The sequence below is a fragment of the Drosophila innubila genome, assembly GCF_004354385.1.
Source record: "Drosophila innubila isolate TH190305 chromosome 3R unlocalized genomic scaffold, UK_Dinn_1.0 2_E_3R, whole genome shotgun sequence".
In the NCBI taxonomy this organism is placed as follows: domain Eukaryota; kingdom Metazoa; phylum Arthropoda; class Insecta; order Diptera; family Drosophilidae; genus Drosophila; species Drosophila innubila.
In genome coordinates, this window is record NW_022995380.1 from 90031 (window position 1) to 234209 (window position 144179).

At 36.2% G+C, this 144179-nt stretch overlaps 1 long non-coding RNA gene across 2 annotated transcripts; it reads right to left on the reverse strand.

Annotated features, from left to right (window-relative positions):
• Positions 1-47030: 47030 nt before the first annotated feature.
• Positions 47031-105665, reverse strand: LOC117792346. Of its 2 annotated transcripts, none has more exons than XR_004618164.1 (3): positions 105121-105665; positions 91932-92000; positions 47031-47064 (listed from the first exon to the last, which is right to left on the reverse strand). It is a non-coding gene; the product is annotated as an uncharacterized LOC117792346 (long non-coding RNA). The 2 variants fall into 2 exon arrangements; XR_004618165.1 differs by lacking the exon at positions 105121-105665 and adding an exon at positions 101110-101225.
• Between the last annotated feature and the right edge of the window lie 38514 nt (positions 105666-144179).

Consider the following 144179-nt stretch of genomic DNA (forward strand, 5'->3'; position numbering starts at 1 on the left):
GGACTGTCGGAACTGTCGGGACTGTCAGCTGACTCAAAACACCTTTTTGGGAGGGGCATTCACAATTATGAGCAGGTCGTCAAAGGTCGACAAGAATCTGACTCATAAGTCTGAATAATTTTCAATGAAATTTGTGTGGCAATTAAAGATTTCAGTTGAATTTATTTCCATTTAATATTGTGCTAAGAACTCATTAACTGATATATAAATCAACTTTCCCTAACAGCTTATGTTTAATCTAATTGAAATTTCATTCGAAATAAATTTTATTCAAATTAATCCAAAAAAAAAATCACTAAAAAACTCTCTGTAAATATGTTGGCAAATATTTTTGAATATTTTGAAAGACATATTATTAAAATGGATATAAATCTAATTTTGCGGTATAAAAAAGACAAACAAGCCCGAGGAATTGTTTTTCTCACAATCGTTGAACTAATTCTGAACACATCGAAAATGTTTTGCACAATGCCAAAAGGTTAGTACTATAGATACTGCGAGAAATGGGCGGGGCAGAAATGGTTTAGTTTAGTTAGTAATACTTTTAGTGTTTATTATAATTGAGATCAGAGATAATGACAGAGACAGAGAGAGAAAGGGAGAGAGGGAGAGAGAGTGAGGTGGGAATGATATTTGCCATGTATTCCCATGTTGTGCATTTCGAAAAGGTATAAGAAATATGGTTTGGTTTTATTTGAAAATCATGTTCAGTTTTTACCTGATCAACTCGAGTTGTTTTTTAAGTTTCGTATATTATTAAATTGTAATTGTTGTTGAGCGTTTGGCGAGCAATTTGTGCAACGCTTTTCGGTTGAAAGTGTTGCAATTCGAATTCGAATTCACAACGAAATTTGTTAAATTTTGCATATGTATTCAGTTGCACTTGCAGCTGTTGTTGTGCCGTATGCGGTGTGTGTGTGTGTGTGTCGTATGTGTGTGTGACGTTTATTTGTTGTAAAAGTAATTAAACTGCGGCCATCAATTACACGGAAAATACACGAGGCGCGTTCGGGTTTGCCGTCGCTTGATTTATAGGCGCGCGATTTTTAATAGCTGCGACGGCACTTGCCACTTGCCACTTTCCACGAGGGTTCTTCGGCGGGAGTCAGGAGTCGGGTGTCGGGTCAACTGGGGCGTTATACATATATTTTTATGGCCTTGGATTTCCTTAGCTATGATTCACAGCTCAAGATGCGTGGGCGTTCTAGTAGAAAGTCCCGTCTTATTTATTTTCCTTTTTTTTTATTTTTAATTTTTACGACCCTTTGAGTGCGTGTGGTAAGTTGTTTGTTTGTTGCACGGCAAATTGGTTTTAATTACTTTGTTTTAAATGCCATTAAACCACATTGGTTGACAAACTCACAGGTGAACTGAGAACTATCGAATTGTGTGTTCATTTAATGACTTTTTAATTTTTATTGCTCTTGATTTACTTTTATATGCACTCATTTGTTGTGATAGTTTTGTAATTGTTTATCTTGTTGCATTTGTTGTTGCTGTTGTTGTTGTAGTTGGTTCACGCACAGTTTAACGATCCGCGATAACTGTTTTTAGTGTTTTTACTGGAGTTTTAGTGTGAAGTTTTGCTTGATTGATTGCTATTTTGATTGTGTCAGTGTGTGTGTGTGAGTTTATGTCTGTGTGTGTGTAAATATACTTATGATTATTTTTGTGGCTGCTGACGGCGAATTTTATGAGCGCTTCGTGCCACTATAAACCGCACTATAAAGCCCGTAATAAGCGGCAACAGTTAAACGACAATAAGAATGCAACAAAATAATAAACAGTGCGAATGCGAGCGCGAATTCGAATTCGAGTGCGATTGCGAGTCGGAATCGTATCAAATCGCAGATCGGCAGAGTCAAGTCAAGTCGAGCTGAACTGAACGGAGCTGAACGGAGCGGAGCTGAACTGAGCGAGCGCTATTCCGCAGACACTACTGCGCGCCACGATAATAAATATTATAATAAAACGAAATTTTTAAAAGAGTATAAAAATTTCGTGTAATTGGTAATTTTTGCTGTCGACGTTAGCAGCGGCGCGAGCAGCAGCAAGCAGCGCAGCAGTTGGCGACTGCGACGTTTGTGGAGAGTTTGGGTTTTCGACTTGTCTGTCCCCGTCTGTCTATTTGTGTATGTGTGTATGTATGGGTCTGGGGCTGTGTATGTTGGATCGCTGTCTCCGTCTCGATGTCGGTGGCGATGGCGATGCCGATGTCGATGCCGGGCTGCGAGTGGGTGCGGGTCTTTGCTGCTGCTGGCGTGATGGCGTTGTGTCCGCGTCGGCCGTTGTGGCGTTACGAGCAGCGAAACGTTTATGGCGCAATACAAAAGCCATGCGAGGCTGAGGCCGCAGCTTTGGCCACGCAGAGACAGTGTCGCCGTCGCCCAGTCAGCAATTCATTTCAAGCGCTGCGCTTAGTCTCTCACATACATACATACATGCACACAACACTCACAGACATACACACACAGAAACATGTATGAGCGAATTCACACGCAAATATGCAGTCAATAGTCTCATGTCTCTGTCGACGCAGGCAGCGCGACGCTGGCAATAAGACACATGGAGCTCACAGCTATTTGTCTCGCTCGCACTCGCTGCAACGCAATAAAACGTTAACAGCAGCAGCAGCAGTTGCTCTTGCCTGCCTGCTTGCTTGTGTGCGTGTGTGCGTTTGTGTGTGTGAGGCATGATGGCCGTTCATTTCGAGTCAGAGAAGATAGCAGCGAACTGAGCGTAACTGAGTGCAAGAGCGAGTTTTGAGTGTGTGTTTTTGAGTCGTTTTTGTGTGGCATTTTCTTATACGATTTCTGGTTTTTTAGTGCGCGCCCAATGGATGCTTAATTTTGATGTTTATAACGTGAGAATGCGAATGCGTATGCGCCAAGCGCCCACACAAACCAACACACATGTATGTACATAGCTACAGCCACAGCAATTGCTACAACAACAACAACTGCAACTACAACGAGAGATGATGAGCGAAACTATCGCTTTGAGTGCAAGTGTCTTAACATAACTCTCAGCATGAGAGCGAGTGAGCGAGTAAGCGAACGAGCCGAACGAAGCAAAGCGAACGAGCGAGCGAAACGCCTTTTTAAGTGTTTTATGCTTTGTTTGGCAAAATGTTATTGTTGCTTAAATTATTTTGTATTATTCATGTTTATACCTAGTACATACCCACAAACATTCATACATAGGTATTTCTTGTGCGCGGTGAGCCCCAAAAATTGTCACATGCGACAAAAGCGCGCTAAAAAGTGTGAAGAACTTGGAGATTGTTGAATTGCAGACTTGATGAGGGATTTGATATTCCTAATTTCGGACGATTTGAGCCCCATTGTTGCTGGCACACTCTGTTTTTGTTCTAATATAAATTAGTGCAAAATTTAGACACTACAAATTTTTTATGCCTGTTTTTTATTGTTCGCATAAAAAATTCGCAAGCCTCACAGCTCTTTCACTCCCCCTCTTACTGTGTGTGTCTCTCTCTCTCTCTCTTGCTCGCACTCTCTATGTGCCTCTTTTAAACTTACCCTCGAACGTATTGAGAGTGTTGTTTTTACCCTTAAGCGAAATTACGAAAAATCCATAAATTCGAGAGATGAAAAACGCCGACACAGTCAAAGTCAGTTCATTTTGATGTTGTTCCCTGTTGTTGTCGTTGTTGTTGTCGTTGTTGTTCTGTATTCTGCCGTTGTCGCTGGAATTGCTGTTATGACATTTTTATGAAAAATTTGAAATTTACGATTGGACAACAAGAAGACATTTTCGATGAGAACTTTTTTGTTTGCATAGAATTTATGCGAAAATGTAACGAATTCGCAATCGCTTAACTTGTCCACTTGCTCTGAGTGTTCCGGAGTGGGAGGGGGAAGGCAATTCCTAATCGTCTCCCAATGATACTTGCCACAACTCAACTACACTCATAAATCAGGGCAAATGGTTCGACTACTTGAGTACAAGAATTTGCTGACTTAAGATTTACAAAATCAGCTAATTTTATAGAGAAGTCACGAGAATTTAAATATATTTACTCAAGTCCTTATGTATTCCGATGAATAATCATCTAGACTCTCTTAAGTGATCTTACACTCTATACTTGTACTTACTTGTCGAGTATATTATTTTAAGAATAGAAAGGACTTTACAAAATACGATTATTCTATTTTTGAATACTTTGAGTATGGATTAGTTAATGCTTGATTTTGTATATAAACAATTTTCTAATATGGTATTTGGCAATTGTATGCATTCAAAGCAAAAAAAAAATATGGCAAAACATTTTTTATTTTGACAAAAGGCGAAACTGATAGCTAATAATAAGCACTTTAATTGCTGTTAATGTTAATCTTGGGCACTGGTTCAATTTCGAGAAAATTTCAAAAAACCAAAGCATTCGCATGCTACAAAAACAGAAGCCGCACCCACGGCGAACCTTTCAATCGCTGATTTCAGCGAAACCTGAGGGAGTATTTTAACGCGACTAATTTTAAAATGTTGTGCACTGATGCATCTCAATGATGCTTTTAATTTGGTTCAAAAATATTCAGCAGTTTATTTTTTATTTAATTATAACCACTGTCGGACGCGACATGTCGCATGCGACAATTTGTTCCATTATTCTTTTTAGGCTTTTTGCTTTTGAAATTTATGATCTCTTTTATTCTATAGAATCTATAATTATTTACAAGTTTTATTATGAAAATTTTAGTGTTGTCTTTGCATTTTCATAAGATTTGTTATGCTAAAAGAGAAATTTCGTCAAATAAACATTAAATTACCAACAATTAGGAAAAACTGAATTTATTCAAATATGCAATCGGTATATTCATACTGGTGAAGTAATTCAAGTGTAAAATATTAACTTAAAATAGTTTCCTGAAAAATATTTTCACGTTTTTCACTGCGGTTGACATTTCTCTGAAATTGCCTACATATATGAAAATTATTGGTGCATTTTCTTTTTGTTTTCCATATAATGCCATCTTTGGAATACTTGGTGAAAATTGATATCGCTTGAAAGGATCGCTGGTTTTATTTTAACTAAATAATACTTACATCTTATCTTAAAATAAAATTATAAAAAACGAGAAAATTTATTTTAAAGTAAATTTGAATTTATTATTAAAGAGCTTATAGACATACATATTTCTTAAAAATAAATATAAAAATAAGAGTACAATATGTGGACATAAACGATGTATATTCAATATATTAAATATAAAAATAATTTTATTTCCTAATTCAATTTAAAATAATTAAAATTTTTTTTTATATTTAATTTAAACTAAAAGATAAATAATTTTTATTTAAATATTAATGTTGCAAAATTTAAATGCTTTTTAATGCAATGCAAATATCATATTAAAATGTTATTTAAATCTTAAAAATTAAAAACAAGTTCTTAGCTTAAAAATTGTATACTTGCTAAATCACAGACTATTTAATATAATATAAACAAGTTACAAAACAATAAATTGTATATGCAATAGAAAATTGCAAAATGTTTGCACTCTTGTTGCTGTTGTTGTTGTTGTAGTTGTAGTTGTTGTTGCTGTTGAGAAATTGAATAATTGATCAATCATGTAGCGATAAGCTATTAATTTAACGCGTTGCCAAGTCACCTTTTAACGACGGACCTACAAGTGGAGAGGGAGGGATAGGAAGGGAGAAGGGGTGTGAGGAGGGTTGGGGAGGGGGTTTGGGTGCCTTTGGCAAGTATTTAAAATTAATTGCTCATAAATTCCAAATTAAACATTTTGCCACACTTTGGTTTGCGTTTATGGTTCATACGAGCAGCAAGTGAATGATGTGAGTGCTGTGAATACTGCGAGTGAATACCCACTTTGGGTGTAGAGCACTCCCGGCGTGCTGTGATTTACGGCACCTGCAGTGAATGGGAATGACGGACGGACGGACGGAGGGGGAAGGTCTGGGGGCGGGGCAACCAACGACCGGAAAATGCAAACCGGCCATTTTGATAATCAAAACAAATAATAAAACAACTTCACAAGTTATTGTTGCTGAACAACTGAGCAACAACAACGGCCACCAGAACAACAACAACAACAACAGCAACTACTCGAGTGTGATATAAAAACAACAACAACAAAAACAGCAACAACAACAATGGTGACGGCGCTCGCGAGCGTCATTAAAAGATAATAACCGTAATAAACTAATAAAATTGAAACTGGGTGAGAGCGAGAAAGAAACAAAGAGGGAGACATGAGCAAATAATAATAAAAATGCACAAAATCATAATAAAACACTATTCGGAGGCATCAGCTGGAACTGGAACTGGAACGGTGTACGGGTATGTATGTGTGCATGTGTGTGTGTGTATGTGTGTATGGATATCGCGGATTAAATCGTAGGTAAAACTCCTCGGCGACAGCGACAGGTTGCATCTAAAATCAAATAAGCAGAAAAGAGAGTGGAAGAACATACAATCAATTAAAATTAATATTAGAAAGAGAATAACTATAACCTTTATAAGCATAAGTTGTATGTGTTTGATAATTAGTATGATAATTATCTGATAGAGATTAATACACTTATGATAAAAAGTTCTTTCTCAATCTCTTATAACTTTCTAGGGAAGTTGATATCAGCGCTCTAAATCAGCCCTATTTAATTTATTATTTACTATTAGACTTAAATTTTCGTCATACGAATTTGCATAAATATACTATTCAATTCAAATTTGTATTATTTTACTCTAGTTGAACTGTATTTGATTGACAAAAAATATTTTATTTATTTATTGTTAGGCTATATGCAGTCGACACGTAATTATACATTTAAATCAATAATTAAAAATTAAATTAATTAATTAAAATAAAAATGAATTGCAACATTTGTTGCAACGATTGGGGAAAACCAAGAAGAAAACCAATTAGACCAAGATAAAATTGAAGATTAGTTAGTTTGTAAGATTGCTTTGACATAATAATATAGGGGCTTTAAAAGCAAGAAGAGAACACTCGAAGCTAATCGATTGGGTTGGTATATAAATAAATATTGTATACATAATAATGAAAAAATAAATATTTCTGTAACTTTTGCTTGAGTTATATTGTATATTATAGATATTTTCTTAATATACTTGTACATCTTTTGTTTAAAAATAATTAACAAAAGGTAAAAATTTATTAAAATTGTTAAGGTTTTACCTAGCATTTAATTTATTTAATCACTCATTTTTTTGTTGCAAAACCTTAATTCCCATAGGGATGTCCAACTTGAATTTCATAACTGGAACTTACAACTTTTGAACTGAAAATAAAAATGCTTCAACTTATTATATTCATAAGTAAATTAATTGAGACGAGTGCACATAGATGACAAAAAATATTATTATTTTTTTTTTATATTCTAATTACTATTATACATAAGTTTCTTATAACATAATAACTACGATTAGAGTACTAGTAGCTTGGCCATCGACTCGACAGTTAATTATAGACAATAAGTAGCTATAAAAAGTAAAATACTCAAAGTCCCGCATACCACCTTTATAGCATTGGGTAAGTCAAGCACATAACTCAAATTTGAGTAAGAGTTCAATCGTTAAACGCGATAGTAAGCTGTGTAAGGAGACATAAAGTGAAACATAAAGTACTCGTGTTTCAACTCGAGTTGAGTTGAGTGAAAAATGGAGAGTGTGAGTGTAAACTTTAACTGGGATTCGAGCGCATTCGATTCGCATCGATGGGCAGCACTGACAATCGACTGAATTGAGTGGAATTGAGAAGAGAAGAACTTTGACTCAGCAGGAGATTTAGTGACACTCATGTCAGTGGCACAGTTGTAAAAAAACACATGAAATGGACGATTCTGCTCATGAAATTCATTCCTTAATTTGATACACTTTTATTGCGCCAGTTCATGGCTTGTTTGGCCCTTGCGGTTCGCCTAAGCCCAATTCGGATCACACTCCGAAACCGATTCCGACTCCAACATCGACAGCGACATCGACATTCGAGTCAGCTGAGCGGATGAATGTGTTTTTAAGTGATTCGCTTGACGATTATAAAATGCCTTGTCACGCAATCATTTTTTAATCCTTCGACGTTGTCGCACATGGCCGTGTTTTATGGTTCCCATTCCCGTTCCCAATCCCATTTGCTTTGTGGTGGACATGGAAGCAGCCCCTGGGCTAAAATGTGGGTTTGTGTGTCAGTTTCGTCAGCCGCGTCAGTTGTGATCTCGTGGTGCACTCGACTCGACGCATTCCTCAAAACGACTTAATAAAATTTATACGAGTGTCTCTGTGTGCGTCATGTATCTTTTCTTGTCTCCCAACTCGTCTCGGCCATGTTTATTGCATTTTAATTGCACTAATGATGTACCGTTTTGTAAATTACGCAAATGAAAATTATAAATCACAAATCTAATTAAATGCGTAAGAGAACAGTCGTAAAACTCGAGAGCATGCCGAGTACTTAACATACCCACTTACCACATAGACGAATTTCAAATTCAATTCCCACTGATTCTTCAAATTCATCTGTAAATAGAAACAGAAATACAGATAGATATATTTATCATGTGTACATTCATACATATATATCGCTTTGTTTGTTATTTCTACTCTTAAGTTCTTTATTTCAAACGATTTGCCGATTTCAGTCCTTGTGTTTGGACAACCTTTAAAATACCCATTCAATATGGTCAATATTGGGTATACTGTAAGTACAACATCTACATACACTCAATTCGATATCTTACTCAGATGCAATTATTTTACATTTTTTTATTCGCATTTATATTATGGATAACGATAACACATTGAGTTGATTGACTCTTATCAGTCTAATTTTACTCAATAGAGTCTCACAATTTTAAATGCTTCGCGAAAGAAAGCCAAGTACTTTGTAAGTATGATAAATGTTAACAACTACATATAATAGCTAGAGGAGCCTTATAAATATATTTCTAAAATCATCATTCCCCAAAATAAAAATAAATATATTTTGTGAGTATATGTACGAACTTATAAGCCCAAAAAATGAAAGTTTTTATTTATATTAATCAGAGTTGTGTCTTTAAAAAAATTAACGATAATGAAATCATAATTCACTAGAATTAAAAATAGTACTTCTAATAAAATGGCAATTGTCTAACATTAACAAAAGGAATGTTAGTAAAAATAATATTTTACTAACATTGAAATTAGTACTACGTGCAACTTGTTATAACCATTGAACAATTTTGTGTTGTAAAACTTCTAAGTAACCTCTATACGATGCTAAAGTTTAGTGACAAAAGAGTCTTAAGACCAATAAGAATATAAGAATTGTTCCAAAACATTGGTTTAAAATTCGACATTTGGCACAGTAGGCAAAAGGGTGTGGTTAACTTTCTAAATATTTTAAGAACAGACATTTTAATCGGGTTTCAAACGCAATTCTTTGGAGATTAAAGATTAGATTACCTATATTAAATGTTATCAAATCCCTCAACAAATATTTTAAAGTTTTAAGTTATTGCTTGGGTTTGGGTTGTTAGAGGTTCTTAGAACATGATCGATTATAAGTATTTATAAAATAAGTATTTTAAAATCTTCGTCTACATATTTAATATCTTTTGCCATCGTTCCTAACAGTCTTTATCAAAAACTATGAGAGTAAGGACCGCATATATGTATGTACAATAGGAGTATCGAAAAACATTTTCTTTTTTTTGAAGCTCCTGTACTCATAATGGATGATACTGTGTACATGTGTATGTATACAAAATCATTATTTGTGCCAAAACCTCAATTCTGAGCCACAGTGAAACGAAATTAAATTTTTGAATTTTACAATAAATTACAAAGTATGATTTCTCGTGGTCTTCTGAAAAGTATAACTTGTGACGCAGGCATTTGCCGGTGAAGAGACTATTTTTATAAGTTAAAATGTTGCGATTACTTTGTAAAATATCCAAGTTCTGCTGCAGCGAGGTGCAGCTGCTTACAATTTTGCACTTTTTAGACGGCAATGTTCTTCAGAATGGCAGAAGAAAAACATGGTTTGAAGATATCATGTTCCGAGTACTGAATTTTTGGTTGTAACAGAACATATAAAAACATAAAGATGAATAAATATATTTATTAATTATGCAAGGTTTTTTTATAATAAAAAAAACTTAATAACAATTAAAAAATGTTCATTTGAAAAATAAATTAAAAAATTTTATAAAATTTAGATCAAGCAAATCGACTACTGTGCTAAGATGCAAATCGACACACAAAATATTAGATTTTTTGCAGAAATAATGCTTTGATATTGTATCTTTCATGAATAGTACAGGAGTTTCACAAGAAAAATGATATTCGCTGCACCCTAATGCACAATGTGTAGATCACATTTAATTTAACAAATTATGAGCACAAATGCATATAAAGAATATAAAATTTGACATGCTTATATTTAGATCAGATAAAAACAAACTTAACTTACTTTTTTTTAAATACGTGGTTAAAAAAGCATAAATTATTCTTGAAATAAATTATCATAATGCAGAGCGGAAAAATCAGCACTGGCGCCACCTAGCGTGTGAAGCTTGCAACGAGTTTTCTTGCGTTTTTATGGGTTATGTGTGTGTGAATATTTTGTGGATTTTTCAGAACTAGAATAGGGAATCTTGTAGCCGAAAACTTTTGACTTTATTATGGCATTGCAACAACTGAGAACTATATAAATAATCAGCAAAATTTGTTAAAAAGTATAAATATATTCGTGTTTATTTAGTTAAAATGGATTTTACAGCCCATTTCATGACTTTATTTTCATCTTAAGGGAAATAAATTATCCGACCTATATATAATTTTTTAATTGGCTGTCGTAAAAGAATGCAGGGCATTCGAACTTGTAAGGTCACAACGGAGAACTGCAAATTGTTAAAGTTTTCTTTCTCCAATTTTTCAGGCGAGATGCCGTCACGTTGTCTGGACGTCGGACAGGGAAACACTAATGGTCTCGGTTCGGGTTGGGCTTCGAGTTTGGATTTGGGTTTGGGTTTCTTTTTCGGTTTCGGCATAAACATCATTTGCGCATCGCGGTGACGAGCATGTTTTATAGGCCTCGACAAGACATTAAAACACGCACACGCCCCCAATCCCCCTACCCTTCCCTCTCCCCTCTCCCCACCCCCTTTCCCTTTTCCTTTTCCATGTGCAGGCGGGTGGACATTGTACCTGAAGCAGCTTTTGAGTTTTCCCCTCCAGCTGGGAAAGCGAATTTGAGCAAAGTGCATGGCAAACTCAGTCAAAAGCTGTTGGGCCCCAGATGTTTGCTGGTTGCTCAAGATGATGGGCTGGTTGGATTGCTGGCTGGCTGGCAGCGAAAGGAGATTTCAATATCATAAAAAATCGTATTAAGAGAATCTCATATTGGGAATCGTAAAGTTTTTACGAGCGTTTAATGGACTCTTGCAGTAAGCGTGAGTATTTACGCGCTGCTTAAAAGCGGTAAAATATGGCCAAGTGGTGTCGGGGGACAAACACGCACACTCCAATTCACAGATCCGGACTCGGACTCGGACCTGCACCCGTACCCGAACCCGAACCCAAACCCACTCCCTCTTATACGAGTACTCATACTGAGATGATAGCTAACACGTTTCCTGCCTCGTCGCATAAGTGCAACTGATAACATTGCGAAATTAAAACGTCAATTTTGCATATTTTTTGGTTAAAAACAAAGAGAAATGCTCAGTCGTCCTGTGGTCCCTCAATAATTAGCATCTGTGGTGACAGCAGCGCCATCTAGCTGCCGGCTGGCGAAGCATGCATGCTAACCAGTTTACTCTACGCTCTTTGCACACTAACAAGCAGTGCAGTGTCAAGCAGTGCAAATGCGTCCTTGCTATTACCGAATTCCACAAGGTGCGGGGAGGAGTGAGGGCGTCAAACTACTTGCATTAACGACCTTCTCATCTGTGCGAAATCATAAATATCGATAGGAAAGAGACAACGATAAAATTCAATAAACTGCAATCCGAGTTGTTATTGATGCTGTTGCTGTAAGCGTATGGGAGTGGTCGTTGTAAAATTTCATTGGTGAGAAGTTCGCTTTACCTGCGAGTAAATATTTGTTGTTGCTTGAAAAGGAGGTGTTACTTGAACGACTGATGGATGAAACGGTCAGTTACGATCGTAAAGGTATCTGCCGTTATGCACACAGTTCCCGCAGTTGAAGTGATAACAAGTGATTTCAATATATAATTTAAATTATTGCAAAAACAAATATTTGGAAAGTTTAATGTTTTAGAGGTAAGAGAGATTCAAATTTAGACCCTGTACTTAAATAAGTTGTAAGAGCATATTAAGTATGTCAATAAAAATTAGAGCAACAGGCAAAAGAGGTGATGCGACCCTAATCCCTGCAAGAATCGATATTTCCATCATACATGATTGCTAGTATGACAAAGGTCGTTGTTTGCCTGTAAAGCTAAAGCATCTCCGAGCAATCAGAGGGGCTCTACAAATGTTTAACAGTGCCAAAACAACCCAAACTTAATTGTTTGTGTTCCTGAAAACAAGCAAGCATTGCTTAAAATTGTCTACAAAATTGTTGAGAGATTTGACAAAATGTAATATTTATTGAATTCAATTAAATTATTTTTTAAATTAAATAAAAAGGCAAAAAATACATTTCAAACATTTTTTTAGTTATATACAATATTCCTAAACCTAAAAATGTTGTGGCCTCCTAAATATGACGAAAAACTAAATCTCTGACATTCAAGGAACACCGACATTTCGAATTATTGTTATTGAAGCAGTTCTCCTCAAACTCTAGAGATTTGTGGAACACACCTGAAAAGTTAGTATTTATCACTATGCATAATTATTTAATATTTTTATACCCTGTGCTTATTCAAAATGGGCAAAAAAGGATATAATGTGTTTGGCAGAATGTGTGTAACAGGCAGAAGGGCGTGGCGAACCCCTCAAAGTATATATATTCTTGATCAGTACCAACAGCCGAGTTTATTTAGCCATGTCCGTCTGTCTGTCCGTCCGTCCGTCCGTCTGTTTGAACGCGTCGATCTCAGCGACTATAAGAGCTAGAGACTTCAAGTTTGTTTATTTTTGTTTTAGTCATACAGCTGCCATAGGAGCAATCGGCTGAAAAACAAGTTTTAATATGAAAAACTTCTCTGTATTTTGAGATATCTTAACCAATCTGACCAAATTTGGATCAAATCGGCCCACTATGTCATAAAGCTTCCATAGGAACGATCGGTCGAAAATCAACTTTTAGTACACAAAACCCTTGCACAGGGTATCCTGCTGTCGAGCGTGCTCGCTGGCGAAGCGAGCGGGGGTAGGCGAGCGGAGCGAGCAGTCCCCTTGTAAATTATTGGCATTGGTGTATGAAATTAACAAGGATGCTCTCTAGAGTGGGTCAATTTGTATGTAGTAAAAAAAAATACAAAAAAGCGGTATGGAATTCGTAATCTGCGAAGAATTCAAAGAAGAATTGCCCAAGAAACCATAGGTCTAAAAGCAATATCGAGATTTCACTTTTTACAGAGAAGCTATAACTATTTCATATATTGGTAATTGTCTGTTAGGTATAACTTACCTCAAAAACAAATTAAAATTAAAAACCCAAATAGAGGGCGATTTATGATGAATTTAGAGATAATAATAAGTTGGCGGTCTCTTTTTAATTGAATTTTAAAATTAATGCAAAATTATCTTTTTTATTTATACTTGACAAAAGTGCTTATGTTTAAAATTCAATTAAAAAAAACTTATTAAGACCGCAAACTTATTCTTATCTTTAAATTCATTATAATTCGGCCTCTATCTGTGGTTTTTTTTGTTGTTTTTTTTTTGAGGTAAGTTTTACTTAACAGACAGTTTCGCCATACAAAACACATGAAAACTTTCCTCGAAAAAAGTGAAAGCTCGATATTAATTTGGGCAATTCTTTTTAGAATTCATCGTAGATTACAAATTTCATAACCGCTTTGTCGCGAAAAAAATTGACCCACTCTAATGCTCACATTTGCCACGGTAGTAAACGATTGAGATTAATATGGTTTATTTTCTAGTACAAAGTAAGTGTCTGCCAAGTATCATCCATTACACAAACGGCACCTGGATGATGTTTTTTTATACAGATTGAGTACAGGGTCTCTTACAGTGCGGTTCACTCGACTGTGTCAATAAGGAGAAAAAACCTCTGACTGCTCAAGTATATATATCTAGCCAACTTATTTCATCATCTACATATTTGTAAAGATTGAGCTTCCATTAGAATTTTTTTGTAAAGTTTGGAAAGTTTCTCGGTTAGGTATACTGTACTCATGATGTCCCTTAAATTTACAGCCTAATTGATTGTTTAGTTAGAATTTTTGGTTTGTGCCATAGCAGGCAACATAATTAATTATTCAGTTGCCCGGTTAGTTCCACAATTAGCACCTTAAGAGCAGCTCAGTGCATTCCTTGTGCATTTGGTAGCCAATTGTGGACAGGTTGTCCATGAGTAGAGACTTAGAACTGTGGGTTATTGTGGTCGGAGGGTCGAAAGGGTGTTGTGGCTCATTGAGTGCAATTCGTAAGGGAAGTCACGTAGAACGATAGTTTTCAACCTGGACAAATGGAATATGTCTGGTGACAACGACCTGACGACTTCATTAGACGCGGACATATATCAGCAATGTGTCCGACTAACGACTAGCTGAAGTTATGTGACTTGTCGAAAGGATTTCCTATAATTTCCAGCACTTCCCAATATTGCTGAGCATGGTTAAGTTATCGTCGACTCTGTGAACGTGCCTGCCAGCGACCTGAGGGCATCTCCACTAAGATGGGCAGCTCTATTCCACTTGGGCAAATAAATCAAAGCCCACTCTAACAGATCGTAAAACAAAATTCGCCAACGATTCGACGAATGTTTGTTAATTATGGTTTTGCGTAACATTCACTGACTGACCCGGAGTCACTCGTGAGTAATTTGTATTTGAACTCGTTAAAGTGTCGAACGATATAATGGACGAATGCTCAGATACTCAGATACTCAGATACTTATTCCCCATATGCAGCGGCACGACTGCGTTCAAGATTTGTGTCTTTTCCCGCTTCCCGATTCCCATCTCCGCTTTCATGGCCCAACCCCGGCAATTTTTGTGGCGCGCATCTTCTGAAATAGCACGTCCGGTCGCTGGCTCCCAGCAATCAAATACAATTTGCAACAATTTAAAGATTTTCTCGCTGCGGCAGCGCCCCATTGAAGCCAAACGCCAGCTCGGATAGCCGAACCCAAGAACGCCCCGAATCCCCCAGAATCCACAAGAATCCGCGAGAATCACACGAAATTGCTTAGACGCAAACTTGAATAGTTGCTCTGGCGCAATTTGATGGGCTCATAAACTGGAATGCCACATCTATGAGGTGCAGGGGCCTCTACACTGAAAAAAAGATCAACTTCTAAAATCAAGAACATTCATCTTAAATATTTTGTTCTTAAAATATGACCACTTTAAGACCAAATTACAAATACTAAGAATAATAATTTAAAAAATCGAAGTTCTTAATAAAAAGAATACTTAGAAAACTTTAAATATGTTATATTTCGTATGAAATAAAAAATGGACCCGTGGCGCTCTGGTTAGAGTCGCCGCTTCAGTTGAATATGCAGCAGGCGCCGGTTCGGGTCCCACTTAGTAACAAGTTCAAATAACATTTAAAATTCAAACTAATTTTTAATTTTTTTTTCGACTTAAATTTTAATAACATTTATTCTTACTTTAAAAATTTTATGTTCTCAACGCATTTTGTAGACGAAAATTCGTAGTTTTCAGACAAAAATCTTGATATTAGAATATTTTTTTATCGGTGTAGCTGGCGTCCCAAGCACAAAGAAGGAACGAAGCTGCAGATGCTATGTGCAACTTGAGGCTGGCAGCTTGTGGCAAGGCAAGTTGAGATGCGCACACGCCGGCGCTTGTTAGAGATCCCTTTCAGTTGGTCTGAGATCGACATTATGTTCCCACATCTGTTATATGAGATGTGCATTGGGGTGCTGCGAAAATCGTATTTACCAGATTTTCAGATTATAACTGGAGAAAATTACACAAGAATTCTTCGAATTCGTCTGAAATTTCATTCAGCTACAAGTCATTTTCTATACTCATAATCAAATGGAATTTCAAAGTACATTTTATTTTACACACTTAAGCTGGAAAAATATGTTAAATTGTTGCACAAACATTGATTGTTCTTTATTTGACAGCTTCAAATTCTTTTTCAACTTGAAGAATGTTTAGAAAAGTAACAAGGCAGATTCAAACCTCACAGAACCGGTTCGGTTGACTAAAAGTTTTAAGTAATTTACCCCTCGTAAATATAACATTAAAATCGTTGATTTATGTAAGGATCCTTAGATCATTAGAAATCTTTTTCTAAAATACCTATTTGAAAAAACAATATAAAAGTATAGTCAAGGCTCGAACCAAAATCTTAGTCTTAGAACTTGCTATAAACCGGTTCAAAAACCATACAGAAATGTTGCTCTAATTTTTAACTTTTTTTTTTAAGGTTTACAGCCTTTTTTTTTAACGTTCTTCAGATTCTGTGATCTATATAAATATCAAAATTATAGATTATGTTGAGATGCTCTTTGGTTAAACTACAGTTTGAACTGTCTTCTGATAATAAATGAATCTCAATGTGCAATCAATTGAACTCGTTGTTAGTCTAATTGTCGAATTAAATGTGAGTTAATTGAAATTCCCAATTGATATTCATTTGCATGTTGACAAATTGTATAGCCCATTTCGGTTAAATGTTATCAATTCGATTGAACTGAGTGCGCATGCATAATTAGACAATGTCACTCGAATCTGGACTGTTAAGCGGAGCACTTGGAATTCATTTAATTTGTTATGCAATCCTCGAGCGGCGGGTGGAAGATGGGACTCAGGTGTTTGGTTGACCTTTCTCACTCGGACGCCAAAAAGTGACCCTAAAGACACCCAAACGTGCAGTTTGAAGAGCAATGAGCGAAGCGACACAGTGAACAACAGTGAACAAGTCACCGACCAGAGACCCGTAAACCGGATCAACCACTTTGAATGCGCCGGCATGGCGGCAATGCCAATGACTTCAACAATGGCAGCAGAAGCGATTCCGAATGGCTGTGATAACAGAAACCACATAGGAACAAGATTTGGGTTTGTATGACGGCCATGCTTTGGCACTTTGAATGTTCATAAATAGATTCAAACGAGAGTTGGCCAAACAAATTTCATCCCTCTTTCAACGTGCGCACATCTCCTCTCTCACCGCATTCACCGCGCATTCCTCTACATCGGCATCTTCTTCTCTGTTCTTCCCTATCTGCCTGTTTCGTCGGCCATGGCACCAGTTCGGTGGAAGGGGAAATAGCCAGGACCATGACTGAGACTCGATTCGAGCCATTGACTCATCGTGTGGTCACCGAGGTCCAAAACTATTTTTTTTCTGCTTGCCATTTAAACTTAATGCCTTGTTTTTGTTGTCAAGTGTAAGTTAAAGGCTCATATTTGGATTTGGGTCGCCACCATCATCCATTTATCGATTGACCAAATTATTGTTTGTTGGGGGGAAATTTCAATTCTCAACTCGATATTCTCAAGGTTCATAGTCGACATAAATTATGAAGAGATTAGATTCAGATTAATATAAATTGAGCGACTGAAACACGAATGACTCTTTAAATGTAAAATGTTTCGAATATAATAGAAGGGAGGGAGAGTGGCATGTCATACTACCATATATAGAGATATATATTTCTGTTCAGATCATGCAGATAATACTTTTATTCCTACATTTTATCTGACACATATTTTTAAGACACAAATCGACATTGAAAAAATGGGCATTAGTTTTCGCTAAGGAAATATTTAGAAATATTCAAATAATGTATTGAATAAAATTAGCAAATATCAATTTGTATTTATAATTTATTTTATTATTTTTTTATTTTTAATAAAGATTAAATTAATGTGGTCGTGTTTAAAATAAAACACCTTCACATTGTGTAGAGAGAGAGAAACATAGCACACCCACGAAAAGTATGCGGGTAAGAGTAAAAAGTGAGGCGACAGTATCAAATTGACGGGAAGATCCAGTTAGGCTAAACTCAATAGTAGCAAATACACGATAGTAAAATAAAGGTAAAATCAACCATAATTATACATCGTATTTATAAAATAAATAAAATGTTATATTGAATTCGATGAAATGTATATAATCTCCATTTTCGTCTGTATGGGCGCCTAGATAAAAAATATGAGAGCTAGATTAATCAAATTTAGCACACAGACTGCAATGGCGTTTGAGCAGATTTGATTACACCTACAGTTTTTAGGATTTACCCTTTTTATTTTTTGGTAATTAACGTTATCTATCATCGTATTTAATCACATCCAGCTCGGTCAAATAATACGACAGTAATGACTGTTTCAATTTTTAAAGCAATAGAAGCTCCCAAAAATACTTCTATAGTTCGGGTCTGGACTTTAGCCTTTAACCTCATGAATTCCAATATTTCTTATATTTAAATCTAATAATCTATGTAACTTTTTAATTTGTCAATTTTAATTTGTTCAAAATCATCTTGAATGTAAAAATTTTTTGTTGTTTGGTTGAACGTATCTCAAAAGGGCTCTCGACTGCTTGAATATCTAAGAGGTGAAAGAAGTTAACAAATTTCAGCAAATATACGATACTTTGTACGAGTTTAAAAATTATAAACTTTACTTAAGATTGGTTAATGGCAATGCCAAATGGCGGTTGTCGTAAGATGCTATCGAAAGTAGTGATAATGACTTTGAACTGCGGACAGATGAGATTGCCGATTGGCCGTTTGTCCGTTTGTCCGTTTGTCCGTTTGCCGTTGGGAGTTACACAATTTGGCTGATGCTGGCGAATTGGCGAATTAACGTGACGTGGAGCTGACACTTGCTATCTGGAGCCATAAACTTGTTGGCCTTATCACAGCGCTGGTGGCCATTAAAAGTGGGTTTTAGTGCCGGGATAGACGCAGTCCGGCCGCAGTCGACTTTAAAAAGCGAACGTACACCAATTATGCGCACAGTCGGACATTGCATGTCCGTCCCTCCCTCTGTCCGTCCGTCTGCCTGTCCCGGCTGAGGCCAGGTCGCGGGCATTGGCCGGTCTGCGAGGCGGAACTGCGGCTACAGCTACGGCTACGGCAGGGTAATATTTACGAGTTCTTCGAAAGCGAGTGCGAGTGCCAAGAAGAACAGAGAGTGGAAGAACAGCCGGACAGCCGAGTTGCCTAGACAGCATAAGTAGGAGGAGATTGTGAACGAGAAGCAGTAGGATGCGCACTCGGGTAGTCGGTGCACCAATTCTCTACATAATTATGCGGGGGATTAACATAACAAAATAAATTGCACACTGGCTGTGCACAAATGTGGCAAAGTCTGCCTCTGTCTGCGTCTTCTTGCCACTTCGCGTGCCACTTCAACATCTTCAACATCAACATCAACTTCAACTTCAACCACATTCATGGCACAACGTGAGCGTCAGCGGTGCAATGAGATTACGCCGAGTCATCATGGGAGTGATTGAGCATAGTTAAGGTAAATATGCGGTCGTATTATGATTGCTTGTGTGTGGCATCCAAATGAATCCGTCATCAAGTTCCCCCGAATGGCCAATTGACTTGAACAGATTAAATCTCAATGAATCAGTTGATGGCCGCCTTTTTAGAGAAGAACTGCAAGAATAGGTGACTCTAGTTTCTTGAAATACTGATTGAATTTATTTCAAACTACCATATATAACCACATAGAAAAAAACAACTCTAAAACAAATAAATAAAAATAAAATTAAATTAAAATTGTATCATTTAAACTTTGTTATGCTTATTATAAGACATTTTAAGCACACTCAATTGTGATACCAATTATAGGATTAAGTCAATTGTGTTATGTTGTCATTAAGTTAATTGTATTATGTTGTGACTAGTGCAATAATCATAAGTTTCTAAAAAACTGTAGCAGTAGGATATAAAACAAATAAATCTTAATCTAAATGTTGAAATTAAAACTACTTGATTCGCATAAAAGTCGAATTTCGACCAACTGCCTTTGCTCTACTTGAGTTGGCATGATTCAGCATATTAACCAAAGGATTTCCTGTGATAAACTCCACGTATTGGAATGCCTATCGGTTAAAAAAGGGTTTCATAAACTTTGAATGGAAATCGCTTTGCGTGACAGTTTGCTTACAGTTTGAAAAATACCTGGGTTCGAATCCTACACTGCCGTGTTAAGAATCTGTTACATACCTGTTCTGTTTACTGTTGCAATGACACTGAGTAGCATGTAGATTGCTCATAATAATAATAAAAGTATGTAAAAAAAAATCACATTGCCAATTTGCCATATTTTACACAGCAAAGAAGAGCAGGTAACCCCAGTATAAGAACATAAAAAAAAATCATTGCCACATTGTATTATAAATCCATTTTTTAAATGTAATATTATTATTTTTATTATGTTGTAAGATAAAGACTATCTATATGATTTAAAAACATTAATTTAGAAATTTTAATAGGCTAGCTGAATTGAAAAACTAATAAATAGTTACATTTCAGATGGCAAAAAATTTCAAATATAATTACAATGCAACAATTATTTGTACATTTTTATTATACTGCTTAAAGTTAATATTTATTTGTAATTTTTATGAAAGTATTGCAAAATAAACAAAGTGAAATGTTATTCGGCTATTTTGCAAAACTTGGATTCAATATTCCGGAACACAGAAAAATAAGTGATTTAATTTTTCGAACATCTAACTTGGAAAAGTCGAACGAAAGTCTCAATTTGGTTGAGATCATTCAGAGTTATTTATAGCTACGACACCAAAAGTTGGTTGTGCGCCAAACTTGGTTTTAAACAATTTCTGCGACACTCCTGAATTATTAAATTTTAGCTTGTATTTTTTAATTTCAAAGTTACTGAATAATCCTTATTTTTAATATTTCAATAAAAATTGTCTTTAATATTATCGGTTGATGCAGATAATGTCTGTGGATTTCTTGTCAAAAAAGTATATTTTTTCCACCAATAGATATTGTATCTTTGATTATAACAGTTTCAAAAGTAAGAACATGTTCACCAATTTGGTTGTTCTTACTTAAAGCTAAAGCAATGATATCTTTGACTCTGATTGTTCAAGATATGAACACTTATAGGTATACGTAGTTATCTTAATTTGTAAATGTTGCCACATTTCACACGGAAAAGAGTTGCGACGCCATAACTATTGGGTTCCGGTTTTTCTCTTTCGGTCTTAGGCCCATAAATCACAATTAGACAAAACACACACAATGCAGGACCACGAAATGTGTCCAAGAAATGTTTTGTTATGCCCGTATATATTTCTTATACACTCAGCAACTGGTCAACTGGTCAACGGACCAAGTGACCAGATGGACGAAGAGAAGAATTCCAGTTTTGCCCGGAGTGCTGTCACTTTTCACGCCATCTCGTTCATTGAAGGGTTAAACTGCCCAATTGCCGAGCAGGGCCATAAACTGTAGGATTCTCAGTTTTGAAATGCTTTGGAAATCCTTTGGCGTAACAATAAAATCGCAAACAAAAGTCGCGGCAAGGCGAGCACATGCGACAATTCGACAGTTCGACTGACTGACTGAGTGACAAAGGCCCTGACAACTCACGAATATCGACGTCCAAAAATATGGATGCGATGACTCCGACGGCGACAACAACAACCACAGCTATGATGTCTGTAGGTATGTAGTATCTGGAAAATGTCCCACCATGTTGCCGCGTTTTACGACCGCCGCTCACCTTTTGTTCGAAGAGTTTATGGCCGACCTGGACTCACTCCCGTCTCCCGTCTCCTTTCACCCATTTCCCGTCTCCTATCACCCATCTCCTTGTTCCTGGTCTTGCTGCCTGTTTTTAACTGCTTCACTTTCGTTGACAAGCTGCGAGTTGAGTCTGCCAAATGCCAAATGGTAAAGCCAAATGGCAAATGGCGAATGCTCGCTTGGCCAAGTTAACAGTTTTTTAATTTATCGATTCGAAGTCTTCACGCTGCTGCAGAAACTGCAACAAGTTCACCTTGGTGTCAGCTATTAACTCGCTGCATTTGCTCAAATACAATAGACCAATGATTCAAGGACATCAATCGTCGGCAAGACTCTTAAAGAAAGGATATTCCATGAAACTGGCTAAAAAGAAAGGCTAACAGGTAGTTCGTAAAAAACACATTTCTGGGCACAAATACGCAACTCTCAAGGACACAAGGACTACGCAACAGGACTTGACGCTAATGTCACGACAGTCTGTGAATGTTTAACCATAACCCTTAATGTCAAACCCGATCCGATACCCTGTCGTTGTCCTTGAGCCTCAATGATGCACAACATCGGCATTAAGATGTGAAGATCACTGAAAGATTGTAGCTCAAAAATACCATACAAAGTTATACTCATTGAAAACAGAATATTGCATTTTTTACAATAATTTACAATATTGTAAGAACTCTTTCAGGATTGCTAAAATTCTAAAATTCCTATTTATAAAATTCCTTTCTGTAATAGAAATTATTAATTTACAAAATACATTTTTTAATTTACATATATAATTTACAATATTCTTAGGAGTTTTTTTTTTTAAGAGATATATGTATTTTTAGCTAGCCGTATGTCAAAAACAATTGTTAAGTATTGCTAATATTCTAAATTATTAGATTCCTAGCTGTATTCATTTACATAATAGATTAACAACTCTTAACTAAACCAAACTTATTTTACCATAAATAAAAAAAAACACAGCTATATAATATATTCAATGCAATTTTTTATATCAAATATTTTTGGTATTCTATATTTATATTGTATAGTATAAATTTGAATTTTTTATATATTTACATATTTAAAGAATTTGGATGATTCGCATTCCGATTGCGGCCAAAATCAAAACAGAAAATGAATAGTTCTTCAATTAATGTCAAGTAAGATTTTTATGGTCTGTGTTTTGGCTGGACTGTGGGGCAAAAGTCCGAATAAAATAAGAGAACTTAAAGTGGTTACATATTTTTATTAAATGGAGAACTACAAATTTTGTAATTTTCAAATTATTCTCATTAATTTTTTAATACAATAAAAATTAAAATCCAGAAAACATTCTCTTAAGATTATTTTAATTTGAGTATTTCTTTTGTTTATTTATTGTATTTCTTGCACCACTATGCGTCGTTGAGTGTTGAATGGTCACAGACACGGGCAGAACACATTTAATAGTAATAATAATGAAGCCCACGACAATAACATATATATGGATTATACTGATGTCTCTGGACTGCGTCTCCACATGCCAATTCAATCATAATTCACTTTGAATGAGGCATAAAACGCTTTTACTATCAATAAATAAACAATTAAATTAACATTCAACTTGTTGCCCAAAAAATATACGTAATTATTTTAAGATACTCCAACCAAAATTAAATTAAACATAAATTAAATATTTATATATAACTCGGGCAGTAAAATTAGTTAAAGTAATTACTTTTGTTTTTTAGTTATGCCATGAAATTTGTTTAGTTTTTATTTAAATGTTAATATACTAATAACAATAAATGTGCAATAATAATAAATGTTAGGCTTATGTAAAAGTGCTCGCAGCAATTCATTTAATTGCGGACATCAATTTTGAAAGGCACAACAAATTGTGCAATTCAAATGTTTTTGGCATTTGCCAGACTTGCAAATGTGTTTCTTTAATTAGCAACTCTGAGAAAGATTAGATGTAGACATAAATAACGAGAGAAAATAGGAAATCTAATTGGTTTTCCGGGTATTTGACTGTATATTATATTATTAATAATAATCGAAGAAGCAGTGAAGTTGAAAATATGTAAAACTTAAATTTTACTTGAAGATTGATTCTTACAGAATGCTCACTTTTATTTCTTTATCAATGATATAGGACTAGGAATATAGAAATGTGTCCAAAGAAGAGTAAAATCAGTTAGAAAGTTAAGTTTGAAAATCATTTGTGTTTAAATGCGGCTTTTAGTTATAAGTTTCAGTTAATGGAACATGTTAAAGAAGGTTTATTGAAATTGCATTATTAATTTATATGCATATTAAATATTTTCTTTTTATGATTTGATTTTTAAGCAGAATTGTGAATATTGGGATAAAAATAAATATAATACAAATAGTATGTGTAGGTTGAGTGCAGTTGAAGCTGGAGGGGGAGGGGTGAGGCATGTGCCACAGACGAGTACACACACATATGTACATATGTATACTCTACATACCTTCAGGCAGGGCATTAAGGCACTTGAGCCAGTTGCTCATTACACTCGGCTGAATAATTATTTCAATAAACAACAATCGAGTTCTCGTTGTTGGTTCGGTTTGGGATCGATTATGAACTGTGCTGGAACGGCGCGCACATAATACCATATTTCAAATTTCAATTAAGTCCAAGTGCTGAGAGAGAGGTGCCCCTCTCTCCCCCTTTCTCCCCCTTCTTTCACCCCCTCATACTTTGGCTCTTCAACTGCCAATTGCAGCGCTTCATTTCCCCAGATATTCCACCGGAAAGAAGGAGGCAGGCTGTTGATCTTTAGCTGATTCCTATTTGACTTTTGACTCTTTCGAAATACAATATAAACATTTTGTTTTATGGCATTCAATTGGTTTGCCTTAAAAGGGACTCAAGTGCATAGACCAGCAAATGTTCTGCCAAAAGACTTCAGGGCCAGGTCCACTTGGCCCAATGCATTGGCAAATCTCATTCGGAAATCGTATTATATATATATATATATATATATATATGTTTAAAAAAAGGAACAAGTTTATGCCTTGTATTTGTAAATAGCATTCCAAATACAGTTAACGATAGATAGATACCAAAGCATATTCAATTTATTATATATTTTATAAACATTTTTAAAGTGTCACACTCAAAGTTTAGGCTGTCAAATAAATGTCGATACACGAAACAAATTCCAGCGATTAAAATCTGTCTAAAAAAACCCATATTTAGAGAGCCGAAAGTCGGCGCTGGTTAGAGACTCGTACACTGATAGAAAAAATTTTCTGAAATCAAGATTTTGGTCTCAAAGCTAAGAATTTTGGTCTCAAAAATGCATCCAGAACATAAACATATTTTTAAAGTAAGGAAACACAGCTTGGTTTTAAGAACATTTTAAATTAGACCAAGCTCTTGCTATAAGAATAAATGTTCTTAAAATTTGAATCAAGAAATTTAAAACCAAAAAAGATTTGTATATTTATATTCTTTTTATAAATAATACTGGAATACTGTTGTTTTCTAATAAAATATGACATATTTATACTTTCATAACAATTTAAGATTTTAATTATTGTATTAAGAACTTCGATTTCGAAGATCAATGTTCTTAGAATTAGTAATATGGTCTAAAAATGGTTTTATTTTAAGAATATAATATTAAAGATGTATGTTCTTGATATTAGAAGTTGGTGTTTTTCTTCAGTGTATCTTTTAGATACAGATAGCACAGCTATGTTTGTCTCGAACGGGAAAAACAAAAGCGAAAAGCGAAACCTTCTAAAAACTTGTTGGCCCCTTCAGCGTTTGCATTTCATTCCAGTGAACAAACAACAACAACAACATAGAAAGACAAAGACAAAAAGTTAACTCGAAATTAACATTCACTTTGCTGTCCCCAAAGAGTTGGACCCTTGAGGGATGCTGTTGTTGTTGTTGTTGTTGTTGTTGTTGTTGTTGTTGTTGTTGTTGTTGTTGCTGTTGCTGTTGCTGTTGTTGTTGCTGTTGCTGTTACTCTTTCTGGCAATCTGGCATGTCGTCTGTTGACTTAGGCGCTTCCCAATTTCTGGCTAAGTTTGAGGCTGGAACTGGAGTTGATGCTGAGACTAAATACCTAAACAATATTTTGCATATTCCATCGATTTTTCGACTACAAAATGAGCGCGCGCATAATCAGTGAGCGAGTGAGACAAGAGAGAGTGTGTGTGCGAGAGAGTGAGAGAGAGAGAGCAAGACTGGGAGTGGGAGTGGGAGATACCATTTTTCTGGGTGTGTCTGCAGGCGCGGAGGAAATGTGTCGCCAAAGAGTCTAATTTATTATCGATTTGCCATACTCGTATTATGTTCCCTTCATTCCAGTCCCTATTCCAGTCTCTAGTGCCGTTTTCTAGCAAATCTAAGCACAGTCGACTGTCCCATAAATCTCGCTAATTTATGTTGAATGCGTGCGAAATGCTAACAAACTAAATCGCGAGTCGCAAGTCGCAATTCTCCAACGCCCCCTCAACGAGACCAGCGCCTTTTCTTCAGGAGTTTCCTCTCCTTTCTCCTCTCCACTGACCCCTTTTTCCCCCTCCTCTTGCCTCTTTGGCTTCCTTCCAAAACGAATGTTGTGCATATCAAGCTGCCAGCTCGAAATGCAAAATGTCAAACTCGAAAGCGAACAACAAAATGCAAAATACAAAATGCAAAATACAAAATACAAAATGCGAATGCATGTTCAAGTCCCCATACAAAGTTGTTGTCGTTACCAAGTCGAGTCGTTATCGTTGTTGTTGCTGTCGTTTGTTATTGTTGTTGTCATTGTGACATCTTTCGATTTATTTAATTGTCCATTTCTGTCGCACTTCAACTAACAATTTTCTAGCTAAGTTCGTGTTTTGCACGCAATTTATGAGACTTGCCTGCCATTCGACAGTCATCGTCATCCATCGAACACTCCACACTCCACTTTCTCCCCGCCTTGATATTGTTATTCCATTTCAAATGGAAATATGCACCCACTTCACATTTATAATTGTCTACTTATTATTGTATTGTCTATTTGCCGCAAATTAATTAATTTCAATCGATTCCGACTGTTATATTGGAATGATTATACGAGCTTTTCATACTTATATTTGATCGATCTGATCAACTCTTCTATTATAATAGGTTTTCAATGCTAACTTTTATATGCCAAATTTAAATCTCTGCTCACGATTGTTTTTTAAATATTTTCAGCACTTGAAACACAACATTGTTTTAAATAAATAAAAATTTAACAAAGATGTAAGTGTACACATCCACTAAAAAGATGGGAAACCATTTTTGTTTTAAGTCATTTCATTAACTTTATGTTAAATCATTTGGTGGAAATTTCTTTACAGAGAACATATTATTATTACTTATAGATTCTACGAGCGGCCACAGAAGTTAAAACGATTATAAATTTATACATTTATAAAAATCTGCGCATATACGAAAACTAACTTCTTAAAAATTTAAAAAATGACAAAATATTTACTGGTATTATATTATAAATATATTAAATTAGCGAAATTTAATAACAAATTTACAATTTGGGATAGATTAGAACTCAATAGCAGATCGATCATTTATCACAACAAAAAAAGTTGCGATAGTCTGATATATGTATATATTTTCTCGTTAAATGTCACATATGATTTTATTTTGCATACTCTTAAAAATTGACAAAAATCGTATAATAGTTATCTCAAATCCCATAAAGTATTGATTACTTAGTTGTCCATATTCTTGACCAACATTAATAGTCGATTTAGCCCTGTCTTTTTGTTTGAACGCACCGATCTCAGAAACTATAAGAGCTAGAGACTTTAAATTTAATATGCACGTTCCTGTGACCACCGAAAGAGTTTACATTTTCACTATTTTTTGTATAATCACAATCTAAGTGTTCTAGCTTATTATTTTGTTGATGGATTTGCAATTAAACATAATAACAACTTTTAGCAATTATGTTTTAACATTACTCTCGTTGGACAACGATATATTATTAAAATTACATCGATTTTCTGAAACCGATGTGGTTTAATGAACGCCTTCTTTTTCTGGCCTGCATTATATCAGTATTCAATCATATAATTCGTTGTAGATGTGAATTGAAATTTGTGTAGTTATCATTAAGCGAGGGTCGACTGTGAGTTCCGTAATAAGCAATTATTTTATAATTACCAAGCGGGTGCAAATGTCACTGATAAGTTATGGTTATTATTAAAATTGTTATTGTTACTGACTCTGAAACTGGGGCCCCAGCTGATAGGACGTCCCAGTGGCTGGACAGTCTACAGTCTCCGAATTGCCCCTCTCGGACTCTTGACGAGGTGTCTCCGGAGCTTTTGTCGACACTGAAGTCCGCAATAAATGAAGTCATTAAATAATTTAAATCTGTATTTAAGTGACAATAAAGCACATTATATTTGACGATAAGCGGCCATTGCGAATATGCAAAGATTACACGAGTTGAGAGGGATGTCAACAATAGCCATAGTCATCATACTTATACGAATAAATTATTCATTTAAATACAAAATACAAAATACATGCCTGCAATCTGACAATTGTTCGCTTCGTAATAATGATATACTCAAATCACATGCATTCAGAATTAAAAGAAAAATATACTTGCATAATATATAAATATATATAAAACTCTTTGTCCTGACTCACTGACTGACTCACTGATCATTGCACAGCCCAAACCATAAGACCTAGGAGGAGGAATTTTTCACACAACATACCTGAGGCAATTTTATCTTGCCATAAAAAGGAGCTTTGCGATATTTCAATTGCAACATGGTCGAATTCGGGGTTAAAGTTCACACTTTAAAAAAATTTTTTAGTATGAAAATCTTTGTTACAGATTGTGTCTTTTTTACCAAATGTTTTTATATAGCTGTCTTAGGAACGATCGGGTTGTCGGAGCCCCCTAGTATCATACATTTTTATCAAATCCTATTAGATTCGGGGTACAAACAGGTTTTTATTTCAATGTGGGAAAACTCCCAAGTTCGTTTAATAATATCTGGCCAGATATGTCAAAACTAGAGATGTTACCTTATATAAGTGTTTACTGGTCGACGATTGAAGATAATAAATCTTAGGTACTATGTGTATTTTAGACAGCAGAAAAATAATGGAATATCGAACTTATGTGTATTATATTATAGTAAGCATAAGTAATATTTATTCCAGGGTACCAGACTTACACAAAAAATAATTAATTGAATTTTTGCTATCGATATCCAAGAGTTTATTGTTTTGTAAGAACTATTTTTTAAATATTTAAAGCTTAGAGAAGCTATCTTATCTAAAAATAGAAATACAGATATGTAAAGAAAACTCTGATATCGGTAAATATATGTATTGCTAAAGATATAAGACTTTATAGTTATGAGTTTTCAGTTTGATAGATAGATTTTTATGACGTTAAAAGTGCTTAATTTGATCAAAATAAGAATAATAAAAAATAATATAAGCCTGTTCCGGTTTTACTTTCCCTTTTATTGGATATCATAAAAATACATTTCTTACGTTTCATTAATGTTAAGAATTTAAAAATTATTATTACTTCATCAGACTTAAATTCAACTCAAGGGGAAATTTCCAAAATAAAATTAGAATAGGTTAAAGATTTTCACTTCCGATAAATCTTGTCGATAGTGAAAACCGGAACAGGTCCGATAAACTTTTAGTTCCGATAATAGAGCCTCGTAATCAATCCATTGACTTGTGCTCAGAAATGGAAGATGGAAGTAAAGCTGGCAGGAATATGGTTTGTTCTGTTCTGTTGTTCACCCCCAATAAACAAGGCATTATTATGGCCATTTAATGCAATATATTAATTACCCGCCATCAGATTGTGCTTAATGCTACCTTACCTTGCACCCCTCCCTCCCCTTTCCATCCCCCTCATGAAATGAGTCGATTAAAAACTGGAATAACGTCTCTGTCAGCATGTTCTTGGTTCTTGCCTCTTGGCCAGCAGAGAGATCTTTGGCAGCGGCTCCGCCAATGACGCGCTTCAGCAGAGAGACAGAGAGAGAGAGAGAGACATGGCCGTATAACGAAAGGGAACGGATGAGGGGGAGGTGGAGGGGAAGGTGGAGGTCGAGATCATGTCACATTCATTTGCCAATTTACGGGCGACTAATGGCAATAATGAATGCATTTTATAGGCCCATTCATAGTGCTCTCGAGACAATCGAAATACAACGAGAATTGCACAAATCGTGCAAAAGTAAGAAAAGCAAAAAACAAATACTTATTTATTTGGCCGCAAATTAATAACAGCCCACTGAATCACACAAACGGACTCCAGCCCCTCCCCCTCCCCCCCTTCTGCACCCTCTTCCCATCCCAACTAAAATGTAGGCAATGGTCATTTTAGTTAGATTGGAAATGGTGGCAACTATAATTTTAGGATCGTAAATTTGAATGGGTGAATTTTGAAGAATTCTTTTTTGATGGCTCCTCGAGTGGGGCTCAAAAATCGAGCCGATTGCCGCGAATCGGAGACGCAGACGTAACCGGAGAGCCGTCGGAGCTGGTTTTCGGGTCGGTGTATGTTTTACGGCCATGTTAATCGGTTTTTAAAGCGATTAAGCGGGAAATGATTTGAGAATCCCCGAGAGCCCAAAGCTGAAATTTGTCGGTGTCAGAGACTCGTAAAATTATGATCGATTCATGAGCAAAACCCGTCGGCCGGGATTAAATCATTATGCAATTATATTTTATGCTGATTTTTATTTGAAAAGACAATAGCATTTGATGGTTTTGATGGTCGCTTGGCTTCTATTATTTTTCTGTCTTTTTTTTTACACGCCCATAAACCAAATTTATTTTAAAATGCTTCTTGATTTATGCATTTTTTGTTGTTGTTGCTGTCACAAGTTTTATGTCACTACTAATGCCAATAAAAAATATAAATATTTAAAATTTTATACCAACCCTTTTGACGCGACGAAGTGATTTTTTTATAGACTAAATCCACAAACAACAATATTAGAAATTGAACAAAAAATGAAACAAAAAGAAGAAGAATAACCTGAAACGAGAAAAGAGTAAAAAACTTTTATTAGTTTTATTATCTTAACAAATGGTGCATAAAAATGTTATAATTTTATCAAATTTATTGTGTCGTCATAAATTATTATTGTATATATTTTGTTTTATTCTCTAAACGTCTTTTAATGTCATATCCGCAAACGTTTTAATGACAATGCTTTTTTGCTGACATTTTCATAATTGTTATTAATTAAATAGTTTTATAAATAAACTTTACTTTATTTTATGTACAACATTTATGGAAACCCTTTGCCATAATTAATGCTGCCACAATTTACGGCTTCCCTAAAGCTTTTTCTGCTCTTTTAAGCCAAACAAAATGCCATTTGGCAAGTCGTCAGGTGGCTGAAACGATAATGTCATACAATTTGGTTGTTGATATTTTTTAATAATACAAAACGAAAATCGACCTGGAAAACCTCAAAATTCGAAGTTGACTTTAAGTTGTGCTCGAGAGAATGAGTGAATTCTCTCTCTCCTCTTTCACTCAACACTTTTCGCTCAAGCTTGGCAAATATTTACTAGATTGCGGCAGATTCTCGGGAGACTCAGCCGCCAAATTCCATCACACACACATACACATATATACGCTCTGGATCCCGGAGCAGGCAAAGTCTCCAATTCAACAACAGGGCCGCTGACCAGCTGCAGTTGCGCTCTCTGTCGTCGTCGACGTCGACGTCGGCGTCGACGTTGCTGCCGTTGTCGTTGTCGTTGCCGTTGCTGTCGACGTTTGCGTCAGCGTTGTCTGTTGTTGTATGTCGCTCTCGCTCCCACCAAAATGGCCGCAAGCAGCGCTTGCGTCTCGCTTACTCGCACGCGCTGTCGCATAGCGCCGTCTCGCTCTTCTCGCTTTTTCTCGCCCGGCATTGGATTTTCGGTGCGGTACAACTAGCTGCTGTCCGCCGCTGCCGTTGGCGCAACAGGGTGCACCATATAGTGCCAACAGCCAGCTGCCACGCCCCCTCGACTTGGTCTCCAAGCACTGTCCGCCCCACCGGCAGCGTCCAAGCATCGCAGTTGACAGTCGCTTGAGCTGCTTATCACCCGTCGCGGTTTCTACTGCTGCTGTTGTTGTTGTTGTTGCTCTACACTGTATCTGTTATCAATTCAGCTGTGCGTTGGGAGTTGATATTGCTGTTGTTGTTGCTGTTGCTGGGCACTTAACTCGACGCTTGCCAATTTCCAGTTGATTGGCTGCAGTTCTCGAGATTTTCGATATCGTGTGCAAGAAATTTGCATTCACAGACAGTGACAGGATGCAGGACACAAGCTGCAGATTGCATGCAAACTTAACTGCGGCAAGCAGCTGCTGTTGCTGCCACAGTTGTTGCCATTGCCATTGCCATTGCCATTGATGTTGCCACTCGACACTCGACACGCATCCCAGTTTCCATCTTCCACTGCATTTCACCAATGCCAAAAGTGAAAATGTATTTTCGCATAATTTGATGCGTTGCAAACAGCTGGCTGTTGTTCTCTTCTTCTTGCCACTGCTTCTGTTGCTAATGGCCAAAGCTCGTTGTTGTCTTCAGTCTCCTCGTCAGTTTTGCTGGGCAACTATCGAGTGTCTGGACTAACGACAATTCCCCGCTGTAAACGTAATCATTGCTGAATGCAATGGCAATTGAGAATTGAGAGAAGAGTCTATCATTTAGCAGAGTCTCTTGTTTTCCCACCCCTTCTCATCCCATCCCTTTTGCTTGCCTCAGTGGTTGTCCTTCGTTTGAATTGCAGTTTTTTATGGCATTGCAATTAGGGGTAAGCGCAGCGAGCTACACTCACTTACACACTCACACTAGCAAGCAGATAATGCACACATACACACACATTCACACACACTCACACAGTTGCAGTTGCGCTTGTTAATGTAAGGGTGTTGCAAGCAGTCAGCTAAGGGTTGCTCATTATCTGCGCAACCAGGTGAGGGGCTGCCACCAATACACACACACACACACACACAAATACACACATATATCTACCTATTCAACACACAAATCATTTAGTAAGGCAGAAAAAATGCAGTCATATTAACATTTTATTAAGCAATATTGAATAAGCAATTTTTAAATCAGAATATTTTTCACATTGAATACCTTCTCAAAAACATGAATGAAGTGTATTCTTAATGTCCGAATACATTTGTTTATTAATTTATATTTATTTGTTTTATAACAACTTATAGGCAGTAAAAACAATCACAAATGATTGCAATGCATGACATTAATAATAAAAATTAATTCATGAAAATATATTATGTATATATATTTTATAGTACTAGATTTCAAAATATTTTATACACCCGGGTGACTAAATCAAAACGGGTGATTTACTTCTATTTTTGATTTTTTTTTATATAATTATGTCTTCATTATTTTGTTAAATTAAATTTATTATTCAAGTTCAATAAATAAAACTACAAATTTATATGTAAAACATTATGTGTGAAGTTAAGAGTAGGTTAATAAAATATTTATTTATATATACGGAATTAAGAATCAAATAAATACAAAAAATTTTATTTATAAAAACATTTTAGTTCGCAAATCCAAGCTAATCAGCTGTAAGACTTACTGTATGTGTAATAATTAAAATAAATAATTATACTATTAAATTATAATAGCATATGTTTAGTATATAGTATATCGAGCAAGTAAATTTTCTTCTAGGCCTTTAAAAATTCCAGCTAAACCAATTATTTTTCAAAATTTTAATAAAAACCAAGTCGATAATTTAATATCAACAAACGATTTAGTAAATGAAAAAAAAACGAAGGAAAACCTGCAATAAAATGTCGCATGCAGGCAAACGGTAACGGTAAATGGTGGCACGTTCTGACCGGGCCTGAACAAGGCCTGTATACAGGTTCGGGTGAGGGTCCGGGTACGGGTACGGGTACGGGTGTGTGTACGGGCCTGGGAGTGGGTCTGGAATGTGAAAAGGGATTGGGGCGTTGGTCCATTGTCAAAGTATTTGCGCATTGTGCAGAAAAGTCGTAAAAATTTCTGCTGTCTACGTACGAAATTCGAAATGAATGGCAAAACTGGATTTTGTGGAGGAGCAGGAGTTGAGAGAGACGAGAGACGGGAGATGAGAGAGGATGACTGCAAACGAAATGCCAGCAAACAATTCTTGTAAATTTTACGAGCGCAAATATAATTCAAATGGTCATTAATGGCAACAACAACAACTAGCTGATGGAGAGGAGGAGAAGGAAGAAGAAGACGAGGTGGGCGGAGAGGCAAACAAGAGAAACCAAACCGAAAATGGGTCGCAGACAGCCCTAAAAGTGCCTCATAAATGTATTGAAGACATTGAAGACGCGCCGGCGATTTCCACAAAACAAAGCAACAACAACAACAGCAGCAACAACAGCAACAGCAGCAACAACAATGTCTATGTAAATGGCGAGGTTATGTACGAGAGCAGCAAACGCAAAGCTAAAAGCTCTTTTTGCACAAAAAGCACAACAACAATAACGACAACAAGAACAACAATAGCAAAACAAAGTCAATGCAATAACAATGCGAACGACGCACGTGGCTGGGAAATTTAACAGAGCAAGTTGTGAAATTTCCCAATTTCGAATTTGCAATGCAAGTAAAGTACTTTCAACTGTAAACGGCTGTTAAAGTGTAACTGAGCCAACAAAAAGTACCAACAACAGCCATGGGACATTTGTTGAGCAGTAGCAGATACACACACACACACACACACACACACACACGCACACTTGTACATATATGCTCACAGATACGCCGCAATGCACACAGATACTCGGCGATATCTATGAGATACGCACAGACACAGATACAGATACAGATACATGCCGCGTGCGCGTCGCGGCTACAAATGCCGACACCGACACCGACGCCGACGTCGACGCCGGCAGAGGCAGCGAGCATAGCCGCGCTGAAGAAATCGTCGGGCGACGGCTTCAAATGAACGCAAAACGTTGAAAAGCAAACATCCGCCAAAAAAATAAACGTCCCAAAAATTGCGGCAACTAAAAATAAACTTCAAGTACTTCTCACTTGCCATAACTGTAATTGCAATTCTAACTGTAAATTCTAAAAAAAAAGTGTGCTTCAAAATTAATCATTTTTTAATTTAAATTGTGTTTTTATGTGTCAAATTTATGTGAACTATCAATATTTATAGTTTCTGGTGCTTTTGTTTACCGTTGTAAGCGCAGCAGAGAAAATAAAAAACAGGTTTGCAATTCAAAGCTGCAGCAGATGTGTGTGTGTGTGTGTGTGTGTGTGTGAGAGTCAATTTGCATGTGTGCGTGTATGAGTGTGTGGGTTGCATGAAAACTTGTTTTACGATAAGCTGATAAGAATCTACAAATATTTAAATCAATTTCAACTTTCACAGAATTCTTAACTGAATTTTGTTATAATAATTTTACCCTCTATTTTTATTTACAGCTGGAGTCTAGGCCATTTCTGGCTATTTTAAACACCGCCCATAAACACCAAATAACAAATTTGTGCTCATTTTCAGTTTGTCAGTTTGTCGGTTTGTCGGTTTGTCAGGCGAATGTCGCATGTCAAGGTCTTATTAAACATGGAAACACTTTCAAAGCACAGACCCCAAAAAAATAAAGTTTCTTGTCTATATGTATGAGTGTGTGTGTGTGTTTGTGTGTGTGAGTGTCGTTTGTCTGTCTGCGTGCCATTGACATTGACTTATGGCTCTCACTGTGAAAGGGGGAGATGTGGCAGTGGGCGGGGGGCATGGTTCGAGGTCGACCCTTTGACGAAAACTCAGCCTGACTTTTTGCTGTCTCTCGTTTCTCGTTTTCGTTTTTGTCCTCGTCTTCGTCTTCGCATTCGCTTTCGCGCTTGCTACGCACGTTTATGGTTTGTTTTGCTTTCGGCCGCCAATTCGCAGCAACGACGTCACACACACACACACACACACACAGCCCCAAAAATGCCTACGTGTAGTATGGTTGCCATAAGAGAGCGACAGAGATAGCAGCAGCGGCAAAGAGAAAGAGAGAGAAAGAGAGAGAGCGAGAACATCATCTGTCTGGGATGATAAGTAAGCACTTTAGGCTGAATGACTGACTGTCAGACGACGGAGCGTGCAGGAAACCCGACAACAACAACAACGACAATAACAACAACAATAACAACAACACTAAGCTACGATGAATGTCTGGCTCCAACTGGTGTAAGAATAAATACGACGAGTACTGTGAGATGATTACGCCAATTATTCTCATTTCTCTTTTGTCACATTCGAATTGCAGCATTTTTTTTGGCCTAGACTTTAGACAGTGTCAATTATCGTTGGCTTTCTTTACTCTTCCTCTGTTTATTAATTTCATTATTGGGATAGGTTATTTTCATTTGGTATTTCTTGACAGACCTAACCTCAAAAATATCGTATTTTATTTGTAAATCTTTCAGCCCTTTAAACTGAAGACAACAATATTCGGTGAGCTATTTAATAATACACTTTATTACCGTTGAACTTTTCCAATGGGGTTCTAGAAAATTATCTACCATAATTAAGGAAACAGCGATTTTAAATTACTGAAAAATTACTGAATATTCTGAAAGGATTAGTATTGTACTAGTATATTACTAGTATATTGAATAGCGTTCTTTTCAGTATTTATTTATAGTTATCTGTAAATTGTCTGCTTATAATACCCTATAATTTTGCTCGAAATGTGTACGCATTTAATAAGACAGACAGTCAGACGTGACAGACTCCACAATGTATACGATACTATCTTGTTCACGATGATTCGCTGATCCGATTTATCAATGTCCGTCTGTTTCTATGCAAACTTATCTTTCAGTTCTTGAGCTATTTTGATAAAAATGTATATATATATATGTGTCCGCTTTTTGCTGCTTACTATGTCACATAGTTTCTGACCAATTTTAACTAAACTAAATTGATTATTTTGTCTTAATACAATTTGGTTTAAATCATCCCATAGCTGACATAGGAACGATAAATGAGATATTGAATTCTTTATAAAATTTAGCCAACTGTTTTAAAGATAATTTCATCATGTTGAACTCCCCTCACATCACTCCAACATTGCAATAATTTCTTAAATATTAAACTATAGATTTGCATATTTTCCTAGAATCGTCGTCAATTTGTTCTTCCAACTTCACAACTCCCCCGATTTCCATATTGATTGTGGCACGATTTTCACACGGCCAATGGGGCGTATGCGCGACAAGAGTGCGCACTGATGCTGCCAACGGACAAACGGACAAACTGGCAAACTGGCAACTGAGTTGGCTCTTAGAAATGGCCAAGTCAATTGCAATTGTAAGACACGCAGTTAGTTTTGTTTTACGAGCTGCAGGCGGGCAGCATTTGATTTTCACACACGTATAAATCAATCAAATGGCAGACAGACAGACAAAGGGAAAGACAAGGGAAGGGAAACGGGATGGGGAAGAGGAAGAGGAATACAGGGTGGGCCAATCATGATGTGCAGTCGTAAAGTTAAGTTTTACGACTGCGAACGCATAATTACGCACTCTCGCACCTACATACATACATATACACATGTACATATATGAGAAGCGAGCACAGGGGCGGATTTAAGGGTCACATGCAGCATTGGGCCGCATAGATATTTCTTTTTTGCCATTTAATTCGCATTATGCGGCAGATGCAGGCGTGAAGTATCAGCATCAGATGACATATGTACATACATATATACATATATATACATACATATGTAGAGCATCGATGGACGTTACAAAATGGCGTTGTCTGTGACAATTTTCGCAAATTATCAAATGACAGTTTGGTCTGAGGTTCACTTTGATTTATGTTGTGCATGTGGTGCGGTGGTTGCAGTGGTTCTTTCTGGTGGTTGCTGCTCCATAATAAAGCTATAAGAATGCCCCGCAGAATTTACATTTATGGGCAACACTCACTGTTGTTGTGGTTGCTGCTGTTTATGCCACATACACTGAGAAAAACTACCAACTTTTAAAATCAAGAGCGTTCATCTTAAATATTTTGTTTTTAAAATAAGAACATTTCCAGACCATATTACTAATACAAGAACAAAAGTCTTAATTGGTTAGGAAAGTATAAACATGTACTATTTCATATAGAGCAAAAAGTTTACCCGTGGCGCTCTAGTTAGACCAACCAGTTCGAGTCCCACTCGTAACTAATTAATATAACATTTATAAACTCACCAAAACAGAATTAAATGCATTAAAGTCAAAATTAAAAAAAAAAAATTATAAACTCGAAAATCATTTTTAATTTTTTTACTCTTTGATTTTAATTTTAAGAACATTTATTCTTAAAATAAGAATTTGAACTTATTTGAAATGTTCTTAAAACCAAGACGTGTTTTCTTAATTTAAGAATTTCAAGTTCTCAACGCATTTTTAGACCAAAATTCTTAGTTTAAGGACCAAAATCTTGATTTTAGAACATTTTTTTGATCAGTGTACACATATGCATGCCTACCACACAGCGCATTAAATTTAATGCCACGCGCTTGACGAAGCACAAAGAGACGACAGACAGACAGACAGACAGACAGACAGACAGACAGACAGACAGACAGACACAGAGACTGACACTGAGATGAGCTGCTCGCCTTGGGTATTATCAAATTGTCGAGCTGCCCACGCGCCGCTTTAAATGGGAAAATTGACTCGGGCGGAGAGACAGGTACGGGGAAAAAGGCGGGGAGAACTGACAAAGGCGTGGCTATGGATTCCATTAAAGGGGGCGTCTAATTTGGTCATTCAAATTGCAACGCAGACAAGACAAGACAAGACACAATCATATTGTCTGCTGTTGCTCCATGGCGCATAAATTGCACACTAATTGTGTCCATTTCGTAGTTGCTTCCACTTGAAGGTTTGCACAGCTGTCGCATACTATATTGCGCATACGCCACCGATCCACCGACAATCCAAGCCAGCAGGCAAACTCGGTGTCTGGCACTTTGGCTTTACATGGACTGCAGCTCATTCTCATCTACGTCTCCGTCTCCGTCTCCATCTCCATCTCCATTTTCATTCTCAATTCACCGCCTTCTCCTTCGTCTTGTGTTTAGTTTTGGGTGTGAAATCTAATTTGAAAAGTTTGTGTAGTCATTTTGATGCCGGCGCGCACTCAACAGCATATGCTACCCACCGCTTGGTTTGGGTTTTCTTTTCTAATTTTGTTTGCAAGTCGTTGACGCAATATTGCCCAGCACACAGTTCCCTTCCTTCCCCTCCCTTCTCCGCCTTCCTCTGCTTGCTTACAAGAACCGCAACCACACATCCTTTGCTTTTAAAATTTAAATTACACTTGCTGTCAAATAGTTTGGATAGCGGGTTGAATACGAATACGAATACGAATGTGAATATGAATGCGAATGCGAGTCGCAGTTGTAGCTAGATGTGTGAGTGCTATTCATTATGCTAAATTAGATAGGGTCAACATGGACCAGAAGCTTGAAGAAAATATTAACTGACATCTAACTGAAGTTTGCTGTAGTTTTTATAACAAGTTTTTTCAACTTTAAAATTCGATTTGCTTTCAGAACTTATTCCACGGTTGCAGTCAAAGTCAGTTTGAGGTGAAACTAATTTAAAAACTAAATTAAACTTCAATTTTCGAGACATAATCCCCAATGGGTGATAAAAAAAAATGTGCGCGGCAAAGAAAGCGAAATCCAAATGCAGGAAAATAATTGACAGAGAGACAGAGTGACAGAGAGAGAGGGAGAGAAAGAAGGAGAGAAACTCATTTGAAAACTACGCCCCAAAGACACAGGAACAGAGGTAGAACAAATGCAGAATCAAGTGTGGCACTACGAGAAATTTTACAATTGCTGCGAGGGTCTGTTGCTACTGATGGGTCGGATGAGTCTGGTGGGTCTGGTGGGTCTTATGGGCGTGGCTGCGGTTGGGCTGCTTTCCCCCGTCGAGGAAACAATCAACTGAAAGCACTGTGGTCCAGGGCAGGTAGGAAGTGCGGGTGTAGATATAACTGGATAGGTACAGATATAGGGGTTGGGGTGGGTTCTGTTTTAGAATGGCAAGGGAGCTGGGGACTTTTCGTATGCGTCTGCTGCCAACAATGGCGCAATGGCGTCTGTAATTTCAAGCAATTGTTTCCCTTCGTTTATGACGTCTCTGTCTGTCTGTCTGTCTGTCTGTCGGTTAGTCCCGTCATTTCAAGTTCTATTCTTCCAGCAAACGAAGCGTGCAAATATCAAACGTTGTTGCAGCCGCAACAACCCACAACCCCCTTCCCCATCCCACTTTCGCATTGTGCAGCATTTAGCACCTTGGACTGAGCAACGATTCGCTATAAAGTCACGTACCGTTCGTTGTTCGTTCTACGTTGTTCGACAATGCGATTTCTGAACACTAGAGATTTTTAGCAAACGGATTCCATCTCTATTCCCCCATTTAGTTATTTTACTGACTGCTCCACACGGCTCGTTGCGTTTGCAAATTGTCGCACATTCTTAAAGGTGGGCATCCGTACATCACTGTTCCCCAACGACCAAGCCCACCCCCACCCCAACTCGCTCCTTTTCCATTTCAATCCCAATTCCATGATCAGGATGAAACCGCCCTTGGCGCTCGTTATGCGGCCTCTGTCTGTCTCAATGTCCATTTGCCAGTCCGTTTGTCCGCGTGTCGCTTTCTTTTCCACCCCTCACCACCCACCATTTCCCACCCCAAAGCTCCACTCCCCTCCCCTAGCCGTTTGGCGGAGCAGCGTTTTGCATTGGAATTTGCTTTGCCAAATGCCGCCATTTAGGGTTGTGCCAATAAAAAAATGATATTTACGGTTGTAACGGCCGTTTTGTGTGTACGACCCCCCTTTTTCATCCTCACCCCTCATCCCCCAGCCCCTTCCCTTCCCCTTCCACTTCACGCGCACTCACAGAGAACCCTCAACCCCCAATATATTGTCTAACCCACGTGGCGTTTGTGTTCCATGCCAAGTAAAATCATATACAAGCGGTAGGCCCAGGCACAGTGGGCCAAAACTAAACAAAACTGGTCAAATTAATATTCCTTTCTTTAATGCATTAAAATTGTCCAATACAATTTAAGCATTGTTAGACTCTAATAATTGTGGAATTGACTGAAAGATGTTGTCATTTATTATTTCACAAGAAAAATATATTTTTTTTTCTAATCTAGAAAATTATTTCCTTCGATCAATTTGTTTATTATTTCAATATATAAAAATTAGTACTAAATAAAATTACAAAAATTATTTTATAATATCATAATTACACTAAGACGTTTGGACAATTTGCCTGTCCAGCCATCTATTTTTCTAAATTTAAATGGAAATTAAAAATAAATATTAAATTATTTTTAAGTTAATAAGAAAACTTACACTGAAAAGAATCATAACAGTATAAGGTAATTTTATAAGAACCAAAATTCAAAAAAATCGTTTCAGTATCACTTGAATTATCAGCGCTTTTCGTTGTTATTGTCCCACTGTGCGTGGGGGTTGGACCTTCTGGCTGCGCACACAAATGAAATCTCACAAGCATAACGAGCTCGTGACTCTTTGCCGTGCAAGGGTTGGGCACAAACACACACACACACACACATACACACACACAACCATAGAAGTAGCTGAGTGTGGCACATACATATACATAGAAAAATATGGCACGTACTCTTCGAAAGCCATAAGTTTACGTTTTATATCGGGCAAACTGTGCAATATTATAAATTTTGAATTTTATCTTAGGCATAAGATTGCCAGAGAGTTTGGCTGGTTGGTTGCTGCAACGGCTGTGTGAGTGTGTGTGTGTGCTTGTGTGTGTGTGTGTGTGTGTGTTTGCCTTCTTGGATTAAATGGAAGGACGTGCAACCGAGTCGTAGTTGGTGTGGGTTAAGAATGGCGACTCCTTCGGCTGTCTTATTCTGTTGCCAACAAAGGGTGATTATCGCGATTGGCAAAATAGTTGCAGCATTAGTTGGCGAACAGAATAAAGCGAGAGTGACACACACAGAGAGAGAGAGAGAGAGAGAGAGGGGCAGGGAAGGAGGCTGGCAGTAACTTGGTGAATTTATTATTGTTAATCTTTTGCTCTCTTCTCCTTTACCTGTCTCTAGGATCCAACAGCTAAATGAAGATGCCTCGAAGAAGTTACCCGTATCATGGAGCACGTACTGTGCGACAAGTGCCGGAGTTTATCTAAATCTTTTGGCTAGATTCGAGCTACTGACAGCAACCACCAACTGCATTAAAGGACATCCTGTCAGTCCTGTCAGTCGGGCAGTCATTTAGTCGTTCAGGCAGGCGGAAACGTTGAGTTGCCTTCTGTCTGCTGTTTAAGGGAAAAACACGAGCACGCACATCACGACACGACACGACACGGCACGACACGGACACGAGCCGGTACGAAGAAGGAAACGACAATTACGGGTAGTCGCCGGTTAGTTTTTCCTGCCGGCAACTCAGTTGCGGCCGTGCAATCGTCGGGTCAACAACGTCAGCTGTCCACGTAGCGCAGTGTTTGATAAACGCAGAAATCGGAGGTGTATTATCCATTGGTCGTATTTATTTGTAGAACCTGTGCAACTTCGTATACGTATACTGAATGTATCCTGAGTGTATCCTATCCGGTATACCTTCAGTATACGTAACACGAGGAAACACGAGCAACGCGGGATGTGTGAAAAAAAAAAACAATTAACAATTTTCAACTTGCTATTAACAATTAACAATTCACTTAAAAAAAAAAACAATACACTTTAAAACGCAATTGTTCAATAATGTAAATTTTAATTGCTCTGTTTTACTTTGAATAAAAAGTTATTTAAATTATAACAAAATCATTCATTTGTTGTTATTCTGGTTACTTGGGAAACGCTTTTTAGACACTGTCACTTGCCACTTGCCACTTGTTGCACTGTGTCACTTTTGATTGATGCCCCGCTGATTCGAGTCACACAGACGCAGTCGAAAATGATGATGACGATGAAGATGATGATGATGATGATAATGATGATGCCAGAACAGATGACTCGAGTTGACTGGAGTCTTTCAAAGGCGCAAATCTTATGATTGTTAGTTCGATATTTGATTCAGGATTATCATTAAAGAACTTCTTAAACAATGACTTCAAAAGAAAAAACATAAAATTACTATTTCTTTTTATTTTAAAATCGTAAAGTGTTAAGAGTCGATAGTCTCGAGATTTGTGTTACATTAAATTATTATAAAAACAATACCAATTACTGGAATATTTCTTTCAATTCAATTTATTATAACAAGTTTTTGGAAAAGATTTTTTTGTTTTAATTAATCCAAGAGTATTCCAACACATATATGTTTAAGCCCGCAGAAATGCTTAAGTACGAGGTATCAATCGAACTTAAAGTGTAACAAATTGTGAACTTTATTATTTCCTACCAAGATATGATTATATCTTTACAGTTTCTAAATCATACGTGCATTTTATCGCCGCTTTGGCGACTGACTGTTAAAAATAGGAAGCATTAATACCACTTTTATTTAGAAATTGTATTTAAAGTATGTTGATTGCAAAACAAAAATGCAAAAATAATTAGGCTTTTATTGTACGAAAGATAATATACCCTTAACTACATTCAAAGTAAACTTTTTTTAGTTCCTTATAAAAAAATTAAAATAAAACCTTGAGTTATATTTTTGTTTCAAAAAAATAAAACTCAAGAAATAATCATTATTCTATGAGTTTTATTTTTTTGATCAAAAATAATGAATATTTCTGAGTTTTATTTTTTGCTTAAAAGTAATCATAAATAAAATAATACAACTCATAGAATAATTATTATTTCTTGAGTTTTATAATAAAACTTATAATGATTACAGTCCCTGGTAATTAATACATGTTTAAAAAATGGGAAACGTACAACTTGAAATTTTGTAATATGCAGCGCTGCAAGCGACATTTGCCGCAATATAAATAGCGCCATCTGTTGCGAGCGAGCGGCAACATCAGTCCAATGCATTTCCGTTGACTGCGCAAAATCTCACAAGAAATGATAAGGGATGAAAAGCCATTCTTATCAGAATTATATATAATTCATGAGGATTACGAATTAAATAGAACTTGAGAGTTGATAATTGTATGTGCAATACAAATACGTAAATAAACAGTGAGGCAAAACCAAATTTTACTGGAGAGAGTATTTTTGAGTAATCGTGTGTCGTGTTTCGTATGACGCTTGTCGCTTACGTTACGTTATAATTGACTGGTCAATATCTTCGTAAATATATACAATACAAATTTAATATTTTGTGTGCAGATGCAGTTGATGATTATGAGCACATTTGCATCAAAAAACAAATTTTTTAAAAATTGCGCTTACGTTATTTATGCAAATAGGGTTCGGTATAATTGGTTAATTTATTTTATTTTCATTATAGTTGTTAGTGGATTTTAGAGTTAGTTAAAAATAAAATAATGATTTAAAAGCTAAAAAAGAAATTTGTAAATTTTTAATTTGTCAATAATATTATTAGAATAACTGTATGTATCGCTGGGAGAAGAGCTGGCTCGGAATGTAGTCTATATCATTTTTGGAATAGCAACCTTCAAGTGTAGCGACAGTTTTCCGATCGTGGCAGCAGTTGAGATGCCGTTGAACCTCAGCTCGGAGCCATCAACGCATTTCAGATGTAGAGGATGGACAGAAGACAGTGGAAAGAGGAAGAGAAGCAGGCAACGCAGAGACCAGAGATAACGAAATGTGAAACGAGAAACTCACTTGACAACGACAACGACAATGCCAAATGAATTTATGAACAGTCTCGTCTGCCAGTTCTGTCCCTCTCCCTTTCCCTTAGTTCCCCCCTCGTCGAGAGCATGCAACCGGTTGTCATGGCAACAATGGCCGCGGCGAAGGAGCGCACAAAGAGCAGAGCAAGAACATTTAATTCGGCCATATTTGATTTTGGAAATGCTGAAATTGTTGTTGTTGCTGCTGTCATTGGCAGTGTTGTTGTTGTTGTTGTTGCTCTTCTTGTTCTTTCTCTTTTTCACTCTATCTCTTTCTAATTTTTATGCTCCTGCTCGCTCTTACAATCACTCTGAGTGAGTTTCTCATTCTCCTTGTTTGCTGGTTTCTGCTCTCGTTTCACAGTTGTCGGGGTGGTTTTTGTTGTTGTTGTTGTTGTTGCTGTTGCTGTTGTTGTTGGTATTCCTAGTGCGGCTGCTCGGAGTGTCGTATCTATTTTCCATATTCCATGATTGACATTGAACGAAAAGTGTCTCCATCCATGAATACACATAAATAGAAGCTTATAAAAACTTTCGATGTAATCTCTGTGCTCACAAATTCCACAAATGGGCCAACATCAGATGAGTAGCAACGACAACGACAACAACAACAACAACAACTCTGAGGTGGCTTTTACGATGATCTGTAGTCAGTTTTACGATTCCGGCAATTAAGAAACTGTGCGCTAAACACGTCTTTAAAAACAAATAAATCACCTAGACATTGTATGTCGTCCATTGGATAAATATATATCGTATAGCTACCCAAATATATTTAATATGCAGGGGACGTTTATACGCCTAAATGGCCATCGATTAACTATAAAATCGACGATTTACGATTGCCGCAATAAAATCATGATTCGTCGATTCGCAGGCCCGTAAAATAGATTTGCATTGCGCTGGGTCTTCACTGTACTAAAGTAAATGCCATTGTGCAAAATATACATAGTTGTCTCTCAGGGTAATTTGTGCAAATAATGATTAATTGCTTAGACACGCGAGTCGCAACACAAATATTTTTAGAACTAACTATAAATTTGCAGCGATAATTCTAAAAGATCAGAGTTCGACAGTCTGACAATTAACTTTCGCAGTGGATGAAAATATTTAAAAAATTAATATTTTATAATATCAGTTTCAAATTAAAATTCTAAAATTAAAATAAGCCAATAGGTTTTCTGTATTCGTTGAAATGCATTTGACAGGGGAAGGAAGGAATCTCTGACTTTATAAAGTATAAATATTTTTGATCAGCACCAACAGCCAAGTCGAAGTCCACTCATAAAAATCTAACCGTAAAATCGCCCTTAAACGGACGATTTTCACACTAACATTTATAAAAATGGCCCTAAAAAGACGCCAAAAGCTACTGGGCGTAAATTTTAGAAATTTTTTTCTAAAAATCTAGAAATAATTTTTCTATTATTAAGGGATAATTTTCTAAAATTATGAAAGTTGTTCAACATTTATAGTTGATATGTGATTAATTTTCCATAAACTTGGAGCACTTTCATTGATAAAAGCATAGCCTACTGTATGTCTCGAAGTTTTGTTGTTTTGATGCGATTTTAAAGCCGATTCGAAGTTTCTTAAGCAGACCATCAAGGGAAATTTTCCAAAATTTTATAAAATATCAAGTTCTTAGAAAAATTAACCTTAAAATATTTATTTGAAGAAAAATATTTCTTATTATTATAAAATTTTTCTTAATTGTAGGTGGATTCTAATTTTCGTGAAAACAGAAAATAAATTTACTGAGTGTAGATCTCACTAAGAGCTAGATCGGTTAAATAGAACGACTTTAAAGGCTGTTTTAATACTTAAGGGGTTATAAGCTCTTAAAAGCATGTATCAGGTATTCGTGTAGTTGGGAAATCGACTGTAACCTTTACCGCTTGTTTTACTTAAATACTTGGAATTTCTATATTTTCCATTATGCCTACAGATGTATAGATTCATTTATATTTATATTCACTAGGGTGAATTGCTCCTTTGATTGCCTTGTTCGAATAGGAAATTTTGACAGATAATGTATCCTGATACCTGAATATATTAAAATAGAATGCTACTTTGATGAGATTTTCCTACCTTCAGTTGTTTTCATATTAAAAATATTAAAGAAGGAGGCGCTGACAGAAAAATGTAACAGAGCGTCCACCAGGAAGTAATAAATTTGTTATACATGATGAGCGTGGCCATCGATTTTGAAAAAAAAAACATTTTCCTCTAAGGCATTTCATAGTATGACTTGGCGTTATGCAAGTTAATTTTCTGAGCTACAATATATTTTTTAAAATATATACTTAATAATTTATTAATAGTTCTTAATTGAGTATTATTAAAACTTACAATTGGGTTAGGTATCCATCCACAAGGGTCTCGAGGATCTGCAAAGAAGAACAGAAAGCATATATTTAGAATATTTATTTGTACATAATTTCATTAAATCACAGTCTGATTTGAAGTCGAGACGACAGTTGAAGCGCATTGAACTCCAAAAGACCATGCTCCAAAATTGGAAGACCACGACGAGTCAATTGGGCAGAAAGACCTTCATTTCAATGACTCAAAGACAGTGATTCTTTTTAGACGACTCGATCTGAGAGGGAAAGAGAGAGAGAGAGAGAGAGCATGGGACGAGGGAGCCAAAATCATGGCAATCCAGTATGTTGGAGTAATTTATGCATTCTTTGTTCGGCCTCATCGTCGACATGGCTCTCGTGTTAATTCATTTAAACAAAAAACAAAAGAAATCCCAGAAAGATATATGCATAAATGCTAAACGAGCCGTTAGCATGGAAGGCGAGCGATTGGGATGGCGTCTGAGCCTGAGTCTGAGCCTGGAACTGGGATTGTGATTGCGATTGTCCGTCGACAGAAAGTACATTGAAATTGAATATTTAAATGCATTTGTCGTCTGTGAAATGTGAAATGTGGGACGTGGGACGGAGGACAGGGTGATAGGGGCAGGCAAGAGAAGTGAGTGGTGAGATAGCCCCCAATAGTCAATTCACTCTCGGACTCGGACTCAGAGTCGGAGTCGCCCGTGCAAGTGCAATAAATAAGGCGACAAGTGACAGGCGTCATTTTGAATTCCTGCTGACGAGTGACTGTCACTCGACATCAGCTCGATGTAGATGCGTCATAAATGATATATGAAGCAAACATACTTACTAAAATATACACTTCTAAAATCAAGAACATTTACTTTAAATAAATTGTTTTTAAAATAACACCACTTTAAGACCATATTACTAATTCTAAGAATATCAATCTAAAAAATCGAAGTTCTTAATACAAAAATAAAAAACTAAATTTGTGAGGAAAATATAAATATGTACTATTTCATATGTAACATGAAGTTTACCTGTGGCGCTCTAGTTAGAGACGCCACTTCAGTTTTATGCAGCAGGCGCCGGTTCAAATCCCACTCGTAACAAGTTTAAATAACATTTTTAAAATGACCAAAGACAGAATAAAATGTATTTTAATCAAAATTAAAACAACAATAAAAAATTATAAAATTCAAAATCATTTTTAATATTTTTTATTTTTTGTCTTAAATTTTAAAAGCATTTGTTCTTATAATGAATGTATATTTATTCTTGGCCTTATTCGAAGTGCTCTTAAAACCAAGTTGTGTTTTCTTATTTTAAGAATTTTATGTTCTCGACGCATTTTTCAGATCGAAATTCGTAGTTTTGAGACAAAAATCTTGATTTCAGAACATTTTTTATTAGTGTACTATAGTACATATATATCTACATAGGAATAGATACCCACCCAGTTCACATATGGGTTACATTTGTAAATTTCACTTTGATAGTTTTGAAGGAGATGGCGCACCTCATGTTGCGGATATAAAATCGAAAGTGCCTCGTTTTGGCGACCTCGAAATCATAATTCAACCTTTAATGGTTCTTTAAGGGCCATTAAGTCAACTCTTTGCACAGCTCTCTGCCCGACTGCCCGGGGACAACCACTTTCGTTTTTCCTTGAACATTCCGAGGGCAATTAAAATTTATATAATTGCAACTCTTTGACGAGGCCCGCAAGGAAACCAGCCGAAACGCCATGAAAAACCCCGAAGAGCGCAGGCGATTTTTCCACTTTTTAGATTTTCACTCTATTTGCGGGACGACAACAACAACAGCAACAACAGCAACAACAAGAAAATGGCCATTAAAACTGCTTTATGATCTCTTAAAGCGAAAGCGAGAGTTCCGCATACATCACAACACAACTCATCAACATAAACAGGCAGAGGGAGTTCGAGTTTAGTTCCGAGATGGTTGGGAAAACATGTGTAATACTTTTTATAAGTAGTTGCAACTGCAAGCGGAAGGATTAATATTTTAATGGGCGAGCAATTTTCTGGCTCTTTGCTAAATTTTGCAACAAATTGTTTAACGATCCAAAGGCCTTAAAGAGGGAGATATTGGAAAAGAAAAGTAGAATTTTTAAGAATAACTTTTGGTTTATGAAACGAATTTAAATATGAATAATCAGGCGTTGCATAAATATGTCTAACGAGCTAATTAAAAATCAATTATTAATTAGTTTTTGTTATAGTTGAAATTACATTATGATAAACAGTAAACAGGTTTTTCTGGTCAAACATGGGGTGATAAATAATATGGATAACTCGGAGCGCGTCTGATCGCGAAGTAGAGATAGAGAATATGATTAGGTGATCTTTACTTTTGAATCCCGGCGAAGTGCTCCATCTCATTTCTGATAGTGATCTGTGGGAAGAAGTGTGAGGCGAGAATGTGAACAATGTGGACCACCTTATAGACAAAAATGAAATGATTTGCATGCAAAAGGTCTCAAAACGAGAGACAAAAGCCATCGAAATTCAAATTAAGTGTAGCCTAAAATACGCAACTTGGAAACTCTTCTGGGTGTGTCTTTATTTTAGTAGAGTGGCAGCTGAGCCGGTCTTTCTTGTCTTGTTTGCCACAAGATGGCGGACAACAAGTGCAACTGCAACTGCAACTGCAACACGAGTTGAATATAACTGCATCTACGGCATTAATTGATAAGCGGAAGAGTCTCTTCTTTCCATCGACATCTCTCGATCTGATCTTCCCCGCTCCCTCTCGCTCTTGGCTTGAACTGAAAGCGTCTAAAGTAAACATTTAATTGCGCCATTAATTGCGCGGTAAGTGTGCCAGATGCACATGTTGTGTACTCTGTGTGGGAGCAAGCGGGACGGCAGATACAGGGTGCAACAGCGACGGCAACTGCGGCAAACAAAAACAAACAAATTCCATCGTTTAAGTGCTCAGCGGTGCACTCGTTGGCCACAGTCTGGAATATCCATTCCCATTTCCCTTCCCTGCTCCCAGCTAACAGCTCCCTGCTGCCCTTACCCCACTCTCTTTACGAGCATTCGAGTCTTCCATTAAGGAGCGCCGGCTGGGTGCTCTCTTCCCTTTTCTCCCTCCGCTCCTGTCCGCTCCAGTCCGCTCCAGTCCGCTCCAGTCCAGCAATTCGTCGATTACTCTGGTGTCCACCTTGCAACCAAGTCCGGAGTCCGAGATGCGACTAAAACTTTAGTCGCATTAACTTTGTGTGTTTAATGCGCAAAATTATTGCCAATACAATCGAAGTTTTACGATCCTTAAGTTGACAGTTTTCTGTTTAAGTTGCTGCCTACTTGTTGTAGTTTTTGTTGTTCTTTTTGTTGTTTATCATCTTGTTGTTGTTGTTGTTGTTCTTGTTGCCTGCTTTTAGCTACCAGCCGTATTTTAAGACTCAGCTCGTACACAGATTGTTTTTATTTCTATACAATTTGTTTAATTAACTCCATATTTCATTATTATTATACTCATATTTAAATCACACTAATTCTGTATACTTTATTTACGTTTCCTGTAAATAAATATTTGCTAGAGTATAAAATCTCAGGTAAAAATATGCTGAAGGATAAAATCCCGAAAAAAAATAGTGGATATAACTATCACAATTTAAAATTTGATGTTAAGAAAAATCCGAAATAAATTCTTAATGGTAGAAAAAAATTGTGAAGCAAAATTGTCGTGTTAGGAAAATAAATAAAAAAATATTTACTGGTGCTGAAACATAAACCAGTACCAGTAATAATTTACTGTAAGCTTCACTTTTCAAGCTTTTTAAATTTCAACTTTTTAAATTTCAACAAAATTTTGACGTAAAGTACAATTAATTCAAAAAGTAGTTGAGACAGAACTGAAGCCATTTCAAAGTAATTTACTGTAGAATGGAATACTTAACTTAGTTTTTAAAAGTAAAAATATTTAATCAAAATAAATTTTTATCAGTATTCCCAGCTATGTTTTTACACAACAAGTATTTATAAAATTTACTTAAAAATAATGCTGTACTTTGGAGTGGGATATCGAATTTGCAAGAGAATTTAATTCGGTTTTTGAATGTCTCCTTAAATTGTCTCAAAGAGATATTTTCAAATGTGACATTAATTTCTATACATTTAACGTCAAAATATCTTTGATATAGATATCAAACTGCAAATATTGAAAAACCGGTGCTAACTTAGTTAGGATTCCTAAGACTATCGGCACTTTCTTAACATTTTCAAAAAAAAAAGTTTTAAATATTTTTTTAAATTGAAACAATGTAAATATATTTGTTTTTAGCAACAGCAAAGCTTTGGAGCCGGTTCGATTAAATGAGTCCTAATCGAAAGAGAATATTTGATTTTAAATTAATTTTATCGAATTCGAATTAAATATTGTCAAACTTTATATACGAAATTTTCTTAAAACCTTCAGTGAATAAATTTTAAATATATTTTATTAATAAAAATAATCGAAATATTTTGTTTTCTCCCTTCCCCTTGCCGTAGTATGTAGAGCAAAAGTACGCAAAACTGATTGTTGATTATTTGTATCAATTGATTAAACTGAAGTGAAGTGGTCTTCTTTTAATATTAAACATAATAAGATCATTTATAAGCAAAAATGGCAGAGATTCCCTCATTGAAATCGCAGGTGCAATTTAATCTGATAAAAGTTCAAAAGAGGACTTTTCAATATTGCTGCTGTCCGTTCAGTTCCAGACGATGAGGGATGAGGGATGTGAATTGTGGCGAGGCGACGCTTGGCGCCATTAACTTAATCGAATTGAAAAGCAAACAAAGGTCGCAATTAACATTAAACCCTTCACGAGGGCATTTCTCTGCTAAAGGTCTGAGGTCGGCACAAGCGCACAGGAGTAAACGGGAATGGGATGGGATTGGAGGATAGGATGGGAATGGGAATGGGAATGGGGCAGAGTGCTATGTGAGTATGTGTGCAAATTTCGAACTTGGTGGTGTAAGCACATGGCGCACAACAAAGCGGCAAAGTAACATCATCAGTTCACACACACACACACACACACACACACACACGCACGCAACTAACAAACAGAGTTACATTAAATTTTAGAAAACACAAAATGCCGCTTTCCGTGTTGCTGTTGCCGTGGCCAAGCAATTTCCCATAAATTTGCGTCAAAATGCCACCGACAAGATGTACGAATGCACCAAAGGGAGCATGTGGCAAGGTGGCTGTGGCAGGCAGGCATTCAGGAGTCACGAAGGGAGCTGGGGCAGAAGCCGAGCCCAAAAGTTTTGCTTAGCTCTTATTTCTTTTTGGCAAACATGAAAATGTATTCCAGACACGCATCGGGCCATTTTGCAAACGTGCCACCGAATGAGACTCGAGTCAGGGGCAAGGAAAGGGAAGTGGCAGGGGGCACATCATAGGACCACCGCATCCGCATCCTCCCACGCAGTCAGCGGAGCAGGTTGAGCCGCCCAATAGAAAATTTCGCCCCTTTGCGGCAAAACAAGAAGGAAGGAAGGGCAAAAGAAAACTTTTTCTTTTTGCGAAAATAAGTAAAGTTTGAATTTGGCAAACATAAATTATTTGTTGAAATGGCAAGGAGCGCCACATTGGGGCGGGGGAAGGGGAAGGGATGTGGGAGCAACGAGTTTTTCCCCACGGCCTCGTCATAGTTTTTTCCTTTTTTTTCTCTCATTTTTCTGTACATTTTATAATCGCTGACGGAAATTTATGAAATAAATAAATAAATAAAATACGCTTGCAACTTGGGAACTGCGCTGCCATTAGGCATGCTACATGCCACATGCCACCATGGGCACCTTGCCACAAGGCGCATCCTTAAGCCCATGCCCAGAGTAATGCCATTTGCCTGTCTCTCTTCCCATCTTATTTCCTCTCTTCTCCTCTCTCACTTTTGCCTCATTTCTCCTGCTGGGCGAAAACTTTTGCTGTTATTGCATTTGTTGCTGTTGGACTACAGATACTTTGCGCTTGTATCTTGTATCTTATGGATACACAGTAGCAAGGACCGGGGAGTCAGCAAGGTGCGCAAATTGGCAAGGAGACAAAGAGGCAAAGAGGACGCCCACCTTGAAAGCTGTGGTGTAATTTGTATCTAATCTTGCCTCATGTTTATATAAAAGCAACGACGACCCGCAACGAGCAGAAACTACAACCACAACCACACACACTCACACACACACACACCTACAATTTGTGCAATATGGCGCTAACTGAGGGTGTGCACATCCTGCGTCTCCTTTCCTGCAGTCCTTGTCCATACATATATAAATATATATATAAGTCTATATATCTATACGTAACGTATATTCATAGCAGTTGGGGTGAAGTCGGTTGGTTTCTGTTGGTTTTGGAATTTTAATAAAATTGCACAATTCCCAACTAAAGATAGATACTTTTCGTGTAATTTACGATGATGGTAGATAGCAACGATAGCAAAACGAGACAACTGTTTATGGGAATGGAAAGGGGAGAAATGGCGTTGCCAGAAAACCATGAGAAATGTTGAATCAATGAATTTATTTAAATATACACGTAATGAAACAATGAATTGAAAATGTATTTCCATTATCCAATATATCTCTACTTTGTTAAACAACTGCACTGCAACATTAAAAATCTGTCAAATACCTGTCTTATTAAAGAAATCCTGATAGGATTGAAAAGCTTTAATAAACATGTAGCGTTCTCATAAAAATAATTAATATAATGTGTCAAAAAATTTTTTTAAAATAAATATGGAAATCGACAAATAACTTTCATTTGTAATTATTATATTTAAATAAATAATTTTATTATTATCAACCCTCTACTGCATGAGCATAAAACCATTAAAGAAAAACATTTTTACTCTGCAGATATGCGTTTAATTGGATTAAATTAAGATATTTTTGAAGAATTTTTTTTTTTTTTTGTGTGTAAATAGTCTCGGAGAATTTGGCTTCGGCAGTTTTTTCAATAAATAATACATATGAGGCTTACCCACAGTGAAATTATATGTTTCTATAAAAGAAAACTTTATTTTCTATTGGAAAAAAATTATTCTTCAACAAAAAGAATTGTTTATTGTGGTGAAAATTTTATTCGAAAATTCATTGTTCATCAAGCTCATCATAATTCACGTTTGTTCACAAGAGATGCTTTAACTAAGTTTATAAAAACATGAAATAAAGCAACATTACAATTATTTTTACTTTTTTTTTTCAATCGAAATCAGTGGACAAAAAATAGCCGATAGTAATTAACTTTGCTTAAGTACCATTTTAGCTAAAGTAAGTTTTGTCAAAAATGAAAAGCCGTATATGGCACTATATGCGGTAGAGAGTTAATTTGTATATAAACATGATAAAAATATCATTAATATTTTAAGCTTTGGTCAAGGTTATGGTTTTATTTAAAATTACATTTTTACAATTTTTGTTTTAAATAAAAGACAAGAATTAGAATTAAAAGCCAACCAAAAAGGTTTATATCATAATAATAAATATTTAATATTTTTTATTGTTTATTTATTAACAGTTATTATTGAATATTATGTCATGAATATAGTTTAGGCCCTGATATATAGGGCCTCCTTAACTTTTTGTCCCCCGTGGATCTACCACACATTACCAGTCCTTATTATTACCTACGTGAAATAATTTTGATGTCCTCTTTCACGTATTTTACATAGAACTTTTTTTTCGCCTTTCTCGAAATCATAATTTTCCGATACCTTTCGAGATATTTCTGATCTTACTAATACTTTATCTGAAGCAGATACTGATATAATTACTAATAGTAATTAAAGCACCTAGTTGGATATTTCTGGGGTTTCCTCAATCCATGCAACAAATTTTTTGAATATCCCTACCTTTTATTTTATACTTTTCAAATATTTAATTTGTTTTGTTTTATCTGTTCAGTATAATTGAAAATATTTTTTAATTTAAGTCGTTTTTATCGCATTATATTTTAAATAGTTAAAAAAAATCATCATCATAATAATATTATTAATTGTAAGCTGGTTCACAGAGTATGAGCAACCATTGCACGATCTGGCAACGCTGCACAGCTGTTAGTAGGAGTAGAATTGGAAGGAGGAGAAGCAGCAGCAACTACAGCACTCCACATACATAGGACATGTCCCTGCTCTGACTTATTTATTGATGAAATCAACTACAAGTTGACACGAAACTCCCAAGTCGTATCACAGAGATGGAGATAGATATGGAGATGGAGTTGGGGGATTTATATAGACATGGATATGTTACCCTATTGAACAATTTTCCTGCTGTCCCAAGTTCAACTTGGTGGCATATGCAGATGGACAACGTTGTTGTTGTTATTGTTGTTTTTGCCGTTGATTGAGCCACGAAATCGAAGGCTCATAATACTTATGTATTAGTAATAGCAATCATGATGCGGTAAGGGGGAAGTCGGAAATCAGCAGGAGTGTATGAATTCGTGGACTTAATGTAATTAGAGAGTTGCCCTTTTAATTGGCTATTGCAGCTAAATTGAAAGGGCATCAATTGAACATGGAATCGACCGACCGCCCGCACATCTAATTACGGAGAGTAAATTGTCAATCGAATAAAGTTCTGTTGGCATCTCCAAATTGGCTTTTACTTCTGAATTGAAACTGCCTGCTGAGAGGATCCTTTGCAAAGTGAAAGTCGAGGTTTACCTGTGCGACTAAAAGGATTCTTAAGCATCAGGTGTCCAGCGGAGAACGAGAGAACGGGTTACGGACATGAATCCTTTCGAGCGTAAAATTCTTGTCGCAAAACACACACAACAATTTCACGCTGCTGTTGGGTACAAAAAACAAGGCATCTTTTTTTTATGATATGCGGCATAAATGGATTTTAAACTGGTGCCAAACAGGCAGCTGAGTCGCATTGTCTCCGAGTCTGAAACCTTTGCGTGGTTATTGCGATTTCAATGGAATTGAAACTGCGTCGTCTTCGGCGTCGTCGTCGTCGTTGTCAGGTTGCAGGCGCGACAGGCGACTCACAAAGGGTTGACAATTGTTGCAATTCCATGGGACAGGACAGGACAGGATCATAAAAAACCTTCGAGCACACAGGCACCGTGAAGTGCCTGCAAATATATATGGCCGTAACTCAAACCCCGTTCGGCGGAAATGTGAAAGTGAAAAGGCAAAAAGGCAACTGGCGAATTGCAATCAATTGACAATTGATAAGCTCTAGCTCCTAGCTACATTTGTTTCTATCTAAATCTGCCTTACAGCCGCCATATTAAAAATCTGCAAGTAGCCAGCCCACTTTCCTTTGGCATTACCTTTTCATTACCTTCTCCTCAGGTGCTCAGTTCTCAATGGAGCTCTGTCAAGGGTTGATTTTGCCTTGTGGGTCGCTTCTGCTGTTGCCAGCATGTAAATGTTCCATTTAATCCATGTAATGGCCACATTTGCTGTAACTCCCATGGAAATTGTCCAGCTCCTCCCCTCGCCAGTCTTTTTCTTGTCCCCGGAAACTCGAATAAACCGCAACTGAAGCAACAATAACAATGGAGTTTATTTTCAGCTTCCCTTTTCCGTATTTACCTATTCACAAATTGTGCATTATATTATTATTTTCATGCCAGTTAATCGCGCTACATAATTTATTTTGACATTTTTTATTGTATTTTTTGTAAGATGAAAAGCAGTGGAAGATTCTTCTAATTGTTTGTCTGAGGGCGTTTACCAAATAAAGTATCTTCAAAAATGGAAAACCTCACGACGCATTTAAAAAATTGTGCAGCATATTCTCGAAGAACAATATAAAAATCTATAAGTGATATATGCGAAATATTAAATCAACTCTATAATTTATTGGTATAAGCATTTGATTTGTATTCAAACTTTTTTTTATTAATAAAAATACAGCCACAAATCAGATTTTCGGCAATTGTTAATCAATATAAACTAATATTTAAACAGTTTAGTAGAAATGTAGTACGCTATTAAGGTTAAGTTGTTTACAAGACATTCTATAAGATTAATAGCAATCGAAATGAATTCCGATTTAACAACTTATTAACCAAAAATTTAAATATATTTATCTATCTAGAAGTAGATACAGCCACAAATCAGATTTTCGGCAATTGTTAATCAATATAAACTAATATTTAAACAGTTTAGTAGAAATGTAGTACGCTATTAAGGTTAAGTTGTTTACAAGACATTCTATAAGATTAATAGCAATCGAAATGAATTCCGATTTAACAACTTATTAACCAAAAATTTAAATATATTTATCTATCTAGAAGTAGAAGATATCTGTGCAGGTATTTTGTTTTAATTAATTAATGCTTCTTGATGCAAAAGTTACGGAGACTTATTATTTAGTCAGTTCGTAACAATTAAATAAGAATAAATATTATAATTAAACTTAATAAATGAATGAAAAATTAAATGGACAATAAAATACTTCAAATTAAAACATTTCATTTTAATTTTTATTAAAAGACGTCAACTTTTAAGTTTATTTTTTAACTTGTTGGGTTGTGATTAGGCCTAACATGTCAGTTTATATCTTATAATTATAATGTTGAATGTCCTACTAGAGAATACGAAATTATTTGTTAAGTAAACAGTGCAAACGTTTTTTTCGATTGCTTTAAAAATTATAAAAATTAAAATATTAACAATACTTAATGTTTAATGTAAAGACTTAATATAAAATATAAACGAACGCAAATTGATTTGTAATTGAATTGTAAACTAAATTTTTAACGATAAGAATGGTATATAATATACATAAAATGTATGTAATGCATATTAAATAAGTAATAAATTAAGGTATATTATTCTTATTATAATTTGTATTATAAAAATATATGATTAATAAAAAACTAAATGAAATATAAATGTGGTTTAATAATCAAATAAACTTTTGCATTGTTTCAGAAAATTGAATATGGATAAGACTAGATATAAGTTTTCTTTAGTAGTCGATTCTTATTAATCAATTTATTTCTTATGAATATATTTTTAATGTATTCAAATAATATAAAGCATATAAAATATTAAGTTTACACTTATTGTCACAATTCTTTCTCCTCATTTGAATTTCAAATGAAATGAGTTTTATAACTTTAAGAGTATCTCTTATTTGGACACTATAAAATTGATTGATTTACTATAATGACCAAAGTGCCGCAAGATCAGCCAAATGCACCGATAAGATGAGAGTATATCTTTAAATTGAGAGCAATGTGCCTGGAGTATAATTAAAATGCAATGGATAATTTAGTATAGAAAAAGAAGATAGTGAAATGGACCAAACAAAGTCTCAAGGGGCAATCTTTTGGCGTTAACATTAACGGAACATGTGTTAATGCAGGATCGTAAAAATCTGTATTATAAGACACGATTGGAGACCCAACCAAACAGACTGAGCAGTCGCCCGGGGGAATGGAATAAATATTTACCGCATTCCAAATTAAAAATAAAACAAAACACCAAACACCAAACACCAAACAAAAGGCTGATTTGCTGCCACAACCAACCAGAGTCGGGTATAAATTGTAATTTATTTACTTATTTCGAGTTTCCAATGCCTTTTTTGGAGTTGTGAAGAAATGGGCAAGATAAGACATGGGTCAAACCAGGGACTTGTCATTGGAAATGAATGGTGACTGATGTGGAATTTGGTTGATAAAATATGAGCTGGAAATATGAAAACGACATAGAAACATGACATGAAATTCATTTCAAAATATTGAAAGCAAGATTTCTATTGAAATACACATTCAGGTTTGGAACATTGAAACACTTGAGTCTCGAGTGCCAAGGTCTGGGATTCGGATTCGGATTCGGATTAGGATTGGGGTTGTGTTTGTGTTTGTTTGTGGTGCAATTGCAATTAGATCAGAGACATCGCTCATTTTGAAGTGTCTGGGGGGGAAAAACAGACATAAAACTGTTTCGGAAAACATTGAGAAAATGAAAAATGGTGCTATACGATCGGCATGTACAAGTATCAGCAGAGATATACGACTATAATGCCTGTCGATCCAAGGAGCTGTCCGAAACTGATAAATGCAGCAAGTTTGCGCATTGAATTTCAATGGCGGCCACAATTTCATCGGGAATCGGGAATGGGGAATCGGGCAATGGGTGCCGAGAGACAGACAGACACTCGGTACCATCGAGTCCCACATCGTTCTCCGATGTACTTATAACAAGAGTCAAGTTCGGAGGCCACAGAAGATGGGCGAATGGATATCGGCGAAGACAGAGCAAAAGGTGGAGTGGGGAGAGGGGATTGGGAATGGGAATGGGAATGGAAGACGCGTCGCCCATTTTAATGCGTTTCTTCGACAGGCCATGAAAATATGCCTGGTGATTTTTAAAATGCTTTAATTGAGGCCCCAACTCGAATCTGAACAGCAGACAAAATGTCTGTTTTTCGTTCTCAAGATGCAAAAGTGGGCAACCCAATTAAAATTCCAAAAGCATTCACTTTACTTGAAAATCTTTTTCAGCTGCTTCTTTCTTTCTGTTTCCAACTCAAATTCGATTTCAGACAAAACAGCAAATGGCGACGGCAAGTAACAAAATAACAAATTCACATCAATTTGTGCTTTATTAAGATATTATTGAAAGTTTACCTTTCAAATATTTAGAACAAAACCAAATGACAATCTTTATAAAGTTATTTATTTATCATATATGTACATATGTTTATATATACTAGTATGGATTTATACTTAGAGATTTGTTGACAAAAATAAAAGCATTGTTCGGCCAATAGAAAAGTCGTAAAGTTTTAAGTCATAAAAACTTGAACAATTCGGTTTCTGTATCAATTTGAATGCGATGGATATTCTGTGGGTCTCAGCTTTGAGAAGAGGCTTATCTTTTACCCCTTCCTCTTTTGATTCTATTTTTATTCCCACAGTCGCCTTTAAAAAAATCCGGTTAAAGTCAAACTTAAAGGAATTACATAAGCGGCTTGGCAAAAGTATTTCTTGGGTTTTCTTATTATTGAATGAAATTAGTACAATTGAATGAAATAATAAATTTCTATGATATTCTAGCTAAAATTATTTAGTAATAAAGTTTTTTAAATATTTATAGTGAAAATTAATAAAATATATAATTTACATTTGGGCAATTCCATTATCGTAATAAAACGATTGATCGAAAGTGTTTTAGTTATGTGTGTTCCAGAAATTTCTAGAGATTTTGAATAGAAATGTTTTTAAAACAACAGTTCGAAATGTTAGTGTCAGAGATTTAATATTTTTCGAGCATATTTTTCTGCTTTTCTTATCAATTTAAAAGCTATTTTAATTCTATTTAATAAATATAAAATTCTTCAAATCTCTTAACATTTTATTTGACATTTGAAATCAATGATTGTCTGGTTTTTAGGTAAACCAACAATTACTTTTGGGTAGCTTTAGCGCTGTTAGAGATTTGTAGAAAACAGTAAGCAAACATGTTAAACAAATTTAAGTTCTATATCAGATAGCTATTATAGGAAAAGTAAGTCAAAAACTTAAGTTCATTTATTGTTTACATCATGAAATATATTTTAAGAATCACAAAAATTATTGCTAAAGTAAAAAAAAAGTGAAATTTTATTTCCAAAATAGTAACATAATGGAAAGCTATTAGAACGTGACAAGAATATACGTTTTTTTTAAATGCAATGTTTTAACTTACTTTTCTAATTTATTAAATAATATGATTACAGTCCAAGTTATTTATTAAATCTGATAGTGAACTAATTCATTAAAAATGCCTGTACTTTAATTTATTTCATTACCTCTTATTCATTTTAAATAAAGTACTGTATTTCAATTTAACACCTATATATGAATATTTAAAACAAATATACGACGCACTTGAACCAAATGAACTTCATGTTGGAAAAGCAACAAAAGCACAGATTAAATGGTGGCATTTAAATGGTGACTTTTAAGTACGCGAAAGTACAAATTAAGACAATTTATTGAACACTTTGAATATTCGACGTCAGCGTAATGCTTATGAAATATAATTAGCTAATTTGTTGAGCTTAACGAATAACAAATAAGCTGACAATTTATGAGCTGACTCAGGTACCAAAATACATTCAAACAGATAACAAAAATAAAAACAAAATAATGAAGAAACTGATGCGAAATTGTCCTTTTGCGGAGTGTGCGATAAGCCAAAGTGCAGCCATTAAAAGGCACTTGAAGTCATTGCTCCTCCCCGTTTCCCCATTGCACCTGCCTGTCAGCCGTAAGTGTAAAGTGTGGATTTTATATGAAAATTGTCAACATCATGTTGGCATTTATTTATATATAAGAACTGGGCGTGGTAGTCAAGTTGAGAGCAAGAACTTAAATTGATTTAAAGTTGAAAGTTCTGCTCGAAAGGCTAATTTAGAGTTGCGCAGTTGTTATGCAAATGGGGATACTCGTTTTATTGCGAATATTAAATGAAATTAATGAAATTTTCTGCACCATAATCCTTTGCAAAACGCATAAATTTTCTCATTAAGTGTATGTGTGTGTGTATATTCTCAGTGTGTGTTTATATAGAATGCCAGCTCTTTTTGGCATATACAAGAGTTTCTATTGATTTTTATCTTGCCGGCAACACACAAGGGATGTTGGATTTGCCAGGACCAGGCCCCAAGAGTTTTATATAACCAAGGTTGGTCCCTGCCTCTTGTTGTTGTTGTTGTTGCTGTCGCTGTTGCCATGTCTTATGTATATATATAATCAAGCACAAAAAAGCTTCTTGTATATAAACGACGCCCAAAACGCAAAGCTCTGCGTTTGTTATTTTTCGAAATTGGGCAGAAGCCGGTTGAAAGAATGCGAATAGCGAAAAGGGAAATTTTTTTGACATATTTGCATTAAGTACTATTTAAAAGTTAAGCAAATCATTCTTATTATATAGTATTTAAGTAATTGAAAACTATATAAGTTCATATTTTTATTTATTTTAAGTAACTAAGTTGTTTTTTACATTTAAACGAATAAGAAAAGTACCCAATTTTAGCAGCTGTCTGTTACTTTAGCCGATACCCAAACCATTTTAATGGGCGCCCCCTAGTGTATTACAACTGCACATATAGCTTAGCCGCTTGGCCGGCAGAGGGCGCATTGTATGTGTGCCGCCAGCACGCACACATGTGTCTCGCTTAGTTATGCGAGTGTTGGTGAGAGCGAGCGAGTGAAACAGCTAGAGAAGTGAGATGGCTGGACTGCGCACACAAATCCAGCATGGCTGCCGCGCACTCACACACACGCACACGCAGGCATATTTATCTTGCGTCGATAGAGTTTAGCATGCGCATGTGTGTGTGTGTGTGTGTGTGTGTTTCATCCCTCCTTTGCATTAAGACTTATGTTAGACACATGCGCAAATTAATGCGTCGTCGTCGCTGTCGCTGTCGCCGTCGCGGTCGGCGTCGACTTTGGCGTTGCAGCCATTTGGCAGCAGCTGCTTTTGTATGAGTTTTCAACTGTCATGTATTTCTTTTTGGCAAAGGGGTTTATTCAAGTGCAGTTAAAACTTGGCTGCAAACTTGAATTGCAAATGCAAAATATGCATAGAGACTGACATTATGCAGATAAGCTGACTAAAATCCCGAGATCTCAGGCTGGCATAGGATTAGTTTCAACATAGCAACTATCAACAAATTTCGGAGATACGAATACGGCAGACAACTTTCATTAAAGTCTTGGTCGAAAACGGCTTCATCTAGAATGCGTGACACGTCCGCCTAAATGCTGTCGAAAATTGTCAAATAAATCACTCATATTTATATAAATGCCCCTGATATCCCAGGTTAACACTAGCTGTCTCGCTAGTCTTGGCCAATACTCGTATGTAAATGAATAAGCCCAACACCAACACCAACAACAACAACCCTGCTACGCACAGCGACCAGATAAGCGACCGCTTGAAACGTGTTTCCGCATAAATTATAAATCGCCAGGTTGGTCGACCTACCAGGAGGGGAGGCAAAGAAAGAGGCAGAGGCAACACGGCAGAGACAACAACTATGGTGGCTCGAGTGTCGTGTCTTGTCTGACGCTCGACTTGGCAATGGCCGTTGGTACACTGATAAAAAAATGTTCTAAAATCTAGATATTGGTCTAAAAACTGCGTCAAGAACATAAAAATTTTATAGTAAGAAAATACATTTTGGTTTTGAGAACATTTCAAATAAGACCAAGTTCTTATTATAAAAATAAATGTTCTTAAAATGTAAGTCAAGAAATAAAAATATAAGAAGAAATTTTAAAATTATTAATAAAAAAATAAGAAATATTTTTAAAAGTATTTAATTTTAATGGTTTTATTTTGATTTATATATATTTCCTTCTTGCTTGGTAGTTTTATAAATGTTATTTTAATGTGTGTTTTATCTTGTATAGAGTGGGACTCGAACCCACGAATGCTTTCCATTGAAATCGCGTCTCTAACCGAAGCGCGACGTGTCTTCTAATAAAATATTACATATTTCTACTTTCCTAGCAATTTAATAATTTTATTCTTATATTAAGAACTGCAAAGCATTAAGATTAATGTTCTTACTATTAGTAATATGGTTTTAAATGTATTTATTTTAAGAATGAAATATTTAAGATGAATGCTCTTGATTTTAGGTGTTGGTGTTTTTTTTCAGTGTAGTTGTATGGCCAAAAGGCACAACAGCAGTATTAAGAAATGCAAAGCATTAAGATTAATATTCTTAGTCTTAGTAATATGGTCATAAAATGGTTTTATTTCAAGAATGAAATATTCAAGATGATTGATTTTAGGTGTTGGTCTTTTTTTTCAGTGTAGTTGCATGGCCAAAAGGCACAACAGCAGTATTAAGAACTGCAAAGCATTAAGATTAATATTCTTAGTATTAGTAATGTGGTCATAAAATGGTTTTATTTCAAGAATGAAATATTTAAGATGAATGCTCATGATTTTAGGTATTGGTCTATTTTTTCAGTGTAGTTGCATGGCCAAAAGGCACAACAGCAGCCAAGAATCTAATGCGAAACACGTCTAAAGCTAACACAACAACGTTGAGAATTATAAGCATAAACAAAACTGATGAATGTCATTTCTCTGTCAACTGCAGCAGCAAATTTGCAAGCTCGATTGTTGTCTCCACTCTTGAGGCACATAATGCCCAATTAAGGCCAATAAAATGCCACTAAAAAGACAACAATAAGAACAAGCAGAAGCAACCAAGTCAAAGCCAAAGGCATCCGCATTTTCATTTTCATTCATAAAAACGCAGCCACAAGACGCTGCAGAGACTTCAACTGTTAAGTAAATATATGTTGAGAATGGGTTAGAAGAGAGAGGAGACAGTGGGGGGCAGAGGGGGGGAATGTACTTGACTCGCGTGTTAGTCGCGCGCTTCGCTTTTACGACTGACAGTCAGACAGACCGAAAGACAGCCCAGTTGAGTCAACTGAGTCAACTGAGTCTATGGCCAATTCAGTCAGCTTCCGTCAACGTCTTGAGCGGCACTTAACGCTGTCGCTTGGCGGTCGTCGGTTGTCGGTCGTCGCTTAATGGCTGCCATAATAATGCTTTATTTTACTATCGCATGTGGTCTTCTCTACCTCTCTTTCGCACTCTAACTACATGTCTCTGTCTCTGTCTCTTTCTCCAGCTGAATGTGTGGTTGTCTGGCGAGCGTCTGCCGTTGACCGTAAAATTTTAATATCCCCTCGTTTCGGTGCGTGCTTCCCCTTCCCCTTTGGTGGTTTCCCCTCTCTGTCGCACTCGCACTTGTGGCCAAAAGCCAAATCAATTGCCTGGCAATCTGCAACACCTTTATGGCCATTTTATGTGCTACACTTTTCACCTTGACATTGACAATTTGAATGTGGCGTCTGCCTCAATGACCATGTCCACAGGCGCAACCACAACCACTCCAACCACTCAACCACTCAACCACAACCTGCCTCAACTTGTCCCACATCGAAAGTGCTATAAAACACACCAAGAGTAGCTGAGAGAGTGGGAGAGAGAGAGAGGGAGAGAGAGAGCGCTTCTCTGTGTGGGGGCAAAGTGAGCATAATCCATCATAAACATTTTTATGGTTGCTCTCCATTCCCTTCCTTCCCTCCCCCCTCCCCCTCCTCTCTTCCTCATCTCCCTTTTGTTCCCTACCCTTCGTTTTGTTATTCCTGCTGCTGGCAGCAGTAAAATTCGTTAAATGCTCAACAAATTGTTTATTATAGCCGTTTGGCAATAAATGCGGCTATTAGCTCATTTTAGGTGTTGCCACCGCACTTGTGCCACTCTGCCACCTCCCCCACCGCCTCCCTCTCCCCACTCACCGCATTCTTGCAAGGAGAGGAGCAACACATTTTGCATACTTATAATAGATCGAACAGAAACTGTTTGTTAATTCAATGGAGAACGTGAGTGTATTTAAAAACCATTGATCAGTTTTTTACGGCTCAATATTAATAGAATAGCCGCATAAAAACACTATTAAACATTCCTTAAACTGCGTTTTCAAAAACAAAAATATAACAGTCTAGATCAAATAATATAAATAATATAAAATATAAAACCTCTTTCAAAAGAAAGGGTCAAGTAATGTTAAAAAAAAAAGAAAGACAACAGTTTATTTGTAATAATAATTCTTTTAGTTTTTTTAATTTGTATTCTTTTTTAACAAACATTTATTATGGTTCCCAAAAATAGTTTAAAACAAATCTGTATTGGGTTCCATTTAGCTTAACTATTTTTGTCAAACAATCTTATAAGAATAAGCACTTTTAAAAGATTTTATATTATATTGTATTTAAAGCATTTACTAAACAAACAAGTCTTTTATATTCTAGCATTAAATACCCTCTAATTTCTGGACCTCATAATTTTTAAAATAAGCTACGCTTGTATCTCTCTGCTAAACACTCGAAAATTGGAGTGCCCAACTAGAATAATATATAGAGTCAAAAGACACGAATGTCAAAATATATGGAAGACTTTCGGATGTATGTATATATATTAGTTGGCATTAAAATATATAGGATACTTTGAAAGATTAATTAGATACAAGTTTAATTTGAAGATAAACTAAAGAAGTCATTAAATCACTCTTTATTTAAAACACTTTTAATCCAATACTTCTTTGAAGAAAATATGATAGAGTATTAATATTTATTCTCATGTTTTCGTGTGTATGTAGCGTTTATCTGAGCTGCTGGAGACGAGTCCCAACGGAGTCCTTATGCAGAATGTGGAATCTGAAAGCTGTCCCCGTTTGAACTCATTTGTTTCTGTTCCAGGAAATTAAACGACTTTCGCATACGCTGCACATACAGGCAAAGACAGACAGACAGACATACAGACAGACAGACAGTGATTGCCTGGGTCTGTGTGGCCATTTTGACCAGGCTTAAGTATTCCATGAGCATGACAGAGAGACGCTATCATAAGGAAGTTTGGATGTGGCCATTTGTGTATGGATTTAATAAATGAAGTCACATCCGTGCAGGAGATACACAACATTTTGGCCAGCTGCTTGCACAGCCCCTAAGCGAGAGAAAGAGAGAGTGAGAGAGAGAGAGGGAGAATGCTTTGCTATTTATAAGTATCTTGTCCGTAATGTGCCTGCGATGTGTCACTGGGAATGAGCAGTCGCATAACTTGTCCAACTGCCCCACTGTCCTCACCCCCAATCCAGTTCATTCCCCCCTCCAAACTGATTCCCTCATCCTATCCCCAAGTCCGTGACCTACTTCCGCCTCAGTTGCCTCCATATGGGATAAATATATGTATATAAAAATATATTCATTTAGATATATGTGTAAGTTGTTTGTGAAGCTGAAAAGAAATATAATTGCTGTGTCGAAATTTGCGTCCAAGTTTCGTAATTAGTTATATTGGCTCTGATTGGACTAAATTAAAGCTCTCTATGTCTCGAAAAGAGAAATGGAAGAGAGAGAGAGAGAGAGAGAGAGAGAGAGAAATATGAGGGAGACAAGTCGCTTGGATGATCATATCAATCGATCGATTTAAATGCTAATATAGAACATACACACAGAAAATATGACATTGCCAACCTGAAGCTAGCACAGTGGGTGGCAAAAGTAATTCACATAATTATCGCTCGATGTAATAAACATTTGGAAGTTATAAACATTGGCTTCAAATGATTGGGGCTAAAAGATCAAAATTAAATTTATGCAGATTACTAAAGCATTTGATTTATATAACTAATATAGTTATAAGTTATATTAGTTATTAATTTAAATGCAAATTGTTATTTTAACATAACATGTGGTATAAATAAGACATTAAACTGCAGTTCTATCCTTGAATCAATAATTAATTACGTTTAATTTAGTACGTTTTTCAGTTAATTTTGCTAAAAGGCTCCAAGGTTCTAAAGGATTCTATAAACAATAAAAAGCGCTTATAAATCTCACAAAAATATTTTCCAATCCATTTTAGTGTCCTTTGCTTAATTTTAATTTGTTTGAGATGTTATAAAAGTTGATTTCTATTATTTGAGTCTAACGTAAAATAATTTCAGTTGTGCTGTCGAATGTCTACTATTAATATTCTAAAGTTTTTAAGCTAATAAAAAAAATGATACCATCCAAACGAATCTTTCACTCCTATTTCTATTTATTACAGAAATTCATAAAATAATTGTGGTTTTGCCTTGTGGACAGATTTTTGCTCAAGTTTAACAAATTTAAATAAATAAGAACTTAAAATCTGCCCAGAGCACATTATATAATGAGTATATTCTTGTAGTTCTGGGAAATAAAATAAACATAATTAATTTATTTCTTTCGCACATTTTCATAGTTAATGTGAAATATGCTTAAAACTAGTCAAAGATGTCTATTACGTAATAAATATAAGTAAAATGTAATAATTTGTGTTGTCTGACAGTAGCTGGATTTGAATGTATAAATTGTTATTAAGCAGGTTTATTCTTCAGTTTATTCAGAGGCAGTATGAATTTACTTAAAATATTGGTGTTTTGCCCATTATGCAAACATTTCAGTATTAAAAAAAACGATACAGATATGTACATATATATCGGTTCGGTCCAATTTGCCTTTTCCATTGCGTCACAATCTTGAGGGTTTTATCGCAGGTCTCTCTAATGGTACTAGTTCGGTTCGATGTTTTGGTTTCTTTCGGCTCCTCTTTCGGTCCTCTTTCTCCGTCCTCTTCCTCCGTTCCCTGCCTTACTATCGTGTGCGTGTTTTCAGCGGCAAAGTTAAGCGCAAAACTCATTTAAATTCAATTTGAATGTGACATTTTGTTTCTTTCTTTTCGTTTTTCTGTGCTGGTATTTTTGGGCCTTTGACAAATGTCGCAAAGCTGCTTGAACTGCAGACAAGAGAGGGTCGAAAGAGGGGTGGGGAGGGGTAGGGAGGAGGCGCGGTCGGTGTTACTGTCAGTGAACGTTTAAATCGATTTGGATTCGGATTCGAATACGAATTCTCTACCTTTGCAGTGGCTCATGTTTGTTTTGTTTTTCTTTTTATTATTCCTGCATTTATTGTTGTTGTTGCTGTGTGCTTTGTTAACTTCCATTGTTATCCAAAAATGGCTGCATTATTTGTACACACATTTTTCTTACGTGTATTTCAACTGTCGAAGTCGTCGAATCGTTGCCTTTGTTGTTCTTGCTTTCAGGTTCGGGAACTTGTCCTCCAGAAACAGAAACAGAAACAGAACTCGACTCGAAACGTGATTCATGCGAGTGTTTTGGCCATTGTTTTTCTTCTTCTTCTTCTTTATTTTCTTGTTGTTATTGTCATTTATATTGATAGGGTGTATTTTATTTTATGGCTGTGTGTGTGTGTATGTGTTTGTTTGTTTGTGTGTGGAACAGTCGACATTATGTAAAAGTTGCCGTCTTCAATTGCATTGCTCGATTATGTTTTCTGTCTGATTGTTGGCAATTTTCATAAACACACTAAATAAAATTCATGGATTCTTGCTTATTATTATTTACCTTGGCTCAGTGTTAAATAAGCAACACATTCAATTAGATGAACTCAACGTGTTCATACTCTGCACTTTAAGTTTTTCCCCTTTGCGTTTGTTTTTATCATCATTATTATTATAAAATGCAAATGCAGCTGGTGCTTGACTCAATAAGTCCATTAGACAAATCCTCAAATACACCCTCATCCGCAGTTACTCGCCAATCCGGAAGACTTTTCCTCAACAAAATCCATTAAAATATTATCATTTTCCGTAGTAAAAGTGAATAGAAAGAAAAAATATTAAATTCGTTCTAGCTCAGATTTTAAGCCCGCATCAAATTAATGGTTAAATCATTAGGGAAAACTTTAAAGGGGAAACTGGACAACAAGAAGGCGAAATTCTTCAAAGGGGAGCTTAAATTACTCATAGGAAAGAGAAGACAGAAGATAATGTAATTTATTTCAATGAATGTGAAACATTTCAAAGTTTGCATGCAAATTGTAATCAGACACATTTTCATTATAAATAAATATAGCTGTAAAAAAAAAGCAAAATGGAAAATGACTTTAGTCACGCAGTTACTTCACTCATCATATAATTTAATTATATCATTAAATTAGTATTCAACAGCAGTCTTAACTTTATGCTGTATATGGAAAATGAATTTGATTTCTTGCTTATTTATTTATAGTACACAGGGACTGCAAAAATGTTATGAGTTACAAAAAAATTGATTTCGAAAAAATGTTTGTAAAAAAATTGAATAGCACAAATTATTATTATATTTTATTATGAAAAATATAGAAAAAAAAATTAATTTCAATTTTTATTCTATAAATCAATTATAATAGTTAATTTTAATTTTTACTGTAGTAATCAAAAATAAATATTTCAATTTCAATTTTTTAAATAAAAACTAAAAGTAAAAATATTTTTCAGTTTTTATTATAAAAATTTAAAGATAAAAATTGAATGTAAATATCCTTTGAACCCAGTGGTGTATTTCCAAAATCTAAAAAATGTTTATGATGTGTGGTTTAATACTTTTCATATGATACATTACACGACCTTAAAGAACGTTTATTAAGGATATTTATGGTATTGATACTTACATTAAATTTGTATATTTCAGTCAAATTAAATAATATTAAACATTTTTATAATTAAAATTGAAATAAATAGTTATTTCTTTAAGTTTTTAATAAAAATCAGCATATAATTTTTATTTTATAATTTTTTTTTTAAAAAGTGCAATCGTTACGTTCTCTTATAGTACAGAATTGTTTATTATTTCATAATATGAGATCTTTCATCCATAAAAAATTGCAGAAATTTGACATAATAAACTAAGGACCAGAAAAATAGGGGCATTATTTAAAATGAGAAATAATTATTAAACTATATCTAAATCTTTCGAAATAACATAGATTCATCTTATAGATAGCAATAAGCCTCGTCATTGCTTGGTGTCAAATCAAGTTCAAAGTTTGAGACAATTAAGTTACCCACTCTCATTTGTATCTTTGGCTGTTTCTGCCCTCAGTTTCACTCATACGATACAACAATCTGGCCAATAGTGCTTAAAAGTAATGCACTTCATTTCACCTTTTGACCAAGCCGACAGACAGACAGTTAAATAAAACAGAGACATGATTAGGAGTGTGAAGAGAAGAAGAAAAACGACAACAATTTTGAGAGCAGACAGACTCCCAAAATCAGCCAAATTGAAGCTATAGCAACAAAGATGTGAATGGAAGCAACAGAAAAACGGAGAAAATAGCACAAAATAGAAGAAAAAAACAAGAAAATCCAGACAAATTTTATATAAATAATTCATTGTTGTAACGTGCAAAGCTCGTCGAGACAATTTGAGTTAATTAATGAAGCGCATCTCAAACCAAAAGCAAAAACGGCAACAACAAAGAGACAACGATGCAGAGACGCAATTGGAGCTAAACGGCCACAAAAGAAACGAAGTCGAAAGGAGCAAGTCGAGCAAGAGGAGTAAGAGGAAGGGCGGAGAAACTGACGGAGAATCTGCCAAAATTAATAACAGACACAAAGCTCAAACGCAGCTTCAAATTTGAGCAAATGGCGCAGCAAGGCGCTTAGGAGGATGATGAGACGAAGGAGGGATGACTAGAGAGACGGAGGAGGGTAAAAGCTAAAGAGTTTCGACTTTGGTCTAGGTGGATGCAGGGCAAAGTGCAAATAACGACGATGGGCAACGTGTGCGCCTGGCTGATGAGTTTGTCGTGGTGGTTGCAACTGTTTCCACCACCAATAAACGTGCCAAACACACACACTCACAGACGGGCACACATACGTGTGTATGAACATGATTCCCAGTTGGGTTTGGGGTGGTTGCTTAACCGAAATATATAAGTATATTCTAGCGAAACGATATTTAAATTTTCTGCACAAAACCTCACGAAGCGCATCGACAGCAACAACAGCAACAACCACAACAGCAACAACAACAGGACAGGAGTTGGAGGTCGGTTGGTAGGTCGGTCGGTCGGTTGGATGGCATTAGCCAAGTCTTAGGCTAAAATGAAAGCGCCCAACTCCCGCAACTGTGATGCTCATTACACAAAATTTGCATTTAGAAGCCAAACAGCTTGAGATGTTAAGAAGTTGAGGGAAGAGAAATGGGAGAAGTGGCAGAGCAGCAAAAAGTGCACTTAACCATAACTCGCGCTCGTGACATCGCGGTGAATCTTCCATTAGTTTTTGCCCTTCACCTCTCTTTATCCAAGTTGTAGCTGCCACATCAGCAACACATCGGTTGCATACGAAATTTGCCGCTAAGTAATAATCGCTTTGACATCAGCAACGCATCATCATCATCATTGGAATCATCATGATCATCGTCATCGATAAGCGAGAATGGAATGGAAATGGACGAATCACTCCTGCCAATATTGAGATGGGGATTTAAGTGCTTGTTGCCCCGTCAGACATTCAACAAAAAGATTCAACATCCCAGGCAGTCGATGTGCTCCTTATTTATGGGCCAATATCACTGCGGGGCAAGGGACGAGGGAGGGGGAAACCATTGGATGTTGGCTAATAAACTCATCGCCAGCCAAATTTATTGCCTGTCAACGTCTCACGTTGATCCAATGAGATCCAAGTGTAATACAAATGAGCTGCACACCGTTTCGATTACTAATTAAAACTGATTCGATTTTATTGATTTTTATTAAATTCTTCTACTTTTATATTTGGAATAAGTGCAACTTAAATACTACGTTTATTTCTACATAATATAGTCAGTAGTAATTGTTTCCATAGATATTTACCCATTAAACCAACAACAAACATAAACACAACAAAAACCAGCTGGTTCTGCTGACTCGAGTCACCCTGTGCCGGTCTCCCATGCCAAACCTGACCCGAAGAGCGCGAGATTTTCTCTTTGTCTCTTTGTTTCTCTTGAAAACTGCTCAATTTGGGGTGAGCACTGCGTCTCTTCCGTCATAGCAGGCGAAATATTTGAGCACATAATTATTTATAAGGCAAAGTCTATATTTAAACTACATTTGAATTAATAAACAGAATATAAGCAAAAATTAAATTAAAGTTGTATTAACAATTTCAATTTTGTGAACTGGCTTCAATTCAACAGACTGAACAGCAGCAATCTTAAACAAGCCGAAGCTTAATTACTCTTACACATTAATTCTATATCAAATGTAATTGGTTTTTGTTTTATTTAGCTCTAATCATCGAAATAATGAACAGAAATAAGTCAAATAATTTTTTCTAAGATAAATTTGAGGCTCTGATTCGTAGTAGTAGGTTTCGTTTACGTGTAGGAAGACAACATGATTAAAAAATTGCTAAAAGTTATTTAGTGATAAAATGCTCATTTTAAATATTTTCCCAAATATATATTTATATCTATATATAATTAAACGTATCTTTCGGGAAAAAAGATTAAGTTAAAGTTATTGTTTTTTTTTTAAATTGTTATTATTAAAAAAAAAAACATTTTAAAAGATGGAATTTAACGCTCAAAAAAATTACATGACATGTGAACGTCAAAAAAAAGTACCGTTTAAGGCTTCTGAGAGATTTTAAGCATTTGCAAAAGCTTTTCTGTATTTATAAGCGACAGTTATGTTTTTTATTAAAAAATGAATTACTTTTTTAGTAAATGTAATTAAACGGATGAGTGCCTTGAATATGATGAAAATAAAAGATATTAATGTAGAAGCTCAATTTACATATGTCTTAGTTAGCTTTTCAGCAAATTTGGTCGGTTTATGTGGGATAAGAATTATGCCAATAGAAATATCAAATCTCGAAAATAAAAATTAAGCGAATAAATGTAAAAATTCCAAACATACTTCTTTATAATTCATAGTAGAATTATAGTAGATTTTTTAAAGCATAGATAATTTGGTATACATTTATTTGTATATTTATTGAAATAAATGTAGAACTAAGTTATATAATAAAATCATCAAATATTAAATATTTTTTAGTTAATATAAATAATATAGTTATACATATATATAATATATTAATATAATAATATCCAACAAATTTATTAATCTTTGTGTAAAAGACTGTAACTATCTAATCTGTTGCTTAAAGTCTATGATTTTAATAAGCAACTTTATTTTTAACTTCATGGGAATAATATGGAATTATGCTTTGCCTGGGAGTAAATGCAATTTAAGTGAAATTGGATTTTGTAAGCTCTCCAACGATAAATTGGGTACTGCCCTCTGATTGTCCAGTTGCAAGCTGAGCTGCGATTTGTTTTTATTGTGCGAACCAATTTTTCGATTCAATTATTCTGAATGGTTGGCAATGTGAAAAATTCGAAAAGTACGAATTCAAAATGCACAAGTTGAACAATCCAGACAAGAGGCAACATGTTTTTCCCCACTTCCCTTGGCACCTTCTCAATCTGCAAATACGTGAAATTGGCCGAGGAATTTGTTACATTTTGCTCCCCTTTTTCTGCCCCTTTTTCTTGGTATTTCATTTATATTATTTTGAGGTTGTTTTTTCTTGTTTTTTTAGTAAACTGAACAAAACGTTTGCAAAGTGAAATACTTGTAATCAAAATGCTTTGAGTCGACTCGATTTGCAGCAGAAGGTGTGGATAATTCTCAAACATGCAGTGCGAGTGACTCTCAGACAGAGTGCGTTGGCCTCGTCAGCGTTGGACCCAGAGGACCCAGAGGAGCAGACCATAACTGCAACCTAGTACCCCCAGCACCCTTCCTCCCACTCCCAACCTGTCCAAGCTGCCCAAGCAGCCACTAAGCTCAATTGAACTTAATTCGACGGCATCGAGCGGAGACTGCTTCAGAAGCTGGAGCTCAACTCAAGTCAACTGGAGAAGCTGGAGAAGCTGAAAAAGCTGGAACGTGTTCAATTTGCGCTCATGAATGTTTCAGCATGTAGTTATTGGATTTAGTTTCGGCACTTGCTACTAAGCATTTTTGTCGTATATCTAAGATACTTTTCTCGGAAATTTCTCCGCTGACGAAGCGTGCACAAAATTACCAAATAAGCTGAGAAAACTATCGATACATTTTTAAGTGCGAGCCGAAGATTGTGAAATGAAAACGAAAATATAAAAAATAATAGATATGAATATAATTATGAAAACATATATAGAAATAGTTATAGATACAAATCTGGATATAAAAATAGATATACTGAGACACATACCTAACTAAAACTATCGATACATATTGAAGTGTGAATCGAAGATTGTGAAATGAATACGAAAATAAAAATAATAATAGATACAGTTATGAAAATAATTATAAAAACATTTATTGAAATAGATATAGATACAGTTCTGCATATAAACACAGATATAGATATACTGAGCCGCATACTTAACTTCATTTATAGATTAATTTTAAAGTGCGAATCAAAGATTGTGATATGAATACGAAAAAAAAAAAAAAAATACAGATATAAATATAACTATGAAAAAATATAGAGATATAGAAATATGTTAATACAGCTTTGAATAATAGACATAGATATAGATATACAGAGACACATTATTTGGCTCATCTCGAGAATGATTGATTGTTTATAAATTTTAGGAAAAAGTTCATACACTGATAAAAAAATGTTCTAATATCAAGATTTTGGTCAAAAAAATGAGTCGAGTACATAAAATTCTTAAGATAAGAAAACACATTTTGGTTTTAAGAACATTTAGAATAAGACCAAGTTCTTTTTTTTTAAATAAATGTTCTTATTATGAAAATAAATGTTTTTAAAATTGAAGTCAAAAAATAAAATAATGATTAATAAGTTTATAATTTTTTATTGTTGTTTTAATTTTGATTTACGAGTGGGATTCGAACCGGCGCCTGCTGCTTTAAACTGAAGCGGCATCTCGAACCAGAGCGCCACGTGTGTAATACTTAATCCATATAAAATAGTACACATTTATTCCTTCCTAACAATTTAATATTTTTATTCGTGTATGAAGAACCTTAGTTTTTTTTTAGAAAAATATTCTTAGTATTATTAATATGGTCTTGATTTTAGAAGTTGGTCTTTTTTTCAGTGTATAAAGTGAAAGTTAAGCAATCGAATGAGGTCATTAATGTATCTATCTAGGTGTTGTATCTGGTAAAGAAATTGGGTCAGTCGTCTGTCAGTCTGTCAGTCTGGCGATGAAGGCAGTCAGCAGATGTCAACGACAGTCGTAGCCTGAATCGTTGAATCGTTGAATGGCTGAATGGCCTCGTGACGTGGTGACGACTGCGCCATAAAAAGTAACATAAAATTCACGCAGACGACCTTGAGAAGCAGTAAAAATTTTTAATGACTCTCACTTTTTACTGCCAACTCTCGTAGACCGTAAAATTTCGAACTGGAAAGCGGCATCATAAAGCGGAAGGAAAGCAGTCTGTAGACTGTGGCCAGAACAAGACAGCGCTCTGTCCCTATCTCTGTCTCAGTCTCTTTCTCAGACTCCGGCTCATTTCGGTGATCGGCCGTTGGCCGCAAATTGTCAATTGTCAATTATGCCCACTGTGCGGCCATAATAGATTTAAACTGGGACCAGTCCACCATGGTCACATGCACATATGCCTGCGTGCCAGTTTCTCTGTTGTTGTCTCTGTGCAAATCCTTCCTTTCTTCCCACCCGGTTTTCACTTTTACTCGATGGCCTTCTCAGTTGTTTCTTATAGTTTTTTATGCTTTCTTGCCGTGTTGTTGCCGTTTTATTGTTTTATGATGGCCGCTTCACAGCTAAACAGGCGCTGACTGGCATTGAGCTCATCACTAGAAGAACAACCCTTCATTTGGCCAAGTGCCAAACTGATGGCTTGGCTCAAGTCTTAACTCAACCCTTTGCAGTACATCGAGGAAAACTAACGATAATTATAATTGCTCGCAAGTTATGCCTAATTTGCTTTCAAGGTCTGCTGTTTTTTGCAACGACTTGGAAACCCATTAATATTGTGCGACCTCCGACCGCCGCTTTCTGACTTTCGACTCCCGACATTAAGCCATACATTCTGGCAAACACTAAGAACATTCCCATAATTAACTCTTGGAAAGTGTAAATAATTACAGACAAGGCTAAGCAAAGAGTTGAGTTGTAATTGGAGAAAGTAAAATTACTTTACTTAGCTACGAAAACAGACTATTTGGCAAGAGGGAAAAAGATAAATAAACATATTTTATGTTTTACTGAAGAAACAGAGTCCTACAACTTTAAAATAAACATACAATATTTTTCAGAAGGGATGGACTTTACAAAATACATAAAATCAAATATTCAATTGTATTTTGAGTAAGTTTTCAATTCTAAACTTTGCATTTGGAGCTTTGAAAACCTGTATCAAGTAATACTTAAAATGGTTTCCAAACAAAATTTCCATCGAAGCGTTGCATTTTCAAATTCTGCAAATAATTTAATAATATTATGTGATGTATAGTATTAATAATACACTTATTTATAAATGAAAATGTCTTAGTACAATGTAGAATCAATATCGAATTCCTTTATAATAATTATAACAATAAATTACTCCACTTTTTATAATAATAGATTAATAAAAATCATGTCTTGTAATTAACCATTCAATTAACCATGATTATTCAGCAGCTTACAACCAAGTGCATTGACACCTGTTTGTTGATCTGGGGATATCTGCCGTATAAGTCTGGAAAGTTTAAAGGGTGGGGAGGTGGAACATTCAGTAATTTTGCATTCTGCGCCACCCGCTTGGGGTCCTATTATTAAGATGGCTTTTGTCTGCTGATAAGGACGCAACAAACATCGAAACTTTTAATGAGAAGTGTCGCATAGTGCATGCGGTTCCAATTTTCTCGAAGCATTTGTTGTAGTCGTTTTCTCCTTTTCTGTTGCTGTTCTTGCCGTGTCCCAGCGGCACTTGCCAAACTCGACAATTTTCGTTACGAGCAAGCATTCTGTCAAAATGAGAAAACTTTTGCCAGCACCAAACGTGTCGATGTCGATGTCGATGTTGACGTCGACAGTTGGCCGCATTCCCGGTTGGCCGAAACCCGAACCCGAAACCAGAGTCAGATTTAGAGTCAGAGTCAGACTCCGACTCAGAGCTGGAACATTGGTCATAAAGCTTTGGCAGGCAGGAGCCATAAGTTGCCGAAAGTAAATCTGTTTCAAGTGGCATTCACTCCTCGAATTGGCTGCCTTCTGTTGATGTTGACTCTCGTCTCACATCTCCCCGTGGACGTGGTCCAATAGCATAGGTGTCTGCATCGGTGTCCAGTCAAGGGGTTGGGGTAAAGCAATCCTGCCTCCTGTCTGGACTCGGGAAAAACGTTTTCTTTCCCATTATTTGCACAGCAGTTGCAACAAGCCAACTAAGCTACCACATTCAAGGGGAGAGGGAAGGGTATACAGAACAAACTCCCACGTCTTGACTTTTTGTTTATTTCTGCATAAGGCCACGATGCGGAAGAATGGCTCCGTTACGCTTTACGGAAGCTCTGGGTTGGTCCTACAATTTCCTACCCTCCCGAAATGCCAAAAGTTGCATTTGCGTCAAGTGGCGAAACAGCAGAATACACTGACAAAATGTTCGACTCTTCGACTGACCAAAATGTTCGACTCTTCGACAGAATACATGTCATTTCGAGTACACCGGAAAAAAAGATCAACTTCTTAAATCATGAACATTTATCTTAAATATTTTGTTCTTAAAATAAGACAATTTTAAGACCATATTACTAATAATAAAAATATAAATCTCAAAAATCGAAGTTCTGATTACAAAAATAAAAATCTTAAAGTATTAGGAAATTATAAATATCTACTATTTTATATGAAACAAGAAGATTCCCACTCGTAACAAGGTAATACGTTTTTTGTGGTAATTAACGTTATCTATTAGTATTATCTATTATCCCACTGAATCGCATCAAGATCGGACAAGTAAGACGGCAGTTATGGGGAATTAAAGTTTTCAGAGCAATACAAGTATTTTCTTTAAAATACTTTTACGTATATTGAAGTAAGTAACGGGAATTCTATGGTCGGGATCTCAACTATAGCCTTTCCGACTTGTTTTTATTATTTTATTGACTTAAATTTTACGAGCATTTATTGTTATAATAAGAACTTGGTCTTATTTGAAATTTTCTTAAAACCAAGATGTTTTCTTTTTTTTTTAAGAATTTTATGTTTTTGTCGCATTTTTTAGACCAATGTTCTTAGTTTTGAAACCAATGTCTTGATCTTAGAACATTTGTTTTTCATCAGTGAAAGGTTTTTTCTTGCAGTGTAGGGTTAAAATGTCACGACTAAGTCGACGAGTACGGAAAAGGTAAGCGTACTCGCAGGTATAAGCATTTGAATTCCCAGCGCTTGTTGACATGTTTTGGCCGTGGTAAATGCCACGTCAATTGAGGAAACACGGCGTAGTTGAAGACGGAGAAGGAGAAAGAGACGCAGGCGTAGATGGAACACACCTTGATGTACACACGAAATGGGGGCAAACAATCCAAAATATGCCAAGAGAAATATGATTCTATTTGGTAGAGCCTGCTTGTTGTCTGTTTGCTTTCATATTTTGATGATTGGGACGAACTGGGCTGGGACTGGGCCGAAAGCACAAATTTGTCTGGGCCTGGCCTCAAGTAATGGCTTGGATACGGCCAAAAGAAAACAAGACACCAGTCAACAACAAAGTTGTTGGTCTTAAAGCTTACTTTAAAGAGAGAACAACTTGGCCGTCGGCTTGCTTGAGATTTGTTTTTAATTTCGGGTGCCAAAAGTGTTGGCCAATATTTTGGCAAAGTTTTTTTTATGGCCCCAACAGATTTGAGCCGTTGTCAGTCGCTTGCCTCCGGATGATGTCTAATGAAATTTGCCACCTTCTCATCGTCATTTGCGTGCCTCACGCTTCGGTCATATTGCGACAACTTCTTTTTCTTTGCCTCAGAAAACTTTTGGCCAAATCCATTGCCATGCCATGCCACTGGCTTAATTGCTTCCGCTGCTGGAGTCGGTGTCGAAGTCGGAGCTTGGGCGCCGTGTGTGGCAGCTGGCACATGGATGAGGACAAAACTTTGATTTATCAGGCCGTAAATCTCAGGCTCAGGCAACCCTCGAGCCTCGAACCTCGAACTGCACGCTGTGCCAGGGAATGGGGACGGCCAATTGCAGTGGGGAACAGCCAATGGAACCAATGGGATGTTCATAAATCAGCGGGCGGAATGTGAGGCGGCTTCGGGGCGATCAGACCAGGGCATCAATATAAATCGAACACTTAATGGACTCACCTGACAAGACCGGGGACAAGACCTGGATAAGACCGGGACAGGCTGATTCAGTCGCATCTGGTTGACTTCTCAATAAATTTGCGTGCATTATGAGCACGATATAAGTTAGGAACTTTATATCTGAATTAAACGTGAAATGAATTAACGTGACTAAAATATTCATATCTCTCTCTCTCTCTCTCTATTGGCCTAAAGGACTCGCAGTCAAATTACGCGAATTTGCATAAATGCTCAACGAGTTGCAGTTGTTTGAGTATGAATACAAATACATACTCACACACACACACTCACACTTTCTTTAGTCGATAGTTCCTCTTGTTGTGGTTGTTGCTTTTATCCGCTCGCCGTTGACAAATGGGAAATGCGCGTGCTTATAAAGTAGAAAAGTTTATGCAATTCCTACATTATAATATTTATGCAAATTTCGTTTTAATCTCAAATTTAAAGATAAAAGAAGTTGCCTTCTCCTGACGTTAATTTAAAAATGCTGAAAATTAAAGATTTGCATGCAAAAAATTTGATGAAAATCCGATTGTGTTTATGACTTGGTTAGAATATTTGGAACATTCGATTACTGATATACATGAACGGTTAAGTTTTTCATACGACTCATTTTACTACGAATCATTATTATGACATCAATATATATCAGTGAAGTCCACTGATACATAATAAAATATCAACCACCTGTTTTTATTGTAGTGAGCACCAGTGGCAATATAATTATACCCTTTGCAAGAGTATAAATATTTATAGGCTCATGAAATCCATTTCAATTTAAATAAAACTTAATTGTAGTACTTATATGGTAGGTATTTGAACTCTTGATCGATCTTAGATGAATAAATTATTCAACGAGTCAAGGCAACATCAAATTCTCGTAACATATTCATGAGTTTTAGCAATTATCGTCCCAATTAGCCGATGTACTCGTTCCCAAGCTCATTGCTCGATTTTTATTCAAATGAGAGGTTCTCGTTTCGCGGTCGAAAGACTCGAAGAGACTCCACAGCAAGTTGCAATTAGCAATTGGTCACTAATTGCCCATTAATTTAAATGCTTCTGGTTGCTGTCCGAGAATTAACAAGAAAGACAATTAAAGAGCGACATTTTCCCATAATTGTGAGTGGTTCCAAGTGCCGGCGGCAACTCAACTGTCGAGCATTGATTTGGAGTTGAAGACTTGAAACAAACAATTCAAACTAGATGAGAGTCTCTCTTATATTAAATCAATAATATTGAACAATTTTACAATATAAATGTTTTTATTTTATATATTGCTTTTTTTAAATAAATTGAATAAATGAACAAGATTTGAACTTAAACTCTGATAAGTTGAAAAAGATTTGAGGCGCATTCTCGTTTGGATTGGAGTTGAATAGAATATTAGAAATAAAATGTATTAGAATTTTTCAATCCCTTTAACATATCTGGAATATTAAATTAATAATATTAGAAAGTTAAAATATCTATTTATATTAAAATATTAAAAATTATAAGTGTTTGACAAGAACTCTGGTAAAATGAAAAAGAATTTAGGCGCATTCTAGTTTGGATTGTAGTCGAATAGAATGCTATAATTACTATTGTATACATATCTGAAATATTTAATCAATAACATTAGCTAGCTAAAATATTTGAATATTTAAAAAGTATTAAACTAATAAGAACTACAACTTAACAGAGACTCTGGTAAATAAAAATTGAATTGATGCGTATTCTGCATGAGACTGTAGACTTTCTTCAATTGACAACGATGCAGTGAACCAGGCGCACTTCTGTGAACCGTTGGACCGCTCCCGGGCCCAACGCGAAGAGTTTCCATGGCAACGGAACCACAAATAATGGAAGTCACGCGCTTTGGTCAATGGCCGTGGCAGCGGCAGCTGTGAAGAGGGCAGGGAAGGGGGCAGGGGAAGGGGCAGAGCGACTGAGGCGAAGCAAGCTGGTTCTGCTTCGTGGCTTGTGAATGTATTTGTGCGTGTCATGGTGTGTGTGAACAGCGACGTCACCGCTGCCGACGTCGACGTCGCGACGTCAGCGCAGACTGGCTGGCCGGGTGAGTTGTTGCCACGCCTGAAGTTGAAGCGAGTCGAGCGCATGTGCGGGAAAAGGACGCACTGCGTTGCGTGTGTGCACAGATAAATGCGCCAGTCAGATAAATTCAACATGGCCGACTTGGCAGATAAATCCAATTAGCAGCTCGGCCTGTCAGCGGCGCGTGGTGCCTCGCCAGCGACATCTAGCGGCGAAATATGAAGCAGCTACTGCTGCCATAGACCATCTTTATCTACTGCTCACGGGACAACTCTCTAGGCTCAAGGGCAGCGCAGTCAGCGAAGTGGAAGGAAGTGGAAGGATGACATTGCTCACAACTCACAGCTCGCAACTCCCAGTAGAGTTTCCAATTTTATCCGCTAGGCTTCGCTTGTGCATTTCTCATTGGCAAATGGAATGGGACAATCTGGTTAGGATTATCTGCGACAATTTCATTTCTATTACACTCGTGTCTTCGGCTCGTGTCGCTCACTGCGATATATTTCATAATAATGAATGCGACCAGTTGAGAATGAATTGGAATATTTGTAACTGGTTATGTTATAATTCTTGAAATAGCAGTTACTACTATAAACACATGGTAGTAAATAAGGCATTGACACTTGAATAACTAGAAGATTGACTGACTAGAAGATTGCCTTCATTTCAACAGTAATTTTTGTATTAATTTTGATGTCTCAATTAAATAATCTCAGCTTTTTTTAATGCTTTCTCAATATGACAAGATAAATACAAGCCATTAACACACGTTTACTATTCACAATGAATGAGTCATCCAATTAACTAAGCCCATCTTCTGATTTGAAATTTGTTTATTAATGCTTTTTTAAGTGCCCGCCTATTTTGGGCATTAGCTTTTGATAGAAGAATGGTCTTTTTCTTTTGCTAAATTTCAAATTTCAATGAGCTCGATAGATCTCTTACAACAATATGCATAGATCAATCACCAATAAATTGAGGCTTTGAAAAACTGCTATATGTTCTTTATTTGTTTGTTGTAAAGATTTTAATAAGTACTATTTAAGTTAAAATGACAAAAATCTGGCACAAATGCTGTCGCAAACGTCTGAGATCCAAATTTCAAATGACACAAATTTTGTGAAAATGTGCTTAAACACATTTGTCGTTGTCTGACAACAGTGTGACCACCCGGTTGTAAAATTCAAATCCGTTGTGTACATTTTGCAAACGTTTTAATATTCTTAATATAGAAACGGTGCTGGGAATATGGAAATATAAGCGAAAATATTAAAAATATTTTGTATAATCTTGTTTTGTTGGTTCTGCCTCTGACTGACCTAAAACTTTAACTTAAACTTGTTTAAAATAATAAAATTAATTTTATCCCAGTATTTGCCTTAATTGCCGAACGCATTGGCCATTCTTTTTTGAAATTCTTGGGCCAATCATACATAACTAAGAATTAATATTTTTCATATCATTTTGAATGACGGATAAATGTACGCAGTATCCATACACTCCTCGTTTTCACCCTTTTGTCTTTCTTCTAATTTTTCTTAACCTCCTCGACAGAATTAAGTGCAGAAATTGATGTAGTACCAAAATTCCAATTACAAATATTTTATTATTTTCCGACTTCATCACTTAACGATAACAATGCATAAAGCAGTCTACATTTTTAGAATTTCTACAATGTTTTGACGTCAGATTTTGTGTTAAACATTTTGTGTCTGACCTTAGCCAAACTCCACATTCTATATTTTATAAAATTTTAAGAATTTGCATGAATAAATCGACTAATTGATGAAACTGTCTAATTTTTTCAGATGTTTTCGTTATTCAGTTTAGATTTATATCACTGACGTATAATACTATAAATATAATTTGAGGAGTCGTTCTTCTCCATCTTCAGTGTAATTGTTGGGCAATTAATTTGAATAAATCGCAGAAGTGTTGATTTAACTTTTAACTCATCAAATACATTTTTTAATGGATTTTTAATCGGAAGATTTAAATTCAAATAATCATAGTTTTAGTGTCATTTAATTGCTAAATAAAAGAAAACTAGTTTCGCTGCCAATTAAAGAAAAGACATGGATTACATTCAAGTAATAAAGAGAAGAAGCTTCAATTGCACGTAAATAGTCTACATTTCAGATGTTTCAAGATTTGCATAATTTATATATATATAAATAGTATATAAACGTGCACAACTAACAAGCTCTCATTAGAGCTATTTTCGATGAGAAGTCTAAATGGAGACACGGCTTTTGGGTTCATGTCCTTGGTGGAAAAGCAGTGCGTTGTAACGGGGCAACTCTAACAATTTGTAATCAGTGGTGTTAACAAGGCGACCCATAAATTTCTATTGACCTCTGTACGCTCTTAAGACTTCAGTCGCCTCCAGCCCCTCAACCCCAACCAGAACTCCCAACCACAGCCCTGCAGCGAGTGAATTATGCAAGTGGCGCGATAAAAGCAAAGCCCGGCAAACTAAATTTATTGGATGCCATGCACTCATTAGCATCCAAATGCGGAGACCGCCAACTCGAAGAAGACGCGAACGAGAACGAGAAGGAGAAAGAGATGGAGAAAGAGAACGAGAACGCGAACGAACTCATTAACAGAGCTAACATAGCTGCTGGGGCAGCCATGCCCACAATTCACAATTGACAGCCCGGTCAATGGGCGGGACATGGCGCTGAATAAATAACAAAGTGACAACCACAAAAAACAACCGCGCCGGTGATGGAACAGTGCAGCCAGAGTCGCTACACTGAAAAAAAAAAAAACACCAACTTCTAAAATCAAGAATATTCATCTTAAATATTTGATTCTTAATATAACCATTTTAAGACCATATAATTAATTCTAAGAAAAGTTTATCGAAACTAGTCGAAAAGGCTATCGTCGAGATCCCGACCATAGGAAACCCGTTATCTATTTCAATATATATGAAAATACTTTTAGGAAATTACTTTTATTGCTTGGAAAACATTTGATAACTCTTAGTATCTGAGATCAAGGCGCTCAAACAGACGGACATGGCTATATCGACTCGTCTGTTGATGCTGATCAAGAATTTATATACTTTATGGGGTCGGAGATGCCTCCTTCTCCCTATTATATACATTCCAACGAACACAATATACCCTTTTACTTATTTTTTAAGTAACGGATATAAGAATCGAAGTTCCTAATACAAGGGTAAAAAATCTTAAATTGTTAGGAAAGTACAAATATGTCATTTTTTTTTAGAAGACAAAAGTGATCTCGTGGCAGCTTCAGAAAAAAGCGGACACGGGTTCGTATCCCACTCCGGAACAAGAAAAAAAACACAGTTAAATTACATTTATAATATTTACCAAACCAGAATAAAATGTTCTGTTTTAAATGTATTAGAACATTTGTTTTCTCAGTGTAGAGGAACCAACAACAAAATGTACAATAATTGAGCTCACAAATCACAGGACGGAGCAGGAGTCGAAGCAGTTGTGGAGTGCGGAGAGTGGAGTGTGGATTGAGAGCTGGAGCAGCCGGCGCACCAATGAGCAATGAACACGAACCAAGTAAATTGAGATTCTTTAAATTTATGCACATATTTTTTGCTCCAACAGCAGCCAGCGACTGTCGAGCTTGAAAGTACGTGTAGCCACTTAAGCTCCTCGTCGTCTTTTTCCCCATATTTGCGTCTCTTTCCTCCCGCCCGAGGTGGCATTTCGGGAACCCCAAACGACTGCTGCAAATCTACAAGCTACCCAACAACAGGCGCCTTCGATGTCTTCAGCTTCAGCTGCTGCTTCTGACTTTGACTCTGTCTGGTTCTGGTTCTGTCTATAGTTCTGACTCTGACTCCGACTCTGGCTCTGACTCTGGTTGGCCATTTAGTTGGTTAGCCAACTGAATGTGCATGTTGATGTGGCTGTCTGTCTGTGTCTGTATCTGTATGTGTGTGTGTGTGTGTGTGTGTGTGTGTGTATGTATGGCGTGGCATATTGATGAACCGCAGCAAATTGGCTCCACGGTGGCAACAGATCCTACGCCCAACACATTGGCTCAATAAAGATTTTAATCATAACGAAAAAATTATTATTTAAAATTATTTATTATTATTTAAGCAAAACATTAACATTTTTGAATTCTGATCCGGATAAATATAAAATTAATACAATGGTATAAAATAAAGATATGTTTTTAAGCTGTTTTTAAACTCTATTCCAAAACATTTTTGACCTTCCATTTGAAATGTGTTAAATTTAAATTATAAGAATTTTCCAAAAGATACTCACAAATCCACAGGAAAAGCAAACAAATCTTTAAATATGCATATTTCCATATTTAATATATTTATTTCTTCACCAATTTATTTATTTATTTAATTTTTAATGTATTCGTTTATTATTTTATTTATTTAGTTATTTATTAATTTGTTTTAGAGTCTACTAAGAGCAAAGAAATCTAATTATGTGCTGTACAACTAGTAAATCAGATTATTTCAAAATACATTGATAACATTAGAAGCTGATTTCAGTTTGGAGTAAATCAAAATCAGTCAAAATTCTTTCAACTAAGTTACTATCTTGCTGAAATTTCAGATAAAGAATATCCTTCATCTGTCCTAAAATTATATAAAAACATATTTTTGAACACAGAAGCTAGGAGCAGAGTTTGCAACTGTCTCAGTTCCACTGTGCAATCTTCTTCATGGGTGGCTCAACTTTTTCTAGCCGTTATACTTGACAAGAAATTGTAAAAAAAGAAACAAACAGAAAAATGAGAAAAAATAAAACAAACGAAAATGAGAAGTATCTTGTTTGGTTGCCCTGCCTGCCAACTTCAGTATCTTTTTTCCCGTCCCGTTCCGTCTGTAGTTTGTGGTAGTTTGTGGTAGTTGCAGCTTGGCAATCTGCCATCATTTGGCATAAATCCCCCATGATAAAACCCTCGATTGCTCCCCAAAGTTCGTGGGGCACACTAAGCCACGCAATTTTGAGTTGCGGCAGGAGATTGAAGATCTAGAGGGGTGGATGAACAGTAGATGGTTGTGGTTACTACTCCTAGTTGGTGTCCTCAACTAGAGATACGAGTGTACTTGGTATACATTTTTTAAAATTATTGCACTGCCCTCACGAGCCACGAAGCTCCCGCCATATTCCGCAATTGGCCATTTCTATGCCAATTGGGTGCATCTCATTTGACTTTCAGTCCATTTTTTAAGGCGGGTTCAATGCACGACTTGTGCTCAGTGTGCACAGTGTCCTCAGTCTGTCAGAATGTCTCCCCTTTTTCTGGACGCCCATTATAAGATGCCAGTTAATTGGACCCTTAACAAGAGTCATCATTCATATTTGATGACAATGTGGCAAGTTCTAAAGTTTGACTTGATTATTCCTGTTTATCTTTGGCATTTCCCCTCCTCGACCAGCAAGAGAATAACTCAAAAGATGTCCAAGGAATTTTTTATTTGTCTTCTTTCTTAGCTAACAAGAACTTATAAGTTAATATAAATAGTGTACTATATTTTTCATATAAGTCTTTGAAAGAAATGAAAACAGTTTCAATTTAAGTTTTATTTTTTTTTTTGCTCACCTAAAAATAAATAACTTGGTTTTATAAATACAAAGAAAAGAAAATAGAACTTGTTTGTATATTCTGTGTGCATTAAAAAATGTAAATAAATGTGCCGACACACACCCATAATGTTGTTGTTGTTGTTGTTTTTGTGTTATGTGTGTGTGCCCTATGGTGAGTCAGTTGTACACACACACACACACACAGAAAAATATTTCGTTTTATTTTCATGCGGCCACAGTATTCTCGGCCTAGAATATAAATTAAATTCCACAACATCAGCAACAGAATATGGTACAATAACAAGAAACATGAACAGATTTTTGAACCTCTCCTCTCCCTCACTCCCCCGCAGCTATCCTCACTTTGTGTTGGGTGGGGGGTTGGTAGCGGTAAAGACAGAGGCGGGGTAAATGCCGTTTGGTCGCCTCTTTCAATGGCCGCCGCTTGCCACGCGAGAGTTGTTGAGTTGTTCTCTCCCTCTCCCTCCGTGGACGACGTGCGAGCGAAAAGGATGCACAGTGTGCACGGCCCGAGTGCCGTGCAAGGAATAGAGATAGAGATAGAGATAGAGATAGAAATTGAGGTAGAGAGACCATCTCTGGGTACACAGTGGTTGTTGATGCTACAGCTAGAATTTGAAATTCATTTTTTGTCTGTCTAGATGTTAAAACATAACGGTTCCAACAATCTACACAGAAAAAAAAGTCCGGGACTCCGGGCTAAAATTAATCCAATACAGTGTCAGAATTTCGGTTATCCCGGATACTCTTCTATGAAGTACAAAATACTTTAATCAAGCACGATTTTTTTCAACAACATTTTTATTTTCGGGGATCTGTAAGATTAATAATTCTTAAACTTTTTAATGTTGAATTTTTAATATCTCTGCATTTTATCTACGTATTATCCTTAGCACTTACCTAAATAATATGTGCCAAAATCAAGAATTTTACACTTTATTCTTAAAGTGATTATATTTCTTTCTGTGTATGGCCACAGGAGCTCATGTCCATCTTGTGCACATCTGTTTATGGCTTTAGCAGGTTTGTTTACTATATCAAAGCTGTTGGTGCTTGTTGTTGTGAATATTTTTAATTAGCGCGGCCTTCAAACTTTTGATGTAACTTAATCAAAGTACAAAGATGAGAAGACGAATTTGTCCAGTCAAATAAATAGACAGCTGGAAAGTGTTTGCTATGTCTATCTGCCATTTTCTACAGTTCCCTTACAAATCCACAATTCGACAACTTGGTATGCAAATGAGCTGGAGTTGGCCAATTGGCAACACCTTTATTCGCTTAATGAACTGTACCTTGTAGGGCAGTGTAGCTGTGGAGCAACCCTTCACGGCTTTTATAAGACTCGGATGAAACTCGTCGGCCCTCTAATTACGCATCTCTAATGTAATTAAGCTGGTTCAAGTGCCCCAGGGAGGAGTATCACTCCGGTTCATGCAAATTTCGCTGCGAAATTAGTGAAATTAATTCAATTTTGCTACGCAATTCACAGCTTGAAATAGTGATAAAACTTCAACAGAACGTGAATAGAAAAAAATTAGACAAATACGAAATTATTTCAGCTTGATACTCTTTTCTATATAGTTTTAGTTTGCAATCTGCAAATTACAAAAACTAAATTTATTTAATAAAACTTTACGTGTCTTTTTAGAACAGAATTTTTATTAAAATTATCAGAAGTTATTTATGAAAATAGGGAATAAAAGTAACAGCAACTATCTTTCACTAATATTTTTTATTTTATAATGGAACTTTAATTAACAGAATTGATAGCATTTTAGCATTACAGATATTTTTACATTTCATATATTAGAAACTAATAAATAAATTTAGCTTGTTCAGCAGCTGTCGATAACCAACTAAATTATGTAGCCATAATACACTCTCATATTCGTAGAGTATACAATGTGAATGCACATGTATTCAGCCAGACGTCATTTCGTTATTTATTCAAAAGATATTCGACGTGGTAAGCCAGAAGTTAGCTTGCCTCGAGCCTGCCACGCCCCCCAACCACTCGACCAATTTAGTCGCCCACAATCGACCCCGGTTGAGGTCTGAGATACTCGAACATATATACATATCGAAATTCGGAAACATTTTGTGCGATTCGTTTAAACAACAATTATTATGAAATTGTAATCAAAGGTCGTTTCAAGTAAATTGCAAAAAGAACCACCTAAAAATAGATTAAAGTAAAGAAAGCGAAAATAAATGAGTTTGAATAAATTTTATGCTAAACCACAACTATAAATGATTGAAAAACTCATACGGAATAAATATAAACGGATAAAGATGGTAGAAGTCAGATAAAATCTTTTCTAGTCTGACTTTTGCACTTTGAGTGGGTAGTTTTTAATTGCGAAACTAAAATAAATTTGACTCGACTTGAATTTAATTAATTGTTATTTACCACTGAGAAATTATGTTCACTATCAGGTAACAATATCTACAATTAAGTCTGTGTGGCATATTTCAATTTAGTTGAGCTCGGAAGAGAACGTTTAATTAAAAGCAAAAGTACTGGCAAATTGCGACCACAAATAAAGCAACCAATTGAAGCGGGTGTGGAAAACGCTTAATGAAAACAACAACAACAAGAACAGAGACAACAACCGGAAAGAACTCGTAGTGCAAAGCACACGCAAGTCTTGCAAGGCAAATAAACGAGGTATTTACGTGGCTTCCAAAGACGACAGACGGACAGACATATGGAGAGCTAAAGCTCAAGTCGGCCCCGAAGAACTGGTTGCTAGGAGGGGAAACATACATATAGTAATTGACTGACGGGATAATTTACTTCCGTGCACTTGCGTGTTTATTAAATTTCAGGGGTTGTCTCCGGGCATTGATTCAGCAACTGGAGCTGGAGATGGAGATGGAGTAAAAGATGGAGATGGAGTAGAAGATGGAGATGGAGCAGTGTGACAAAGGCATTGCCAAGGCCAATAGCAATAAGAGCGGGGTTAAGTCAGTGTGTTGTTATTACGTAACCACATGTAATTACATGTATTCCTCATTAGTTGCTACAGTTCGGAATCGTGACGGGCTTTCACTACAAGTCGACTCCAAAATGGCTAAGAACAATGGAACAAATCGAAGCTATAACTAAATTGACATGTATGACGAAAAATGTAAATTAAAACTAATTTTCTAAATAAATTTACTTTAATATTTGATAAAATTGGGTTGGGGGAAAAAAACCGAGACTATAAATATTAATTCATAGACTTATTTATGAACATAGTCTGACATATAGTATAGTTATAAGAAGAAGTTGCTGCTTTATTTGATATTTCAGCTTGACAATATGTCGTTTGCAATATTATGATATTTAAACCTAGATTATAATTAGTAAATTCAGTTATAATAAGTAGATAAATAAGTGGATGTTGGAGAAACACAAAACTGGAATTGTTCTAGATCAAATTTGAAAACTTCTTTAGATGTGTTCTCAAAAATAAAGTGAGTATTAGTTATTATAAGAAGATAATTGAGTGTTTGTTAAAGATATACATAACTGGAATTGTTCTACATAAATATTGAAAACTTTTATAGATGTGTTCTCAAAATATTTGTAAATAAAATAATTAAACAACAGAAATATAAATTTTAATTTATGTAATCATGAATAAATTTGAAAAATATCTTAATAGAAACGAATAAAATATTTTATTTGCTCTGAGTTGAGCACATTCCATTGTTCAATTGCTTCAATTCGTGCCCAGAGTCGCAAAGATGGAGTGGAGATGGAGATGGAGTTGAAGTTGGAGACGTGGTCCCGTCCCGAGTTATCGAACCAAAGGCAACTGCCAACTGCGAGTCACGTTCGTCAGCCAACCCATTTACTTAGCTAAGCGATGGGGGTTGTACCTGCCGCCATAGTTATACCCATTCCACCGTCTTCTCTTTCCCCCCAACTCCCCTGCCCACATGGAATGAGCAGGGCAACAGTGAGCACCAAATCACCCACCCCATGTGGAAGAGATTCGCACAACTTGTTACTTGGGTTGCTTCGAAGGTTGGTCTGGAAGGTCGAAGGTTGGCTATCCCCGATTGATGAAAATCTTTGAATTTAGCAACATATGAGTACACGTTTCTGCGCTTATCGCCGGAATATGGAAATGTCGCCATTTATTTGATCAACTTTTGCCTTTTTTCATATCAAGACGGCATTTGGCATTTTGCCGGAACGGGGCAAGCCGGATGTGAAAAATAAATGGCAAAAAGGTACAAAAATGAAAAGAAGAAGAAGAAGAAGAGCTTTGGGCCCAACCAACTATTTCATATGCCATGCGCATTCCCATTGCGTTCTCGGGATTGCAATATAGCAAAAATCATGTTGGCAAATAAAAAAAAAATGGGAAACGTCATAAGAGAATTGTGCGCATTAAGGGCCACTTTTGGCCATTTCAGACATTTCAGACATTTCAGCCATTTCAGAAAAACTCCAGACTTGTGTGTATTGCGGATCTGTTCGAGTTGCACCTGCGTCGCTTTTTAAATTGATAGTTGACATGTGGCGCATTTATTGTTTTATTTAAATATGTACTTTATATTTTAATATAGAGGAAAGATGCGCCTACCTGTAACAGCTGCCATCCTTTCAGGAGTCACTTCAGGGGGTCACTGCGAAAATATCCGAAATAATCCACCTGAAATCGAAAGAGGAAAGAGATGCCAAATTAATTAAAAATCATGTTACAATATGTTTTCAAAACTATAAACAAAGATAATAATAAATGGTTTTGATTCGAGAAGATACAATTTTATTTTAATATCTTTGCTTCTGCAGATGAAAATAAAATTATAAATAACAGGGAATAAAATAAATATTGTACTTTGTATTGTACTAAAAAAAGAAACGGAAGTGTAAGTAAATAATATTTATAAAATGTGTTCATTTTGTCAAAAAAATAAAGCTCAACATTTTAGGGTAGAAGAAGCTAAAAACACTTTATTTTGCACTTGAGAGAGGGGAAAAACTTAAATGATTGCAGCTGATTCATCCTTTTGGTAAAAATTTTTTTTTTTTAATAATAATAATTTATAATTATGAATAATTGCGCAAAATAGTCGACATTTTTGGACCCAAAAATAGTTTTTTTGGGCAGTGCCGATTGCCGAACTATTTTTATTTATAATTATAATGTGTATATAATTTTTTTTATTTATAATTATAATTTTTATATAATTTATATATTAAATAAAATATCGTTCGTCACACAATTGAATATCTGAAACTTTGGGGCGTCTAGACTTTTACCTCGCTAAGAAGTTTATTTTAAAAAGATTTAATATTCATATAGAAGCTTCAAGTGTATGTTATTCTGTTATTCTCCCACAAAAAAGGATTCACAGTGGAAAACAAACCACTTAACAGATATTTACAAGAGTGGATCTCTCGCATCATTTGCCTTGAACATGAACATGAAAATCGACATTGGTGCGAAGCTTTTCACAGACAGTTACATGAAGAGCTCAAATTGTTTTGTCCAATCCCTATATACCGCATAGAGAAACCCCTTCCCACCCCTTTAATCAAATTCATCGCATGGCCGACGACAGAATCGCCATTGAATTTGAATCTATTCGAGAAGATCCAAACCGATTTATGCCGAAACACGCTCCTCATTATTATTTCACGCTTATCATTTTATTTCAATTTTCACAAAATGCTGTGCTCCTCCTCAAGGAGGGGTAAGGGGAGAATCTAGCGAAAAGTGCGCTTTCTTGTTTGCGCAAAACAAAAATACAATAAATTTATAGTTGGTTCGCTGGTCTGGGAGCATACATATATGTAGAGTACATATTTATATGGATACGGATATGGTAGAGTGCGTCGCTGATGCATTCATATTCCATTGGGTCCAGTTGTGTACCGCCTCGGCGTTCGCTCCATTACTTGCCGCTCATTCGATTATGTCGCCACACTTGTCAACCCCCTTCCATGCACTTCTCCCCCCCACACACTCACACACTCTCACTTGGTTGTGTGTTACTTTTATAGGTCATATGTTGGCCCTTTGGCATCTCCAGAACCAACACGACCCACACCTTCACCCGTTCCCACACAGTAGCCATCGTCGTCGAGTGGTCGCTTGTTCGTCTATTTGTTTGTTTATCAGTCGTCCAACCACCCAACCACCCAACCGACCCAACCGAACGAGAACGAGCCATTGAGCAGCACAAGGCTTCCATCCATCCAACAATCCAAGCATCCAAACCTCACCATCCACATCCATTCAACGACGTCATCATTTTTCCCATATGTATCTTTTTTTTCCGGCTGCTTTTTGGCAAACTTTTTATACCCGTAACTTAAAAAATAAGTAAAAGGGTATATTGTGTTCGTTGAAATTTCTGTAACAGGGAGACGGATGAATTTACGACCCTGTAAAGTATATATATTATTGATCAGCATCAACAGCCGAGTCCATATAGCCATGTCATCCTATCCGTCTGTCCGTCTGTCTGTGTGAGCACCACCAATTTTGGAATACAGATTTCTATAGACACTACGCAGGTCACACAGTCTTAAAGATTATACGTTTTTTATGGTAATTAACGTTTTTTATTGATATTATCTATTATATCACTTAACCGCAGCAAGATCGGACAAGTAGCACGCCAGTAATAGCTAACCAATGTTGTTGAAAATTAATGAATTCTAGCACCAAAAAGAATGCAGTAGCTTTTATTAGGTGCTGATTTGCATAAAGTACTTTAATATATATTGAAATAAGTAACGGGTATTCTATGGTCGGCACCTCGACTTTAGCCTTCCCGACTTGTTAGTTGTGCTGTTGTTCTCGCTCTGACTAATGTTGTTGCTGTCGTTGTTGTTTATTAGACAAACACAGAGCCTCAACTCACTCGCCACAACCTCGAATTCCCCAATGGAATATGCTCATGTGCATAAATTCTTGTTAAGCATTCCCCAGACCAGGGCTACAGACACGGACACGGACACGGACATGAGCAGGAAACACTTTCACTCCTCGCACTACTCTGACTTTGTAGTTGTACAATGTACATGATTGAGTCTACTATCTGCCCCTGCTCCTGTTTTGTTCCTGCTCCTGCTCCTGCTTCTCCTTGGAGCACTTAGTATATTCGCGTCTGTGTCTGGCTGCCAAATTGGTTACATTTTCATAATGAGCAAACGCCGGGCATGACAGGCATTCCCGGACTAATTCCGATTGTCATGTGTATGTGAGTGTGTGTGTGTGTGTGTCTGGCGATATGGAAATGCCATAAAAGTCTTCTTCTCTTTGCCCAGACCGCTAAACTTTTTCCCATTAATAATTTCCATTTTCAGAAGATTAGCAGCCAACGAAAAAGTTTCCTAATGTTCCCTCTTGGTAAACTCAAGGCGTTGATTTGTTGTATTTACTGAACTGGCTTATTTATGAACGATGCCAACGATAGAACTGAGGGTCACGAGTGAGATTTTGAGATTTTGAAAGAACCGAAAAGCATTTAATGTATGAGCTGCCAGAGAAATGGAAAGTAGATTTCAATTCAAAGTGCTTTAGTTATAGACTGGACAAATGATTTAAGGAAAGTCTACACGGAAAAAAAAACCAACTTCTAAAATCAAGAACATTTATCGTAAATATTTTGTTCTTTAATTAAGACAATTATAAGACCATGTTACTAATACTATGAATATTAAGAAATTAATAAAATTACTATAGAGAATATCTAAAAAAACTAAATTCTTAATACAAGAATATAAATCTTGGATTCTTTGGAAATTATCAACATGTACTATTTCATGTGTAACAAGAAGTTTACCCGTGGTGCTTTGGTAAGAGACGTCGCTTCAGTTTAACGTTCGAGTCTCACTCGGAACAAGGTAACATAAAATTTTTTAAATTACCAAAACACAATAAAATATATATAAACAAAATTGTAATCATTTTTAATATTTATATTTTTTTACTTAAGTTTTAAGAACATTTATTCTTATAATAAGAACTTGGTCTTATTTTAAGAAATGTTTGTTCTCGACGCATTTTCTAGACCAAAACTCTAAGTTTTGTGAGCAAAAACTTGATTTAAGAACGTATTTGTTATCCGTGAGAGTAATGAGGATCTACCTGCCGCCTCAACTGTCATCCCTCACCCTTCATCCCTCTTCCGTCACCCGCTGTGGAAGTAGATCTTCTCTGTCGGACTCTGGCGACGCACAGCATCGAGAAAAGGGTTCGAGTTTGGTTACGGGTCGAGTTTACTTTTTGTGTCTGTGCCGCTCTAAATTCAATTACCAAAAGGCACAGAAAAAATATGGAATTTTGTCAAAAAAATGAAGCGTCTCTAATTTTCCGAGAACCACAACATTTCTCGCAACGGGAAAAGTGAAAGTGACATACGCGGAGTCGCCGTTTATGACAGCCATAAAAAGTGCAATGTTCTAGCTGAAATTTTGCTGTCGGCTTGGATGGGCTTCCAGGGAACGGGTTAAAAGATAGTGCTCTCTTTTGGTCTCTTTTCGGTCTGTTTTCGAACTGCTTTTGGACTGTCTGTTGGCCACATGCTGCTCGGCAGTACAAATATTTGCCAACGCCAGCTGCAGTTGCAGTTGCAATTGTGTCTCTGTTTTTAGACAGACTCTTTGTTATGTGAATTGACTACCGTCTGCCTGGCAAATGGAATTTATAGAGCCATCGCGAGAAGCGACTTTGCTCAGCCATTAGTTTTGCGATCGTTAAACTTATGGATACCAAAAGCGACTTTCTGCTTGGCGGATCAACGAACCAATCGCAGAGAAACAGATGCCAAAGGCATCTCCACAGCATTTCCTCAATATGAATGCGATTTTATATAAGAAACTTTTTCGATACACATTATTATTTAATTCCAAATAAAACTGCGTCGGCCATCTGCACGACTTGTCGGTAAATGCACAAATGCAATGGTTCACCGCTGGGTGCAGTTCGCCATAATATTAAAATGCATAAAATGCAACTTTCGCAAAGCGGCTTAACTAAGCGACCCATAGAGGGAAACGGGTTTTTGTCGCATTGTCGCATTGTCGCATCCGTCGGCTTCTATCGTCTGAAATAAATACTTTATTTAAATGCGCCAACTTAAGATCCTAAAGTATGAATTTTATTCAAATTGCGGCTCTGAATAATGACTTTATTGAGAAAATAAAATGTTTACTAAACGACAATTTTACTGGTTATAAGTGTGCTAATGTACTTGATTTTATTAACGATTTTACCATATTTCTTGTCAACTTTTTATTTTATTTATTTCATTTTAAGATTATTCAAAAATAATCCGATTATCAACTTAACTCCTTCACATACATTATATCAATTGAATTTGAGGTCAAGGGTCATTTAATCAATCAGCCATTGGGCTTACAGTGCCTACTAAATCCCTCTCCCACCCCGTTAGCTGACTGAAAACTACAACTATTATTTGACTTTCATTGCGCATGTGCGAATATATTCATTATTCTAGAAAGTTGTGGTACACACACTTATGTATATGTATGTGTGGGCCACTTTAAAGTTCAAGTGCTAACCATATTGCCATGATGTCCTCAAATTGGCCGCAGCCTCAGATCCCTTTGCATTTGCATACAAAACAACAACAACACCCAAGTGTATGTGTGTGTGTGTGTTGTCACAATGGCTGACGATATGAGAATAAATCTAAATGCAGCTCTCTGTTGTTTCAATTCTGCACTCATGCGAGCGAGCAAGTGTGAGCGAGACGACAGTATGGAACTGCATCCTGGGCATCGGTGAATGCTATTGCTGCCTCGCTTGCTTTAATGCACTGCAGATAAGCAGCAGCTCAGGCTTCAACCTCGGCCTCAATTCGACAATCGCTCTCTCCCGCTTGCTCTCCGGCAGTCATAACTTTCTCTCGATTTAACTGTGCGTCTCTCAAATCAGTTGCTTGCCATATGAAGTATGAACAGTTGCTCATATGGGGATAAACTAATACTAAAAATAGTTAAATTTCAAGGAGACTAGGCAATGTTATCAGTACAACGGACATTAACAGATAATAAAGCTGCTTTATTGCTATAGTTGTTGTCGTTATGACACTTTAATGTCCCTTTAAATTCATTACTCTCGTCACACTCCAATTTGTCAAAATATTTACTATGTCGATTAATGAATGCGAGAATTTGATTCACATTTTATTGCGGCATTTATCGCCAACAACAACACGCAGATAACTTGAGACTGGGGAAGCCTTTAACAACATAAATAAACATGAATACATACATATGTACATACATATGTCTGTATCAAGTTTATGGTCATTTGAATGCCTTCAAAAATGCCAAACGTTAAGAGATAAGTATTAAATACAGAAGCTGAACGAATATATCTTCAAAAACAATTAAAAGTCATTTAGCGAGTGAAAACTGTAATAGTTGGAGCTTATGCTTTATCGAATCTCATTCGCAGAGAATTTAGATAGTTTCAGTTGTCCGTCAACCAGAAAAGGAGCAATAAATGAAATTGCTAAAAATATCTGGCAGGTGCTCTGCTTCGTTATCTGCTTTCTTTCATTATCTCGGTGCGTGCTTTGTTTACAGTACATTTGAGCATTTGAAAACCAAACTTAAACTTGAGCTAAAACTCGAGAATATAGTATGTGGGTGTTCTGGGTGGTTAGGTTCGATGTTGGCACGTCTAAAGCTGAGAGTGATTGACACTCACAAGGAAGCTGCTCTGACTGTCAGTATTGTGCCAAGTGGAAAAGGAATCCAAGGAACGTGATTTTCGGTGTTCCCATTATTGTTGTTGTTGTTGCTGTTGTTATACGTAAAATTATGATGCGAAACGAAAATGCGAACGAGTCAAGTACGAGTCGAGAATGAATGAGAGGTTGTTCGAGTAGTACGAACTTATAGGATATAGCTATATGTATGTACACTGAAAGAAAGACCAATTTTTAAAATCGAGAACATTCATCTTAAAATTTTTTTCTTAAAATAACACCATTTTAAGACCATATTTCTAATACTTAGAATATTAATCTTATAATTTACAAGAATACATGTCTTAAATTGTTAGGAAAGCAAAAAATTTGTCATATTTTATTGGCGCTATGGTTAGAGTCGACGCTTCAGATTTAAGCAGTCATGGGTTCGAACCCCACTCGTTAAAGAAAAAAAACTCAGTAAATTAACATTTATAAAACTTGTCAAACCAGAATAAAATATGTATATAAAAAAAAAAGAAAAAATATCTATTTAAAAACCTTTTTGCTCCTTGCTCCTTTTTAAAATGATCTTAAAATCAAAATGTGTTTTCTTTCTTTAAGAATTTTAAGCTCTCGACGCATGTTTTAAACCAATTTTCTTAGTTTTGAGACCAAAATCTTAATTTTAGAACATTTTTCTATCAGTGTAGCTGTATGTATGTATGTATGTATGTATATGCTCAAGAATAGTATGTACGTGCTCCAAAATACATACTTACTGCTGGGGATTGTTGTGGTGAGGTGAAGAGAGAAAGGGCCAGGTCTGAATGGAAACAACAGAAATTGGCAAAAACAACAACAATTGGCAAAAACAACAATGGAACATGCCCATGATGATAATGGAATGGTGATGATAGCTTTGCTGTGCTTTTGTTATTTCTTCTGGCAATGAGCGAAATGGAAACTCAACGAAATCAACGAAAATAAAATCCAAAAGAAACAAAAAAAAAAATGCGGCAAAACGCCAGAAACTGAAATGGAAACTAAAGTAAATCGCTTTCGGGCATTTCTCAGATACAGATACACACACTTTCCACATTCCACTATAGATATAGATACACATACATATATACGCATATATTTGTATGTTCTGCGGGTCGAGTCAAATATATTTCAAGTTTCACATTTTTCGTTTCCTTCGTTTTCGTAAAAATATTTAATTTTATCTCGGAGAATGCAGCCAGAAAATGCGAGAACTTCAAAAGCTTTCAACTAAATTAAATAATTTGCTTTTCTTCTATTCTTCGGTTTATTTTTTCGTTTTCTTTTCATTTCATTTCAGTTTGAAAATGGAAAAATTCTAGAGAAAAGCGAATTATTTAGCAAATTGCATTTGACATTGCGCAGAGCAAAGAGCGAAGAGCAAAGAATACAGAAGATGAACTGGCAGTTTCCAAGCTATAAACTGCAGAGCGCATCATGGGCAATGCCATGAATACCCTGTACATCAGATTATCTAATGAGGGTGTATTGCAGTTATGCAAATGTTTGTTATAGTAAGTAAAATAATTTTTGACTTTTGGCATTGTTTATCTAAGAATATTTCAAGACATAAATTAAGAACAATGTGCGAAAAATATAAGCGAAATTGCTAGACTAGTAGATACCCTGCAGATAGCTCTTAGATATGGAAAAAATATCTATATTAATTTAAGTTGGTTTTCAATTAGAAGAATTTAAGAGTCTATGATTTTCGTACTTAAACAGTTCGGAATTTCTAAAGTTGAGAACAAAAATCTTATATCAAGTTCGGTTTTCGCAAGTACAGAAATCTTAAAATGATTTTTCAGGGATACTTTAAGTACGTTTTGTGGTTAACTCAAATTCTGTAAAAATTAAAAAAAAAAACTACTTTAAGTATACAAAAATCTTGAACTAAATCCAAAATGTACTTGTTTCTAGTATAAAACATTGTCTAAATAAATTAATTTTAATTTTCAAACATACACTAGTATATGTACTAAAATTAAGCAAAATACCAAATGAAATACCATTTAATAATGGTGTATTTTGTTGGTAAGTGACCTTTCGGAACATTTACCAGAAATTTACCGGAAATTTTACCAGCGTTCCAAGCTTAACGTCATCTTTGCGTAGCTTGAATCAGTTGAGAATTCTAAGGTGCGACAATGAAAAAGAAATATCCCAATATATACATTTTTTTACCACGAAACGTTCTTACTTTTAACTTCCTTTCAATCTTGAAAAAAAAAACTATTTTAAGTAAAAAAAATCTTAAACTAGTTAAGTACAAATAACTCAGTTGTTTCTGGAGGTATCTTTACGAGACTTACGGATTATATATTTGCCATGGTCTTATATATTCTGAATAGGTTTGGCTAAAATCAGTCTACTATTTCGGACAGCTGCCATAGGAATGGGAAGTCAGAATTCTAGTTCACAGCAATTTAAAAATTTTAAGAACGAATCGGTATAAATTCAAGTACGGTCGTACCTAATTTTAGGATGGCATATTTTTCTGTGTGTACTATTTAGAAAAATCGAAAGTTTTACAAAACCATAAAGATAATAAAAAGATGACAAAATAAACAAATTAAATAAAAAGAAAATTAAATATTGCGAATAATTATTGATTATATCTAGACTACCTGTCAACGACATAATCTGTATACACATTATTTAAGTATTTTTGGGATGAATCAATGCTTTTGGATAAGTAAAAATACAAGTAAAAGTATAAGATATAAGACACAGATACATTTATGTATCTGCAGCACATGACAAGATCTATTCCGGTCTCAGTTCTCAATTCTTTATTCTCTAGTCTCGGGACTCGGCTGTAACTCATGTTGAGAGCACAAATGAAATATGGCCGCAACGGAAATGCTAAATGGAAATCCATTCGCGATTACCATTCTGACTGTCTACTGTCTACTGTCTGCATGTGTGTGTGTGTCTGTGTATACGAGTATGAGCGAGTGTGTTCTTGTTGTTGTTGTTGTTGTTGGTGGGGAATGGATAATATCAATCATCGGACATTCTTCATTTTTGTTTACTCACTTTACTTCACATCACCTTTTGGCTTGCAGCTTGAAGCCATTGCGGTGTCTGTTGTCTCTTGTTGTTGTTGTTGTTGTGGGGCTTCTGTTTGCTGCATTTGTTGTGTGTTGTTTGTTTGTTTTGGAATGAATTGTTGTTGCACATTCACATTGGGACCTGCAGACCATTTTATTTATTCCAACAGCACACGACTTGAGATTGGAAGTTGAAGTTGCAACTCAAGTGGCACACACACTTCTCTCTCTCTCCAAGATACGTTCTCAAATAAACATTGTCCAGCTGCGTCTAACTGTGCCTGGCCAATATCTGGCCAATGCCAATGCCAATTGGCCACGTTTCATTCGATTAGATTGGAGCAAATTGAGCCATGTCGGAATGTCGGAATGTTCACTTGTCGGCGTGTTCAATCGATTGCAATTCCAATTCTAATTGCAATTCAACTTGCTTGCGAATGCGCCGTAACAAATACCAATTGGAGTCGCCCACCTCGAAGATTGGCAATTGCCAACTAAGGCCAAATTAATTTTGCATACCATTCCGTCAATGGAGATAGGAAAATCGTCAATAGGGAAGACTTACCATATCATGTGTCTATTAAAATTTTTGTATTTTGTGGAAAAGTTTACAATTCGAAAAGAAAAAGTATCAGTCAAAAGAGAATACAGATTTTAAAAATTATTTTACTCTTTTTGTCAAACTTTTAATGAAAATATTTATACAATTTCCAATAAATACAATAGCGTAACTCTGTTAATACACTATATATACCTTTTCGTTTAATATAATATTAAGTATAACAAGTTTAGTTATTTGAATACAATCATTTAAAAATTGTTAAATTGTAAACTCTAAAAATTAAATGAGTAAAAAATAAAAGAAGTGTATGAATTTTTTTATTATATTATTTTATAACACATGTAAAAATCCATTTAAAAACTGAGTTTATTTGTTTATTTATTTATTGATTGACAAATTATCAACTTATCTTTAAAGCATAATTTTGTCAGCTTTTCTTGCAGTTTTCGCCCACTGTGCAACAATTGACATTGTGATTTACAACACTAAAAATTATTCAAGAACGCAACAATACAGAAGCAGACATATTTGTTCACCCGGACAACACTTCCCCCCTCCGCGCTGCCCCGCCCCCACCACGCTCCCGCCCCTATCTAGCTCCGCCGGACGCGGACGCACCTGTACAGTGAAGACCGCAGGCGACGCCGCCGACGTTTTGTCATAAAAAAATAAAACGAAACGAAATTGTCATCAGTTTTATGACTTGCTGCTGTTGGACTTGAACAGAGAATGGAAGTGCGACTGGAACTGGGATGGGGATGGGGATGGAGGTGGAGGTGGAGGTGGGGACTTGGACTGGGTTTGAGTCAGAGAATTATGGTAGTATGGGCCATGTTAAGAACTGACTCGTGCTGGTTGCGTGTGTCGGAAAAGTCGTATATTAGGCAGCTCCTTAAAAACTCACTTGAACGGAAAACGCAATGTCGGGTTATGACATGACTCAACTGATGGTTGGTTGATGGCTACTGGAATTCGCTGTGGGCCTCAATACATTTAATGAGCTGTCAAAATTATCATAAAACAATTAAATGCACTTCTCACTCATGGGTAACTTTTGGCTAACTCATGGGTATTCAATCCCTAAAGGTAAGCTAAAAAGCAAGTTCTCACTTCGATTCTCCTCCTTCGTCTTCCTCTTCGCCTTCGTCTTTGTCACTGACACTAATTGGCAGCTTTATTGCCCAGTTAAATCGTAAAACTCAAATTTTATGCTTTGTCACTGAAACGATTATGACGTCCGTTCAGGCAGTTCACAACAGTTGAGATTCAAATACCGCCCCCCGTTTCCCTCCCCCTTCCCTGTCCAGTGGATGATAGGGATGGGGAAGTGGAGGACAATCTTAAGGCAGCTTAGCAATGCCGGGATTTATGTCGTTACTCGCAATATTTTGCGCCAATTTACAGTTTGATTTCAGTCTTAAGTTCTTTCTCTCTCTCTCTGTGTGTTTATTTATCGCATTTTGCACATACTTAACTTTTTCCCTTTCCTGGCCATGTTTTATGACCAAAAGACAATTGTCAAGAGCCTTGACGTTGCCAGTTTAACTGTAATTGAAGGTAGGTCCCTAAAATATATCTCTGCAAATGATAATACTTTATTTTTAAGTAATTTATTATTTTGCCATCAAATAAATATATTATAATATATTTATTAATAAAAAATGCTAATTAGTACTAAAGAAATCTTGAGACAATTATCAAGTTAACATTTCTTTTATCTTTGCTCTGATTCGAACTAAAACTATTTATATTTATAATGGTTTCAAAAACTAGCGTATTCATGTATTCAAATGCGAAAAGTAAACAAAAAAAACTCACTCGTTTCAATAACAAACTGAATGTATATACATATGTATAAATTGATATATAAACATATATTATGTATACCTTTGGCCTGTTATGCTATTCAAATTTGATGCTGTGGCACGTGAAGGTGAAGCTGTGACGAAAGAGATGCGAAGCGGAGAAAAAGAAGAGAAAGGGAAAGGGGTAGAGGAAGACGAAGACGAAGGGCAACTCTTTGCACCTTATCACGAATTATAATTATTGATGCCCAGACTCGTCTCTTGCCTCTGTCGATAAATGTAGGAAAAGGTATTGATGGCATTTAGTTGAGACTCGAACCATAGTAAGTCAGAATCCAATTAGATTCGGTGACTGTTGAAATAGTAAAGTGGATGCTCTTTGCTTATTGCTGCCATTGTTGTTGTTATTCCTGTGCATTTTGTTGCTGTTGTGTTTTGCAATTGTGCCAATCATTCTTATCAGCATTGCCAGCAGCCCTGAGGGAATTGTTGTTGCTGAGATGCACACAGCCAATCGCCCCCATTGCAAAATTGCATCGGTTGCCAACTTTGTTGCCAAGTGGGAAAAAGGAAAAGCGCATTATATATTCCAACAGGAACAGCAGGGTCGATGGGGGAGACGGGAGATGGCGAAAAGTTGTGAAAGCGAACTGAACCGAACCAAACCGAAAAGAAAAGAATGCAATGAATGCGAGCAAATCGTAAAAAAAGGAAATTGCATCTACCCAAAGCTCAGGAACTTGCGCAGGACTTTGAGATTCTCATAAATTCTAACAAGATTTCAAGCTGCGCCGCGACTTCCCATCGGAATAGAAGTTGCATTGGCGGGCGCCCTTAGTGGAGTGGGAAATGGCCTTAGTCAGACCATCTAAGTACGTCCAATAAGCAAATGGCAGCAGCAGCAGCGCAGCAGCGACGGCAGCGGCAGCGATTGACGCAAGAGAGGCGGGAGGGCAAAGAGCGAACGCATGAAAACCAAAACAATGCGACGCTCTCAGCAAAGCAAACAAACAAAACCGTCGCTAAGAGAGCCACCTGAAAAAGAACAGGTGCAACCATGCAGAGAGAGCACAATTAAGAGAGACAGAGAGAGAGAGCGCGTAAGAGAGACAACTAAGAGCGAGACACCAATACCAACGCAAAGCGACGCTCTTAAGAGAGCACTTTTTAAGAGAGCGGCCACGCATACATTGACAATAAGTCAGCGAAGAGCGCCGCACTAACACAAAGCCAACGCCAAATTGTGAATGTATTTGTGAGAGCGCGCAATGCGTTCAAATTCAAACAGTTTTGAGTTGTGCGTTTGAAAATACATGTTTAAAATATTACAAATTAATATCAATTAGCATATTTAAAATCGATGAATATATGCAAATTAAATATCTAGAATTTATTCAAGAAATAATATATTTAATTGGTCTATTTTTGTTTCCAATTGACGTCAGTAAATTTGAAATCCAATTGGGACGTTTTGATTACTGCTTAGAACTTAGCATAGACACATTAGACCGGTTCGTGTATTAGATAACAACCCTTGTCAAATACCATATATCTCCTTCTCACTCATGCACTCAGTGTGATCATTTCAACCCCCGTTTGCCTAACTGTTCATTTTCATTCCATCACTTACCTCGTCGACGTGACGTCGCTGTCGCTGCCACTAGCGCTGCCTCTGCCTCTGCCGCTGCCGCTGCCTCTGCTTTTGTGCATCCATCCCTGTGCCGGACAATGTCGCAGTCCGGGCACAGCGCAGGCGCACTCGTTCAACAGTCACGGCGACTGTCGCTACTGTCGTTACGGCATTGCCGACAGGCACAAAATTGCCGCACAAGCACAAACAACGTTGGCCTCTTGTTGCTGCGACTGCGGCTCTTGTTCCGATATTCCGATATTTCAGTCACGTCACAGAACTTCACAACAGCCGCCGCTGCAGGTGAGTGTCGGCAGCTCAGCAGCAGCATGGCCGCTGCATGCTCGCCCTCTCTCACATCCAAGATGGCTGCCGCTGGCGTTGCCATGACAACGCATACTCTTCTCCTCTTCTCTCCCATTTGTTAGCGTCGGCGCTCTCATCCACACACTTGCCTGCTCTCATACATTTCATACATACATTCCGCATGGAGGTTTTCTGGTTTCTCGCCATTGGTTTCATCCGACGGCATTTTGTAGCTGCCAACTGAAAGAAATGTTGATAAGCAATTAACATAAACAGTTGATAAATAATTCCAAAAGGATTAAAATTGAATTGTATACATTTACATTTATGCTTCAAATAATTTATCTATTGAAAGTATAGTACATATGTTTTATTGTTGGAATTGGCAAAAAAAATTTTGTGGGATATTGCAATTTATACTAAATTGTTAACTTGTCACATTGTTAAATATTTTCTTTAAATTTAATAAGTAAAGCACATAATTTTGTAAATTGTTCGTACACTCAGAAATATAATTAAGATTTCTGTACGCAAACAGGCAATATTCTAGTACAAACGGTCTCAAAAGCTGTCTAAGCTGTGAATTTACAAAACTGATTACAAAATTTCGAGTTCGCTTTTCGCAAACCCTGATATTTTAAAGTAGATTTTTCCTGGGATTTTTGTATCAAGTACAAAACATTGTCATATTTTATTTCATTTGATTCTTAAGTTATTTTACAATGGCGTATTTTGTCTAGACGCTGAAAATAAATCTTGAGCATATCCTGAAGTGTACTTATTCTTAGTACAAAGCTTTCTTATTTTCAAGTTCATTTTAATTAAAAAAAACTATTTAAAGTATAAGATATTCTTAAACTAGTTTAGTATAAATAACTCTGTTGTTTCTGGAGGTATTTTAGCGCGACTTTTTTATTTGGCATTGTCTAATATATTCTGACCAAAAAAAATCTGACTAGTTATTATTTGAGATAGCTGACATTGGAATGACCAGTCACAATTTTAAATTAAAGATTTATTAATACTTAATTTAAAATTTGTAGTACACAGTAATTTTAAAATTTTAAAAACAAATCGGAATAAATTCAAGTAATGAAAATAACTACAAGCGGAAATCTTGAAGTTAATCGAAATCTAACCATATACATTCAAGTTTTTATTATTTATTTACTATTACACTAGGTAAAAATTTAAAAAAAATCTCTCTTATTTTTTTAATTATATACGCATGTTAAACTTTTTCATTCTTTCATGAAATCTAAAGCAAAAACTAAAAAATAACAGAATAGTGTTTGGGATAAAATATATTAAATATTCTCTGAGCTTCATTATAAATAGTCATGGTTTCAACGAAGGCGATCAACTTTGACGACCGAAAACATGAAATGCTGAAATATATTTTAAATAAACATTCAGAAATCGAATTTAAAATAAAACACAACATGGACGCATTTAGTAAACTATTTCCGTGAAATGACCATAAATTTAAAGTCAGTTTGAGAACGGAACCAATGAAAACTTTCAATTCAATATCCATTTGACATACTAACACAATCCCCGAAAACAAACTCATTTTTTGAGATATCTGCGATGCTTTTGGTGCTGTCGAACAAAAGCAGAAACGCCTTGTTGACATTTGTCAATAAAAATAAATAAAATACCATTTGGGCTGGAAGCACCTACGTGAAATCCTCCTACTCCTAATGCCAATGTTCCTTTCCTTTTCTCTTTCCCACTTCCTCTCCCACTTCCCTTTCCGAGCTGTCGTCCCACTGCCAGTCACACCGGTGGCAAGCATATACGCTCCAGGAGGAGCAGCTACAAATAAATGCCGTCGTTTAGGCAAAGTCAAAGCAGTCAAGGCTCAGCAGCCGCCTGGGAGCACTCTAAGTTCTGCAAGGGGGATGAGGAGAATGAAGTTGGGGCCGTACGTGTGTACGTTGCGTTGCGCATTTTAATACAATTTAATGCCCCATCGAGCGCCACCTCCTCCACCCAACAGCCCGCTATCCGGGGCAGAATCAGGACCAAGATCCGGAGCGGCACGGCAACAATTGAGCCTGATAACATCGCGGCTTCGCTGCTGGCCAACAACGTTACCAACAAGAGAACAAGAAGATTCTTAGAAACCCAAACAAAGCCCTGTCAAAAGCAAGAGCAAAATCAAAAGCAGAAGGAACAGAAATTCCGGCGCACGGGCACTGCCGTATTTTATTGGAAATCGTTTATCTTAGTGGCAAATGCTCGGCCCAGTGGCAAGAACGTATCCACAGTCAACCTAAAGCTGCACAGTGGAACGAGAGAGTCAACTACATATAAAGTTGATATATTTTTTCGAAAAGTGTTTAATATGCTCACATATTTTATAGTGGTTTCTAATAAAATACAGAAATATATTTCTTTCTATTTTTATAATAAACTCGCTATGAATTTGGTTGATATAATTAAGAAAAATAAAAAAGTTTTTCATACTATATATGATTTAGGTCGAATTTTCTAAAACGCCGTCATATTCCTCGAGGAATTTGTCATCGTTGTAATGGACCTGTACGATTCTCAGTCAGTATATGCGGACAAAGAATTTTATATATATATAGATATAAATGATTACAATGTGAAATTAATTTCTTTGTTGCTCGATTTGTCCCACTGTTCGAAAACATTGTCGGGGTCACCTCCAGCCTAGCATCGGTTGTGCTTTTGCCATTTAACTCACAAACGACGGAATTAGTTTTCCGTTTCGTTGGCATTTCAGTTGCTGGCCATTAATCCGTGCCCATCTTCGTATGTCAACCGCCTTGTTCCTCCCTCTTTCCCTTCCCCACCACTTCCCCATCCAAGGCAGCAGTAAGTGATGACTCTGCCTTAGAGCTTTTCGGGATTTTCTACTTCATTGCTATGCATTATCGGTAGGTGGATGGAGATGAATGGAGATGGGGTTAGGCTCGTGTTGAATTGCACTAATTTAGTTGGGTCCCCACTTCCACTCCCACTTCCACTCCCACTTCCACTTCCAATCTTGCTGAGCTCCATCTTTGGGGCGCGTGAGTAGTTGAGTAGTTGTCGCTGCCTTGTTTTATGGTGATGAGTTCGAAGTTCAAGCATGTTCAGCATTAATACTATTCGCCTAGGCAACAGCCATTTCAGCTGCAAGCCAATCTCGACAAGGACATTTTATGTTATTCAAAGAATGCGTCAAAGAGTTCGAATTTCATTGCCGCTTTGCTCTGAATTGTAAATTATCAAATATTGTTGTCAATTGTCGTTGTACTTCATAGTTTGTAACGGTAATTATATTTCATATTGCTCTCAAGGCTTTCATAAAAAGCAAACACAAGCACATAAAACAATGTTTCACATGAAAACGAGAGCAGTCTGATAAAATTTAATGACTCTAAATGACCTTCGACCAATTGTGAGATTCGAAATGTAATATTTCATGCTCATATCCATATACATAACTAGAGCGGTCTCTAACGCTGAAAGGATTGCTCTACGGCCTCGGGTCAATAAAACTATTAATGACCAGAACAAACAGCCTTTGTGACGCTGCTGCTCTGCGGCTGCTCAGGCCGACGAACACTGAGACTGACTCTGAGACTGAGGATGAGGATGAGGTTGAGACGGAACTCCTGCCTCGCATCGAGGTCAATTCCCGCTGCGTATTTGGTGCGCAGTCTTCCAGCCGCGAAACTCGCTCAAAACCATTAGCCTGTTTGTTCTTGATGTGTGACTCTCTGCCTGAGCCTGCTTCTAATACCCTTTCAGAGTGTCTTATTATATTTTCACGAAATATGTAACGCGTTAAAGGAGACATTGCAGAACCATATTGATAAATATAGATTTTAGAGTGGAGTAAATTTGTCTTTTTTTGTGTTTTCGAAAACACTATATCATCAACGGATACAAAAACAATATCTGTAAAAAAAAAACAATTTTTTGGAGCTCATCCTGAGGTGGCGGCTCGAAGATCTATATTGAGAAATCAGTCGAAAATCAAGAAATCCGACATAATTGTGAATTAACCCCATAAGATAATAATTAAAAAATAATAATTTTTTTTTTCTTAGTTTGCCCTAACCTTATGCTTTTCAAAACGATATCAACTGTTTAGATCGGTTGAAGTACATCGGACTTACAGAACTATTAAGAATAACAAAAATGGTAAAAATATGAGGCAATCACGTTCTTTTGGAATGCGTGCTATATACGAAGGATGCACCTTTTTTTGGGTAATTGTTTGCATGGAATTATTTGTGGGTAAAAATACCGCTCATACAATTGTGGAATACAAGTACCTGTCAAAAAATAAATCTAGCTAGAATACATTTTGTAAAACTTTTTCTTTTTGTTGCAGACAACAAATATGTCGGAACCAGTTAAATCGGATCACTAAATAGCTGTCATAGAAACTATCTTTTAAAAACTTTATTTTGAATATGAAATTATTTGTTGTTTTGTGAGATATCGCAATCAATCTCGGAGCTTGTGACTTTGATATTGAATTCAATATTTTTATTAAATTCAATTCAAATCAGTCTACTATATCTTCTTTCTGACAGAAAAATTATTTGTCGAAAATGGGAAAGGGGATCAAATCATCGGCGTGCCAAAGAAAACTCTTCTTTCTGGTTTATTATTGTCATTGAGTGCTTGTTTTAAAAAGTATCTGTATCTGGAAATGTATCTGTATCTGTCGTCATAACGCCGTTGAGTTATGTGTACTGTTGTCAGGCTGATAAACCCGTTTGTGTGTCTTTGCTTCGATTTCGCGCCTTTGACTTAAGCCTTTAACTAATCCATGAAATGAAATGGGAATGAGAATGTGAGTGCGTTAAGTCTCTCAGTCTCTTTCTCTTTATCCTTCTCTGTCCCATTGGCACGCCCGTTACATGCTCCAAGGATGGTTAGAAATACGATTTTATACTCGGCCCCCATCACCCCCTTCCCATGCTCATTCCCATCTCCATCGACATCCACGACGTCGTCACTGTCGGTTGCCAGTCAACCAAATGGCGATGGCATCTTGCCATGCAACGTGGCCTCAGTTCCAGCCAAAGGCGTGGATTCCTCTTCTTCTAAGTTTTCATGCTAGCGATTTTATGCACGCGCCTACACTGAGCAAAATTGCGATTGTGACAAAGTAATCTACAAAAAATAATATAAATAAATATTGCACTTATATTGTTTCAAATTATTACTATTTTTTTAAAATATTTTTAATTAGTTTTAATTAATAATTAACCGAACCTCGCAGAACCGGTTCGGTTTGGGTATTTAAGCCGCCTAAGCCGGATCATGAACCGAACCCTTTAAATTATTTACTCCGTGAACTCGAACCTAAACCGAACCGCTTTCTAAAATAAAATGTTTGGTTTTTAAAAATTGATCAATTTTTTTCGACTTCGGATAAAAATAAGACATATTTTAGCTATCAAATAACTTTAGATTAATATCACAATTTGATGTTTTTTATAAAAAAATTAAAATGTTGAGAAAAATTAATTTTTGTTATTTATTAATTTCATCTTCCTAGCGCAACAAGCATATACATACTTGAACTTAGATATATATATATATATATATATATATATTTTTTTTTTTTTAAATAGAAATATTTTATTTTAATGAAATTAAACTAAGGTTCGAGCCCAAACCTTGGGTTCAGGGGTATATAAACCAGTTCGCGAACGGAACCAATGTCTTTCTCTATGGTTCGAGCCATAGAATCATATTTTCAAATTAAATTATTATTTGATTGATCTTTTGTCGACTTATCTTAGTTGACGTTAGTTAAGTAAGTAAAATATTATTTCAAGCAAAGATGAATCTTTAAAAGAATACAAAAAATTAAAACAATCTGAAACTACTTGCCAATTTCGCTCAGTATAACTGTAATTTAAGCCAAAGAGCAAAATGTGAAAAACTGAAAAAAAAAACACCAGAGCAAAGGAAGAAGAAGGAAAATGTACAAGAAAAAAATAAAAGCTGCTGCTTGTCGACATAAAACTTGCAAAATAAGTTTCGCATGTTTCAGCAAATTCAGGTAGGAAAAGGTTTGCTCCTGGATTTCGCTGACGAGTTTTCTGAGCTGGCTTGAAATTGGGAATTGTGAGTCGTGATGGGGGAAGGGGGAGGGGGGAGGGTCGCTTGAATATTCAGCAAATATTCTTCAAATGCCACACCGCATCCTTCGCTGTCCCCACTCTCTGTTCTCGGTTTTATATTCTCGAATCGGGACCCGCCCACCTGAACAGCCACCGTGCTAGGTAAATGAGAGCTCGTAAGCCGCCATTGCAGAAGGGCAGAAGGGGTGCAAGGAGGAAGAGGGGAGGAAACGGGGAGGTCTCACGAAATGTACTCCAATTTAATCAAGAATTCTATTCTGTAAATGACTTGCACAAAAACATGAAGCGGCGTTAAGTTTGAGAATCGTGAGAGTCCGTTGAGGGGAAGATGGAAAAGCGGCTGCTTCTTCTTCCAGCTATTCTGCAAGAATTTTCATTTCGCGTTAAAAGGAAAAATTGCACGAGTTTGGAACTGAAAAAGGTTGAAAAGCTCTACCAAAGGCCTGGGAACTGTTTGGCAAATTTTCCATAAAAACAACTTTGTTGTTCTTAGTCTATCATATTATGATGTTATTTCTTCAACTTAATCGCATTATTTGGTGGCGTTTATTTCGTCTGATACATATGTATAACCATACAGAATAATCAGAATGCAAATGAAAAGTAAATACATATATAAGTTGAATTTGTACTGGAATGACAAAATGAATAATATTTTCCATCTGATTAAAATTGTCATCAATTTGCTCGTTTTTATTTTCTGATTAGTTTCGACTCATTTGAGCGTCGTTTTTGCAATCATTTGAGAGTTTCTTCAATAAATCACATTTTGAGCGTACGCATTAGTTATTTTCTAGTATTTTAGTTAAGCTCTTTTTAATTTTATTGATCAACAAAAGGACTCCAAAAGATGCTTACTGTTATGATGATTGACTTTGGAAATTTGGGTCTGTATATAAATAAATCAAATATATCGCAAGCATTACGTCATAGTCTTACAACTCAAGAATAATACATTTTGAGTTCTCTTGCTTACTCCATTTATCATATGTCTAAAAAAAGGTGCAAATCATTATTTGCTTAATTGTACTGGCTTCTATATAAAAGCACAGAATTAATTAATTGTGTTCCCTGGACATTTAAAAAGTATTTACCTAGTTTTCATTAAGGAAACTGAGTATGCTAATAACGACCAAGGCATTGGTGCGTTCAATATTAGTTCAATATTTTGTATACTAAATTGATGTTTAATTGTTAAAGTATTCATGTTACAGTGTTACATATGTGTTAATTTGAAAGCTTGTGATAAACAGATTTACGTAATGCCTTTTGTATTTAAGTAAGTTTCAATCCTTCCGACTGGATCTTTCGCACAATAGTGAGTTAAAATCTCGGGCTTCGTCGGGATATATCTTTTTATAATTTTTGCTGTTTTTTAAGAAGGCAGAAACAAGCATTTCAAAATATATTTTCTATTTACTTCATGCTCATCAGCATATTCTTAATAATTAAATCCAAGTATAATACTATGATAATATGTTAGTCGTTGATAATATCTGTGATACGATATCATATAATAGTAATGTTATTTGGATTCGGCTCTTCGGAATCACTTAGGAGATTTTTCTTTATTTAAATGACGTTGTCAGTCGAACAAAAGAAATAGAAGAAACACTTTCTCTTCAATAAGAAAATAACAAAAATGTTAAATTATGCCGGGCCCCAAATACTCGAATTTTCCCATTTCCCATTACAGAAACGCATAAATTGATATTCGAATATTTATGCAGTCCCTCAGCGACAACGACAACGACAACGAAAACTGTACAAATATTTGAAATGTAAGATGAAGTCACTGAGGAAAAGCGAGAAAACAACAACAACAACAACAATAACAAGCTGAATGGGACTGGAGCTGAAACTGAAGGGCTAAGGAGGGGTCTAAAGAGGGGGATGGGGATGGAGATGGGGATGGAGATGAATGGCTGGCGTTGTTATTGAAATAAATTATTATAAATAAATACGCAAGTCGAATTTATGAAGTCGTCGGTTATGATGTTATGTTGTTTTCTGTGTGTACTCTGTCCAAATGTCCGCTGAAGAGCCAGATTCCCGGGGACAGACAACGACCGTGGCTAGTGTCATTATTTTTGTTTATGCGCCGAAACGAGTCGACGAGCCGACCGTCCAGTTTGACGAACGCCGTTAAAACAAACAGCTTATTACGCCAATGACAGTTGCGATGGATATTCGTAAGGTCTGACCAGAGGACTGAGGAGAGAGGACTGGGTCTGGGACTGGGAGTGTGACCAGGGCGCCAATGACTGTCATTGATAACTGAAGAAGTTGCTCGTGGACTGGACATATCGAGTGGAAGGTTGACGGATGGATGCCATGTCTTTTTAAATTTGTTTATCTTTCGTATGTCAATAGCTTGTTCTTTAACCTCAATGCCCCTCTCATCTCCTCTCCTCCCGGACTGTCTGTTTATTTATTTGTCTTTGGCTCGGTTCCCTCATTTCCATGTTGCTTTTGGGCTTGTAAACATTCCACTGCCAATTGAATTCGTTTCAATTTATTTACTGCACACGACGCGACTAAAGGCAACTGAGGGGGATTTTGTTTGTGCGATGAGGCCAATAACAACATGGAGCCACGTTTTATGGCATCCACATCCACATCACATCCACATCCACATCCCAGTAGAAAGCAACCCAACCCAGTGAGAGTTCAATTAGAATAGGAAATCGTTCTCTTGGCATTTTTATTTAAAATACTTGAACAAGATCTCAGTACAACGTTTTCTTATATATCCTATTTCCATTTATGCAAAAACACATTCGATTGAAAGAAGAAGAAGAAGTGACAGCTGCTGCCTGACAAATGACAATGGTCCTCCTCACCTCCTCAGCTTGCACCTCGGCATTTAGAACAGCCTGTGACCAATGTATTTTAGGCTTAATTATCAGCTGAACATGGCCCTCTTCTTTCCCCTCCTTTACTGTGTTTTATCTGACACACTTGCTGCAATCATTTCGCTCTGGAGGAGAAGTTATTTTTATTGCCGGATAGTTTTGTGAACTTTTTTGTTGGTTCTCATCTCATCTTCTCTCAACTCCAAGGATGCTTGATGTTTGGCCAAACTAGAAACTCGCATAAGAAACTTTACGATACGAGTGCAAAAAGGCCAAAGAGCGCATATGTAAATACACAGAGACAAATGTGAGGGTTGGGAACCCAGGAACCAGGAACAACAATTAAAGAACTCTTAAGTGTTTCACGCACCCAACAACATTTCAGCTCAGTCATTTAATGAATGTCGACAAAACTTACTAGCAATTTAATCAGAATTAACGACACATTCTTCCAACCACAAGGACATGCTTTTGTTTCCCCGTCTAACCTTTTTAAGATGCAATCTGATCACAGTTCTAAGGACTTCTATTGTTGTTCCATTGAAGAGAGAAATACTAATCTATTTCGACTGCATTTTCTTACAGTGCAGAGTCTTAAAGTCTTCTTTCCGGACATTTTCGCTACGCTTCCTTGGCACTCGGAATGGCTTTGCCCAATAACGCGAAACGTAGCAAAATTTCGTTTGGCTCCAGCAGCGCGGACAGCGATCTTTGTTATTTTACGATGGCTGCCACTCCCTCCCGCCTTACCGACCTCCTCCATCTACCCCATCTCCCCATCTCTCCATCTTAAACGTCGCAGCTACAAAACTTGAAATGCAACCAGCGCGAAATTGCAACTGTGGCAGCAACTGTCGATGTAGCTGGAGTTGAAGTTCAAGTTGGAGTCGGAGTTGGAGTCAAAGTCGGAGACGGAGACGCTTACTGGGACTGAGATGTAGGGCCAAAGGCGCCAGTTGGCTAAGCGCATATAAAAAAGTTTAGTTAAATTAAGGTGCAGCTCGAATGAAATCATTTTCCGTTGCCACGGAATAACTTGTAACTTGGCTGCCAATGCTACACTTGCCTGGCTAAACAACACTGCACTACATATGACACTTAATTTTTACATGTCAATGTTAAATTCTATCATAGCAAATATCCATCAACTTGCTGTCAGATAGGAAATTAAATTAAAAGTCAAAAATACTTTAAACAAATAGCATTATCCTTAAGTTATTCTGTAATCTTTTTATGCCCGGTACTTAAAAGATAAGTAAAAGGGTTAATTGTGTTCGTTGGAATGTATGTAACAGGGAGAAGGAGGCATCTCCGACCCTGTAAAGTATATATATTCTTGATCAGCATCAACAGCCGAGTCGATATAGCCATGTCCGTCTGTCCGTCTGTCTGTCTGTCTGTCCGTCCGTGTGAGCGCCTAGATCTCAGGGACTAAAAGAGATAGAGTAACCAAATTCGGCACACAGATGGTAATTAAAGTTATCTTTTAATATTATCTATTATTCCAATTAACCGCAGCATGATCAAATTAAGACAATACAAGCACGCAAATTATGTAGAAATTTCTATAAATTTCTTTAAAATATATTGAAATAAGTAACGCGTATTCTATGGTCGGGATCTCGATAGGCTTTCCGACTTGTTTCTTGTTGGATTGCATTAATAGGGATTATAAACATAACCGTTAACAAACGCCATAACCAAAACATAACTTTTTTACTATACCGCTACCGAAAAACCGAAATAACCGTTAATCATCTTTTTTCAATTTAAATGTATTTCTACATTTAATTTTAATAATCATATTATTAAACAGATCCTTTATTTTGAAATTCAAAAATTATTGTTTATATAGAGCAACATATTTTTAGCATTTGCATTCTATATTTATTATCTTTTGGAACGGTATCATGCGATACCGAAACTTACAAAATAAAACTGGTAACCGGTTACGAAATCGATATACAAAGATTTTGCGTAACCGATGAACGAAAACCAAAAAGGAAACATAAGCGAAACCATAACTAAATCCGATATTCGTTTCAGCTTGATACCCTGAATATGACTATACATTTATATATCTGGTGAAGACATTTTTGGACATGTGTTGTTTTTTTTTTTTAATCTTTAACCTGTTCTAGTTTAATTCTAGAAATATTTTGAGAATTGAATTCACTTTTAGTTGCTGAATTTAAGTCCGATAAGGTGAAAAACGATCATTTTTAAATACTTAGTCTAAATGCAACGTGAAAAAGTACATTTTATTAAATTCTATGAAATAGGAATTGAAGACCGGAACAGACAGATAGTCTCATATATTCAATGTTTTGTATTTTCGTTTGCATTTATTAAGAATAAAATATGCTTTATCTTTTTAAAGAAAAAGTTAAAACTATGTCCTAAATGTGATATATATTTATTATTATAAAGTACAGTTGATGTTGCACAGTGCAACTAAAAGCCACAGGACGTAGGAAGTGGCATGCAGAGATAGGAGCGAGAACTGAGTGAAAGAGAGCGAAAGATAGTGAAATAGAGTGAGAGAGAAAGAGAGTGATTTTTGAGAATATAAGGGGCTTAGATGACGTTGAGAACGTGGCATTGTCGTGACTTGGTGACTTATTACTTTTCGTGCTGTTTCTCCTCGTCATCATACACCTCCCCTTCCCCTCCCCCTCACACTTCCCCGCCTCCTTCGCCTGCCTGTTTGGACTGTCAACTACCAACTGGCAACTGGCAAATGAAGTCGTAAAAAGATTGGCCAAAAGTTTTTGTGTGCTGCGCACAGAAGTACATGCATATAAAAATGGCGAAGTTGGGATTAGTTTCATCAAGGATAAGCCAAATGGCTGGACACGACGCTGCAGGAGCTGAGAACCGGACTGGGATTGGATCTGGCCATTTTGCTATTTCAGCCAGAAACTTTTTATGCAGTTGCCTGCTTTGCTCTTGGCCAAGTACAGACTGCCATGTATGTGTATACATACACACATATAGTATATGATAGTAGTTGAAGTTACATAAACGGAGCAACAATTTCACATGACACACGTAGATACATCATATGTAGTAGAGTATGTGGTGGCATCTTTATCGTACCCCAGCACATACATACATATGTTTGGGTATTACCTTTATGGTCGCATCACCTCTGGAAAAATGTCATCTAAGCACGTTTGCAGGATCTGCATAATTTATGTTTGCATGTGGTCGACCAATCCCCATCCCTGTTCCCATCCCCATCCTGGCTCCACTCGCCTGGATTACCCTAGAAAATTAGGTTTTCAGTTTCATGGTCGCGGACGCTGTGTGGGTCTGGTATAAAAACAACCTGGTACGACCTGGCCGCCATCTTCATAACTCTGCAACTGAGGTGTGTGGTGGCGAGTGGGAATTGAAGACGGGGAGTGGTTGAGGCAACGGGGCTGCATGCTCAAATGAATTTATATATTTGTGTGTGCTCGTTTTATGACTAATATCTCGGAATATCTCCGAGCATGCCAAACGACAGCATCGCTCGACAGTCGCACTATCAGCCAGCCCCGCCCCCGCCCCCGCCCCTTGTCCACAGTGCGTCAACGACATCCCACGTCAACGACAGTCGCATATTTTGCAGCGCTCCGAAAAATAAAACACAAATATAAACCCGGGCAAAAACAAGTATAAAAATTTGTTTTTCCAACTTTTGCCAACGACCAGAAAGACACGATGATTCTGATACGAGGCTGTTGATGTTGGACGTCGCAGCCGCAGCAGTTGTTGCCCCAACCACAATCCACCCAGAGTCCCAATCCGCCCATACACCAATCCACCCATACACCAATCCACCCATACACCAAAACCACCCACACCACAGTCAGCGTGTTATTGTCGTTGTTTGCATGTGACGAACTCTCAAAATACTCATTGCCATTCCCCTAGCTCAGCTCCAGGTGGTTCCAAATTCGCACAGTTGGATGAAAGCTATTTTTGTAGTAATTTATTTGAAGTATAGAGATTTTTAGAACCCATACTTAAAAAAACAGTACAAGGGTCTAATAAGTTTCTTTTAAAAAAATTGCGCACAAGAGGCTTAAAAGGGCGTGGCAGACCTTATAGCATATATATATATACTTTACCAGCATCAATAGTTAAGAGTCGATATAGCAATGTCCGTCTAACCAGACGTCTGAATGAACACCTAGATCTCAGAGATTATAGGTTGATTATAGATTATAGATTGTAGGTTCATCTATAACGCAGGCAGATCAAGTTTTTTTTTTTTTTTTTTAATCGGACCTCTATATCATATAGCTGCCAATGAACCGACCGGTCGAAAATCGAGTTTTGGTATAAAAACATGTTTTTTAAGAGATATCTTAACCAAACTGATACAATATGCTTTTAAGTTGGGCATATATATTTTGACCGAAGTTGGTTCAAATCGGTGATCTACATCTTATAGTTGTCATAGGACCGATCGTTCGAAAATAAAGTTTTAGTATGAAAAACTTCTTTTTATGAGATATCTCAACCAATCTGACAGAACATGCTGTTAAGTTTGTCTTAAACTTCATTACCGGTTCAAATCGGTTCATAAAAATCATAAAGTTGACAATGGAACAAGTAGTCAAGGGCGTCTTTGTTTTTTTCATAGTACATACGGGGTCTCCGATAGTTGAGTATGCTCGACTGTAGCACCACGAGCAAAGCGAGCAGGGGGCAGAGCCCCCTTGTTGCTTTTACAGTTTTTTTACAGTTGCTTTTATAATTTTAAAGCTTATTTCAAACTGTTACAAAAATTGAACTTAAAAAAAAAGTCAGGAATTTATTCAGATTAATATTGAAAAGTCGATCCGACCCTGGCTTTGCATATAGGATAAAGGACACTGTTAAACTGATTGTAAATAATATTCTAATTACACTCGAACAATTATAAAAAGTTAAGTAATTGAATAAACAAGGAAATTGCAAATATCAACAAAACTTATATATATAGTAAGAAGGTTGATCAATTCCATAGATGTTAAAAGATTATTTCAGCCTTAAATTGTCACCATTGCCTAAGGAAAAATTAATCCAAATCTACGCTACATTTGCTCACAGTAAGCAAAAATGCGGACAGACAGAAGAAGAGATGGAAAAGACAATTTTCATACGCAGCTCTCGCACTTTGAAATAATTCTCGTTTTGGTTCGGTTCAGTTCGGTTGATTCTTGGTTCAGTCTTCAGTCGGGTCTTGCTTTTGCTTACTTCTTATGCATGTCGCATGAGCAATAACAATATTTCCAGCTCTGACACTGCTTATTCTTTCGATTTGCCCATTCATTTCTGTTTTTACGCTTTGCCATTTGCTTATTCTTATTCGCTGGGAACATCGAGAGGGAGAAGCAATGGCAAATGTATTTTTTCAGACGGACAACTGCGAACTGAGAAGTGAAAACAGAATTTAAAATTTATGTAGATACTTAGTATATATATTCGCATTCTTCACACACAAGAACACATATGTGTGCCCAGTCCGATTCTGGATAAGATCTCGCCCTCCCTCAGCTAGACATGTCCATATTTTCCACTTGTATTCTGTTTCCCATAAATAAAATGCGCGATACACGTTCGATGTGTGAAACTTCCTCTTCGATGTTCGAAATTGAAAAAAAAAAAAAAACAACATATTGAAAACTGTGCTGTGCGCGGAATATGAAATTCGTCATCTCCTTCTTCAATCGCATATCCATAACAAAAAATACATATTACAGTCGGATGTGCCAATGTGATGCGCCCATCAATGGTTGTAAAGTTTCCTTTGTCTTGGCCATTATAATTGATGCGGAAACACTGAGAACGTGTGATCCAACATGGCTTTCCCATCGACAGCTGGTAGCCATTTTAAACGTATCCTAAGACTCGGTTATCCAATTGCAATGTACAAGAAAATAGCAGGGACTGCAAATAATAGCTATGAATTTAAAAGAATTGAATCCAAAAAATAATTTATAAAAAAAATACAAAAATTTATTTTAAATTATTATTACAAGAAATTTTAAAAAATAAATAATTTAAATTTTTTCTATTCTTTTTATTAAAATCAAAAATATAAATTTTTTGTCAATTTCTGTTATAAAAATTGAAAGATAAAAATTTAGTGTAAATATCAATACATTAAATATCCTTAAAATGCGTCCTTTAAGGTCGTGTAATGTTTCATATGAAAAGTATCATAAATATTTTTAGATATTGGAAGTACACCACTTGGTTAAAAATTTATTTACATTAAATTTTTATTTCATTTTTATCTATTAATTTTTATAATGGAAATAAAAATTATAATTGATTATTATATTTAATTTTTATAATAAAAATTGAAATTAATTATTATTTTTAATTTTTCTAATAAAAATTGAAATTAATGGTTATATTTCAACAACAACTTATAAAAATCAGCATATAATTTTTAATTTAAAAATTTTAACTGTTACGGTCCCTGTAGGATAGAAACAGTCTCAAATTAAATCAACTAAGTTTTTTAATATTTAAGCACTCGAATTTAAACTATAAAATACTAAGAGAACTGACCACAATATACTATTTATAAATTGAATAAATAAAAAGGTAAAAAAAACGACACACATTAAAAATAAAGTACTGTTATAAATAAAAGTTTTTATAAGGAATTAAAAACAAATATAAATTATTTTGAATATTACAAATAATAATTGTAAGACTAATAATATTACTATTTATGTCCTCATTATTAGCATAAAATAAATAAATGTATATAAAATAAGCAATACTGTAGCGTTAGGAATTTATAAAATAAATAAATAAATTTGGGATCATTGAGTTTAGAAAATAAAAACTAATGTGTATGTTAATTGTATTAATTTTTTGAAAGCAGTTACTTAAATAACTGTATGTATTTCAGATATACCATATAGTGATAGCATCTCCAGTCCCTTTGCCCTGGCTGGAATTGTGTCTTTAGTGGGAAAATGTAATTAACGAAAGAAGCAACCGAATGTATTCGTAATAGAGCGCTTAGAGGCAATCGCTTTGCCGATTGCATTAAACCTCCATTAAGAGGGGCTGCCGAATGCAGTCGAGCATTCAAATTAAAATTGAATCATTATTGAAATTCGTTTAGGAGCGACTTGCCGACTCGACAACCTCATCAAAATTGATAGCAACGGCAGTTAAGGCGACAGGTCCGAGTTCGAGTCAGACCCAATGAGCTTTAGCTCTCTATGAGTGTGTATAAGAGTGTGTGAGTGTGTAAAGAGTGCAGAGAGTGTATCTGTATCTGTGTGTGCGTATTTGCATTTGGCAAATTGTAAAAATTTAATTCGCATATCATGCGCGATAATCAGCGGCGTGCATTATAAAACCATAAAAATCGCAAAAACGCGGCCATAAACCGCAACTGAGGCAAGTTGAGGCAGCTGAGGCAACAACTGGGAAAGGGGAACGGGAACGGGAACGGGAACGGGGAACGGGGAAAGGGAAGAAGGGACAGGGCAACGGGGGAGGGTCAATTGTCGCATGCAGCGCCAATAAATATCCGATTATATGGTAATTGTGTTCTCTTATTTGTGTGTGCGTGTGTGTGCGTGTGTGGCTGTGTGTCTGTGTATGTGTGTGTGTGACAAAAATGGTTGTTCGCTTAGTTTTCAGTTCCTTTTGGCAAAAACTAAAAGCACTCAAAGCAAAATTTGCATTTGGCACAGCTGCAAATGGCAAATTGAATGTAAATCTCAACTTAAATTTGTGATTTTGAATTTTAATAAATATTTATGTGATTGCTGAGTTCATTATTTGGTCAAGCTCACTGCGCAGATTCTTAAACAAAATGGAGGTATTTCGAGTGGGAGGAGGGGGTTTAATTTTCATGTCCATTAAGCAAGCAAAATGGTTTTGGGCCGTGGCAACGAGCGAAAGGATAAACGGAATCCCGGACTAGACAGCCTAGAATTTGAAATTGAAGCCGACGCACAAAATACGAGTATAAATTTAAAATAAAGTTTAACGAAGCCAATCTGGATGTGGAAGTGGATGGAGTTGGAGGTGGAGATGGAGATGAAGGGACGCAGATTCATGGAGCCACGGAAAATGGGGATCAGGAGCATGCAGTAGGATCGGGGGCAGGGCCGGGACATGAGCCATGAAAGTTATCAAAGCGTGTTATTACGAGCAACGATGCGAAACGCGGAGCAGACCAAAGAAATCTCTCTCAAGTGGATGGACGGACTGCTTGGATGCTTGGCTGCCTGGAGCCACCACTTGTGGTTGCCTGGCATGAAATGGTTTTTGTTTCTCAGTCCTCTCTTGCTCCCAGCACGCACGCAAATAATCAAATGAAACGCATCAAATTCGTGAAAGGGATAAAAGGCAACAAAATGGCTGTGGCGATTTTTAAAAATACCCGTACGTGCTGCTTCTTTTCGCCCCGGAATGGTCGGGGACGGTGACGGTGCCAGGGACGGAGACGGTGCCAGGGAGGGAGGCGTGGCGTATCAGCATAATCAAAATTGCCGATCCCCGGACGAGCTGCTCAGGTTGCTCGGGCAGTAAATTTGTGGCTGCCAATGGTAATTCAATAAATTTTAAATCTTAACGCAAAGTGGCACAGTGGTGCAATTTTAAAAAAATTTACATAAAACATAAATAAGATATATGCTTGGAATGATGAATATTACAGCTAATAAAAGCATGATATATACAGAAAAAAAACAATTTTTTTTACTATTGGTAATTTAATTTAATTTTTATTATCTTACAATATTCAAATAAATATTTTGTATAATTGTTTATAGTTTACTTATGCATTTTATGATTTCTTTTTCCAGTTGCCTTAGTTTTCAGCATATATTCTGCACTCAAGTCTATTAATACCAATTACTCCATCAGTAAAATTAAAATCTTTGAAAATTGTATTAAAATAAATGAGCCAATTAATAAAGAATTGATCAATTAAATACTTTACTTAGAGAAATCATTTCTCATTTCAAATGTCTCATTTTATTACACTTTAAACAAATCTCAATCAATCAAAATGTTATTAAAAGAACTGAATTTATAATGAACATAAATAATTAAAGTAACCATTGAAAAGTGTTCCACTAAAAATGATTTAATAAAATGAAAGTTTGTTAAGTTGATTGATGCACTTTGAAGTTGAAAATTGCCACAGTGCGCTAAAAATTGAAGGAATTTCACTCCAAATTCCAGGCCTATTGATTGGGCGGAACAAAAGTTGCCCTCATGGCAGTATCTTTTACTGGCAACCAGCGAGTCAAAGGACCACATACTTTTTCCTACCTATTCCATACACCCGTACTTATAGTCCTACTCCAGTTCAAGGTACTCGCTACTCACTTATGTGCGGGTTCTGTAAGTTGTGCAGGGGTAGAGGAAGGTAGAGGGAGGAGCGGGGGCAAAGGGCGTTGGGTTTCAATTTATGATGCAGTGGCGCACGTGAAATCCTGTGAACGGTTTTACGGATTTTTTAAAATAAAATTTACGGATTAAGTTATTGTGCGACGTATGCATGAGGTTTAGCTGCCATGCTAGACTGAACTTTGAACAGAGGCTGTCACTGGAGGGAATACAACAAGGACAGGGGAGGAGCTCTAAGGTCGATTACGTTTTACAACGCAAGCATAAAAGTTGATTGAAAATGCTTATTAGATGCAAGATTAGATGCGATGCGATGCGATGCGATCCAATCCGATGGCTGCAGCAGGCGAGCGACCATTTTGGAATCACAGCCAAAAGTCCAAGCATAAAAGTTCAGTGGAGCTGCGACGTGAGCAAATTTAGCTCTGGGTTTATGCCCTGGAGACGGAGACGGAGGCGGAGGAGGAGACGGCAGAAGAGAAACGCGGATCCAACTTAATTGAAATGTCGTGCCAGACAAAGTGTAAAGTTTAAAATATTCCAGCCAGCCGGCAAAAGGCCAGAGGTCGAAGGACACAGGGCGAAGGACTGAGGCTGAGACTGAGGTGCGAATGAAAAAACTAAGTCCACTGGCTTTTCAAGACCAGCAAGCAGCAGGTAATCTCATTTATTCCGAATAATATGGCCACTTGCCCAAGCCCAAATTGAACATTTTCTCCTTATTTCATTTTATGCTGTCCAAACCGAAAAAAAGTCAAAACAACAAGGATACGCAACAAAAAAAGTTCCTTTGATAACAGTGCTCATCAAAAATTCAGCTACAAGCAAAAACTTTTATAAAAAAAATTCAATGGGAAAAACCACACAGAAAATGCGGGAACTCTGTAACAGCCGTAAGGCCCAAGGAAGTTGAATGTTGAAATATTTCAAATAAATTCAAGAGAGCACACCGTCGATTTTTTAATACTCTTTTCAGCTTTTGCTGGAAACAAAAATAGTTCCGAAACTAATCTATATATATAAGCTCTTTGTCCTGACTCACTGATTCATTGAGCCCTAACCAAAACACATAGGCAGCTGAAATTTTAACACAACATACCTGAGACAATTTTATCGTGCAATTAGACGGCGTTTTGCGAAATTTGAATTGCAAGGGGCTCAAATTCGAGGTCATATATTATATAATTATTTTCGGAATAAATTATTGACAAAGCATCGGAAATTATTTACACACAAAAATGATATAACAAAATAAAGTAATTAACCATTTTTCCTCTTTATAAACTTTATAATGATTCTCAATCTTTTATGTTAACTTACTTGTCTAAAAGGAGAGTGTGTACAGTAAACGACGTTTTATTAACGCAATGAAATTGAGACTCTGCCAACGTCGTGTTATGCGAATTTCATGAAACATTCATGATATACACTACCAAAAATAACAAAAACAACGAAATTAACAGATCCAAAAGAAGAAAAAACCAAAGCAAAAACAACTGAAAGTCACTTTCATGCTCATAGTTGCCTGCTCCGGACGAGCCTAGTCCTCAACCCCGCCTCCATCGCCCCCTCCCTTTTTCTAATGCCCATCAGCAGTACATAAAAAATACAACAAAAAACAGATACTTCGTTGTGGTTGTTTTTGGGCTAAAAGTTAAATGAGAAAAGTTCGGGCCGACAGCATTCCGGCCATAACTAAAAGTGCGCGTTTATTAACCGTAAGTAATTCCCAAAGTTGCTTAGTCAAAACTCCCCGGAGTCAGCATTCGTATCCCAAAATTCAAACAACAACAATCCAAGCACAATACATAGCTAAAACAATTGCAAAATATTGTTAAATAATACAACCTTATGTATAAATAATGGAACAGAAATATAATATAAGGTCGAAACTAAATGAGAATAATTTTCGGGATTGATTGATTTACCCATCATATGATTAGACTAATTTTTATGTTCAGCGGCAACCAAATACCTTTAGGAAAGAAATGCACTGAAAAAAATAAGAGTTTTAATCATACAATTTAAATGGTTTTCTAATAAAAAAAAGAAAACATATGCAACTATATATAAAATATTATTCAATATAACCAAAAACTGTTATCATTTTAAGTTTTATTATAAAAATTGGAACATATTCATTGTTTTTATTTTATCATTTTACTTGTTATTAGTTTTAAGCAAAAAAAAAAAACTTAAGAAAGTGATGATTATTTCTTGAGTTCTATTTTTTGTATTAAAAATAAAATTTAAGTTGTTATTTTGGCTTTTTTATAAGGAATATATGAACAAAATTTATATTTATTTTTGAGCAAAAAGTTTAAACTCAAGAAATAATCAAAAAAATTTAAGAAATAATCATTATTTTATGAGTTTTATTATTATTTTGCTATAAAATAATTATTTTTTCTTGAGTTTTAATTTTTTGCTGAAAAATAATCATTATATTCTAAGTAAATAACCAAATTAAAATTTTAAAGATCATGTTGAAATTTAGGTGATTTAAAAGTAAATAATCATTATTTACCGTCTCTGAACTGAAACACTGCCCACAGTTTTGTTGAGTGTATTTGATAGCTGCACAAACCCACCCCTATAGAAGCAACTGACTCGCATCTCTAGCTAAAAGTAGAGCTATATTTGGTGGTGCTGGTGTTGGTGGTTGTGTTCTTGTGTTGTTGCTGTTGCTGTTGCTGTAAAAAGGTCGATTGCCCCTCGTTCCTCACTCTCCCCCGAGCCAGTCAGGCATTGATGGCTGCCGAGCAAGCAGCGGCCATGCCGGCGAGTTGCCGTCGGTGTATCTGAAAGATATTTGTCAGACACATAGATACACAGCTAGCCCAACAGTTGCACAACGCATGCGAAGATGTATGTGTGCTTCTGTGTCTATGTGTATGAGAATAGGGCGTGGCTCATCAGCCTGCAATGGGAGGGAGACTGGAAGGGGATCTGTGAATCTACTTGTGTTCTGGCGACGAGACGCGTCGATTGATGCGGGATTCCAGAGCATCGTTTGAAGATCTAATTCTAATTTTGTACAAATCCAAAGATGTGGCACGTTGATTGTGGCAGGATGGGGGACTGTGTATAGTAAGTTGAGTGAACGCAAATTGCTGAATGATATAGAACGGGGGCCTTGAGGCGCATTTGCCTATTTGCCGTAATGTGTGTCCCGGCGTAATTTACGACCAGCCCGCCGTATGTTGCCTTGCGTAGGTGTGTGTTCAGATTTATGGTGGCATCATAAAACAATTAACAAGCCCAAACTCGTGCCACATAAATCGCTGCACTTTTTTCCTCTCACAGCTTAATTCTCTCCCACTCATACACACTCTTCCTCTCTCTCTGTCTCTCTCTCTCTCTCTCTCAGTCTCTGTCGCTGTCGTTGTGTTATATTTCACAGCATTTTATTATTACATTTGGTAGACGGAGATTTGGTTTTTGGTTACGAGAGTTTAAGGCCAAATTGGTAACAGGGCACGAGGCATTTCAACAGTTCGTTCTTCTGTCTATGTCTGCTGTCTTCGGACTGCTGCCTTCTGTTTCTTTTTTAATTAACCACACAAGATTTCTACTCATTTTCATATCGTAAACGTTTATCCAACTTAATAAGTCGTAAACGCGCCACCGACGACGGCTTCTAACAAAGTTTCATGACTCGACTCGACTCGACTCGACTCGACTTTATACCCGGCTGCATGTGTTTGGGATTTGCTGACGGGGCAGGTGAAAGTGTTCACAACTTGGAATGGCAATGTTACATACATACATGTACATATTTATATTCATATGCACACGCACATATATATAACTCCTGAAACAGCAATAATAAAACCTTAAATATCATATAAATGTCACAATGAGGTAAACACACTGCAGTTTAACTAGACAATGGGTAGAATATTAAAAATAATAAATAGTTAAATAAGTATTCTGATACTAATCAATTTTTTATGGGGTAACTCATACGAACTACGAATATTCTTGAAAGAACTACAAAGGAAGAAAATTCAATGCCTTCTACAAGGGTATAATAAACTCAGAATAAATATAAATGAAACAAAAATAAATAAAAATAAAACAAAGGAATAATTATGATATTCAACTTACAAACACATTCAGAGGAAAAAACTTAAAACATTACAATAATACCAAAATGCGAACGAATGAAACAATTTATATTTTATTTATTAAGTAAAGTAACTTTAATTTTACTGCCAATGGCTGAATTTTCTTTCATTCGAATAGTAATTTATATTTTTATTTCATTGTGAAAGTCCCTTTCGCCCATTATTTAATTAAAATTTTATAAATTTTATATCGGAGAACGGACAGAAAAAAAGAATTCAAATCCGAAATGGTTTACTAACTTCTTATTTCTGTATTAATAATTTTTTACGAAGAAAACGATATAAAGGCAGAACACTATATTTATATGGAGACACTGAGACCAAATATTAATCAGTAATGTGGAAAACAAAAAGAGTTTATTGAAAATCTCTTGATAGTAAAAACAAAGTTTTTGATTTCGAATTATTCCTTTTTGTAATAATTGTTCTAAACTGTTTTTCTGAATACTAATTTTTTCAATTTAATTGCTTCCTACTTTGGTGACATAACTTTTGTATTCAAGCTTTGGTCTTTGTAGTATAATTTCTCGAAAATATTATAGAAATCGTTTGAAAGTTATCCAAAGAAAGAATTGATGAAAATGGACAAATAAAATATTTAAATAAAAATAGTTTTTGTTGAAAGTCTATATTCTTTTCGTAAAGCTGCATGTATATTAATATATTAAGACGTATCCGATAATATTAGAATTAATATTATGAAGAATAAGAAAATTCAATATACTATAGTATATGTATAAGAGAAAAAGTTAAATTACTTATGTGGGAAGGAAACACTTTTTTCTAAACACTAGAAATCTTTTAAGGATTCGCATGCGACTCTGTCAGTTGTTGAAGTGATTTTCCCCACTGTACAACTGAACGGGATTCACTTTACTTTGAAATTCTCCAGATTGCGCTAAAAAGCGAAGCTCAGGCCTTATTTAATATTCATTGCTGTCTCCTACCGCTGACACAGAGTCATTTTCCCATTTTGCCATTTTGCCGACAGGTGCTCGAGGCGACTTTTTGTATTCAGCGCCTGACAATATTCTTTTAATGACAGCGATTAACACACAGCAACCCTGTTACCATCTACCTTTACCCCTTTCCCCCTTTTCCACCGCTGATGTTGCGCGTCTCTCGATTTAATTAAGTCGTCGCTGCTGCCGCACTGTGTGGCAACACTGCCACACTGCCGCACTGCCACGCCCCAACTGACATTGAGCTTGCCACACAAGCAAAGTCTTTGCGAGAATTTTTTGCTGATTCCATTGTTTGACTAATCTCTGTTTGCTCAGCGACCTCCCATTACTATAACTGTGTGTGTGCCTCGTCAGCTTTGTTGTCGACGATGTTGAACCCTTTGTGGCAGGCAGCTCTTCAGCGTGGCACATGTGGCATGCCATTAAGCTACCCACACGCATATCCGAAAGATACTGTCAACATGTTTGTTAATGCCATTTTGAAATTAACAAGTTTTTCAGATAAACTTTGAATTTAATTTCAGTCAACGTTGCTCCTCCGATTGCCTTTCACATTGCCATTGCCATTGGTATTCGTATTCGTATTCGTATTCGAATTTGTATTGGCCACCTTTTCGGTTCCTACTCTCATTCCCGTTCCCTATCGCGTCGCCCTTTCCGATCCCATTCATTACAGTTCCATAAAGAACACAAGTTATGCGAAGTTCAGGTTTGTCTTCGACTTTGACTTCGCCTTAAGCGAAGACAACAACAGCAACAAGGCATCATTTATATATTTTTATTTATTTATTCTTCTATATAAAATTGTTAACCCTTTGCGTCCAACGGCCTAGAAAAATGGTCAATTCCAGTGTGTGTCTTTGCCAAGATCATCGTTTGTTCGATTCGTCTTGGATTGCTTCGCTTTGCTTTCCCGCTCTTTCGCTTGCTTAGAGTTAAAAGTCATAAAATTATTTATGGTGCCATTAAATCATCATTATTGTTGTCTCGACGACCTTGAACCATTAGCCAGCCAGTGTTCCAGCGCTCCCATTTTGAACAACAACAAAAACATTCGCTTTCTTTTGCATTTCTTTTACTTAGACTCATTTTATTGCTTGTCGCGTTTCAATGTGCTGTGTTTTTTTCTTTCCATTTATGTCAGGCTTTAATGATGCCGATGACGTTTTCTCACTAGTGACTTGCCTCTGTAAATGGTCAGCTGAGAGTTCAGCAATACAACCAAGTCTAATAAAATACTGCAATTTTATAAATAATACTATATTATAAATTTTCTGAAGTATATGATATAATTTGATCAAAGTTAAAATGATCTAACCGGAGTGGTAGCTCAGTTTTTCTATGTCTATAAAATAACAGGTACTCATATTTGTAAGTTACTTCTTACATGTCAGAAGGAACCAAATAAGATTAATATAATAGTGAGTTGAAAAGTAACTAATTGTATGAAGGGCTTTAAATTTTTGCAAATCAATTTTGACTAAAATCATTGAACATGTTATCATAACTTCAAATTGCTTTTACTCTTAATTTACTGTACTTTGAATTTTTAATTTCCTCTTATTATTTAAGCTAAACAGAACAAAAAAAAATCGGAGATTAGGGTCTGATAAATTTTTTTTTAATGTTATTTTCTAAAAAAAATGGCTTCTAGTTTGAATAAGGCTCTGTAGTGATCATTACTTGTAAAGTTAATGGGTTGCAAATAAACAACGTTTTTAAGACACAATTTTTCAGTGATATTCGCGAAAATTTCGACTTCGACAAAAGCACGTGCCAATATTTTTGTTCGAGCTATGGAGAAATTCGACTTATGGAAGTTTGAGTTACGAAAGCAGAATTGTTTGTCATTTGCTTAGTAAACGCTTTTGCCGCTCAATTTTGTTAGTGTTAGAGAAAATTCGAGTTATAGAAGTTCGAGTTAGGGAAGTTCGACTGTAATTGGCGTAGGAAAATCAAACATAGACTTACTTTTGATATGAGAACATGAAAATATTGTTATCGTAACGGAAAATAACAAAAATTCTGTTAGGAAAAAAAATACTTTTCTTGGTATTTTAATATTTGTTCCTTTACTAAATTAGATTATTCCTGAAATAAGCTATAAGATCAATTTGCTAACTAAGGAAAATACGTCAATTAATTATGGCAATTGTATTTGCAACACAATAACTTATCTATTAATTAATATTAACGAAAAAAGGGACCTGAGTTGATGCGGAAAAGCAAATTTAGCCATAAAACCATTTTATTTTCCTGCGCTAGTCCTGCACTAGTTTTAATTAATAAGTCAACATTTAATTTTCTTAGCAATTGCGTTGTCTTCTGCCCCATTTACAGTGCCCCGGTATTGACTGTTTGGGGCAGAGGGCGTGGCAAGGGGCGAAGGGAAAAAAAAGAGAAGAAGAGCTTGTGACTCGTTGTCTTTTAGTACGCCTCGATTTGTGCGAAATTTCTGGCTGATAAAGCAATGGCAACGGCAATGACGCGCACGAGTAAATTTCCTTTTCGGTTTCTTTATTTTCCACGGCTTGTTTCCATTTGTCTTCGCTGTTTGTGTAAGTTTTCCATTTGGATAATGGAAAAAGGCCATTTCATGCCATTACTTGGCTCTGGCTCTCGTTCTGGCTCTGTCCGTCGGCCGGGGGCAATTTGAAGCGAACTATTGTAAGTGGGCACGGCGCCATTGGAGCAGCCACTTAGAGGACTAGAGGGTCATACATTCATACATTTATTTCAAGATACGAGTATGCTCGTGTATCTATCTATATGTATGCATGTAGCTTGTGCTCTATGAGCAATTCAGCTTTTAGCTTATTTCAACTTTTTTACATTTGCAAAATGAATTGTAATGAAGTGGAATGGGGCGTGACTTGTAAGCTGCCACGCCCTGACCTCGATGGCAACCCCGACCTGCCCCTGGAGCAATGGCCGTCGCTGGCAATAAAATCATATTCGCCGGGCGCCAGTCAACTTCTCAAATATATAATTTTTGCACAAAAAGTCATTTGCAGTGTATTTTTGCTTGGAATTGAGATGGGATGTTGGGATGCTGGGAGGATGGGATGTTGGAATGTTGCGATGATGGGGTAGCTCTTGTTGTTTGGAGCTGCTTTTATTGGTGTTATTAGGTTGAAAGCACTCCAATGATGGGCGACTTCTGATGCCTCCGCCGGATGTGGGACAGTTAATGCCTAATGGCTTTCAGGTCAGCAGTCCCATAATGCGAATCACAGCAGAAATAACAACAACAACAACAATCACGGCCAATAAAATACAATTGCGATTACCAGCTGAAGGATCATTCACAATCCTATGTCCATCTAGTATAGTAATGTCGACACATTCACTGGACTTTTGCACATGTGTCTCTCTCGATTTTAATGTCTTCAATAATTTGTGTGAGAAATACATTTAGCTGTCATTCAACTCGCGCTGATAAAATGTGTGTAACTCAACGTTAAAATATGGCTCAAAACAAGTTCTGTCCATTGTCCCTGACAACGGCACAGTGGTATGAGTTGTGTTGATTCTGCGACAAATTCATAAGATGCTCACAATCAATTGGAATCTTTCACTGATTAAAGGCTGTTCTTATTACTTCTTCGTTTTTGGGAGATCATACAGGCCTGTTTCGGTTTTCAATTCCTATTTTATTTTATTGCATTTGGGCTAAACGTTTAAAAATAATATTTTATCACTTTATTAGACTTAAATTCACCAACTTAAAGTGAATGCAATACGCAAAATATTTTTAAGGAAAGGCTAAAGATTTTTACTTTAGACAAATTTTATAATTTTAATTAAATTTAGTTTATAAAATATAAGACTCTTTTAATTTCAAGTCCGCTTCAAATTTACATTGATTTCTTTAAGCTTTTGCCCCACTGTGCAATGCTTTGACTCCGTAGGTTAATGGCTATCGTGTGTCTTCATTAGCGAATATCTTTTGTTTAGAGAAGCGTAAATTCATTAAGACAACATTTGGCACTTCTCCACAAAATGGAGGTCGCTAAACGGAGCAACTGATCAGTTCCAGTTCAATGGAATGAGATTAATAAATGAATAGAATTTTTAATAATAAAATTGAGTAATCTGATGACATTCAATTATTTATACTTATAGTATGCACAATTAGTTTGGAGTACAATTTACGACTTCCCCTTGATTATTTTGACAGGCTTCTTGACGAGGGTCCTTATGGAGTTCCTTCTCCGCCGGAATTGGATGCACTTGAGCAATCGGGCAATCAAATATGTAAAGCCAATTGCAAGGCATTGATTGAATATGATTACACTGTGCCACACATGCAACATGGCGTACTTGGATACCATTTTAGATTTTAAATTTTAAATTTTCCATTTTCCAATTTCCAATTTCAATTGCAACCAAGTGGCAAGCACTTGAAACCCATGAAGCATTCCAAATTGTAATCAGTTGGATATTTTGTTTAAATATTCTAGACTCGTTGCCGTTCAAATTTATGGACTACTTGAGTTTTGGAAGGGGCCTGATGTCTTATTCAGAGTTGGGGTTATCTTGCATCTTTGAATTTTTTTTATGATTTCGGTTATGAGTTAAAGTTTTACTGTTCTTATGCGACAGTTGACAACTTGTTTAATCATTGGCATTATTCAAACATCTTCACATCGAGAATAGGAACATATTTCATTTCGATTTCGGGTTTTATTCGATAGTTTGGCGCACGTGTTTTCTTTTCCTCAACACGCATTCATTTTCCTATTAGTGTTGTTTTTATGTTGGCCATAAATCAAGTTGAAAAACATGCGGACCAACAAGTTATATTCAAGAAATGGATTTCGGTTCGATAAATTATGTCAAGTTGAATGAAAGGCTAATTAAATACACTTATTCCTAATCTCAACACAAACATGCTCAGTCATGAGATATATGTGTATTCATTTTGGTTTGTTCGAAATCCAGAATCCACTTTAGCCAAAATATCAGAATACATTTCGAACTGTTATGGAATTCCAACCGATAAAATGGTTCCACTCAGAATCCTACGCATACGACGACGTCGCAGTCGACGACAACGGACAACAGCAACAACACCAACACCAATACATTCAAATCAGATGCACTAACACAAACGCATTTCCAAGTGGCTGCGCCTGTGTTGGTGAGAGCGAAGAGCAGCAAAGAGAAAAGAGAGCGAGAAAATTTCTGTTTGCGTTTGTGTTTGTGTTGGTTCAATTGATTTGCGGCGCCATCTACAAGTCGATGAGTGCAATCTAGCGCGTAACTTGCAACACCAGAGGTCGCCTCTATCGGGGGGTGTGTGCACTAGATAAATAACGAACGAAAATTTAAATATTAGTTCATGCAAATTTTAAAATGCAATAACTTTAAAATCAATTAACATTTTGATAAAAAATTTAAAATTCGAAATTCAAAAAAAAAAATATATATAAATTTTAATGAAGGTTTAAAGCTCGTCAGCCCAAGAGGACAAAAGTTAAAAAGTGTATTGTAAAAAGAAAAAAAAAATATCATAAAATCGAGAAAATTCCAACAAAAACTCTGCAAAAATTTAAAAAATTCTAGCTTCAAAATTAAGAAAAATTCCAATTTAGTTGAATTTTCAAAGTTGCAAATAAATTTTTTTTTATTAAATAAGAACAAGTTGCCAGATCGGGAAATTCTGTAGGGTGGCAGCACCAATTAGAACAAGTTGCCAGATCGGGAAATTTCTGGAGGCCAATATTTATATTAAAAAAACATTATATGAAATGAATTAGAATTATATAAATACGTAAAAATATTATGTAATTGGAATAATCTTTAACAAATAAAAAATCAAACTCTTTGCAATTTACTAGAGTTCTTATTTTGTTTCATATATATGTCCGCTGTACAAATCATTCCAACATGCAAAAAATTAAATTAATGATCAATTACTATGGAAATAATATCATTACTAAACCCTAGAATAAAGAACCACATTCTCCTTCTAATATTGTTTGAAAATATGTACAACCATGAATCTATCCAATTTCCCCGATGAATGGACAATTTGAATTAAATTTTGAACTGGATGTTTTGTCTGGACTAACATCACTAGTTCAAAACTATGGATACTTTTAAGTTTTAAAATATTTATTGATGACTTTAGAGTCTTACTTAGGTAAGAAGCGTTCTGAAAAATGATCATTTGCTATAATCTAGGATTATAATTTTTACTCGAAGTCTAAAATAGAACGTTAAGACTATATTATTTTACTCGTAAAAAGTGTTTCAATATATGGCCCTCTATCACTGTTATTATTATCGAGAAAATAATAAAAAGCAAGGGGGCTCCGGCACCTGCTCGCTTCGCTCGCCTACCCCCGCTCGCGGTAAAGTGCGGCTACAGTCGAGCACGCTCGACAGTATGATACCCTGAGCCCAGGTACTCTTGTATAAAAGTTGATTTTCGACCGATTGCTCTAATGGCAATTATATGATATATGAATGTGTACTTTGCCAAGATTTAATGTCGCCACGCCCATTGGTTTAGGCGCTACCACGGGCAACTTGATAACGTTAAAAAATTCATTTTTTGAAAATTATGAAAATATCAATTTCAATTTCTTCGCCTATTAGTTTAATATATTCTGAAAACAATTGCATTTTTACATTTTGAAATTATTTAACGATTACAAAAAAAAAAAAAATTACCAAATTAAAAACGTTTTTAAAAATATCACAATATATTCCACAATATTTTCTTAGAGACAGGTGCAGTCATTCGAAAATAACTTCGTTAATAACTTCCAAATGTGAGTTTATTTCAGGGACCGCAAATAAGTGTTGTGTTAGCAAATTTTAACTATTTAAATCAATAGGATAGAATTATTTTAGAATAACATGCATTACACCAAAAATTTCTTATTTTTGTCGTAATTAGCTTTCTAAGCTTAAAACTTTTATTTCCGATAAAAATTCTTATTTTTGATTTTTATTAAAGAAGTGCAAAATAATAATTAAATAACAATTTTTATTTAAAAGTAATAAATAACACTTATTCTTGATTTTTTCAATAAAAAATTAAAATAAGTGTTACTTTTGATTTTGATTTTAAGTGTCACAAATAAGAGTAATTCAATAACTTTTAAGTAAAAATCAAATAAATTAAAGTTCAGTTGTTTTCAACCAATTGGTGTATTCAAAAAATTTAAAAATAATCTTGTTCTATTTGTGCCAACCGAAATTGGTGCTTTTTGCTGAAGAACAATCAATCAACTCGGCTGTTGATCCTGATCAAGAATATATATACTTAGGGGGATCTGCCACGCTCCCTTCTGCCTGTTACACACATTCTGCCAAACACATTATATCCTTTTTTGCACATTTTCAATGGGCCAGGGCAGAACAAATTATTTGGTATATGGGCCAGAAAAAGGTCCACCACGACTAAAATCTTAAAAACTGATCAAAACTCACATCTTGTCAAATTTTCTTTCAGAACTTCTTAAGTAAATTAGTTCACTAGTATGAGCATAACGAGTGCATCTTTGAATAAATTCCGTTTTTCAAAATGGAGTGTTTGTATTATAATGGGAGCATTCAGCAGGAAATTTCCGACAATCAAAAATTTTGGTATCGGTATCAGAAAAAATTGATCATACATATAGTGTGATTTCTGATACTGATACTTTACGACAAATAACAGTTTTCGTGTTGCTATTCTGTGTTTGTTTACGATTCTTGGCTTAAACCAATATATATTTGCAAAATGAGTCCAAATGTGCTTGTTGCAGTATTTTTAAGTAACGAAAATTAGATAAATGCATTTTTATTACAGCGTGGAGGTGGCACGTTTTTATTGAAAAGTATCACGTCAATCAGCAAGTACTGATTACTGATCGATCATAAGTATAATAAAGAAGCGATAACTGATAATATTACCTGTTGAATGCTCATAATGATTATTTGTCTTCCACCATTAAAAGAGTTATGTCGCGTGAAAAAGGGGTCGATATTATTATATAAGTTTAAGAGTGGGTAAAATAAGATGAATTCTAAGAAGAATTTCCCAAGAAACCATGGGTCTAAAATCAATATCGAGCTTCCAATTCTTAAGGATACGTTTTTTTTATATGGGTAATTGTCTGTTAGCTGGAACTAAACTTAAACTCCAGATAGAGGCCGATTTATAATGAATTTAAACATAAGATTAGGTTGACTGTCTTAAGTAGTTTTTTTTATTGAAATTTTACTCATAAGCTCTTTTGTCAAGTGATGGAAATTCAATTAAAACGTTAATTTTGCATTAATTTTAAGCTGCAATTAAAAAGAGACCGCAAACTTATTCTTATCTCTAAATTTATCATAAATCGGAAACTCGGAATTGATTTTAGACTGATGGTTTGTTGTGCAACTCTTCTTAGACTTTATAGTAGATTACGATTTTGATAATTGCTTGGTGCATTTTGTTACTCTATACAAGTTGACCCACTCTAATAATTATACATTTATTTTGCTTACTATCGGCAGGACATTTCGTCTTCAGCCTAAAGCGATTATGATAGATGAAGCTATTATAGAAATACTGGTGTACTCATAGGAATATGAAAAAATAGTTTTAACATTGACATATTGATTTATCAGTGACTTTTATAAAAGTAAACAAATACATATAACTCAATCAACAATTGACATTCCAATTGCATAATTTGTAAACGGTACTGGGAAGCAAGCCTTAAAAAGGATGAAAGTCCAATTTACTTATTTCTATTTTACGTGCGCAGATATTACTAAGAAGACAATTGCCATTTTCCCAAGTGGTTAAGTCTATTTTCCCGCAGTATAGAGCATCTTGCCACAAAATTATCTGAATCTTTTTTTTCCATTCAATTGCACAATGTGCAAAGACTATTTATAGGCTGATAATTTAGGAACAACAGGTCAACTCTGATTTTAAGAAAACGAGTGAATTAAAAAATGAAAGCGAGGGAAATAGTTGTTATAAAAAATTCGTTTATAATAATTATTATATAAAAACTATCCTTATCCCGATCGGATGAGAAGTCTGTAACACTGTTCAAGAAATAATTTTAGGCAGCGTCGGGCCAAAGAAACAAGAAACCACAGACGCTAAAAAAATACAAAGCTTGAAATGTGTTCGTGTGTTTATGCATTTTAATACCTACGTTTAAGGGTATCCAATGGTCTGTGCGCTGGTTGTCTTCCAAACTATAGTAATTTACTAGTTATTTTAGAATTTATAAAAAAAAAGTATTTAATAGAAGGAAAAGTTACATATATTTTAGCTCCTAAAATAATCAGTTAATTGTACATATTGAATAACTGCGGACGACAGTTAGCGCTAGTGACGAAAACAGCACAAAAGGTGCGAGTGTGTACAGCTAATATGGAAAATTTCCGATCAGATCGGATTGGCAGATATGTCAATTTGTTAGTTAGGACTTATTGTAATTATAATTATAAATAAATTGCCAAAATCTTTTTATTTATGATTATAATAGTAATATTTATATAATTTATATATTAAATTATATTGTTCGTCACTAAATTGGATATCAGAAATTGTGGGGCATGCAGACTTTCGTCACTAGAAATGTACCTCGTGAAGAGGTTATTTTTTTTAGTTAAGAGTCTCGCAAAAGTTTGTGAAGTTTGAAGTTCAGCGATACGAGGCTTGTGGGTAAGTTAATGTGCCAGAGATGTATTCACCATATATGAGACAGCGGAGGAATCACTCTAACCAGGGGAAGTGAAACTCACCACAGCTGCCGGTGTGTTGAACCCTTGGCTGCGACGACCTTAGCTCCGCCCATTTTATAATGGCCTCTGTCGCGTTGCCAGAGCGACGCATGCGCCATGCCGGCGAATATGGAAGACAAAGCAAGCAAGAGAAAAAGACAAAGACATCGTGGAGTGAATTGCATGGGGATGGAATGAAGATGAAGTTGATGATGAAGTTGGAGCTGGAGCTGGAGTTGGAGATGAAATTGGAATTTGAATTTGAATTGAAACTGAGCGGAATGGGATTGTACTCGTATATGGGTTGGGTCTAGAACGCGCATTTTCCGTCGCTGATTAGCATTTTGATAAATTTATGCAAATGAGAAGCGCTCAATATGGAAATGACTCCTGGGGCCGACGCTCTAGCAAGGCAATTAAAATTCGAATGGCTTTATGATATTTCTCGGTGCCGACAACGACAACGACAGCGACACTGACAACGACAAGCGACAGTAACTCCAAGAAGAAACCAAGAGAGGTTGGAAATTTTATTGTCCCACTGTCGCACTGGTCGCTCCTCATTTTCCCGCCCACTTCCCTCGACTCGACTTGACTTGAGTCGACTCGACTCGAGTCGACTCTATCCCGCTGCACTGCAACATGTGGCATTAATTATGCGGCGATAATGTCTTGCTTTGTTGCCAAGAGTTTGGATTCTTTTTATGAAAGTGTCAGAATAAATTACATTATTTTTAAGCCGTGCCTCGTCTGTTCCCTGGAAGTGGCACTGATACGAGTATCTATAGTCTATAGACTCCCCCTTCCCGTTGAGTATACGTGGGTGAACAGACTTTGAATTTCAATGAATGTAGGCGGTGACACTTGCCTACATGATACTCGCATGTATTTCTATTTATACATATGTCTGGGCATACTTATGTACACATGTGGATATAAATATGTTTCATACTCATACTATCGCCCACTCCCCTATTGACATTTGTCGCCATTTGCCCGGGGAATATGGGGGAAAGTACTATATAGCACAGACACAGCACGGGCTTCCATGGAGAACCCCTGGCGTGGGTGGAGGACCAATTAAACTGTGACACAGACATGCCGTTCTACACGTCATCAATTAGCTCTTTCTGTATTCATTGGGCGTTCAATTGGACGGAGGTAACAACAGATGTACATATGTTACATCATTTCTTGGATGGCTTTCAATTTCGCTTAAGTTGGATCTCCAGCTGGGTGTTCGCTATGGTCTTGTTCTGTTTTCTGCCTTTGTTGCAATCAAAATATTTTGAGGCTCTCTCTGGCTGCTGTAAACACTTTATGATGTGGCCATAAATGAGCCCGACTTCACGCTTTCGCCGGACCTTACAAATCTGGGCCAAAACTGGACCGTCATTAGGCCAAAACTATGTCCAGAACCCCGTTTTGCGTCACTTGCTTCATTGTACGCATCCCGAAAGGTCGCTGCTCAGTTCACAGAGCCATAAATCATTTGATAGGTAACCCTTTCGTCTGCCTCACTATATATACTCATACCTGCTTCTTTTCGCAGTTTGTTTTGCTTCATTCTTTTGTTATGGAAAGTAGTCGGAAATGCATTTTTCATTTTATGCCGATGCAAACTGTGATTTCTTGTCAGTTGCCAAGCAAAATATGATTCTTGTATATCTTCATGTTAGTAGATATAGATACTTCTTTTTTTATTGTTATCTATTCATATTAGGTTTTAAATAACAATCTTAAGAGTTACATCGATTTGAAAAGATTTATCATAAATTATAAAAATTTCATCTATGTCCAATAATTGAAATTTGTAATCCATCCATACAAAGAATTTGTATTATTCTGAGTGAAAAATTAAATCTTTAAGAACAAAAGGAATCATATAAGAGCTGAATTAAAATATATAAATAATTTAATTGATATATATCGCAACATAATTATCAAGAAATCAATTTAAAAAATGAAGAACATATTGTGCACAGGACGGTTGTAAACAGCTATATATAATAGCTATATATATATTCTTTTGATAGAGTTTAGTCTAAAAATATCAGAATAGTAGTAAATTACCTCAATTACTTGTTTATACATTTTTAGGGATGAAAATTCGATCAATTTTTCTTTATTAATTAAAAAAAATTTCCTGCGTCTAAACAACGCATCTGATGAAGGTGAAAATATTTCTCAATTGAAAACATATATTTTTATGAATTTCTTTAGTACCAAGTCCATAATATCAGACAAAAAATATTAAAATTTCAGAGTAAATTTTTAAAACTACTCTTAGCAATGTCATGAAATATATTCATTTGAGTTCTTTAGAAAAAAGACTAGAAATAAAATATATATTTAAGTCTTATATTATGTTCGAGTCTTATATTGATAATTCATTTAATTGTGTGGTAAGTACCGTCGGCTTTATTAAGCCAAACTGGCAGAATTGTTATAGCTACTCACCAGAAGAAAACCTCTCGAACAAGTTGTGGTGCCAACGATGCATTTAACTCTGTTTACACGAGAAACTTGTGCCATTAATCAAAGCCACTATTTATGTCCCGAATGTCAAAAATTGCGGCAACAAATCACTTTAATTGAATTTACGCCCAGCGAAGCAGAGAGACCGACCGGGAGAACGGGCGAGGAACTTTGGAGAAGAGAAGAGAAATGAAAGGTACCCGGGTTCGAGATCCACAAAGTGACCAACGGCGACCGCGGACCGCAGACCACAAACGGAACACAAAAACACGAATCACAAATGTTGTTAACGTTAACTTGTGGACCCGAAAAGCACACGCGAAAATGTAATTCATATTCACATGAGTATTCACATTCAGTATCCACAATTGGCCGAGCTCCTTACTGTTGTTGTTATTGCTGTTCTTTGTCATTATTTTAATTAATTCTGATATTTTGGCAGCACACGAACCGGCTTCAGTTGATTTACAGTCGTTTTCTTCATCTTGCTCTTCATTTTGTTTTCGTTTTTGTTTTTCGTTTATCGTTTATCGTTCATCATTTTACTTTGTTTTTTCTTTCGGCCAAATTCAATTATTCACAATTGGAATCACTCTGCGTTTGAAAGGCGAGGACAGACAATGACGGAACCGGACTACAGGCTCCGCTGTCAGACTCCGAATGCGACACATCAATGGAAACAATGGGAAGCTCGACCTCAATACCTCGATACCAGCTGCATTTTCGAGAGACCTCGTTCCCGAGCGAATCTTTGGGCCAAAAACGTCTGCCGCATGGAGCCCGATTTTAAGCTGAACTGAGCTGACTGAGCGGAGCTGAGCTGAGACGATATCAATCGGTTGATGGCGAATGGAGCAGGACGTCTGGTTGACGCGACGTCGACCTGATAGCAAAGTGTCCAAAAAATAATATTTGCTGTTCAGTTTGACACAAGTCAGTGGCTGCCGAGACGGAGACCGAGGCCGAGGCCGAGACCGAGGCTGAGGCCGTGGCAGAAGCAGAAGCAGAGGCAGAGACAGAGGCAGCGCGGTCGGCGCACGAAGTGTATGGCGTCGAGACAAGAACGAAGCGAAAAGCAACAGAAACGTCGAATGAGAGTGAGAATATAGGCAGAGACAGAGGCAGCAACAACAACAACAGCAATCAGATACAGACAGACGAACGGACGCGTTCCGCGCAGGGGAAAAAGGTGTCGCTTTTGGCGGTGGTTGAGAGCCCGGAGCCTGAAAGTTATACATGCCACATGTGCGTGTGTGTGTGTGTGTGTGTGAGTGTGTTGCGAGATGTGGATGACGATGACAAGGCGTTCGCTGACAAAAAAAAGGTCATAAAACCGCAGCAGAAGCAACGTCCGCAACACTTACGCTTACGAGAACGCCAAAGGACAGAGAAGGAGAAGGAGACCGAGAACGACAACGAAATGAAAATGAGAATGGGAATGGAAATGGGAATATGCAGGGAGCAGCAGCCACATGGAAGCAGCACGACGACCGCTGAACAGATGAAAAGCCAGAGGAGCAGCAGAAGCGAAAAGCGAAAAACGAGAGGCGAAAAAGCGACTGGTAATAAAACCTTCATATTGCTCTCTCCCTCATACGCGCCTCTTGCTCTCTCTCTCTCTCTCTCTCTCTCGCGCACACACAGAGAGATAACAAAACAACCACCAAAGCGCACTCACAGCCATTGCCAACACAAACACACACACACACACTGAGAGAGACACACAGCACATGTCCAATTATTTTATATACGCCATTTGCTGTCTGCCGTAGATACATTTGTATCTTTATGTGCGAAACAAGTCCACGCGGCGTCACTTCGACTTCACATCCACCACAGACATTTCTGTATATGTCTGTATACTTGACACACACACTTACACATTTCTATATGTATACATATACTCTATGTCTGATGCTGACGCTGACGACATCGACATCGGCATCAACGACGAGTCAATTTTGAATTCCAGTTTCTCATCTCAGTGGCTGTTGTTGTTGTTGTTCTTGTTGTTACTACAATCATTTGATTGTTATTCTTTCTGCATTCTGCCAAGCCTATGTCGCAAGCAAACAAGCAATCTGTCTGGATTCACCACCACATCCACATCCACTACAACCACCAAGGGCCAATCCTTAGTGTTAGCACAGGATGGAATTTGGGGTTCACTTTGCCTGCCAGCATCTATCACACGTTTATCATTTGATTACCACATCGAATTGTATTGTATTAGGTACATATTTCTCTGCATTTGTTACTTTCATTACAACTGCCCCTGTTCTTACACCCGCTGCCACCCCAGACCCTTTTGAAAATAAGCTTATCAGTTTTTTAGCCATGACATCCAGAATAAAAACCACTTTGAAAACTCCCTCAAATATGTTCCGATTCAAAAGCAAGTTATCTAATATCTAAAAATTAAATATCAGGTCAGAATTCAAAATGTTATTATGTATTAACATCTAGAAAATAGTGAATGAAAAGGGAAAGGAAATGCTAACTACACTTATTAGTTGACTTTACTAAATTCTCGATCTAGTTAAAGAGCGTAGTCATACGACAAATTAGATTATTCTGTCAATTTCTACACTCAATATTTCGATATCTTATACACCAAAAAAGTTTTTCATAGTAAAACATGATTTTCGACCGATCGGTCTTATGACAGCTATATGGTATAAAGTTCTGATAAAAAAAATAACAAACTTGATCTGCCTGCAATATAGAGGAACCTACATACCAAGTTTGGTGTCTCTGGCTTTTATAATCTCTGAGATGTAGGTGTTCATACAGACGTCAGGACAGACGGAAATCGCTATATATACTCGGTTATTGATGCTGATCAAGAATATATATACTTTTTAGGGTCTGCCACGCCTCCTTCTGCCTGTCACGCATTTATTTTTTTGAAACAATCTCAAACTTTTTTTAATTACTGGTTCTAAAAAAATTTTGGGCAGTTGGAACTGTGCATAAAAACTATTCTATGCCGAATGTCCAACATCGGGTTTTTCCGTATTACATATTGAAAATAATTAAAAATCGATAGAGCCTCTTTGTCATAAACCGCCAAAATGTCAGCTGAAAACCTTATTT